The 144,179-nt window shown below is 41.0% G+C and overlaps 5 protein-coding genes, 1 long non-coding RNA gene and 1 other non-coding gene across 12 annotated transcripts; 3 read left to right on the plus strand and 4 right to left on the minus strand.

The window, feature by feature from the left end:
* Window positions 1-12,921: 12,921 nt before the first annotated feature.
* On the plus strand, window positions 12,922-27,529 carry LOC126405645 (uncharacterized). Of its 6 annotated transcripts, none has more exons than XR_007571599.1 (6): window positions 12,922-13,932; window positions 22,143-22,288; window positions 22,396-22,541; window positions 25,221-25,450; window positions 26,694-26,827; window positions 26,933-27,529. It is a non-coding gene; the product is annotated as an uncharacterized LOC126405645 (long non-coding RNA). The 6 variants fall into 6 exon arrangements; XR_007571596.1 differs by lacking the exon at window positions 25,221-25,450 and adding an exon at window positions 20,946-21,060 and having other exon boundaries at window positions 13,471-13,932; XR_007571595.1 differs by lacking the exon at window positions 25,221-25,450 and having other exon boundaries at window positions 13,470-13,932; window positions 22,396-22,686.
* cog6 (component of oligomeric golgi complex 6) lies at window positions 19,065-40,746 on the minus strand. Its single transcript, XM_050069452.1, has 19 exons — window positions 40,558-40,746; window positions 39,951-40,094; window positions 39,392-39,463; window positions 39,133-39,191; window positions 32,196-32,307; window positions 31,525-31,607; window positions 31,191-31,261; window positions 30,013-30,106; window positions 28,439-28,567; window positions 27,719-27,810; window positions 26,927-26,991; window positions 26,709-26,800; window positions 26,251-26,368; window positions 25,256-25,387; window positions 24,768-24,935; window positions 24,125-24,232; window positions 22,379-22,432; window positions 22,179-22,258; window positions 19,065-19,630 (listed from the first exon to the last, which is right to left on the minus strand). Exons 1-19 carry the CDS (start codon window positions 40,690-40,692, stop codon window positions 19,483-19,485), a joined length of 1,956 nt encoding a protein of 651 aa, XP_049925409.1. The 5' UTR covers window positions 40,693-40,746; the 3' UTR covers window positions 19,065-19,482.
* Window positions 40,747-43,361: 2,615 nt separating this feature from the next.
* Window positions 43,362-91,847, plus strand: LOC126408461 (LHFPL tetraspan subfamily member 6 protein). Its single transcript, XM_050074020.1, has 4 exons — window positions 43,362-43,677; window positions 44,622-45,139; window positions 86,397-86,495; window positions 91,043-91,847. Exons 2-4 carry the CDS (start codon window positions 44,755-44,757, stop codon window positions 91,159-91,161), a joined length of 603 nt encoding a protein of 200 aa, XP_049929977.1. The 5' UTR covers window positions 43,362-43,677; window positions 44,622-44,754; the 3' UTR covers window positions 91,162-91,847.
* Window positions 91,848-103,022: 11,175 nt separating this feature from the next.
* On the minus strand, window positions 103,023-103,095 carry trnak-uuu (transfer RNA lysine (anticodon UUU)). Its single transcript has one exon. It is a non-coding gene; the product is annotated as a tRNA-Lys (tRNA).
* A 399-nt stretch (window positions 103,096-103,494) lies between these two features.
* nek3 (NIMA related kinase 3) lies at window positions 103,495-110,352 on the plus strand. The gene is made up of 13 exons (XM_050066503.1): window positions 103,495-103,816; window positions 104,153-104,246; window positions 104,335-104,432; window positions 104,548-104,631; window positions 105,006-105,073; window positions 105,184-105,270; window positions 107,609-107,663; window positions 107,909-108,109; window positions 108,374-108,488; window positions 109,011-109,178; window positions 109,288-109,419; window positions 109,589-109,706; window positions 109,973-110,352. Exons 1-13 carry the CDS (start codon window positions 103,700-103,702, stop codon window positions 110,037-110,039), a joined length of 1,404 nt encoding a protein of 467 aa, XP_049922460.1. The 5' UTR covers window positions 103,495-103,699; the 3' UTR covers window positions 110,040-110,352.
* An 11,822-nt stretch (window positions 110,353-122,174) lies between these two features.
* Window positions 122,175-124,748, minus strand: lpar6a (lysophosphatidic acid receptor 6a). The gene has a single exon (XM_050073191.1). It carries the CDS (start codon window positions 123,891-123,893, stop codon window positions 122,790-122,792), a length of 1,104 nt encoding a protein of 367 aa, XP_049929148.1. The 5' UTR covers window positions 123,894-124,748; the 3' UTR covers window positions 122,175-122,789.
* A 7,952-nt stretch (window positions 124,749-132,700) lies between these two features.
* On the minus strand, window positions 132,701-142,969 carry rcbtb2 (regulator of chromosome condensation (RCC1) and BTB (POZ) domain containing protein 2). The gene is made up of 12 exons (XM_050071046.1): window positions 142,747-142,969; window positions 141,348-141,482; window positions 140,554-140,704; window positions 139,987-140,153; window positions 139,739-139,897; window positions 139,168-139,275; window positions 138,927-139,069; window positions 138,409-138,599; window positions 137,443-137,569; window positions 134,659-134,798; window positions 134,434-134,564; window positions 132,701-134,322 (listed from the first exon to the last, which is right to left on the minus strand). The coding sequence occupies exons 2-12, from the start codon at window positions 141,471-141,473 to the stop codon at window positions 134,182-134,184; spliced, it is 1,584 nt and encodes a 527-aa protein (XP_049927003.1). The 5' UTR covers window positions 141,474-141,482; window positions 142,747-142,969; the 3' UTR covers window positions 132,701-134,181.
* Window positions 142,970-144,179: the final 1,210 nt, after the last annotated feature.

The following is a 144,179-nucleotide window of genomic DNA, read 5'->3' on the forward strand; positions in this document are numbered from 1 at the left end:
AAAAATAAAAAATCAACCAGTGATACACCCAGTAGAGAACAAAGCAAAGGAAATAGCAAACCAAAACCGTCTCTTTTTTTTTCAAATTTATAGCATAGATTCCATTTTTTGAGCGACCAAAAGATTTTTGTTTTGTCTGAGCTTTGTTGTGGTAAACACCCTTGCAATTTATTTCAAGTTATCAATTATTTAAGCTTAAATGCTCAGTCTGAAACCTCCCCTCACTTCTTTCATCCTCAAATTTATGGCCTAAACTTTTATTTTGGAAGGTTTTATATGTATAAAGTGGCCATAAAATGTGTTTATGTTTTGTTCCAGATGTAAACACTGAAAAAAATGTTCTCAGTTTGGCCAAAAATGTTCCATTTACAACTCCAAAATATATGAATATATGAAGTTTACAGTCATTAATGGTATTTAGACCTGATCATTGGTTGGACTTCCTCATACATATCACCCTATATCTTATTATTACCCTCGTTAGAACATTACTACTAAATACTGCAAAGTGTTGACTAATACATTTTTCTTAATGCTTTATTTGCCTTTAACTGCCTTTTCTGTTATATACAAGTATTAACATGCACTCTGCACTGTTGCTATGGTAATGTCACATAGTCCTGTAATTTTAAAGTAACTCTTTTGATGTGACCAAAAATAGAATCAACCCATGGCTTTATTAAAATGGACAATTCCCATGTCTGACTGATTGAAGTCTTAAGAGGAAATAAACTAATCCATAATTTCTTATTATCTGTGAAAAAAACATACATCTTTCAGCGGCTGAGGGATAATAATACTTAATTATAGAGATTATAGCGGAGGAAAAGAAAAAAAAGAACTTCTAAATCTTGGTAAGGGCAACTCTTTGAAACCATTAAAAGCAAGCAAGACATTAAAATTGAGCTTAAAGAGCCACAGTGGAAATGGTCCTGTCTCTTTTTGTTTTCAGTCTGGACTTGGGAATGACCCAGAGACCCAAGAATCACACAGTGCAGCTCATGGGGGATTAAATGGTCCAGGATTGGATAAACTCTTCTCTGTTTAATGTATGTGTTGTGGTACCAAGTGGTGGTCTCCTTTTGATAAGGGACAAAAATCCTGCTGATACTCCCCAAGTCCCTTTACTATTGCTCCTAATAACGTTATGAAGTTAGCACTCCAAATGGCCAAATGTGTGTGTTCTGAGCTACTCAGTTATTGACTTAGAGAGTTCAGGGAGGAGCTCATGTCAATAAGCTGGCCTGCCCCATGCTGGCTGCACCATATGGAGAGGTCTGGTTGTAATTTGTGGGACAGGCCAGGGCATAGTGCCAGGGAATTAGAGAGGCGGGCGGCAGGAGACATTTTAATTTGTGCTGCCATGTGCAAAGGCATGCACCTCCAGCCTGGGTCGGTTCCTGTGATTAGGCCGGCCGGCGTATTCTTAGAAGAGGGGAGGACGGGGAAAACATAAGGAAATAAAACAAGACCCAGGAAATGCTATTGATCATCTATGTGGACAGTCCTAATATAATGATGTGACGTGAGAACCGTCCTGATTTCATCAAAACATCGGACATTTATAATCATTCATCATTTCATCTCTAACATTATACAGCGGTTAGACCCCACAATAATATATAGCTAACAGAGCAGACTCGTTCTAGCATTTCTAGCAGCAGGCAGCTGTGCTAAGCAAAAAATAATTATAAGGTTAAAACAACTGTACGCTACTTGCCCAGCACCAAATGACAAAGTATGTTATCGACTAGCTGGTGAAAAGAGGGGAACATTAGCAACTGAGGTTATTTCCTCCAGGAGTTAAGTGGAGACCAAAGCAGAGCTAAAAGACAACTCAATCCCAAAATAAATGTTGGCATGTTTCTGCAAACCATAGATACCTAACATTTGTGTGTTATTATGATGCAGACATGTTCAAACTTTTGCGTTTTATTACGTTTCGACAGTGCTGTGGTTAAGTTTAAGCACAAATATCACTTGGTTGTGGTTAGACAAAGATCATGCTTTGGCTCAAAATATCTGGTTTTTGGAACAAAATAAAAGCTGGTCATGCTGCCAGACTTGTAGAGCTTTTGTTTCTTGGTCTCAAACAGTAGTGGTCTGCAGCCCAGCGGCCATCTTACCTTGGCAGCCATCTCACTGAGGTGTCATGCCATCCATCATCCCCTTCACCTCCCAATGACATTGTCAGCTCATATACATGTAATCAGAACTACATCACTTAAAAAAGGTTGATATGACAAGTATGAAATGTACATACCACACCAGTATTTTCCTCCAGCAACCAGGCTGCTAAAAGGAAAGTGAATATTGGACTTACATTGGTCTAAATCTTATTTTGTTCCTGTTTTAATAAGTGGTTATTGTGCTGGGATTTTGCAGCTTTGCACCCCATAGTGCAGGCCCAGGTCCAATTTGTAGAGAAAAAAGATGCAAATTAATTTCATCTGCTATTTGTTGCTACTCCTGAAAACATCCTGCGGGAAAACAATTACTTAACTCTTAGAAAGGGATCCCAAAAAAAGTGTTTTGAATAGTAATTCAAATTCCTCATTATTAAATGTGAGGCTATTGATTAGCACCAGCAATTATTTTTCTTTTTCTAGAAAGCTTGCTACTGTGGTTTAATGCCAATATGCCGTTTATTTTTATAAGCCTGTTTTAATGTTTTTATTTCAGTATTTCTGTGATTTCTTGTTAAATTAGAAGCAGGCAGAATATAATTGTCATGTAACGGTGTCACATTAGGCTTCATGTCTCTGATTATCTCATCACAAAGAGTCAACCGGTGTAATTCTGAGGATGGATTTGGTCCAGTGGGATGTGCTGCTGTCTCTACCGGCTCTGGCAGTGAGGGAGCTCCTTCACATCTCCACAGCGACAGATTCCCATGAAAGGAGCAGCACACTCAACAGCCACTGAAGATGAAGGGCTTTGCTCTGAAATAAGACACTCAGGATTTTAAAGAGAATTTAAAAAAAACATTCCCTCCCAAAACCACGATCAAAAAGGAAACTGTTGTTAAAAAGTGGGCAATGTGCTTCACTTTTAAAAAGAGAAGGTCTCAAAAAAGAGAAATTATGCCTTAAAAATATCTGTTTATATAAAAGATACATTGAGTTAAGCTGTACAATGATGTTTGAAAGCCTTTACTTTGCTCTGAGCACTGATTTATGTTAAGTAATCCCGTGTGGTAACCGAGAGCTGATCAAATTCACTGGAGGCTTGTCAGGTGTAAAGATTTAAGCATTCCTCTGTTTCCTAGACAATGGGATTATGGGATGTAGACAGTGAGATATGTCCAAACCCAGGGGCAGCCTGGGTATAGGGAACAACCTTGCTCTCATTAGTGAGCCGGGGAGAGGATGGCAATTACCACTCTAAGCCCCACAGGAAGACAGCAGGGACTCTACAGGGACTTGTTAGGTGTGTGTGATACACTGTGCATAAAGGTGACACCTTTCCTTCATGTGAGAGGCTGCTGTATGGATGTAACTCTTAGCTGGTGAAGTGCATTGCTAACTATAAGATCAATTTGCCACCTTTTCAAAACTTTTTGTAACTTTTGAGTTCTTAGTTATAATTTAACAAGTCACACGGGACATGATCAAACCATGTTACCAGCGACACCTGCATGTGGCATTATTAAAAGCTTGTACAGGACTCAGCACTAGGATATGATGTCATTAATAACTTAGTTATTTTTAATTTAAAATAATGGTAGTTTGACAGTGAGTGGGTCATTCATTCACTCATTCACACACGTGGCAAGGACCTCATATGACATCATACATACATTTTAAAGAAACATTTCAAAACACACTATGTAGAGTGCACATCACTCTTTATAAACTGTTTCCACCCAAAATGCCAAGATAGTATGCATTCAGGTTGAGTCATACAGCATTTATTGCATGCTTGTTGTAAGCAATGTACAAATGGAACATTTCAAACCTTTGCTGGGAATAAGTCAGGTCAAGTCATTTTTATTTATATAACCCAATACAGCATTTTGCCTCAGGGGACTTTACAATCTGTACAGCATTCAACACCCTCTGTCCTTAGACTCCCCAAACTCTCCCCCAAAAAACCCTATAACAGAGAAAAATGGAGGAAACCTCAGGAGAAGTGACTGAGGAGGAATCCCTCTATGGACATACAGACATGCCATAGATGTCATGTGTAGAGAATAGACCAAAATAATAAAATCACATTTGGACAATCCATATGAAAAAATGATAGATAGAATGTGAGCATATATGAAAAACGTGAGGATGTCATGCAGCTTCCAGGTGTCGCCAAACAGCTAGAGCTAAAGGTATGAACACAGATTTAGTCTTTTACAATCTGTGTTTTTATTTTCATAGTCTTGATGATCATTTACATCAGTGATTGATATTATTTTATTCACTGGGGTAGTTGCTGAGATACAGGAATGTGGCAGTTTATCAATTAAATAGTTTTACAACAGAGCACAGAGGGCAACAAGACAAGCCGATTGAAACACGTCCAGAATCCAGCCGTATTAACCAAACTACTTGTTTGGAGGTAAACTTCTTTGGAAGTTACAACTGCAGTAACAGCATAGACTTTAAAGCAACTTGGACGCTAATGACACCAAGACTGTCCATTGTTAGTGATGACCTGCTGTACTCATCGTCACAGTCTGTGCATGATTTTATAATGTAATAAGAGTCAAATTTCACTTTTGGTTTTAAGTCCAAACAAATGACATAGATAACTGTTTGATTACCATGTGTGGTTGTCTGATCACTCCTGTTGCCCCATTGAACTTCGCTGTAAATCTGTATCAGCGATATCATCACATCCTCAGAAATTATCGACATTCTTTTATTGTAGTGTGTAAATTTCTAAGATTGATGACCAGATCTACAGAGCCAGGTTTGAAAAAAAAAATTTGTTTCCCTTTTTGTTTTGCTCTGTCACTAACTTGTAACACCATACAGTGAGAAGGAACAGACTCAGGAAAGCTATTATTCTATCATGCATAGTGGAGAGAGAAACCTTTTAAAACGTTGTTTAGCTTCAGCATCATTAATTAGCAGTTTCTGTTGAATTTATTCCAACATTTTTGACAAGAAGCAACAGCAACATTCATTAATTAAAGATACCTTAATGACAGTTCAACAGCTATTGATCTCAAATTCTAAAACCCATTATGTGTGCCTTGCTCAAGGGCACACAAAACTGCCTCTTTACAAAGTATACACTGTATTAGTCACTACAGTAGTGTTAGTGTTAGTCAGGATGAAAAATGTGTGCCTGTGCGTGAGAGAAAGAGAGGCTGTGCATGTGTGTGTTGGGGGAGAGCCGATTCAGTGTTGCTAATGACTGGCTTCCCATGAGCTTAATCAAAGATTTGTACATTTAATTGCTGTCAAGTCAGCGCTCACCACCTGCCACGTCTTGCCACACATGTGCTCACCCCCTCTCTGGGAGCATTTCCAGCTCCATCTATCATCCCTGGCTGAAGGCTGAGACAACACAGCCTGCTGGGCAACCTGCACTCAGCCGTCCAGCCGGGCCCGGCCAGGCCTGCACAGCATGGACCCAGAGAGCCTGCTCAGCGCTTCGGGAGGTCTGTCAGCACCTGGGCCTTACTGTGCCAAATCATTCCTCACATTATTAAAAACAGACTAGCCTAAAACTGACACCGAATAACGCCAGTGAGATGTATGTTTTTGTTTTCTTTTCTTGCAGAGGCATTCACATGACACGTAACCGGGCCGTGACATGAGATACATATCAAAGCAGAGGAGTTCTGTGAAACACCGCCAGCCGTGCGCCTCTGTAGGCCTCACCCTTACTCCCACGCTAATCGCTATCACTGTGTGTGAGAATTGGTGGTCTGCTTTGTCGCATAGCCCGGGATGGAATGTGGGCCTGATCTGTTATCAGCCTTAGCTTGTTTTCCCAGCTGATGCCCACAGGCCCGGTGTAACTCAGCCACACACTCTTGCACAAGCTGCGTAAGGGTTCATCGCTAATGCCTCTCACCTTTGGATTTGCGGGGCTACTACAGTATGCATGACAGACATTATTAGTCCCCATAGGCCCGAGGCTCCCAATGAGCCACAGTTCAACACAGTAATGCAGCATCAAGTGGATTTTTAAATAGTAGAGGGACTTCCACAGTGCACTCTGCCAGGCCGGGTCCAGTATGTAGGGGCTGTTTCGTTGACTGTTGGTTATAAATGGTGACTCCACAAGCACTTTGGATAGAGAGATACGGTCACACACATTCCTTATTTATGCACCTGTAACTCAGTTTCAGAGACCAAAATCCATTTATCAACAACTTAATAACACTTAAAAACTGCAGACTTGGCAAATTATTAAAAAGTGAGAAACTCATGACCCTTTATTAATTTATTCAGCCATCAAGTCTGCAGTTATAAATGTTAATAAGTCAGCTATCCTTTTAATCTCTTATCATAGATATGCAGCTAACCAACACCTAACCAACCTTTCACACAGGATCACATACACTGTGGTGGTGGCTCAGGTGCTACAGTTAATCCAATGTTATACTCATCCCTGAAAGTTTGCTAATTATCCCATACACAGCTCCAGGCAATACAGAAGAAAACAGGCCTGACCTGTACGGTGGGAGTCAGTTTGACTGTAAGCTGGCAAGTCTGGACAAGGTCTTGTAGCCTGGCATCTCCTGGGGCCAGAGCACGGCATGCAAGGTGTGATCCAGACCTGCTCCCATAGGTGCCTGAGCCAGGGAGCAGGTGGAAGGCTACAGCTGCCTGTTGGACTCCCTGAGCTCATCAGTGGCCCAGCCTATTCATCGTCTAGAGTAAAGTTACCCTGCCTCTATAGGCCTTCCAACAGGTTCTTATTTACTTCACATTCTTTGAAGAGATTTGATGCTGAATATGATTTATTATGTATGAGAGAAGAAAGTGAAGATGTTGAGTGGTAATGGTCACCACCCAAGGCTATCTTGTTCTTGTGGTTCCCAAATTACTGTAAAATCCACAAACAGACTAAAAATTACATGTAACTTGCTGAGCTTTAGAGGTGGACTTTGTGAGCCTTTGAAGAGAGAGCCTTGTTTCCAGTCTTTATGCTTTTCAAAGATAACAGGGAGCTGGATTCAGCCTCATATTTACCACACAGATACGACAGCGAGCTCAATATCCTCACTGAACGCTAAACCGGAAAGCGAACAAGCGTATTTCCCAAATTGGCCAGCTATTCCTTCAAGGTTGCAACATGTACTATGTACTTTTACTGTCCCGAAAAGGAATGAACAACTAATTCGTGAATCAATTAATAAAATGAGCAATTTTACTTTTAAAGAAAGTAGGCTCGATTGGATAATGTCAAAATCTTTTCTCGCATATCTAAACTAATTTCACATCTAACTAAAATGGAAGGAGTTTCTGTCTGTATGTCTGTCCTTCAGTTTTCACACTTGGCAGGTGTATTGTTGAGGACTCAAGGAAGTTGAGTGTCAATTGTGAGCTGTTGAGAACCACAGCGAATTATTATTAATATGTACACATAGTGCAATGCATTGAGAGGGGATCCCTATTAAGTGCTATTCAAGGCATGCTGGATACAGCTCGCTCTCCACCCCTCTCTATGTTACATTCAAGAACAGATAAACAAAGAGCCCAGAGATGTTACAATGTAACTCAAACATTTCAAGCATCAAAGATGTAGCTTTTGGAAGGATTGCTTTTGCTCCAGTAAAAAGCCTGGTCCCCAATAGTAAGCTGTTAGCAAATGACGTGTATACTCTAGCATTGCCAGGGGATGCAACTATGTCACAGGAGGTGTACTGCACAGGACCTAAGGAAGTGCAATGTTGTGTGTTAAGTTATTTAGATGAGTGGTACTTAAGAAAGCTGCTAGCAGCAATACCAGAGGCCAAGCAATTGGTCGGTTCTGAACAGGCATGTTTTGAATGGACACTGCATTAGACAAATGAAAAGATGAAAAGAACAGAGCAGTACAGATTCCTTTGTTCAAGACAGTTTCTTCAGCATTGTATGAAAAATAGTGTAAAAATAGTGGCTTTAATTGATGAAATCAGAAGCGTTAGCAGGGATCCACCTGCTCAGCTTCTTCCATAGAGCAGTTTAATTATTAAAGCACTGATGCAGCAAATGCAAATGCTTTTGTAGATTTGTATGGCTGCAATACATACCTATTGTTCATTGTTATTGCATAATGCAGCATATTGCTGCTCCTGACTCATTTGACATCTTATTTTTTTCTTCCTTTTTGCTGTAATCTGGGGAAAAAAACACCCGGATCAGACAACCCAGTTTGAGGTTTGCACCAGCAGAAAGGAGGCTCGACCATATGGCCGCTCCTCAGGGAATAAAAAATAGATAGAGTTCACGATCCCTCTCATATCGTGACAGCAGAAGCAATCCGAGTGGTCTGTTTCGCTGACTCACATGTTGGGCCACCCACGTATGAGAGCGCAAAGCTAAAATCACACACTGTTTCCACGACAACCATAATTTATACCTTCAAAACAACTTTTTCTTTCATCTCAGACAAAAAAATGTAATTAGAAGCTAGTTTCTGAACTCATGTCATAAATACTGCATTTTTGCAAAGTTTGAGCAAAATAAGTATAACAGCCATCATGTTCCTTTCTTGGAGAGGAATAGACTTTGCATAACAGGTGAGCTAAACTCCAGTGAAAATAAGGGTTGTGAGACAAACAAGATCTTTTTGATAATTTGGCATGTTGCCTTTACGGATGCTGAACACAGGCAAAGGCGAAAACAAATCCACATAAATCACACTGCAAGACAAGTGGAAAAGTGTTTTGTGTAAGCCTGATCCTCCATTCTTGAATTTTATCTAACTTCCTACTGTGATTTCCTATTTCAGGTCAAACACTGCTTCCTACTTCTTGATCAATCTGGAGCATTTCATCTGTCGGAGCCAAGATATCACTTAGGAGAAAGTCAAGACCTTTCGGTGTATGAATGGGAGGAAATGGTTGAAGAGTTTACCCACCATGCCAGTCATTCAATAATAACACCCCTTCTTTGCTTCTGTGCACTCAGGTTAAATACCAAAGCTTGTTTTCTCGACACGGATTTGATTTGTTTCCATGATTTGAAACTGACCGTTTCAGAAACATTATGTGGAAAGTTTTCAGATCTCTCTCTCTCTTTCTCTCTCTCTACTCACCCCCCTCCTCAGTAAAAACAGGGCCTGATCTGGCCCTGGCCCCAGCTTGTTGGGACAGCTGCTCAGATGATCTGGGCTCTCTGCAGGTTCCATGATTCATTTTCTGAGTCAACACCGCCAACTTGAGATTCAACCTCAGTGTAGTCGTGATTCTTGGGCAGATTTGTAAATTTGAATGATACTCAAATTGATGTTTAGAGATACTTAGTGTGTATCTCACATGGATGCTGCGTAAGAAAAAAGGTACTTCCAAAACAAGAATACTACACAGTTTATTATTTTCATCAATATTAATAATAATAAGTGTCTCTCTTTGTTTGTGGGTCAGGATTTGAGTTTTACAAATGATTTTAAGATTATAAGGAAGTTTCTGCAGTGTTACAGCTGACAGTCATAGATGTGAGTTCTATAAACTGATATTCTGTGAGGTCTGTATTTTTTTGTTTATTTGTTTAGTTTTCAAATCATTCCTTACATTATTAAAAACAGACTAGCCTAAAACTGACACCGAATAACGCCAGTGAGATGTATGTTTTTGTTTTCTTCTCTTGCAGAGGCATTCACATGACACATAACCGGGCCGGGACATGAGATACATATCAAAGCAGAGGAGTTCTGTGAAACACCGCCAGCCGTGCTATGGTGAACTATGGTGGCCAACGCAAACACGCAAATGTCCCTATCTAGAGCTAGTGCTTGATTCATCTGTTCTTGGCTACTGTAGAACAACATGGCAGACTCTGTGGAAGAGGACCCAGTCCATATGTAGATATAATAAGCTCATTCTAAGGTAGCGAAAACACAATAATTCTTATTTTCAGGTGATTATATACTAATGAAAACATAGTTATGAATATTATATGCCATTTATGCCAATAGAAGCCCCTAAATCCTACACACTGGACCTTTAAAATGGTTAACAACTTCCAGAATACAAATATAAATACTATGGAAAAGTTTTGGACAGAAATGTGGTACTTTGACAATGTGACTATGCCCTCCAGTGAGTCCACTGACAGAGAACTACTATTAAAGCACAAATCATACATTTTAGAGCTTTCAGCAGAGTGATGTCATGAAGTTCCTCATTTGGACCTCTTATTCCCATCATACCGCTGGACAACATGGACAGTTTATTCAGATTTCCATAAAAACAGCACTGGACTCATCGGTTATTTTATTAACAGTGATGGGCCTTAGCCAAATTGCTTAAACATAAAAAAAATACATTTTTACTGGAACTACATAATCACATATTTCTACCATGAGATAACACTTTTTTTTATTTATGACTCATTCAATACCTACAAAGAATGTGCGTAGTGATCCAGAAGAATGCACTCTGTAGTGTGAGAAAGCACACTCCTTTTTTCTCTCTGAGACAGGGCATTACCAGAAAAGCTCCCAGTCACACCCATATGATGAGGGAACGGGCAAAGGTTTCAGTGTGGCTGATCTGGATCACTCTGGTTCTGCTCCTCACCCTGGACTGAATTAGCAGCCCGTCTTTCAACCGGTACCTCCCTTACCAGTCTGGCGTGGAGAGTGTGTGGGCTGGGATGGATTAATGATGTCAGGCCAGCAGTTTTGTCACAGCCACTCCCAGTCTGCGTATAAAGCCACTAATCACTAATCTACCTTCTGCAGACTGCTCCGAGTTCATGCTAAATATTATTGTTGTGAGTTGTAGGTCTAGTGACTCATACTTTCCATTGACATCTTACTCATTCAGCCGCTACAATGGGAAGGAGTGGCTTTCTGCTGACACAGTGGTGAACACATTCCCACACACTTCTCCGTACAGCCATATTCAGCTGTGCTCCACAAAGTTCAGTTGTGCCTTACCTACCATTCTGCTCCTATGGCTATGGTGGCCTGTAAGTGGCGCAAATAATGATGTTTCAAGTTCAAAATGAAAGTTTTTAGCTAACAGAAAATCCATTCAAACATGCAGAAGAAACTCAATATAAATGCAGCCACTGGAATGATAATCCTTTTCCAGGTGAGCTCGAGGTTGCCCCTTATTTTGTCATGTTTTCACAGCCGTAATGTTTTGTGATTTTGGCTCATGGCAATCTATCAGCCAACCTGAATGAACTAGCACTTGCAAAGACCAATGGATGCACTTCCTTATACCTTCTGTTAAAAGTTGCACTTGAGTACATGGCGAGCGCTATAGACGCTATAGTCAGTTTGCTGCTGACACACACGTACGTTCTGTGCCTGCATAACTGGTGAGTAGCGTACATGGGTCTGCCAACAAACATCGCAGAGAGATACACAAAACAAACTAGTAAACCACAGAAAATCTGACATGTGCTCAGGATACTAGTTGCAAATTCATCTGATAAAAAGATTAATTTATAGTTAATAGCATTCTCAGCCCAAAATAAACATTAGAGGCGTAACAAGAAGAAACTTAATTAAATGCTAATGCCAGCTGCCTCTATGTCAATTCAAAATGCACAATCTGCCAAAAAGGTCACTGATGAGGACTGACTAAAGCCAAATGCTTTGATCAAACAGCAAACATCACACATGGCCCAACAGCACCCAGTGTTTTCGTGTGCCGGGGCTGTAAAGTGTGTGAAAGTGAGTTTTAAATCTGTGCACAGTGGCAAGTGTTGAGTCATAAGTACTGACCAACAGCCGAGTCAAATCTTAATAGACACAGTACACTCTGGTCCTTTCGTGGTGTTGGACAGTAAAAATAACACATAGTCCACCTTTCAGCTGCTGCTATTTTGCTTCTTCTGCTGTTCAAGGAAACATCTACTTAATGCTCCTGCAAGTGTGTGCTGCTGGGATTCTCTGTCACTAGCTAAGCTTTCTTGGTGTGTGTGTGTGTGTGTGTGGGTGGGTGTGTGTGTGTGTATGTGTGTGTTTGAGTGCACACTATGGGGAGTCAGCATACAGGCCCACTTCACGTGGTTCGGAAGGTGAAGGGCTATTAGGGGAAAGGTGAGTGTGGGACTGCTGCTCTGGGTTACTCAGTAACTGGGGCTCTCTCCTTCCCCTCTTAGGCCTCTGGTGCTGTTCCTGTGCAACCACCCCCACACCTCCTACCACACACACACACACACACACACACACACACACACATCGCAGCTGTACCACTGAGTTTTCTCCTCATTTCTTGCGTTCCCTGTTTGAAAGAAGAAACAGTGAAGCAATACTCTAATTCTCATATTCATTTCTGTGTCGGAAAAACCTGAAAACTTGTGCGTATTCATATCTGTCACAAACAGGAGGGAGTCCACACAAGGGATTTACTTAAAACCAACAATTTATTAAACTAAGCTTAACACAAAAGCGACAATGGAGTGGGTTGATCAGCAATCTCTGTAATGAAAGGATGTGTGTCATGTGTGCTGTGGAGGTGTCGAAGGTGCAAAACCGTCAATGATGTATGGTGGACATCAGCTGTAGGAAAGGAGAGACACATGGAATTGTTTTCATAATGCTGACTTGTCTCCTTGCTTCCTTCACCTCAAGTCTTAGCTCCTCCCAACGAGGATGTGAGAGAGAGATGAGAAATCCTTGGTTCCATAGCGTCAGTATTAAGAAACATCAGTTACTTATGACATGCTGTGCCACATGTGGGGGTGCGGAAATTATACGTCACGCCACTTTTACATAGGATACACCTGTATTTCCTCACTTCAGCCCCCTCCAGAAGCCTCCTCACTCCTCTCCTAGAGGTACATTTAAGTGACTGGAAGTTCCTCCATGATGGCGGGGGGGAGAACAATGTCCGGGTCATGGGAGGAGAGAGGATGCGAGGTTGAATAAGTTAGCATAATGAAAAACCAGGGCCCATCTGTTACAGCCTGCGGGCACAGGTGAGCATAATCAGCTGACAACCCTCACGTGTAAGCTGACTGACTACTGAAGTTGACCAGAACAGCTCCAAGACAGTAGGAGAGTCACAATATCCACAACAAAAAGTCATTCGTATCGATTTTGGAATTTGGGAAAGTCTGAAGTAAAAGGGGGAAAAACATTTTTATCGTGTTCACAAACGCAAAAACAAAATACTTTGGATGGAGGAACGATCAGAGACAAGGCCAGGGTCAGCTGTAACATCTACGTCACTACAAAAAAACAAATGGACTTATAGGAAATGTGGTGTTAACTTGTTGAATCTGATGCTAAATTTTAATTTAGCATTACCTTTATTGGTAGGATTATGGTATAGGCACTGCATGAACCAGAAACACAATATGGTTATTGTGACTACTCAGAAATGCCATTATCTGGTGTGTGGATGCTACTTGTTCAGAGGTACTCTACAAAAATGGGGTTAATTATGAGAACACTTTCAGCCAGAAACTGTGAAACTGTTTACCATAAATATACAAAAGGTAGTGCGACAGAACCAATGTAGATGTTGCCACCTTTCACTGGATCACAGCCTCCTAAAGTTGCATTACCTTCCTGGCACTCTGGCGTCAAAACACAGCAGTGTGTAATGCCGCTATACCTTTGTGCTCACAGCCATGTTTGTTTACTGTCCCTGAGCAGGGACACATGAAAGTGGGGTGACCGGGTCTATGGCCGTGACCCCGGCGACAAGAACAACCCCTGTCCCTGTAGGCACTGCCTTTCTCCCTCTCCTGCACCAAACACAGCTCGGCCCTGGTCTGTTGCCTCAGGATGGGAGTCACAGGACTGTGCTTTGAAGAAGTGCACAGCAGGGCCACATTCGGACCAACAAGAGCGGAGACAGTGTTCTGTGTGAGTAATGATTGACAGCATGTTGGATAACTCAGAGGCATTAGTCATGGCGAATTTGTTACATGTTTGTTCTCTATTCTGTTAGTGTGAATAGGTCTGTCTGTCTGTCAGGTTCCCGGGTTTTGTCGTGTGCTAGTGGCAAACCTGGTGATCTTAAAACGGTTTGGCAAAAACAAATGTTTAATAGATTAATTTGTTATTATACTTATTATCTGCAAGCAAAGTAAGTACACATTTCTGACCACCTCTTGGTTTATCATATTCAAAAAACGCTCTTTTGTGACGCATGCAACTTTGTAAGATGCCAGAGGAAAAAAAATATTTTTCATGGGGGAATAAAATCTAATAACAACACAGGACAAATCTGGCCATAAGTGAAACAATTCGGAAATCACTGAATATGGTTGTGCTCTGCCCAGGACTCCGTACAAAGTGTTCATACCAGCAAAAGCAAACATGTTTCTGCTGGGAGGAAAAGCTTACACAATGGAGTATCACAGCCACACGCAATACTGTACAAGCATTCTGGGGCACCATCGGGGGGTCCAACCTTTTCCAACAGCGTGAGGGCAAGGCAGCTCCATCATTGGCTAATCTTTGGCCGGAGAGAGCCAGTCATCTCTGCGCTCTCCTCTCATCCCACAACTAACCAAACACTGTGCTGTTAGTGTCTCTGATATGCTTTGTTTATCAGGCCACCTGGACATGCATCTGGTCAGCCAGGGAGTATGCCTGTCAATAGCAGTGCCAGATGGACGTGCATTAATAACCGTGTCTTGTGTGCCAAAATCACGAGCGGCAAATGGTGACTTTAGAGGCAGTTTTGAAGTTTCTGGAGCCTTGTGTTGTGTTGAGTGCACTGAGTGAAATGCTGATTAGGGTGATGGGAACAGCAGAGAATCAGAAAAGAAAATTAATTACTGTGCACTAGCGTTTCAGGTCAGTACTTCACAGTGTCCCCCTTCCTGTGCTAATAGACAAATTACATAATAGCCTCCAAAGAGAAAGAGCTTTGACATGAGGTAACCTTTCACAATAATAAAAGCGATGTGGAGAAATAATTAGGAGTTGTATTGATATGAGATAGGAGATATTTGAGCTTCATAATAAGATGGATGACCATGCCCCGTGCTTGAAGAAGTCGCTGCACAAAACATGGAGAGCATGTTACATAACTAATGTTCCAATGGGCTTAATAAGGTATGTTAGGAGTGAGGGGGATGGGTGACTCAATTCAAACCAAGAATTTGGCTGAGGTGATAAAATCCATAAACAAAGCATTCTCCAAGTATTGACTTAGACCACGTTACACATAATGACTGATAAATTAGACTTGCGGGATTGAACACATCTCATCTTATAAAAAGATTTTGTTCAATGTTTAACAAGGGGGCAGGGCGTGATGCAACTGTCCATAATCTGCAAGTACAGCACAGTTTGTTAAATAAAAAGTGCAATCAAAACAGATAACACATTAACGATGTACACCTTGCAGTGTTCTTGCAGCGTTCCTACGTTGTAGTGGCACAAAGTCCATTATTTCGTCATTGATTCCTTAACAACTTCCTATAGGACAGGACGTTATCTGCGTGGGAAGAGAAGGCATTTCACCTGAACTGCGGTGTCACTGCTAAGAAAAATACCAACAGTGATAAAGGTTTTTCTCTGAGCTAAGTCCAGACACACGGAGAGGTAACACTATGGATGACTTAAGTTAATAGCAGTATAGTGTATTAATTTATCAATACGTATCGATTCTGACTAATTGTAATGATTTTAATATTCATTTTCCGCAGTATTGATATACCAATACCAGCTGTGCCTTATTGTTAATGTTTACTACACTTATTCTGCTGTTCTGTGCTACTAACAGAGAAAATGAAATAATAAAAAAAATTATACCTTTAATGTCAATATTTACTCGACATTGAAAATGGTATTGAATATCATATTTTTTAAGGTACTGTATTCAAGTTACAAAGTCCAGTATTGTGACTAAACTACAGCGTTGACAGCTGACCTGTTAGGAAAACTGTATCAGCGACATGATGGCAGCATCTTATTAAGGACAAATTAGCTATAAATAACGTGTCATTGGTCTACTCAGTTAATACAGTGAAATCCATCACTCTGTCCATTAAAGATAGATACACAGTAAAATTATCAAGGGCTAAATCAAAAGGTAGCTCTTCCCACATTTGTCTTGAATTTGAACTGTATCTTAAATGCAACACATTAGAGCAGCATCACTATGCTGTGACACAAAAGCTAGGGCTGAGCGACATGGAGTAAATCAAATACAACAATATTTGTTTTAATAAATACCTAAGTATCAATATTGCAATGACATGGAGTGCTGCAGGGCTGATGTTTATTTGTAGGTTTTGTTCAACAAGATAATCTTCACAAATTAACAGCGCCTCCATGAACTTTGAAACATAAATGCAATCTGCAGAAGTGTAAAGCTAACGTTAGAATATAAACCATCTACACTACAGTCACACAACTTCAAGTCGCCACCACATTGAGGCTGAAAAGCCATACTCAGTGTGATGACAATCTGTAGTCTCATTAAGCCACTTGACAGCAACCGCCTTTTCTACGACAAGTAAAAACTTCCAAATTTACAAGTGGGGTGTTAAGCAACTACTTAATTTAATTTTACATACTTTATTAATCCCTGAGGGGAAATTCAATTTTTTCACTCTGCTGTCAATCACACACAGGTCCGAACACACACATGCACAAACAGGACCTATACATGCACTTAGTGGAGAGATGTCAGAGTGGGGCTGCCCACGACAGGCACTCCAAGCAGTTGGGGGTTCTTTATGTGGTAGAACGAAACACTAAAGTCTCTTAAGCTTGTGATAACCACAGACCTTATTTCAGGCAGCTAAACAAAAAAGTAATTAAAAAAACCCACTGACTTCGAGATGAGGGAACCAGGAGTGCTAAAATGCAAACTCATTTCCGGATTTTAGAACTTGTTCCTACTGCACTCTTTTGTAGTCTTGACTATTGGTGCTTTTACAAATATTTACACATTGATGTCATATGATTTTTGATAAATAATCATCAGTAATGGATATATAATGACGATGTGGGTAAAGGCAACAGCTAGAGCAGTCTGGTAAGTTCAGAAAATGGCATTACATCCTGTTATGCAGCCAACACTTACAATATTACAATATCCAAAATCTACTACAATATTTAGTCTCATATCATGATGTTAATATAATATGGGTGTATTGTCCAGCCCTAATAAAACCCTCATTCCTCTTGTTATACGAGTTACCAAATCCTCCTTTGGGGAGCTGATGATTCATTTCCGAGGGAGGAAGCAACTCATGACATTTCTACGCATGAATGTAGAGAAAGAGCAGCGTTAATTCAGTAAGCTGTGCATTGGTGTGAGTCATTTTACTTTCAGAGTTTCTGCTGAGGCAATAGATAAGACTCAAGTTGTTAGCTCTGGATCGACATTAATCACCAGTCACTGGAGCGAGAGGGAGGGGGGAAAAAACTCAATATTATCCTTTAACCCAGATTCCTGCTGGTCTCATGCTTCAGCAGGCAAAAGCTTGGTGACCGCTGTCATATGGAGCGGATGATGGGATGAATGTTTGCCACCCTGCTCACCACTACCTGCCTCTAAGTGGTGACTCCATCACCTCTGACATCTGCTAACTCATTAATACAGCCACCGGCAGGAAAAAGCTCTCACATGCTGATCTGTGAAGGCCCACATGTATTCACACACAACTGATGTGAAGCTGAGTAAGTGAGGGCGTGCACTGGACATTATGCTGTTATTCAATAATCCTGCTTCTCAAACATCATCCGACTTTCTGCCAGAGTGCTGAGTAAAACCACTCAATGATCCAACTTGTATCCAAGCGGAGCCAAGCAGAACTGGAAGAGAGAACCAGTCTATTTAAAGGACTCAAGAGCGCCTGTCCAGATGCTGAACTTTGTGGTATTCCATTTATTCCCAGTACTCAATGTCCTGGCCAATGATATCTGAGTAACATCCGGTGAGCTGGGGAAATCCTGGGCCTCAGAGCTGGCAGTGCTGCCAAGATCAGGCCTGCTGCCATGAACCTTGATGTCAGATAGCAGAAATGAAATGCTGCCTCTCAGGCCAGATACCATAACAACAGACCAGATCAATATTCACTTATCTTTACTGTTTCAGTTCTGCTTTATTGGGGATTACGTGGGCTGGGTGGTGTCAGATTTTCACTGATTTGACATTTATAGGCCATCATGTCACAACAATCCAATGCTGTGGAGTTTTACTTTTGAAAGAGATGAAAAATACCTCACTATTGGGATCAACTGTACTGCATGTGCTTAATCTGTGGCTACTTCAACGACAATATTATATGATCTTTTAAGTAGCCACAGTTTAATGATGAAGAGGGCCAATTCAGGATTGGTATCCTCTCTCCATCTGTTCTATGAGCGGTCAAGGTTGACTTGTGTTTTTGCCTGTGTTCCCTGACTGCTCCTTTTAGTTTGTTCTTCTGTCAATTCTTTTCTTTTCTCTTTAATGATCTCAGCCGCAGACAGGCATAAAGAATAACTACAGTATATAGAAACAGCCAATCTTCTTGCTGATCATCATGTTTGCTTACATAGGTCATATGAAGGCATCTTCATTAAATTCAAACTGTTTCATAACCACTTAAAAACTCCTTGTGACTGCTTTAAATATAAAAAAAAATATTAAGTGTATTGAGTCCAAAAGATAGAACATTGTAAGAAAGTAAGTACTGATGTCCACAAATCCAAAAATCACTGTCGAGCTTAATGCTCTGCTAATGTTGAATTCAACATTTTTACTCCATCTGACACACCATAATGTGTTTTAAATGGTCAAAGAAATGTAGAAGTAAGGGTAAATGACTGATTCCAGCGTCATTATAGTCTTGTTTATAAATCTTAGTCAGCATTGTAGACATTTTCTGAAAAGCCAAAGGAGAGGGTAAGACACATTTTCCATTTTATCTCTACAACTCAAAACAGTTGAGATTAAAATAAACACAACTTCTGAGGTTCCTCTTAACATAGTGGCTAAAATTTACTGCCTACTCTTAAGTGTGGAAAAATAAGACAAGCCTCTTAAATGAAGTGTATTCTTTTTCTTTTTATGTAATGCTCAGTTTTTCAATAAAAATACATTGTTTTGTACACTTATAGAGCATAATTAAATAAACAGAGTACATGGCGTGAAAACAGACAGAAAGGAGGAGGCATATGTGGTTCACAGAGAGAAAAATAATAAGCTGACTGCCTACTGCAGTGAAAGTAAATGGATCATACACATATAATGTTCTTTCCTCCTGGCACACAGGAGTGTCTGTCTCTGAGGTCAGCACACAGCCCACATTTCCCGCAAAGAACCCCACCTTAACAACTACGTTTATATACATTTGTGTTATTATGCTGTACAAATTACACAGCTCTTTAAATAACCTGCTGGCGGTCCTTCGATGGGGCTCACCTCGTGTTTTTGTGATCAAACAGGTGGGACATAAGTGTCTCTCAGGACAGCAAGGTCTGAACCTGCTGAGGTGATCTGGGTAGCAGGCTCTCTCGGTCTTTGTAGCTGTTAGCTGGGCTGGTCAGCGCTGTGTAAACCTCTCCATACGCTCTGCACACCAGCTCTGTGGACTGACGAAAAATCTGCTCCCTGCACAAACAGATAAAACTTTTAGAATCACAAAACAAAGTGGCAGCAGTGAGTGGGCCTTTAAATTACAACATTTCTAGTCTAAATCAGACGAGCAGAGCTGTGCTGTGATTAGTCACTGATCAACAGCTGAATAAGTTAGCCATGAGTAAGAATTTGTCCTAATTACTTTTTTTTGTTCAGTGACCATTGTGTGCCCCTGCTGTGTCAAAACAATGAGCAGCAGTATGTGGTGCATACTGCCATCTACGGTTACAAATCACAGCATAAATGTACAAGTGTGTCAGCCACAGCAACATGTGCTGCTGGAGCAACAAAAAGAGTCCCTCTAATCAGATTTGCAGCCATCTTTCAACCTAAAATTGTTTTCAATTTCATGGATTTCTAGATCAATCTCTGCCGTTTCAAATCAAATTCAGTTCATATCATACGGATTTTTATTTATCTTTAGTGCAGCAACAATTAGTCAACTAAAAGAAAATTATTTGTCAACTGTTCTGGTAAGCAATTACCTGTTTTAGTCAAACAAAAATGCAAAACATTTGATTTTTCCAAGCTCTCAACTAATCCTACATATTAATACATTTTATATTTTTGAGCTGTCATCAACACGGCAGTCACAGCTTGATTTTCTTTGTCATTTACTTTAAGGCCACACTGATTTATGAGTCACTTGTAGTATTTTTTATAGAAATCTAATTAGAAACAACATATTCTGTTCAGCATTGTCGCCTCACAGCAAGAGGGTTGGGGGGATTTGCATCCTTTCTGTGCGGAGTTTGCATGTTCTCCCCATGTCAGCGTGGGTTTTACCCAGGTACATTGGCTTCCTCCACAGTTCAAAGACATGCAGGCTAGATTAATTGGTGACCCTGAATTGACAGTAGGTGTGAATGTGAGTGTGAATGGTTGTCTGTCTCTATGTGTCAGCCCTGTGATAGTCTGGCAACCTGTCCAGGGTGTACCCTGCCTCTCACCCAATGTCAGCTGGGATAGGCTCCAGACCCGCAACAGGATAAGCGGTCACAGAAAATGAATGAATATCTTGTTCTGCTTCTTTAGTTTTTCATCATTTTAGTTTTTTTTATTTGCCATTAAAACCATGTACCATTAAGTAATGAAGATAATACAATCTCTATAAACAGTTATTTGCATATGTATGTAGACTCTATAGGACAAGATCAAAAGCATTCAGGTGACCGTTTTTAGTCTGACTAGTACTGAACAATCACATCTGACCGTCAGGTAAATAGTTTGTGTGTGAATGCAACCTTGGAACCCATTAGCTATCATCTCTATCTATCTATCCATCCAGCCATCCATCCATCCATTTTCAACCACTTTTCCGAGGCCACGTCGCGGGGGCAGCAGGCTGAGCAAAGTACTCCAGACGCCCCTCTCCCCAGCAATTCAGCCCAATAGCATTCTAGGTATTGTCTGACAATCTGATGTTTTTCAAATTTATCTGCATTAATTTGCCGATTTCAGTTTATGGCGATTAGCTGAAATGGCCGGAACACAGAAGAGCAAGTCTTGGTCCAGCTCTCCGCAGGCTACACCTGAATGGCCCAAAATACTGACAGTGGACCCCAGGGGCTTATTGTCGTCAAACTGATTATCAGTGGGTTCTGAGATTGGACATAATGTGACTATTTCTTGCAGTGGAGTACAAATGGAGGATGCAACAGTGTGACTGAAGAGCCCAGTGAGAGGGCTCAAGGACACAGTGGGAGAGCCTCAGTTGTATCCAACTCAGGCTCTTGAGATCCATATTTTTAATTGGCCCACAGAGAACAGAACCATAGTGCTGTGTACAACACCTTACTCTGCAGCAAGTGCACTAATGCGAAATGTGAAACAACGGGAGACTAAAAGTACATTCCCATTATTTGTGCACTCCAGGAGTGTTTTCAGAGTGCTGGAGGGTGTTTTTGTGTATTTAGGTGAGCAGAGAAGCAGACTTGAGAGACAGTGGGAAAGAGAGAGAGGGAGAAAGACAAAGAGGAGGAATGATTTCAGGGAACGAGTGTGAGTGAGAAATGGACCAGAAGCTAATTAATGGCGTCCTGCCCATCAGTCCTCCCATGTCCATTAATAGAGAACATTAACCTGAGGTACAGAGTGCTCCTCAAGCCTGCTGCACTTCCCAGTAAACGTGACTCATAGAAAGAGCCCTCCAATGTAGCAGCTGGATTGAGCTAAAAGCATTCGCATTTTCTGATCAGTAAGACAAATACAGGCAGTCCTGCTGACCACTCTCTCAATGTGTTGGTGGCTTTAGCAATTTAACATCCAAACTCCCCATGCATTTAGTCGAGTGTTTTGTTTGGAATGCAGTAATGATCGTATTACATCTCGGAAACTAATGAATGTTGAACATGATTAGGCCAATGCTCCTGTTCTATTTTTATCACTCTGAATATGCTCTTTACCCTTTCGAAACACCATGTGATGTTGTAAACATTTACCACAAAGCCTGAATATTGCATGTTTGCTATTCTTTCCTAAACAGGGAGACCTACTGTCAACACTAGGGACAGGAACTCACTTGATGGCTGCGCTGAGCAGGAAGTTGAGCTGTGGCATCACAAGCGTGTCAGGCGACGACAAGTACCGATCAAACTGGACCTGTTGTTCGTGCAAGAGGGTTAAGAGCAGGTGATGAGTCAAAGAATCAAAATCATTAGGTGGGAATTTATTGAGTCCTGCAGGAAAAATCACCTCATTATTAAACACAGTTGAACTCACCATCGCTGCTTTCACAGAAGAGCTGTCCATGCTGGGAAGGAGGGACAAAGGGCCCTGAGACAGAAGAGGAAACATCATCTTAGAATTCCACTCAAGGTCACAGTGTTGGATCTCAGAACCAAACAAAAGTCAAGTGGCTGAGGTCCGTCATTCATTTATTCAGGTTTGCAAAAAAACATGAATGACCCTATCTGGAGCCAGTGTTTGGTTTGTCCATTCTGGGCTATTGTAGAAACATCGCGGTGAAACATGGCGACTCTGTAGATGAGGACCTGCTTCCTATTTAGATATAAACGCCTCATTCTAAGGTAATCAAAACACAACAATTATTTTTTTTAGGCGATTGTACACTACAGAAAACATATTTTGTTTCTGCAAACGTATCTTTCTAAATCCTAAACAATGAAACTATAAGAGAATTTCATAAAAAAAACATTTAATTAAAAAAACAACACATCATTTGTCTTACACCTTCATACTCTTGATGAGACAAACTACCAAACAAAAAACCAAAACAAAAAAAACAATAGGGCTGAACAATAATGACCTGTATAATAATAATATAATGCCACTTTATCTCCATAAATATAAATAATGTCTCTTTTATCATGCTTGCTTACTGTTTATGGCTGACTGGTTGGTTAAACATCAGTTTGATGTCATGGGTTGTGGTAGCACGTCATAGGTTCATAATGTTGGTGATTTAATAATAAAATAAACAAGAGAAATTCCCACCCTTAATCTTGATAGGTAAAGATATGACTGACTTTGTGAACACACCAGTGGGTACCTTTAAAGCAATTAGCTCACACTGATTATCCAGAATGGCAACATTAAGTCGAGCTTAAATGCCTAAATTGCCAACATTAAAAGCAGCAAATAGAAGGCAGTGCAAGGGTCAAAGCTTCAGTGCAGTACCTTGGGAGATTTTATGGGGAAATGGGCACATTAACAAACATGCTATGAGCCTGCAGACTCATCTGCTTGCTACAAGCCAGTGTTGTTTTAATCACTGTTTTCTTGTGTTTGACTTGTTCATCTGATGAATCACAGAAAATTACAGGGAGAAAACATTAAGCCGATAGTGAAAGTAAACCTGAAAAGTCTAAAATAAACCTGGGGATTCTGTTCAGTCGTTCACATCTGGTATGCTGTCGAGTGTGGACAGCTAGACTTAATCTTTTCAAACAGAAGACTATTTAAAGAAAACCCAAGACAGGCCACCCGAGGAGAGAGGTAGTCTGCAGAAGAATGACAGTTCTTGATTGAGCTTTGCGTTGAGCTGCAGCAGCAGGGTGTGGTGTGTCCTGACATGACCCAGGGTTTCAAGACTCGCATGCTAAACCACAACTATGGGTCTCAGTCAGTCCACTGGCAAAGTGTGTTACATAAAGCGAGGAAGGCTCCGGGGCATCAGCTCTCTCATCTGCACAGGACAATTTGGAAGAAGCTATAATATTTGTAATAGAACATAATGTGATCTGCTTCCCTCTGTCCCTTTCTCATCTGAACATGTGACTGAAATAGTATTATGCCCTAATAAAGACATTGGTCATGTGGGAAGCACAGCAATAGCTGGTGTAGAGCCAAAAAGGTAGAGTAAGCTGTAATGTTAGGGCCTGTGCAATACAAAAAAGAGGAGGAACATTAGGTAGTCGAACAGGAGAAATGTGGAAAAAAATCCACAGTTCTATAACATCATGAGTGAGTGCATGTGTATGTGTAGTTAAGTGTTCCATCAGAGACCTGCTCAGCATCATGCTGCTGGACACAGCTGTAGATGTAACTCAGTCCAGCTCTGGTCAACACGTAGGATGCCTGCTCGTTGATCAGAGTGTCAAGGTGAGCCTCGATCTAGAAAATGTGGGAGAGAGTGGCTTAAAATCCAGTCCAAGCCTGCATTGTGAGCCAGTGGTACTTGTGGTTAATAGAGAACCGCTGTGCTATTGATAATGAAACTTCCACAGGAGCTCTTGTGGTGCTCAATTACAAAAGACACGCTAAAAATAGAGGATAGATGGCGTATTTGAGCATGAACAACAATACATGACGCACACCCTTCTGTGAGACAGCAAATGAAATCCTTTTAATAAAAGATTTGGGCTCTATGGGCTTTAATGAAAGGAACGAGAATAATTAGCTATTTTCAATGAACAATACTCTTTCAGCACAGACAATGACCATAAGCTGAGTTATAATGTTAGATAACATTAGTGTTTCATGACTCAGTTTGTAGTGGCCAACTAAGGTGTGGTCTCTCATTATTATTTTCATGCTCTTGAGTAATTGTAATGAAATGTAAATAAATACTTAAAACATGGGAAAATTATTATTTTAATTGTCTGATTCACTATTAATTTTTTGATAACTGCTTGCAGTTAGGACAGACCTGGAACTCGAGCATCTCAAGCCTCTTGTCAGTGAACTCAAAGAGAGCAAGGGTTGTCTTCATGACATACAGTGAGTTGACCATGTAGGTAGCCATGTCAGCAGTGCCGAGGTTACTGGCTGACACAGTGCATAACTGCAGCAGGGGATCCAAGATGCAAGAGAGGACCTGGTAAAGGCAAAATAAGACAGAGCCAGATGTGTGAAATATCACTGACTTTGATTAACGGGTGACTAAAACAAATATTATCACATTTATATTCCATTAATTTAAGAGAAACAGCAATTGGTTACAATATGACAACAAGGGAAGACAAATTTTACTTTTTATAACTTTTTTTTTCAATGTTCACCTGCTTACAAGATTTTATTGCAAACAAATAAATAAATTTAAAACCAGAAACAGAAAAATGTTGCAACATGTGTCACTTTTCTTTTTTTTTTTTTTTTAAAGCTGCCGTGAATTCAGGCATTTAGGCCAGAGTTTACCTGTGCAAAGTCAGCCTGGCGGGCATCCAGAGGAACTACTGATGAGTCGTGGGAGGCCAGCACCTCCCTGAGGAGGGACAGGGTCTGAGTGAGGGAGGCTGTAGGTCCCAGGTCTGCAGGAGGCAGCTCCACCTGCCAAGGCAGACAGGATGAAAAGAAGAGACAGAGCAAAAGAGCAAAGTTATTCTTGAAGAGGTTAGTTGCGTGTGGGCTGTAGCTTTCACTGAGACAAGCAGCCCTCACAACATTATCAAAGCATTAAACATCCCTAATGAGCAGCATGATAGACTGAATATACAACTGCTTCCTGCTGCTAGTCTGAGCCGCAGCTTGTTCAGAGTCTGTCGAGCTTTTTTTTTAATGAAGAGGGTTTTGATTTCATTGGCTTCTGGATACACAACACAGAACTGAGCCCAGCCACCGTTGTCCACCTAATAGAGCAAATTATGAGAAGGCTGTGTTCCTGGCATTAGCTCGAATTGACACCAAAACCCTGAGGGCCTCAAATTTGATTAACACCAAGCTACAGGGATAATTCTTGTAACTGCTATTGATCTGGACACAGCCAGCGTGTTATGTGGAAGAGCTCCTGCTCGTGCTGAGGTATATTTGGATGGCAATTTGACTTAACGGTAACAAGTTTGGTGTTTTTTGGCAGCTAGCACCATTTCGATGCTGTGGCGAGCAGGCTGAAACTGTTTACAAGCATAAGTGCTTCAGAAATAGCCTTGTTGTCTTTGAGGGTTTAGACGCAGAGCTGAAATACACAATGTGTGTCCGCAGGGTGCAATACTGAACTTCTGCACTGTCATTTAAGCGATTTTATGAAAGAACATTGCGAACCGTCCCTACTTTAAAAACAAAGCTGCGTCTTCCTCTGCTTCTGTCTCTTCCTCAGGTTGACAGCATTGTTTTCCTAAATGTCACTTTCCTTACAACTGTATGAGAGAGAACAAGATCGTGGATTATTCAAATAGACATCATCCTACTTCTACCTTGTCCATGAGCCTGCTTGCATGAAGGCTCAGGCTGTTGAAGAACATCTTTTTGCTGAGAATGTGCATTTCTTCAATAGTGATGAGCAAGGAGGCCACACTGGTCCCAATGATAGAGCTGGACAAAGATAAAAAATGTGGACAGGTCAGTTAGGACTGCATTATTAATCATGTTATTTTCCTGATTCAACCAAAAAAAGAGAAAGTTTAATCTAAAAACATCAAAATACAGCAGAAAATGCTTGTCACAAGCTCTAAAAGCCCAAAGTGACATTTTCAAATTGCTTGTTCAGTCCAGCTGACAGTGCAAAACAAAAATGTTTTCATTTTACAAAGGTACAAAACAAAACAAAATTTCCAAACTAGGAAAAAAATACAAAAGATTCTTTGCTCAACAAACAATAAATTATTGATTAATTATCAAAACTTTTCTTCTGTTGCAGAGTGACTTCAAATACCTGATGGTGTGGTGGTAGAACTTGAGCAGGTTGGACAGCTTATAAAGCAGCACAGCACCTGGTTCAGCCACGATGACCTGCTCTATCCGAACCTGAGGGACAGATCAACAATACACCGAGTGAGTGCATAAACTGAACATGACAGAATATGGTGTGCACCCAACAGAGCTGGTCAGTTTTTTTCTTAAATAGCATCTTAAACGTATTTGTTTATTCACCTTCAGTGGCCTGCAGACTCCCTCGGTGATGTGTCCGACCACCTCCTGCATGTTCTCCTCCACATCTATTGTAAGAAGACACACACAAATATAGTCAGGGCTATTTGGGATTAAATACATCAACTGTTTTGAGGGTACTGTAGATGTAAGCATATTATTAATGAATACAATATTGGAGAAAATGTCCTGTTTTCACTGTCAAATTCTGTATTTTTTGAGCCCTGCCTACAGAGCTCAAACTTTTTACAAGTCAGCTCCTACATGATTTGTTGGGATTGAGATGATTAACAAAATTAATTTCAGAAAACGACCTCAAAATTATGTAAGGAGATAAATGCTGATACTCGATAGAAGTAACTGGTGTAATAGCTCAGCATAACAAACTGGACAAAAGGCCAGCCCAGGTCTTGACTGATCTGTGTTTATTCTTTACAGCTATGTGAACCAAAGAAGGTAAATTAGGGAAACAAGCACAGGATTAGTCTATCAGGCTGAACTAAATGTGCTGGAATTTGATTTGTTCACACTCTTTAACCTAAATCTCTAAACTCATTGTATGACTGTGGTTACCCAAACTCTGTCCAATAAACAAGCTACTCGTGAGTCTGTGCGACATTTGTTTACAGGCCCTGGTTCACTTGTACAGTACACCAAAATAAGAGATGCAACAAAGCAAGTGTTTCCAACAAGGGTAAGATTAAAACAAGGGAGGAATACAGCTATAGGTGTGGCATGAACCAGAGTTGATGGAGAACTGCAGAATGTGTTATAAGCACGCAGGAAGCATCATACCTTGCAGAGTGACTTGTTTCAGCAGAGCTTCTAGGTGCTCTTTCTCTGAGGCAGTGGCTTGGTGCAGCCAGGCCAGCATGTCCCCAACATACCTGAAAGAGCGACAAAACAGCCTGTATTTAACAGTAGGTCGCTGAGGGGCCAGCCCGAGGGCTAATCTCACCACACCAAGACCACTGCTACATCGAGGCATGGGTCATCGTGTTTCACACACAAACACATGCATAGCTCTTGACGTTACATAACGGTGGAAAACAGCAAGGTTAAACTTGAATTATTGTGTGTACGCCTGTGTGTGTGTTTGTGAGCGTGTGAGGACATAGGGAGGAGAGAAAGAACTTGATGTTCTCAGAACTGCTGATGCCTCCTATAAAGTGGAGGTGATTTTGTGTTCCACACATGGCTAGTATTCTGAGAAATTCTCCCATTTGGCTCCTGGGCACGGGAGGAAGAGGGAAGAGGACGTGGTACAACAGGAAACACAGGCACACTCAGACACTGAAGAATTGACACTTTAACATCCTCTTGAATTGGAACTAAATCTAATAGATTAATGACAAAGGAATCATGACATTTACAACCATGCATTATACAGTCGTATATAGTTATAGTATATAGTACAGGATACTTTATCTTAAATATTTATTACAGGGATAGTTGTGTTTCAGAGGACTTGTACTTTATTTCCTGAAATATCTTTAGTCAAAATTGGAGGTGTACCTCATAGGGTCATGTGAATGCATCTCTATGGGGCGGGGAGTTCCTCCTGGCCCGCCGCGGGTGAGGGCATCGATGAATCCTCGTACCACTGCACACCTGCGAGCCGTTCCAAACTCATCCAGAGTGTATCTGGACAAACAGATGAGGAAAAAAAGCAACATTCAACACTCACGCCTCATGTGAACAGACGATGGGCGCAGTGTTTTCGTGCAGACTGTAAATCGGAGGTCAGCCGCTGACATACATCAACAATGCAGGCAGCTTTTCCAAAAGGAAAGACTTTGAGGTTGTTTTGATTATTTGGCGGTGGCAGGCTCTGTGACAGACTAAACACTAGATAGTGCTGAACTGAGATTCCGGGAATGCTGGTCTCCACTCTGTCAGCCTCAACATCCCCGCCAGTGCGTGACCTTGAGCGCTTTCTGGACTCTGACACAGGTGCATTTCAGAGAATGCAGACACAGAGCAAGGATTTGCCCTGACAACAGGGTTTGGGGTAACGTGTGAAACTTTCCTTTGTGATGTTTTGCTCTAGGGACAGAGTTAAACTTACAGTAAGCTTTGGGAAACGTGTGAGTCCAGTGCAATTCTTTGTTCTTGCATAGATTTTGACATTCAATGCTTTTAAAACATTTTTCATTTTCATTATGTATTTGTGCTTGCCCTGAAATAACTCTAAGTAATGGGCATTGGGCATTTCTTACTCATACACTCATACTTCAATGTACTTCAGCCATTTCAAAGCACTTAAAGATTTTCAAACAAATAAAAATAATGGTATATAGTAGGTGATGATTCTCAGAGTGACTAAACCCTTTGTTTACATATTTCTGCAGACTCCAGGGGGCAATGTATGTCAACATGCATTAACAAAAGAGCAGAAGAGGAAGACTGTGCAGGTTTTCAAGCACTATTACATACATGTATATATATATATATATATATATATATATATATATATATATATATATATATATATGTGTGTATCTATGTATCTATGTAGGTAGGTAGGTATGTAGAACACTTTAACAGTATTAGTAAGAAATGTGCAGATGCAGTTTTGGCCCTGTCTTCTCCTGCTGGCTGGATGGTGGCAACGATTTTTTTTTGTTGCTTCAGGCTGTTTGCTCTGTTGTTTTCTAATCAAGATTCTCTTTGTTTCTCTCACATGGAACACAGTAACAAGAATCTCCTTGGCAATACGTTCTCAGAATTCACCTGCAAGTGCCCATAGACGACATTGGCAGAGTGAAATACAAATCCTTATAAGAAGTTGGGAAACTGCTGCTTAATTTTCAGTTTAACAAGCATGTATTTCCGCTCGTATGATGAATGTCAGGGAAGTGTAGTGCCTGTGAACAGAAGCACTGTCTACAGTTACCATTGATTTGAATAAATGAATGAATAAATTAATATCTATCCCTTGATTTTGTACATTTCTAAACATTCCCCATTAAACAGGTCTAAATCTAATGGCTGTGAATTCTCGAAGGAGACATGGTAACACTGACTGGCGTGGAGTAGAAGATAAATGAAGGAACAGACCATACAACATATTATGTGTGACATATTACTTGTAAAGGACAGGTCGGTCTTGTAAGGCTTCCATTGCTTGAGTCAACACTGGGCAGATATCACAGGTCTCTTGGGTCAGTCCTCTGCATTCATCTTTGTAGAAAGAAGGAAAACAGGACAGGAAAATGTATCGATTGGAGTAAGACACTATCACCCGACTAACTCAATAGCTGCAGTCTTTCTGGTAACTATGATTATGTTATGCTCCATTCCTTGTTGCTAAATGTTTTGGACCATAGTAACCCTGTTGGCAAGACACAAATCAAAGCACTAAAACATTTTTCAATCATATTTTCCCATGAGTGTGCACCAGTTTACTTCTGCTTCAGACAATACAAACAATGAACAGGCAGTGACCAATCTTCCAGACTGTGGAGAAAATGGGTGAACACACTCCACTCTTATTGGACATTACCTAATGCTGGAAAGACGAGTAAATGCCCTCTTCCAACAATGTGCAGTAATGTTCTAGCAATAAATATAGTGCAGACGCATATAAAAAACAGACACCCTTCACAAAATATACTAGCTTATAAAACATGTAGAGAAATACAAGAGAAAAAATGTAATAACTGACCGCACTGTCATTTGACCACTATCAAACTTACAGTTGTCAAATTTCTGGATTTTGATCTTTAAGCAAATCCAAAGCACACCATAATAAGTGTCTGTAGCGCAACTCATAATTTAGTAAATGCTCTATATTTTTTGTGAACGTGTAATTACAAAAATGAAGTTTGTGTGATCTCAATGGTTTATTTCCTTTTTAATGTCTGTGACAAAACACACAAGGCTAAGCTGAGGAAAATTTGGGTTTCTGGCATTCTTTTGGCAAAACCTCAGACAGAGGTTATGAGTCACATGTGTCCTCAAATGTGTCCTATACACGCCAATGCTCTCACTTGAAAGAGCATGATTTTGTATTTCACTCCATCCAGTTACAAAAGCAAAAAGACAAACAAAGCATCAAACAATCGAAACTTTTTGTGAACAAAAAAAAAACAAAAAAAACCTCAGATCACTGATTATGGTGGTACACTTTTCATAATTTTTCACAACATGCCTGTTTGATTGTCAAGTCCGAGATCAGCATGGAGGCCTTGTACAAAGAGGGTCATGATGAGTCAGTTTTATCTAACCGTGTGCTTGTGGTATTAACTCTGTGTACTGTACTCACTCTGAGCCCAGCGGTAGAGCTGCTCATATGAAGTCTCCTGTAACACGGCCATCTGCTCCATGATCTCTAGCCTGGAATAAGCACACAAACCAAGACCACATATTACATACCCATAACCTGCATCATAGTGTCAGATCCCTGAGGGTGACATAAATACCACACCTGGATGTTTTTTTTTTCTTTCCACTCGTCTGTTTCACCATTCAGGTTCAAAATAAATTGCATGGATTTAACAACACGAATATAGTCACTGTAAAAGACCCTGTCATTTCATTCTGTCAGAGGAAGTGGAACACAGAGTAACACCATGTATGGACTAGGATGTGCACCTTACCCCGCGGTTTGCTGGTTGGTTCGCAGGAGGATTTTCACATCCTCATGGATATGCTTCACTCGGCTGAGAGCTTTGAAGAAATCCTGGGAAATTGAACAACACGTGAATATATTAGGAGTGACTTGGTTTGCATATTTGCCGAAGACAATCAACATTCTTTGGCAAAACACAAAAAAAATACAGATTTGATTAAAAAAAAATCTGCTGTTTAAGGACAGCAGTTGTAACTAATCATGCAAAATTGATGGATATAACCTAGATCTGAAGCTGACAAATGTGTGGTTTTATTTCACATGCTACATTATTTATGGATCTGATTTTTGTATATTAAAGTGGGAGGTATACAGTATAAAGTGTTGGGAAGGATGGTAGGAAAAGGCAAAAATCTCATAAAAAAACAAAACAAAAAACAAACAAAAACCTCATATAACAAAATTGTAGTTAATGGGCAATATCTTTAACACATCTTAAAACTTATTAAATATTGTGTGAAGATGACTGAGAAGACAGTTTGAAGATACAGATAATGAAGCAAAAAAACTGAAGGGAAAAGACACAGATCAGCAAGACAGTAATCTGTACCTGATCTTGCATCCTCCCATCTTGTGGGTGCACATGGGAGGATTCTTTACATAATTGAATTAATTAGTATACATTATAATGGAGATTACCTCAGTAATGGGCGCATCCCGAGCCCCTCGCAGCTTGGCCATCTCTTCATTGGTTAGTTGGAACTTGGCGAGGAATGCCTGAGCAACCTGAGCCCTCACCTCTAGGCGGTGACTGAGAGGAAAAGAGATAAATGTTTTAATTTCCTTCACTTCCCACTGTTGCACTTTAATATCTTTATGAAGAATCTTCTCATAATGTTTGGTCATTTTTTTCTGTGCAGTTCCATTGGGCCTTTGCTTGTCACCAGGATTTGTTCTGTGTTGTCGTAAAGGCCTTGTCGATTTTTAATCACAATAGCATTCAGATTATTTCTTGTCTTCCATCACTGAGGTTTATCACTGCATTTTCTCATTATTCGTGTGTTTTCGCTTACTGTGTACACTGTCAGTGTAGGAAACTTGTGTAAAGTTGTATGCTTTAACATAAATGGTGAATGTTGTCAACAAGCTGTAATGTTTGAAATCAAACAGAAGATGGCAGTCATACTCCTCACACACACATACACCTTCACTCACAGTGGACTCAGAGTGAGAGAACAGGGTGGGACACAGAGTAAAGATATCATGTGCAGCAGAGAGAAAATAAATAACAGAGGAAGACAAGAGAGACAGGAGACACAAAAAGAATTCAGAGCCTGATACTGGCCAGGGTTTGTCACTATCAATAACAGCAGGGCGATAACTATCAGTGTCACTGTAAGTGTCTTAACACAATAGTGACCATGGCAACCTCTCCAGTCAAACAGGGAACTCTGTCACGGGATAGTGGAACAACAGCGAGTACTCCCTCAGTCCCCATCTTTTCATCCAAACCACCTCCTCTATATTCTCTCCCCCGTCTGTCTGCAAAAACAAGGCCAGATCAGTAAATCACCAGGTTGTTTTGGTGGAGGAGAAAAACCCAACATTATCTGACCATTGTTTCTCACACGGCTATTCCCAGTGCTCAGCCAGCTGAAAGTAAGGGGCTGTAAATCTGTTACAGGATTTTATGATTTAGTATTTCTCTGTACAGCTCCTGGAGCCTCACACGCAGGACCTCGAGGCGTTTTTCCCGTATACGTGTTTCGTGTGTTGAGAGTTTGACGCATGACACAAAGACGACAGCCTGAGTGCACCACCTTTTATTCCATGTACACATAGACTTGGGTACTTTAAACATGTACTTCATTACATTCAACCTGGCTCATCATGAAAATTGTGAGTAGTGACAACAGTAATGATAACGCTTCATTTTATAGAAAGACAGCAGCCCTGCCTCTACTTGAAATGGCCTTTTAAGGTTCATGCCTTCACTGTGAGATAATCGAGTCTTTTAGTCTATATTGTAGTATCATAGTGTATCGTGAACAGAAGACATTTTGTATTAAAAGGTATCCGTCAGTGCCCAGCCCTGCACATGTGAGTGCAAAAACAGACTGAACTTCTAAACAGATAGGAGAAAACTGAAAGAGAATTGAATGAATGAAAACACCCCATGCTACTGAGAGATAACACAAAAAAACACACCAAGACACCTCAGCAACCTGATATTACACCACCATTACAGTGATATATAAAAAAAACAACAAGCTATGCTAATGAGGCCATTAATTAAACTGAGTGATGCATAAATTAGAGAAACTATTTCCATGTGAACATGCTTGTCTTCACAAAACTCATGAGCAATATTAATATGAAATCTGTACAGCCTCATACAGCGAGAGGCCACAGTTGTCTCAAGAAAAGAGATTTTATCACTAATATGCAAATTTATGCAGCAAGCGTTTACAAAAATCTAACTGGATCATCTGTTCTATAGTGAGAAACTGTTGTGCAAACAAGGGATTTCTATCATTAAAGGTTGTTGAGTTATTATCTTCGCAAGAGGGAGGAAAAAAACCCCAGAAATACACACGTACAACACTGAACGTATCCCATACCAGTTTTTTGGCACATGAAACTGATTGGCCATTTGATCCTAATAGTCATAAGGGCTTAAGCCATAAGCCTTATCTCACATTTAACATGCCATAGCTTGGAATTTCCTTCATGAAGCATTTAAGAGACGGACTACATTTCTACCAACTGTTGGTGCCTTTATTTAAGGTGTGTTCACTGTGTTTAACAGAGGAGTTTACTTAAAAGACCCACTGATGTATTCATGAATGTGTCAAATAAAGCTAAGTCCAAAAGATCACTTTTGAAATCTTTTATCAACTTCTTGACACCGAAAAGCCGAAAACAACATCAAAGCAATCAGTAGTTTTATAAGAAGGACCATGGCAACATCAGTATTAAATGTCAGTCACCTTGCGATGGCGTTCTGACCAGCAATTACATAATTCACTCAACTCCCCATGTAAAAATGTGACCTCATGCGTTTCATTTCAAGGCAGCAAATGTTCCCAATCCTTTATTTATCAAGGTTCCTGTCTATGGACGTGTTGAACATCGTAGACATGGGAACACCAGCAGAGAAACTCTCACCTCAAACAACTCAACAGATTCACCTCCAGGAGATTAGAAATGCCGCCAGTTTCTCATGTTCATGCCAGGAGTGACAGACCTGTTCCTCCAGGATGTAAATCACAACAAAGGCATGGGCTGCACACGCCTATACAAGGTAAGGAGAGGTGGTGGTTGCTGGAGCTGCAGCAGAGCAAAGAATGGCAAAGGAGAGCAAGGGAACGGTGGAGCGGCAGGATTGTTTTCTGCAGCGCTGTCAGGACATGACACATTCTTCTCTAGACTGCAATTACCGAATACCAGAGAGAGGAAACATACTTGAGGGAATCAGCAACACTAAACTGACAAGTATGTGGAGACTCTGGACTCGTGGTTCAAAGGATGAACTCAATTAAACCGAGTATGTAAGGTTATCTTGAAGAACAAGTGCAGAGTGAAATTCAGGTTACATAATGTTACATGATGGAGTGAAGTTAAAGCATTTGTAATGGTTGGTCTTTTTTTTGTCCATTTCTGTGTGTGTGTGTGTGTGTGTGTGTGTGTGTGTGTGTGTGTTCTGATTTCTCAACTAGGCCAATTGATTGTGTGTGTTCAAGCACAGAAATCGTTTAAGCAATACAACACAGCACAATCTCATAAACAGCTTTGTCAAACTGAAACACTGAAATTACCGATGCCTTTTTAATAACCTTACAGAGCTGAGCTGATGGTGCCGCAACAAGTTCATAAAAACTGAGAGCATGATCGGTGAATAACATTTACCATGCTCCCTAGTTATTACACAGCACAGAGTGTAAATGGCAAACTTCATCAACTAACTTATATAAAGACATTAACAAGACATTTTACATTTCTACCTGATAATCCTACAGAATGAATGATAAGGAGATCAACTGCTACAAGCTAAATTTACAACCCTCTCAGAATGCGGGTCGATTAACCATTAAAATCCATTAGAGGCTATTTCAAAAGCTTGCTTGAAAATTTGGCATTCGCAAAGCTGTTAGTTAGCCACACGCCAATGATCACAGTCACATCAGACAACACAAAGGCATACTCACAGCCATACCCTCATTAACAGCCAGCTGAGCCTTAATAAGGCTCAAGTGTCATTTTACACAGGTTGTCATTTATACTTTGATGTCCCTGATCGTTCTCTCGGGGGTTTCAGAGAGCTCTTGATTCATTAATGACCTACACAGAAGTCATACTGAGAACATTTGCTTTATTTTCAGGAAAAATTGTCTCACTGAAACACTCCATCTCTAATAATTCATCATAAGCCGTAGGAATTACTGTGGGAAATGAGCGGCTGTCGCGAGTCAAATGCATGTAAATCGTAGCTGTAGTTACTAAATGTATCTACATTGCTCTTTGGCATGCAGCCAAGTAGGTCTACTGTAGCTGCCTGAGTGGTCCAGTAATAGCTTGAGAACTAAGCCATGAGACCAGGCCCTTCAGCTCTGGCTGCTCGTGAGGTCACACAGTCCACAGAAACAACCGTCTGCGAGACGTCTCAACTTGTTCAGCAGATAACATGTCACGCTAATACAAAGATCACACAGTGCAGGACAGGTGGGTAGCATTACGTTTCATTATGGAACAACACACAACACCTATTGAGTGCTCTTGCTGACAGCGCCTTTGAACAGGACCAGCCCAAAACAAAAGAGCAACACGTCTGAAAGCTGGCAGACAAACACCGGTCGTCTACTCTCGTCGGCACGCCTCTTCCACCTTTGCTTCTGCACACTGTAAGCAATGCGCTGTTCCTTTCCGTTTCATTAGAGCTGACAAATGACACAGTGCCACTGGCAGATAAGATAGCAAACAGTTCAGGGCAGGCCTGCTCTGCCGGGTAAATACACATCAGGAGCATCTGCAGAGCTTTGAAAATGACTGTGCTCTCTCAGCAGAGCTGCCCTACAAGCACAAACTGTGAGATTATGCTGGTAATGTAGCACTGCTATAATAAGTGTCAACAGGAGAAACATAAAAAAGACAGTGGCTCGGGACGGCAGAGGATTGTGCGACCTGAAATAGATCTGACCGAGAAAACTGGAGTGGTGTGGTGCAGTGGGCTGACTGGTGGGTGGCTGAAGGAGGACAGCTTGACTGCACACTTCCCCTGGCAGCTCTTCAGAGACAAAATTGCTAAAGACAAGGTCAAAGCCCAGCGTGCAGACATTATCCCATCTGGCTGTGGGGTCATTGTGGCTGCGCGAATGGAAATGTCACGCAGACGGACGGCAGGTCCCAATGGGACCACTATGCAAAGAAAAAGACAAGGCAGGAGGGCACGCAGAAGGACATTCATGTAAAACCTCTGACCACCTACCTTCCATTCATTGCCTGCACGTATTCACTGGTGGCTTTATCCCAACTGGTGTCTGTCACTGCTGTCAGATTCATAGCCCTCCCCTCCTATGTCACCTTTCCGTCAAGAAGGTCCTGAGGCTGTGCCAGCAGTACATCACAGCTGTACTTCTGTCTTTTGCCAAGAATCTACATTATCTTTGCCCGTATTCCTGTCTCTATGACGACTCACAAGGTCACTGAGCACAAAGGTCACAGCCACCAGAAAATGCTAATGAACCCCACCCCAACCCCCAGTGATCAGCCGACAGGAGCGGGTGCTTTATTTTAACAACCCTGTCAACACTCTGCCCTGCCAAATTCATAGATTAATGATACCTAGATTAATTTTATTGGCAGGCTTTCAACCAAAAAAAATCCATCAGTATTCCAAGAGTTGCAGCTGGGTGAATATCCAAGATACACTGTCTGACTCCACTCATGACTCCATGTCATGGTGAGCTGTATATATTGGATCTGCATATCTGATGGCTCTTAATATGTGTTGTAAGCAAATCTCAATGCACACGCTCAAATCCAGGACGGGACTGACGGGCTGCTCTTCAGTTGTAACAGTCTGGCTTCAGTAAGATAAGGCAGTAATGCAACATAAACAAGTACTACTTTGATGTGTATCTCAAGGCCAAACATCACAGGACATGACGAGTAAAACAAATAAAGCACAATTAATGATGATTGCTGCCCTCCTTATGCAAATAGACAACTGCAGGAAAAATATTCATCAACCTCATGAATCATTCATCCCCGCTCATCAAAAATAAAGAAGTGCTTGCCAGCTCCTCCTGCCCTGCACCAAATCTTTCAAACTTCTGACACTGAAGAGAAGCTCACTCTTCAACGTCTTAGTGTTTTAACTGGGCAGGTCATAGCTTTGTCTGTGCACGTATTTCAAATGATCAGTATATGATTTTTATGGTTTGAAAAATCCCCTTCGGTTGACAACTGTCAGAGACAACTCCTGTAAAACAAGAAAGTGCTAGCACACTAAGGAAGGTCTCACTTTCCAAACAACATGTGTGCAATAAAAGCTTATCACTTGCAAAGTGGACCTTGTTGTTCCTGCGGTGCGCTTTGATTGAAGTGCTTTTTGTCTGGAAACTTGCCCGAATAGAAAAAGAGGTAATTTCTCTGCAAGGGAAATGAGACTACAGAGAGAGTGAACTGATGGTGTCTAGCTTTGGACTGATGAAGATGGCTATCAGTGACGCATGTGATAGGTTTCCTAAATGACTTGTAGCCTCAGAACAGATAAGGAGAGAAATAGTGGGTATGGGATTTCTTTGAAATTTCTGCAGATATTTTAGGGATGAAGTTGCCATCTTATCTCTTCCATCTCTCACTGACATTCTGAAAACGCTAGTTTAAATGTTCAAGGCAGCAGCCCTGACATATGGTCTCGTTTTACATTTTGGTGATGTGGTTACAATCAGATTGAGAAACACTGTGTGCTTGTTACGATGGAACAAGGTTGAGTCTCTCAAATAATTCCAATATCAGCACTTGCATGAGAGCAAACAATGCTGACTACAAAACATATTTAATGTAATCCATTACAACAGCAACAACAATAAAGAGCATCTTACATAAAAAGGTTCAGTTTTTGTTGAGACTACTGCTGAAGTTTCTTGAGTGCTCACTAAATTCTACAGAGCAACTTGAAATACAAAAAGACGATGTAAGTTAATGCAATACATAAATATAAAACTACTGCCCATAAAATTACAGAAGAGCTGAATTAACTTTCTGACACACTGTGTACCAGAGTCAAACAATTAAAATAGGAAGTTCCTCAAAGGTAGCAGTGATCTCTGGTCACTCTGTGTATCTGACTTATATAGCAACAAGAGGAACAAGTAAATATAAAAGCCACTAACTGTAAGATATATCTTTTAAAGATTCTCTGTCAGCCAGTAGGTAGGATTTCTGGACAAACAAAGAAAAGGCAACTGGATTTGCTGTTTTCTCCACTGATTTCTTATGTCTGTCTAGGCTTAAGTACACATGTACATGTCAAGTTACAAGGTGAACTCTGGGCAATAACACATGCAAACATACATTCACACACACATCCAAACACGCACTCAAAATGTTTACCCCTTTAGAGTCAACTCACTTCTCTCCCTGCAGCTTGTTGGTTTTTACTATGAGGTCTTGAGTTTGCTCCTTGGCAGCCTGTTGAAGAAAAGTTGCTGTATTTTCAAAAAAAGTCTTGCAAACATTATGCTCTCAAAAGAAATCTCATGAGTCCACCATGTGAAGTGATAAACATCATACATTTGATCTACACTGTCCTCCATTGTTATTTTTAGCTTTAGCAATCATAACATGTAAAGGAGAATTTTCAAATGTCATATGGAGATGATACACCGTACCTTTAATCTATTTGTCATTTCTTCACAACACGTACTCATGGCCTGGACGTCCTCATGAACACTTTCAAGCTCCTATGGAGAACATGAAGTCACAGTTATAACAGTACTGAGGCAGATGCAAACCATTCACACATGTCAAAGTCAAATGGGCTGCACTACTGTTCAAATAAATACCGAGAAGTAGTCTGCTTAGTTTTTCACATTCTTCAATAGTCTTTGGTCATATGATTGTTGCTGCTAATAAATTCTCCAGTATACACCTTTAAGCTTAAAACTCCATGTAACTCCCTGAACTTAAAAATGCACTCACTAAAATGGATCTGCTGTTCTACATCACTATCATAGTCTACAGGAACTAAAACATTTCTATTAATTTAGCACCAGGGGCAATCTTTGTTGTTTTGTAATATATAGTTAACAATTTAGAGGTGAACCTACTCAACAGCCTCTCCATGTGACTATTTCCCAATCCACCTAAGAATCCCGGCACAGATGCTTTGGCTGGTTAAATGGTGTTAGAGGGTTATAAACTGGATTTTCTTGCAAAGCTCTACGTTACCTCTTTTACATCTTTAAATATTCGTGCAAACTCCTCGTTGATCGACAGGCTTCGTCTCTCTATGTCACCGCGAAGATTTCTCCTGGTGCGCAAACTATTCTCGGTGAAGAACACAGAGAGAGCCTTCAGGGCCTCCAGCATCTCCTGAAAGCAAAGCAGGACATTGAAATGTCAGTCAATCCGGATGCTAGAACAAATATATCACTGAGAATCTGGTCCTCTTGCACACAGACCATTGTTGCAAAAACTAAGGGGAATAAGCTGCATTTTCTCCTTTCGTTAACTTAGGATAAACCTCTGGTATCTTGATAAGGGAAGCTGTTTGCGATGTAAATACACACTAGGACCTGACACTCAAGTTTTTACAGTTCACAGTGAATGACTGCAGCCACACGCTAACATTAACTGTTAAATGAGTAAACATTTTCGCGTTGTTACAGTGCTTAACCACAACCTGGAAGGTGCAATATCGTTTCCTTGAAACAATTATTCCTGGTGGGTCGACAATATCATCTATGAGCTGTATTCTGTCCAGTTATGACGCGGCTATCTTGCAGATTTAGCTAATGTTAGCTGGCTAGCATGAAGCTAAACTCTTCCGTCGTACCTTGTCATTGTCAAGCCTCGTCTCCAGTATTTTGTTAAGCTTCCTTGACAAAGGATTATTGGGTTGAGAGGTCGCATTTGGGTTCTGTATTGCAGTGGAGCTGTCAGTTGTCATTTCTACTTTAGTACCAGCCATTGTACACAAACACCTCCACGTCAACTTTCCGAAAGATGTTTTGGTCCGTCTGAAATCAACGTCCGGTCGGCGCGTAGAGGAGAAGCGTACAAGGTTCCGCCCTGCAACGATACAAGGTTCCGGGGTAAACGGGACGCTTTTTATTGAAATATGTTGTTGTTTGTAAGGGAAAGATGCCACCAAGGATTGATGATTGCAATATTGGTAATGACATCAGACAGATATGATATTTCCTCATCTTCACTGTGAGCTTTCTCACTTCTTGGGGAAAGTGTGTCATTGAGCTATGATGTGTATTCCAAGTACAAAATAACACATGCCATATAAAAAGATAATGAGTTTTCAAGGCATATGCTTACAAGGTAGAGCGATGGTGCTCATAAGAGCCTCGTTTAGTCAGTTTATTATCTGAGACAGAGACGGCAACATTTAAAAGATCTCCTGATGAAAGCAAATCCCTACTTCTGTCTTCACACACACACACACACACACACACACACACACACACACACACACACACACACACATTAACATTTATATTGAGAGGAAGAGAGCAGAGAACAATGTGGCGTTCAAGTGCTGTTGGAAATATTCCAATCATTTCAGCAATGAAGTTGGTCTGACCATATCTTGGAATATCTATAATTAGGCTATGCCACTAATGAAATGTGTCATTTTTTTCATCAGAATTGTGAATAGTTAAATTACCTGTATCTGCACATTCATTGGAATAACCAAACTTCTATACATTTCTACAGAATTAAGATAGTGGAATTACTGATAGGATGACCTTGTAGTTAGTGAGGTGATTTCCCAGCTGTACAGGTCAGGCCTTAATAACATGTTAAGTGCATGACAATCAGCCACTTGGCTTATTGGACACCTCAAAAAATCCACCTAAACTTCCTCAGATAGACAGATCTTTCTGCCACGACTAATAAACCACAGATACACATGTTACAGGCCAAATGTTTTTGGGATGATTTATCATCAGTTTAAAAAAGGGCTAAAGGATACTTACATCAGTTACACTGTAACACACTGATAATAAACAGATGGGAGAAAAAAAATCAAGTTACCTGTTACAACCCTGGTGTAAAGTACATAACACTTAAATTTACTTAAGCATTGACTAGTTGTGGGTTTCAACTAGTCAGTAATATTTCTGAGTACTTTTCATATTGTGAAATATTTACTTAGCCTTTATTGTGTCTGCAGCTATTAGAGCCCTTTCAAGACAACATCGCTGAAGTAAATTAATCTCCAGAGACACTAATTGTGGGTCTAAGTTATAGGTGGTGTAATGGTGTAATGAAACACTTTTTTTTTTTTTGGACAGGGCTTGGCCGGCACAGTGATGTAGTGGTTAGCACTGTCGCTTCACAGCAAGTGGGTTCCTGGTTCAATACCAGAAGGAAGTCCTTCTGTGAGTTTGCATGTTCTCCCCATATCAGCGTGGGCTTCCTCCCACAGTCAAAAGGCGGGCAGGTTGGGGATAGGTTAATTGGTGACTCTAAATTGTCCATAGGTGTGAATGTGAGTCTGAATGGTTGTCTGTCTCTAGGTCTCTATGCGACCCTCAAGAGGATAAGCAGTTTCGAAAATGGATGGATGGACAGGGCTTCACACAGTTCTCTTTAAATGTTAATATGTCCTTTTCTAGACCATTGAATTATCTGATTATGCTGCTTAAATATAAACTACTTTTACCAAACATATTCTTTCAGTATTATTTTTTGATCAAGCAAGCACATTCTCAAAATTCTCCAAATGATAACACTTAGTTGCAACTGTCTTAAGATGTTAAATAGCTACAAAGGCAGACTAAACATTAGGGCTGCAACGATTAATCGATGACTAATCGACTATTAAAATAATCAGTGCCTATTTTAGTGGTCGACTAAACGGTTTGAGTCATTTTTAATAGAAAAGTACTGTAAAAGTACCCCAAAATACTCTTATTGCAGCTTCTTACTTTCAAATATTGGTAGCTTTACACACTCTCCCATGATGGTGAACTAAAGCCCTTTGGCATGAGTACGAAAAAAGACATTAGATGACATAATTTTGGGGTTTGGGAGAGATAGACCGCCATTTTTCAACATTTAACACATTTTTCGATAAAATGATTAGTCGACTAATCAAAGAAATAATCAACAGATTAGTCGACAATGAAATGACAATGAATTCAGCATGCAACCAATAAGTAGATAGATAAATAAATAAATGAAGAATAAAAAAAATAAAAACGTAATAATCACTTTAGAATGATGATATACAATATATGTGCTCTGATAGGATCTGTAAAAGCACCTGCTGCGGTTCACTATGAAATTAAGATGTCACCAATTTGAATTTGAGTAACTCAATAACTTGTGAAATCAATGGTTTATTAAAACTAGTATTTATTACCATGTACCAATAGTATACCACACTAGTATTTTCCCTCGGTGACACAGTAACTCAATTGCGGTTCACTAAACATAAGGATTCAGTATGCTATTTCCAAGTCTAGCGGTTTACGAGGCGTCCTTGAATGCAACGAAAGCATGTAGGGAATGATAGTAGCGGTGAGTCCAGCCCCTGGGTGGGGATTTGTGTGATTGATGGTCACCTCCCGAGAGTGTTTCATGGACTCGCCCCCTCCCCTCCCCGCCTCCTTCTCTCTCTGGCTCCCTCTCTCTGAGCAGGAATGTGGAAACCGGAGTCCCACAGTCAGTCAGCGCCGCCTGCACGTTTCTGCACCGAACCGGAGTGAATAACTGATCTTTGCCTCGGATAAATACATTGATGAGAAGGAAGTGATTTGTGAACGGATTCTGCGGACACTTTGTGGATTTACACTGTCAGCTCGAACGCATTTCTTTTCTCTTTTGCTCGACCTAAGAAAAGTTTGCTTTGAGCCCCAACACAGCTGGAGTCAGCAGATGGAAATAACCTCTCAGTGTTCACCGAGCGCACCTTATTCCGGAGCTCTCCCAACATGTAAGCTTTCCCCTCTTTCCTTTTCTTTGCCGTGTTTCCATGATTCACATTCCGACTGGGTGAGCACTGCGATAGCGTGTGCCGTGAGGTCACCCCTAACGAAAATCACTATATGCTCCTGTAGTGGCTGCTCCTGTGGGCACTTCTAGTGGGTGTCCTCAACTACATGTCCAGTTTCCATTGAGTTTGTGGCACTTAATGTATATTTCATGTGTCATTATAGTCCCGTGATGTGCTCCAGACTGCATTGTTTGTAGTTTGCTGTGATGTGTGTGATATATCATAAAGTTTATTTGAGGAATGCTGATGCTGTTATGTATAATGGTCGACATTTTTTTCAAAATAAAGGAGAATTCACAGTAGCCACACTTAATAATACCAGTTACTCCAATAACAGCCTTCCCTTTGGGGTAAACTAGTTGATAATATGCATATTCACTGCTGCCTTAGAGGTGCTGTGAACTAACAGCTAGGATTATTCATCCATCAGATAAATAGGGAGCTGTTCCATGTGAGATAATAAAGTAAAACTCTTTAAAGATGTGGAAAATAACCATTGCCCCCAGCTTATCAAATTTGAGTTGATTATTTATTGGCCTGAGTTTAATCATTGGTGCATTGTGTTTGCTATTATGTATGAATCAAATCCTAATTGGATTGAATATATTAAATTACTTTGCCAATTATTAAACTGTGTCCAGTTTTGTGTCGTCTACTTGTCTGTTTACTTCATAGTTAAGGAAAAGGTCTAACAAACTAATGAGCAATAATGTTCTCTACTTGGTTTCTTTCATATCTGTGTTTATATCTGCACTTATAATGACTGTGGAGAAGGTTTCTGATTTTCAGCTCATTAAGCTGTGACTTTTCATGTTATTCCAAAAGCCAAACACTTGCTCCCTCAGATGACTCAACTGTCTTTTCTGTTTCTCTTCCCCTGACAGGGACCCGGAGTCACTGAGAAGGTGAAGGCTGCTAGTGTTAAATGCTCACTGCAAGGCTTCCCACAAAACAGCGACCGCTCATATAACTGCTGTTAGTTCAGTGACAGTGTGAACCATTTGCAGACTGTTTACCATGGCGTCTAGTCTGACATGTACGGGTGTTATCTGGGCCCTGCTGTCCCTGCTGTGTGCTGCTGCCTCCTGCGTTGGCTTCTTCATGCCCTACTGGCTGCTGGGGACACAGATGGACAAGCCAGTGTCCTTTGGTACGTTCCGGCGCTGCTCCTACCCGGTGAGGGACGAGGAGAAGCAGGCCACGGTGATGCTGGAGCAGTGCGGGCGCTACGCCTCCTTCCACGGCATACCAAGTCTGGAGTGGAGGATCTGCACAGTGGTGACGGGCGTGGGGTGCGGCCTTCTCCTGCTCGTGGCCCTCACAGCTCTCATGGGCTGCTGCATCTCTGACCTCATCTCTCGTACAATTGGCCGTGTGGCTGGTGGCATCCAGTTTGTTGGAGGTGAGTTTTCATTTCTGTGATGTTTGTGTTTGCACCTGCAGTGGGTAGTACGGGTGGTGTGCAGAGCAGGGGCTTTGGTTATGAAGAGATCTGGGGCAATCAAGTTTCGAGCTGTCAGATCACATACTTTTTGATGGTTTACTTTGCATAGGAGGACTACAGATTCTCTATGGCTATGTTCAGACTGCGGGCAACAGTAGCCCAAATTGGATTTTCTCTGCTCATATGGGACTCAGATCTGTTTTTTTTTATTTCATAGCAGTGTGAACAGCACAATGACAGCACAATAATCCTTTTAATTCTGATGTGGGCCACTTTCATATGTGGTCCTGAATCAGATGCAGGTCTGATTTTTATGCAGGGTGACCTTAGTCTGAGCAGTTATTCATTCTACTTTAGATCTACATTCTTGCAGCAGGAGTGTCTCCGCAGAGAGGCCCTGACAGATGTAGTTGAAAGTAGTCCTTGACATCCTGAAATTTTGGATGAAATCTGAAGCTATTCATGTCACAATCCCACCTCTGCTGGCTCCGACTCTGAATCCACATACACCTACGTACAGGAGAAGCAGCCATTGCTCCACAAAAAAGCCATAATTAAATATCTGGCTCTGTTTCTCCTCATCCTTGTGTATCATCTGCTCACAAATTTGCTGGCTTCCACTGCACATCCGCTCACTTGGAAATGAAACCGTAAACATTGACTTCATTGGCCTGCACGTTTAGTGCCATGTGACAGCATGCTGCATGTGACGTCTTTGTCAGTTCAGTCTGGAATCCAATATTGGCAACATTATAAAAATAATGTAAACAACTTAACAAAAAAAAATTGGATCAGAGCAATGAATCCAAATTGGGCACTAAGGTTGGCATTGTGGACGTAGCTTAAGATCTAGACGTTTATGGAGAACTGGGAGGTTTTAATGGTTGTAATTAACATCTCATAAAATCTTGTTTGAGCTCTCAGACAGAAGTGTTGTTCATGAAGAAAGATCCCATTGGGTAGGGAACAAGGAGGAATAGAAATCTTGATAACCATGAAAATTTCACCTCTGGCCAACTTTTCTCTGCCAGAAAAGCTGTTGTTTCCTCAGATACTCAGCTCCACGGAAATGAAAAAGTGTCCCAGTGGGATGTTGATCACGTTACCCAGTTAATGACGTTGGGTCAGTTTACATCTCTTAACTCATGACTGCAGTGACTGGACATTGCTGTATTGGATTGAGTGAATATTTGGATGAATGTTAAAATACTACATTCACAAACTGAATTGTTTGATTGAATTGTCGGTGCCAAAGGTGGGGCATTGGTACTATTTAAGAAAGCTTGGAATGGGCTCACATATAATTTGATGAAGGAAAAAAAACTTTTCATTTTCATAACACCTTCCTGTAATTTACTCTTTCTCTCATGTGCGGCAGATTTTGGCATCAATTTCTATCTTTTGTTTTTAGTTTGACTCATTAAAGATAGGAAATTGAGCTTCATTTGGGCTACCAGTATGCCCAAAATATGTCAGTGTGATTTTCTGCTCCAGTTTTGATTCTGAATGCAACTCTTCAAGTTAAAAAGAAACCCACGCCCTCTCTCTTTGCAAAAATAGAGTCCTTTCCACGCTGCAGCTCTGGCCATGGACATGTCTTTTTGTTTGTTTGTTTGATTACAGTAAGTGGACACGGCTCCGCACGGCACCAGCTTTGTTTACGTGCGCTGTTGGTTTTTGCACGTGTCCTCTCGGGACGTGAGGTCTGAGGGAAGGCTTCCACTGAAGCTGCAAGTTTCTCTGCCCCAGTTTAAGAAGCTGCGGCGCTCCAGCCCTCTCATTAACTCCAAAACGTTTGCGCGCATACTGTGGCTCACCACTCTGCTATTTACAATCCCCATCACTTCAGTTTGGCTTCAAAAAGTGATGTGACAGAAAAGCAGGTTGCAGGCAGATTTGACAGAGCTGCCAGGTCTTTTAGAAGGATAAATCTACTGAGGACCACCACAACGTGCCATGTCCTAGTTCTTAGCTACTTAGGAACATCAGTATTAATGATGTATAATATGGAGGATGATTAAGGTGAAGGCTGGCTGGCTTATTCAGAAATGTGCACTTTTATGTAAGGAGAGCTCCTTTTAAGCTCACAGCAGCCCCATACATACAGTATTACAGCAAGCTGCTATTTTTGGTGATAGGATTAAAAAATCCCTGTCTGTCTTTCTTGCGATTCCTCTCTTTCGTGGACTCACAAATCCAGACACGCATGAATTTCGATGGAGGGAGAGCGAAGGAAGGCGGGGTACAATACAAGGGGCACCGCTCACTTCTTTTTAACTTGAACGCTAGTGAGCCAAAGGGCATATGTCTCAGAGGGGCTAATTGGAAGTGACACAATTGGGAAGCTCAGTGGGCTGCTTCATGTATTGTCTTCAGTCACTTACAAAGAGTGTAGAAAAGTCAAGGCTTGCAGGGTAAATTGGGAGAGAGAAGAAAAAAATACCTGATGATTGAAACATTCTACATTCACTTCTTATTAACCAAGAACCTCGCTGAGAAATAAAAGACCCACAGGGGGAATACCGAAATGTGTGCTGAGAGATATGATCAAATCTCAGCGATTAGCGGGAACGGGGAGAGGGAGTAAATGAGGCGATCAGTTGGTGAGGCAACACATTTGAATTCACCAGATGCAAAGGACCCTCATGGTTCACTGTCTGATGCCGATGCCTTCCTCCTTTTGTGTTTCCTCTGCTCCTGTTGTAGGCCACTAATGAAGAGTGTCTTACCAGAGAGGCCAGGGCCTCCTGGCTGCCACAAGTAAAACATCCACTTTATATCTCCCTGTAATTTATCTCAATCCCATGAAATAGATTAGAGCTGAAAGGATTTATCAGTGCTTTATCTCATTAGCTGCAGCTCAGACTGAAGGAAAACCTTTCAACAATAACAATTATTGTTACTAGTGTTGTTGTTTGCCTCTTGTAATGCTGTTTTCTCACAGCTGACTATGGGCAAGTTGTTCCAGAGCTGGTTAATTGCTAATGGCAAAGGCCCAGATTTCCTCTACAGGCCAGAGAGTTGGAGTCTTAGTATGAGACTATGAGACTGCTCTGGCTCATAAATCAAAGGCCCGTGCGCGCTGTGCTGCTTACATTAAACAACTGCCTTTGCCTTACTTTCTTGTCTTAGTTATGCAGCGGTGCGGACTCCAAACGAGTGTGACACAGACGGGCGGTTCAGACATTAAAAGATTCTTGACTTGGATTTGGTTGTTAGGGATTTTGATCCTCCCCCCACCCACCCTCCTGCAGAGCCCTTCCTCGTCTTTTGGGTGCTTCAAGCAGAGCTGTGCGCAGCAGGAAAGCTATTTAACGTTTGTTTTCCACAAGCATAATATGATACCTTTATGTACCTTTTTACGAACTCTTTCCCCTTGGCACGATGCTTTTAACTTGTGCTTTGGTGTCTTCGCTTATTTCATCTCTTTCCTCACAGCACCTGACAGGTAGTTTTGTTTTGACATTTTGCTATTTGATTGCCTCATGATGACTGACACTTTGACAGGCCCCGCGATTGGATGACGTGTCTGCTCCATCACAATTAAATATTAGGGATAGCAATGGGAGCGTGGGGCCTCACCAAGTCCATTTCTAATGGGCTTTTTATAGTTCTGAAAGACTACTCTCACTTTATAATATTTCTCATATAAAAGTGAGATGCCTGATCTGCTTATGGGACGGTTTGGGAATGTTTTGATATCACACTGCAACAAAACATGAACTGTGACTTTCTCAAATGGCTGTGGTGCAGTCTGAGTTTGAGAAAGAATACCAGCACGCAGCAGTCAGAGTTTGTGTGAACTGTGCTGAAACAGAGACAATAAGGGCTGTGTGCCAAATTTGGAAAACAGAGTGGATAGGAAGAGCAGGTTGGAATGGTTGTCTGTACTAGAGCCAGAGGTAAATTATAAAGGCAAGTCAAAATAGCTATACTTAGATTTTGCACTCTTTGATGTTGTTTCTATATATTATTGTGGAGGTGAAAGTATGTAATTTTTCCTTAGCGATAACCATTCAGTGACAAGAATTTCAAGTGTAGACCCAGTTTGTGTCAGTGACAACTACACCCTGTTGCCCTTTCAAGACAATCAATCAGATAAAACTGCTGTGATCCAAAAAACAAATGAGTCAAAGGTTTATTTGCAGCATTTGAAGCCCAAATAACATCACAAGTGACATTAGGAGAGGCAGTGATAAAGCTTTGTTCCACAACATGTCTGAAATCTCCAAAAAACAATATTGCCTTGACCCGCAAGAATGTCAGCTCGATTGAGATCACTTTAACTCTTGATAAAAATGTCAGGACATATAGCAGCTCAAGGCTAGAGGATAAAGGCCATATTTTATTGAGAAGGTGTTGAACTGCTGCATCCTTGAAACTGAAGGCAACATAACAAGACAAACAATATGATGCATGACAGGCTGTACTTGGCCTTTTTCGGGGGGGTTTGTTGCGGCAGTGAGTATAGGGTGCAAGCAGAGGACTTCATATGAGCTGCTGCTGTTTCAGGGAAGGTGCGGACCTATGAGGTGTAGTGTCCCTTAGGGATTAAAAAAAAAAAGAGAGAGAGAGAGAAAAGTTTGAAACAGCTCAACGCAGCATATTTCACTGCCACAAGGGAAGGTTGAATCCATATAGTCTAATTTTGTCTGTCATTGTTGGGAGAAGTACCAAGAACTCTTTACAGTTTTAGGAGGGAATGTTCAATGCCACTGCTGCTGGATGGGCTAAAAGCATTTATTATTGATTAGAGACATTTAATGTCTATTACATTAAATATTACCCCTGGGTTCTGACAGTCTTTTGATGAAATGAAATGAGAAAAATGTGGGTTTTCACATGCATTTGTGCCTTCTGATGCTCCCATGTGAGCTCTTTCAGAGTGAGATGACAAACTTGTCATTTATTCGTCATACATTTATGTTTTTACCAGTTGCAAAACTTGTGGAATGGATTTTTTTATTCCTTCAAAGCAGAAGTTGCTGAAACTTCAAGGAGAGTTAAAGGAGAAATGGAATTTAATACAAGTAGAAACTGTATTAGGCTGGTTGGTCTGAACAAAAGGACATGTTTGTGGGGGGAAACAATGCGATGCACTGGGCCTAGCCTCCATATTGTGCACAGACTTGTTGGCCGCGCTGGTTGAATACTTCCCACACCAGCCTCGGATGAAGCTGCAGTTGATCTGGACTATCAAATAATTGGCTGTGTTGCCTTTTGGGAAAGCTTCTCCATTTCGTTTTCTGGTTGATTGGCTCTGTTTACACCTCTGTGCCAGCATCTCGTTTACCCACACTTGTGTGGAATGTCAGTAAACGAACAATATGAAGCCACAGAGAGGACACACTTTGCCTCTGTTTTTAAGTGTATGATTCTCCCCTAAGAGTTGGCCTGTAACGCCACATGTAATAAAGTATCCTGGTCATGCGTTGTTCAAGTTAAATTTATCACATCTGCACCACCTCTGTGGCTCAAAGTGTATGTCAAGGGCATGAGCACAAGCGATAAATTTAAAGACGTGTAAATAAATTACAGATGGGCTGCCATTTTGGCTTCCGTAATGTTGCCAAGGGCTATTTGGCACACGAGTGTGTTGTCCTGTTTGAGAGCCATACCAACACAGCCAGGAGCTTTGTCCTTGTGTCGGCTCTGTGAGTTCTTGCCAGCTGGATCCCGCCCAGTCCCAGAATGTGTGCTTCCACTCCCCTCTCACCACGAGCACTCATTTTCAAGAGGTACAACAAAATGAAATCGCATCCACATGAGGAAGGCTTTGGGATGAAGAGCTCATGTTTCCGGGGGAATATTCTGTCTGGATCAGTGTCTCTTGACAGTCATTGTTTAATGGTGTCGGATCACGAGACATTTCCGGGGCGATGGGTAAATACTCCCTGACGCGCTGTGTTATCCTTTTACTTCCAAAAACCTATCTGTATTCCTTCCTCCTCATAGGCCTGCTAGTCTGATGTGATGATGATGGACTACACTGTCTCATCTGCCATGTAGGCATTGCATAAAACTAATGAGATAGCACCAGCCCATATGTTTGAGAGGGGAAAGCCAGGCCTTTTCACTACGGACAAGAGCCTTGTGTAATGGTTTTTAAAACGCTTTCTTGCTCTTCATTGCTTACGTTTCCGGCCACTGATGGTTATAAAGTGGACGTCTCTTCCTCTGAGTTGATTGATCACCTAAAGTGCAGACCACTCTTTGCAACACTGTAATGTGCTTCATTGAGCCTGGCAGCTATTTTTGCTCAAAATACAGTTCCCTAAACCCCCACCAACATTGCCACGAGGGTGTTTGGAGTCGGAGCAGTGAAACGTAGCCTTTGCACCATAGGCAGTCTATTCTCTCAAACGCTCTGGTCTATCTTTCTCCTTCACCCTTCACTCTGTCTCAGGATGAACTCACACCTCGTGTTCTGCCCCCCCTTTTCTAACCTTTCGGGTTATGGTATTATTTCCAGTGATCTCAGTCTTTAACTCTCTATTTCAGGCTTGTTTCACCTTTCCCCTAATTCTGCTTTCTGTCCACCCCTCTGTGTCTTTCCTCTCTCCTTCTCCATCTCCTTCCCTCACTCTCCTCCTCCTCCTTGCAGCGACTGTGCACATTACTGTCTGCTGCAAGCGGGGGGAAAAAAAATAGATTGGGCCAGTACTCAGTGACCCAAAGAGTGGACCTGGGCTCAGCCAGAAAGACAGAAAGCGAGAACGGTTGAAAAAAAAGAGTGAGACAGAAACAGAGAGAAACAGGGCGGAAAGCCCGGCATCAACAGGGATTTAGTTTTGTCAAACAGGAAGTCTGGGGAACCAAAGGACAGACAGAAGGGTTATTTCAGTCTGTTCCCCTGTTAAGTCATTGTTTTCTCTGCCATGGTAGCAGGCGTGCTGCATATCGGGTTGTTTTTGTCACTCGGAACAGAACTGTTCCAGAAAACGTGTCTGGTGTGTCTGCATGCGTGTCTGGCATTAATGCGACCATAAAAACAGAGAGCAGGGGAGCCTGACAGTTGTGGCGGATAAATGAATTCAGTATATAAATTTAGTAGTGCTACTCGTTAATTTGTGAGTAATTTATCAAGCAAAGATATCAAACATTTTCAGCTTCCAGCTACTGAAATGTGAGGATTCTCTTTTATATCATTACAAATAAAAGATCTTTTGTTTTTGGGATGTTAGTTAGACAAAACAAGCACTTTGACTGTGGCCTCTGGGAAATCAGGATTAGCTTTTTTTATTTTTTTTCCAAATGACCCATCAACAAGACTAAGGCTGTGACTGAAATCATTCACTCACTCAATACTCCCTCCGCACTATATAGTAGACTATATACTGAGTAGTGAGTGATTTTGGACACAGCCTAAGAGTCTACAATGCTAGGGACTACATACTAACATTAGCATGCTAACAGGAGCGCCATGACAATAGTAGGAAGCTGATGTTTAGCAGGTATAATGCTTACCATGTTCACCATATTAGTCTAGTTTAGCATGTTAGCATGTTAACGTTTAATGGACATATTAGTTGATGATGAAAAAGTTTCTGTTTTGCTTTGAGCACTCCACATTTTGGCTTTTTTCTGGTCACCTAGAGTTGAAACATGTTCGACTTTGGGTAAAATATCATGGCTGCTCTTCAATGTCATTTTTGACCCAGCCGTCCAGTCACAGTGGAGGAGGGGCGGGACGTATCACAAAGACCAACTGTCACATCTTACATCTTACAGAGTGCTGAACAACAACAACAATGGAGGAGAAATGATTACAGATACACATACAAGCTTCAGTCTTCCTTTCATCCAGATTTAAGGCCTGAGCAAGTACGCTACCTTGTGCCGACATTTTTAGTTTAGCGGATACACCGTATCATAGCAACCAGACACAACCAAAGCTTCTCAGCTAAAAAAACCCCACTGCATCTCCAAAGCGCTCTTATTCTTTTAGCTGGGCATTTTCAGAAGAGCACCTGGCATTAACAGCTGGGAAAAAAATGCTTTGGTGGCCACATGGCCTCATGAAAGTAACACCAGCTATTTTTTTGCCGATGAGAAATTGGTTGGAAAAGAACATATCGACCAACCAAGGACCAACCAACCAGAAAGTGTCAGCCTTACAGGAACCTAATTTATTTCCTCTGTGAAGAGTTTGTTTCCTGAGATGATTACCAAGGATGTTGTTCTCTGCTTTAACAGAAAGGGTGAAGCAGACAGAAAAGTAATTGTTAACACATATCACGTCTTTGCCGCTGACACCTAAAACAGCGAATATGTGTGAATAGATGAATCACCGAGCAGACAGATGCTAAACAGATGGTGGAGGCTCTGCTTCTCTGTATCACTGGTGACACACATTGTGGAGGGCATGTTTGATGTCAGTGCCCTAGCCTGTACTTACAGTGAGCAATACTTTAGTCACAGGTAGGGACACAAGATTAAACCCCTCTCATGCGGTCTAAGCTGTCTTAGTCCTTGTTTCTGTGGCAGATAAAACCCATTGTGTGACTAGAAAACACAAAGAGAGAACAAGGGAAAAAAAAGTGTTTTCCTGAATTTCACCACATGTTATGTCTAATTAGGGATGAAGAAGATGGAAAGCCCACATTTGACCTGTTAGACATCTCTGAGGGAGTCAGGGGCCATGATTCTGCTGAATAAATGAATAAGTATGGATCGGATGGATTGGGTCTGAGCCCTTTGGGATAAAGTAGTTTGCTCAGTATTCATACCCTGTTTTACAGTCTCAGAGGCACCATGCCTTTAACACTACAGTTAATTATACCCTGTTCTTCCTAGTGAGGGGGAATGTGGGGTCAATACTCCTTTTGTGCTGCCTACTCATAGGTCAAATAGCAGGCCAGCAAGGAAATAGAATATGGGCTGAATGTATGGAGACAGATCTGTGAATAAAATGGCAGCGTAGAATAGCCGGGAGAGGAGTCTATTTTTGGTAAAAGAATCCACAGTAATTGCCTGTCTTTAGTTTCTTTACCCTCAAACCATAGATACATTATATTGTAAACTCCCATGTCCCAAAGAGGCAATACCCACTTAAGAATGAGCAATTTTTCTCGTTTTTGCCACTTTGACTCGTGGATGTCTCATTTAATTTAACTCAGTGTGTCAGAGTATCTCCTGCATCTTATCCCTGAAAGGCCAGGAATAGCATTAAGAGCTGCACGAAGAGCCAGAGCTCTCATGGTTGGTAATGTGTGGAAAAGAGTCGCCTCTGTCTTGGGAAGAATTAGATCAGGGTCAGTGTGTAGCTCTGGGAGAGAGGCTTTGCCCCGTCAGTGGGTCACTCAAACCGGGCTGCTAGACAGCGAGGACAGGTGAAGGTGGTGTAAAAAGGCAGCTGAAGATCAGATCAGAGGAGGACAGGGGTCGCCTGTGCACATGCAGTTATCTGTCACGAGTGACCTGCAGTCTGTTAATGACTTGATGAGGGCAGTTGCTTGTGTGAAAGGGAAATGTGCTCTGTAAAGTGTGAATTTCTTGCTTCTTGTGTCTCATTGTGTTAGTTTGAGAGTGCTTGTAGATAAGGCTTCATCCACACTTTCTCATTCACAATGCATAACTATTAATATGTCAATGCCTCAGGTCCACCCTACTCCTGCATTTTGGAACCCTTAAAACAGACCCTTTAAAACACTGCTGACTTTTGAAAACGACAATGCAGACACCCAAGTTTGCCAAGGTCTTGTCATTTTATCTCGGTACACATACTTTTTCTGATTTTTATCCTTATTGTGTGGGTACTCCTTTGTCATTGCCTTGACCTCCTCCAGCGATGGATAATGCTTCCATCACTGCTCTAATATGTTGCCATATTTGCTTTGCAATGACTCCCAATCTGTTCTCTGCCGTCTTGGTCGCCTTATTCTTAAGTGTTAGTTTCAGTAACAGTTCCACCTTGTTGTCAGTCCAAGCAAAGAAATCTCTGGTCTTACTTTTTCCATCTTTATAGTATTTTCTGTAACTAAGCAACCAACCGCAGAGGATCTGCTTACTGTTTATACTGGTGCTATGTATACGTGAAAGGTCATGTGATATATATTTTCAGGCATGTTATTATGGACCGAGATAAGTTTTAAAACCATGCTAAAACAGATAGGCTACCTTTTTTTTTATTTTTTATTTTTTTTTTAAAAACGCTGTTTTTTAAATGAAAATGTATTAGTGAGGATGTGGCCTTAACCTGAATGTGGCTGAGTTTATTAATGTCCTGTGTGCTGAGGCCAGGGCCTGCCTTTGCTGTCTGCCTTAAGTAATGCTGGGAATTTAGGGTAAATATATTCTGTTGCCCCCCTACCCCCCTCTTACCTCCCCATCGTCAGTACCACAACCAGTTTAATTTGAGAGGCTATTAATGAGTGCGCTTGCATGCATTGCACAAAAGAGTGTGTTAGAATTGAATATATTTCACAGCTCTCCTTTTGTTGTCTTTATAAGGGTGGACTGAAATCTATATGATTGTGATTGTGAATGCTAACAGAGTTAGGGATTTTTCCATTATAAATTCAGCTTATATAAATTAGAGGCGGCAAGACCCTTGGGAGAATGAGTGTTAGTGTGTTAAGTGATCAATACAAATAAGTCTCCATTTGAAGCAATGGAATGTGCATTATGCGCTTTTTTGATGCCCCACAGAAACACACCATCAAAGTCACCTTGGCGTAGTAATAGGCAAAATGTCACTCCCGTCATTATCATAAAATGACAACCCTGTAATTGTGCCCCATAAAATTATGTCTCAGGGAAAAAAAAGTGTGCATGCCTCAGTTTTTATAAGGCTGACACAAGCTGAACAATAATCTCCATTTTGCGGCCCATGGCTGTGCTTGTGGAGACTGGGGAGGGTTTAGTGTTTGGGTGGAAGGCGACGCAGTGTGACTCCAGTTTTGCTTTGCTTCCCAGACTCTCATTCCAGCTGGTCAGCAGCAGTTGGGTGGGCTCTCCCCTTATAGGATCTGGTTTCCACAGCAGCAGGGGGTGTAAACCCAAAGCAGAGAGAGAGGGGAGGGAGAGGGAGGGTCAACATTTGGAGAAATCCCCTGAGTCTTCCAGTGGTCAGTGTTCTGTTTCTTAACATAAATAAGTCGAGCTACAAGTTGCCTTTAGATTCGAGAAACAGCACACAATCATTCCGCTGATAGTACAAATGTCTTTTTTTACCCTCCACGAGCAGATTGTAGTCAAGCCTCGACAGTTAACAGCACCTTTTTGACTGGCCTTCATATGAACCCAAACGAGAGAAAATTTCAGTAACAACAGCAAGTCATAAACAAACCCTGGCAAGAAAGAGCTTGAAGTCAGGCATTTACCCTATCTAGCCAGCAGACAAAGGTTTTGAAAGCGCTCTGCAATAAGAGGCCCTGTGATGGGATGCCCGTAAGACAGAGTGTCTGGATGTATTTTGAGGCACTCTGTCCAAAATGCAGCCCTTTGAAAGCATAACACAAGGTCTCTGGAATGCTCAAAGAGAGCTTCATCTCAGAGAGAGCTACAGGAAGCTATAAACAGGACAGAAGACTCAGTGCTCTACCCATATTTGTATGTGTTTATGAAGATCAGCAAGAGCTGATGGCCATATATAGGATTGTTGTGAAGAACAGCTTTGAGCTGTACAGAGCTGTCTAAGGTTTGGAAGCTATTATTAATCTCTATGCAGAAACAATTGTTATGATAAATAAATTGGAAATAAAATAGTGTAGGAGTCCAAATCTGAGGAATATTCTTTGACAAGTTGTGTCAGATGCAGTTTACAAATGGCTGTATGATAGGTGGGGATAATGCTATCAGCGGTGATACCTTATCTCTTTCCTCACGTAAAAAGCAGAGAACATTAGCAAGACAATCTGCCCTCCATGCCCGCTCCGCCTCTTTCGCTGCCGCTTTAATGCACTTTAGTCACATATTCTCTTTTCTGTTTTCTCTTATTTCTTGCTAGACTCGTGTGTATGTTCTCTTTGCTTGAACAGAAACAAAAGTGTCTCTGAAAACTGAAATGAAAAGCTGAGAGTTCTGCCGCTTTCCAAAAGGGAGCACAGGAACAAAGGTACTCTTTGATCCAACAGAGTGACTTTGCTCTCTGCACTAATTCTGGGTCTGGACCAGGCTGAGCCCCCTGGTGTTGTTCTTCCAGGCCTGACAAGCCAACTACACCCAGTTCCTGGCCCATGGGCTCGCTGGGGGTCCCCATGGCAACAGCAACCTGGCTCTAACTAGTTACACCAGAATATTATAGGAAGTTTTCCTGGGAGTGATTTAGAGTCATACTGTGACCGAACCCAGGGCTTTTTAATCACATATTCCAGCTATTGCTTGAGCTGGTTCACGAGTTGAAGTCTCTAGCGGGAGATGGTGTGGATGAATCGAAATAATTAAATATGACTTATTCTCTGGCTTTATAGACTCACCAACATAATGAAAACACCAATCTTCAGTGTATAGCTCCAAGATAATACCAACTCCGTATGCTATAATTTGTATGCTTTGTGTCGTGGCGTTCATTTTAAATAAATCGTCGCAAGACAAAGTAATCTAAATCCATTCAAAAGTGAAAATGGGATCAAATTAATGTTTTTTTTCTGGCAGTGTCTGAGCTGTTCTAGTATCCAACATCTGAAAAAACTATTGATTTTTGTTATGAAACACATGAACCTCATTACAGTCCCCACACCCAAGTGTCATAGCATGTAAGCATCATTACACGGGAAAATTGGAAGGAAACCAGAAGGCTTTTATCAGACACAACTAAAGACAAGTGTGTCACCTGTTAAGGTGAAGCCGAATGGAGGCTTTGTAATTACAGAGTGATTATATGTGGAGCCAAGCCCTTGGGAGGTGAAGCGTACTGCTCTGCTGCCAGTGATATCACTCACATCTACTTATCTCCTGCACCGCCAGCTAAGACTTGATCATTAGTGAATGTGTCGCTATCATGACCGTCCTGATAGTGCTACTCTACTGCTGGTCCTTTGTTGGCATTCCCCTCAGGGCAACTCCCTTTCCCTGCCCTCTCCTGCCGCCTGTGTCTCTGCTAGAGCACGTAGATGCAGGAAAACTGAAGATGTGACTATTAGAAAATTGTTAGGGTGGCTTTTCGAATTGAATTTGGCTCTTTCACAAGGCACACACTTCATGTGATTATTTCAGGGCGAAATTACACCAATAAAAGGAGATTCAGCTGATTGCTTGTCATAACAACCTAGTTTCAGTGGCTGGCTGAACTCTTCTGACAAAGTGATGGCAGGCTACAAGTCGGTGTTATTTTCCCTAACATCACTGAATCTCTGTGAGAGCTGCTGGATCAGGAAGTGAAGTCCTTCAAAGCTGTTCTGCTCAACATGTTTCAGCCTGACCGTGATGTGCTTCACCATCTGACATTTGAAGATAACCACAGAGTAAGTGGCTGGCCGGAGTGTGCTTTTTTTTTTTTCCTTTTTCCCAAACAGAGAGCACTCAGCCTCACTCATGATGGATGCCGAATGGCTCGTCATGTGCAAAGAAGGAGATAATAGAAGCTGAGAAGTCAGGCACTCAGGCCTGCTGATAACATGGTGCAGACTGTCAGTCACACAGCACAGTGGACAAAGCGTAGGTTGTACCATTTTGATTGCCTGCTTGATATCTGATTTTTGATTTGGTGTTCTACCGACATCTTTCTCTCACAGTTGACTGGCCAAGAAATGGAATGTTACCCAGTATTGTTTTTTCCGCCTCTGTAATTGCATCAGCTCTCTGGTGTGAGGTGGCTATTACAGTGGCAGGCGAGTTTGATGTCTGTCATTCAGTAGTCACACTGCACATCACCCATGAACAGAAGTGACATCAAGGTTAGTTTGTAAGCCATCCGGTAAACTGACCCGGGCTACACGCACAAAAATGTCAATAAAAGCAGAGACAGCTGTGCAGTGTTCAGAGACCCTGCAATACCCTGCTGGGTTTTGGTCACTAAATGTCCATTATTATCTCAGCATCTTCCCTTCCAGCCTCCACCGTGTCTGAAGCTCTGAGATCATTTTGCTTCCTCTTCCTCAGGCAATGCAGTTGAAGATGAGTTATCCATTATTTTGCCTGTCAAAAACGACGGGAAACAGCTGAAAAGCATGTGGACTCATTGGCTGTTTATCTTTGCTGGAAATGTCCTGTAGGATTTGAGCAGGATTTTATTATGTATCTTGGCGGATGCTACCCCGTATGATCAACTTTTGGATCAGACAGCAAAGCAAGAGCTGCACCTCTTAATGAAAATCAAGTGGCTGCTCTGCAGTCTGCTCTGCTGGGGAAACTGGTATATGTGTCTATTCTACATTGTTAAATGTTGGACAAAATGTCCAGAAAGGAGCTCTTCATCCTAAATGTTTTTGCCTGGAACCAAAACCTGATGTTTACTGTGAATCTTTCAGGCCGTTCTCATGCGCTGTCTGTACATACACCTATGAAAAGTAAAGCACCACAATTCATATAACCAACATAATCATGAGGCAGTAACTAGTGTATAACCCATATAATTGGGATGGCTGTGATCACATGACCGATACTATGACAGGAGTAAGAAGGAAGTAGTAGTAGAGACCAAAAGTCTGTGTAAGAAGGGAAGTCAGGTAGTGGATGGGTTAAACAACACAAGACTTTCCTCCAGGAGACCAACTTAGAGTTATTTTAAGGTACGTTGTTACCATGTTTCTTTTCCTAAACCTGACCTACGTAACTTAACGTTCAAATTTGTAATGTCATTTGTGGGACGCTAATTCATTAGATATCATATGAACAGTTGTATTAGGATATGTTGAAAGTTTACATGACTAAAGACTGTTCTCCTATTAGCATAACTGTACTGAATATACCTTGACGTGTTGCTAAGCAGTTATCTGCTGGAATTAAAAAATGACACCACCTAAGCTGAACTGAAAACAGCCCTTATTTTTGAGACAGCATACAGTTTTTCTGGGTGGAGTTTTCCTCTGAAGCAGCCAGCAGTCATATGACTGTGAAGTACCAATGTGACTGTATTCACAGCCCATTTAGGATTGAAAATATGTGGTTTAACGAGACAGAAAAAACAGTGGAGACAAACGGTCCGAAATAAAGTGTCAAAGGTTTCAAAGGAAATCTGACAGCTTATATTTTTCAAAGGACTGCACTCCCAGCGGTTTGGAGCTTTTATGTGCTGGATCTCACACTCTCTGTCTCTTCTTCAGGTTCCCAACCCAAAGTAAAGCGCATACTGAAGCAAAATGGCAAATATATGGTTGCTGGTCAATCCACAGCTTTGTTCTCTATCCTCCAGAGACACTTACAGTGAAAGACTTGAGAGGAGCTGAGCACTTTTTCTTGAGCAGTTGTCGGCTGGCTACTGGCAACTGGCGCGTGGAGATTTCCCCGGCGACACATATTCAGTTTGAAAGGACGCGTTTATACCACACATACGCCACTCCAAACTTCAAACAAGAAAAGGCAGTGGTGTTTTACAATTACTTTCAGCGTATTCACTATGAAATTATTTTCACTGCTGAAATGTGTGATAGAGGGATAGCTGCCCAAAGTAAAAGCCTGCATAGTTTGATAAGAAAACCAGATACATAAGAATGAATTTACTGGGTGGTGCTTATACTTCTTTGGGCAAGAGTTTCTGATTTCCTTTATAGAAAAAAAAAAAGAGTTTCCCTTCTGAAATCTTGTCAGATGCTCCCTTGGGTTTTCACAAGCATCCTCTTACTTGGAAGACAACTGAACAAAACAAAATTTCAAAGCAGACAGCTTGTAGAGTGGTATCATAGGGATTTAGAGGTGTGTTGTCGTCGAGCCAAAGTATTCAAACAGCCATCCTTCCCGCTGCTTATTGATGGGCTCTCACCAGGGTGTCGCTGAGTCAGGAAGACACCTGCCCTCAGCCACGGCAATCTGTAATCATGATCAAAGCTCAGATCTGTCAGCTGGGAGCCTGGTAGTGTCCTTGCTGCTGTTTTGAGCGTGCTCTTCTACCCTTGGCAAGCCCTGCAGGCAGTTGCACAGGAGGTTAGTGGTAGACGTGCGGACAGTACAGGGTGGAGACGTGTGTAGGCACCAGGCCCAGGCTTGTGACTGGGGCGTCCGCAGGACTTATTGATTTGTGAAAAAGATATACGTTCTCTCCTGAGCTACCGACAGACAACTATTTGGCACCTAATACTGAGCAACTCTCTGCTGCCTGGCTGTTTACTCTGGATGTGTTTCTCCTTACACTTTTTTTGTAGAAATTTTGACATTCTTCACATACAGCACTTAATATGCAGGCTGACATGCAGCCATTGACCTTCTGAGCTTATCTTCTGTCTTAAAGGTATACTACGCAGGAAGTGTCAGTTATTGTTCATGAACACATCATTCGGACTTGGCCCCTCCTCCCTACACTGCTTGTTTGTATGGTGCATTCTATTTAAACTGGGAAGTCGGATTTTCGAGTCCCCATTCGAACTCAGAAAATCAGGAGAACTTCACCAAGCCCGCCCTCAGAATCCAAGATGGCTGCTCTGAGCATCAGCAGCAGTGAAAGCTGTAGTGATAGTAAAAGTAAAAGCCAACCCCAGACTCAGTCTCATTTTGGAATGAGCTTTGTCTTCTTGGTCTGTGCATTTTGCCTTACTATATTTACATTGTTTGAGCAGTGCTACCTTGATTTTTGTAGCTTCCTCTTGGATACATGCTGCTTACAGTCTGGCACCTGGTTACTACCTTTTTAAATAGCTCTGGCCTCACTAATGTGCCAATTTGGGGGGGGGGGGCTTGGGGCTACATGCCCAGAAATGTTCCAAACATAGCAAAATAAGAGGAAAATAAGAAAATACAGGCAGGGGGCAGAGTGTCTGTAGATAAATGCGAAGCCACACACTTCTAACAGGCCGTAAGTGATGATTGATTACTATTGTATGGGTCTATAGTATACATTGGGTTTTTTTGTTTGTTTGTTTTTTTAGGCAAAAGTGTACCTTTTAAAAACCCACCAAATGATTGATCCTACACTGTGCATTGAGCAATTAAGGAACCCCACCTAGCATTCTGGTTAAACATTTCATCCTCAAATATCCTCCTCTATCTCACTGCTTTGTGGTAATTACCCTGTGTTAGACCTTGAGCTTGCAAAGTAACACCTAACCAAGGGCAACGTGTCGCGTGCAGAGCAGGACTGTGATTCATTGGCATGTACGCTATATGGCCGGCTATATATCTTCAAGAAACATTAATAGGTGGGGGTGGTGAGGTGAATATGGGGGAAATGGGTTGCTGTCGCTTGAGTGGCTGCTAATGCGGTCTCCCAGTGATAACACAAAACAATTGGAAGGACGATCTGTTATTATTATGTTCTAATGGCCTGAACAATACTAATGAAAGGCTGTACATAGGTTCTCCATGATCAATATTAATATGTGTAGGGGTGCAACTCATTTCCTTGAGCCCAAGGTTAAGCCCTCAAACTGTTTCTTTTGACTAACCAGCAGTTCACTACCAGTAGATATTCAATTCACTATGAAAAAAGTGGCAAATCCTCTCATCTACATCAACAGCTGGAACTGTAAATATATAGGCTATTTTTGCTTAATAAATGACTTAAATAGTTATATTTTCATTTTATGTGGATTGAATAATTGATTATTTGACCAATTTTTCAGTAACGGATATGGTTATCATTTACAATATTTTATAAAAAGCTTATAAACATCTCAAACACTGTTCATGTGTTTGCTGCTCCACTTTTGAAGTAAAGTAAAGAGAAACACTCTACCCTCTCTCTCCACCATCCCATTGCTTTCTGCTGTGGCATGTCAACTGTGATCCAGACCTAATCTACCAGCCCAATAGTGAGGTCCCTGCAGGGAGCCCGGGGGCCCCAGGCCCAGCACCATTGCCTCATCTGTCTTCAAGACAGGCTACAGGCCGGGGCAAACCTAGTGCCTGTCCTGTCGTGCTTGCATATGCAGAGCTAGGATAGGATGCTGAACCCTGAAGGCTTCATCTGGTCACCAGGTGGGCACGGGAGCAGTGGCCTGTCTCTTCCCCCACGCTCTGTCTATGAGCGTGGAAATGAAAATCATTGAAGACGGCCCTTTTTTCCCCGCAGGGTGCCTCCAGCGTCCTCAGAGGCAACGAGCAGCCGTGACCATGCTCCCACTCAGAGGTGACGGTGAGCAAATAGCCTGGGAAGTTAGTATCACTAGCTGTGCTGTTTGTGCAATTTCCTGTTTTCACTTTGAGTTCCATTTTGTTTTGGAAGCTGCTCACATATCACGCATAAATGTTTGCTGAAACAACATTTCATATTTTTGTTTTCTTCCTGTTGTAAATTTCAGTCGTAGCTATGTCACGTAGCCAGATTAGAGCAAACAATCAGACTCGCAGTTATGCAAACACATCCACATGGTGCAGAGGCAGCCAAAGACACCCCCATCAGTGTGTTTGTTCTCAATTACGCTAAGATTTTAGGAAGACAAAGAGCTGTTTGCAAGTCATTTGTGTGCCTTTTCTGCTTGTTTTGTCACACAGTGCATCCATCTGACTTTAGTTGAAGGCTTCACAGTCTGTTATAGCAGCATTGTGTGAATCTTTAGAAGTCATCATTTGCTTGGAGTTTACCCACATTCAAATCAAACAGTTCATTTTTAATTTGAAACTGGATTTTTGTTGTTTTATTATCAACTAGAAACCAAACTTCAAGCATCAGTTGATACAGAAAATGAAATGAAAACAGCTGAATACAATCTTGGTGATGTTTTGCACACACTGTCTATAGTTCAACATTCGACATTTAAGCTTGGTCAGACAGACGGCCGGCCCTATGGTGAGTTATTTACTCTGGCAAGTACACTCAGAAAGTCTTGCAATTGTGGCAATGTGAATGACATGTTGCCCCTGACAGAGCTGCTGGAGGCCGAGCTCCTTGTTTGTTCCTTTCTAGAGGAAGTCAAATACAGCTTCAACAAACTTTAACTTAAAACTGTGGAGAATGAGACAAACGACCTGATTGAGTTGGTGCCAGATGCTGATTAATCATCAGATCAGAAATTGCCCAATTTTTAAAGTTTTTTTTTTTCAGCAGAAAAATAACCCATGAAATGAGGCATTTGAGATAGCAGCTCATCTTTAACCGTCCCTTCCCTCATTTCACCCACTTCTCTCTGCACCAGCACACTGGGTAAAGAATACATTAGAGGGTAATGAAATAAGGGCATTTAAAGAAAGATCTGAATTGAGTGTCAGTCATGGGTAGACGATCACATTACCAGTTGTCCGTTGCAATGACTTTCCTTCCCATTAAGAGGTATTATGATCTCCTCTAAAATGTAATTATAGAAGCAATGGGCTCATGTCTGTGCTGCTGAAATGTTCAGGAATATACTGAGATTTTTATTTTGCCATTCTTCCTCTTCTTGTTGGTGCCTGCATTTCAGTATTTGGAGGCTTCATTAGATCGAAAAATCGTCTTTTGGCAGCTTGGCTATCCTGCCCTACATTTCCTGCTGACTGCATTAACATGAAATAAAAGAAATTGCCACCTACACTTGCTCCATTTGTAGGTACAAATCCTTGGAAGCCCTGCTCATCTTTATATTGAGGTAAAGAGGACATGGAAGTCAGAGGGTAAAGATGGTTTTTAATCAGCATCTTCCTCCTTTGCGTCCCAAACCCCAGCTCTGTTACCTCCACTCTTTCCCCCTCCCTTTCAGGGGCTGCTGAAGGTTGATGGGAGCTGAGGCAGGGGGAGGGTTGAGGAAGGAAAGGGGCTCTGGAGGCCGACCGTGGAATCTTTGCATACCACCAGAGAAAGTGGGAGGGATTTTTACACCTCCACAGGCTCCAGACCCCCCCCCCCTCCCAATGCCTCCCAGCCAGCATCATAAACTGTGTAGCAGCAGCTGGTGTCAGAAAAAAAAGATGGAAAGGCGAGCGACACCCTGCTATCTCACTTACCATCTTCTTTAAATAAAGGCTAGTAAGCAGAGTGGGGAGAGATTACACAGAAGAGCAGAAGATGTGGCACCCATCCCTACAACGAATCACCAGATGGAGCAGATCTAAATCAAGTTCCCCCTGCTATAAATACAATGGAAAACAGGCAGACACAGGGAATAATAAGCGGCAGCATATGCCGTGGTCAACCTCTGTGGGTAGAAAGAAGTGCTATTCCTCCGTGCTTCGCATTTCTCCTCTGAATTCATCCATGAAGGCGCTCAGTTTAGCACGCACCACAGCAGAGGAAGCCCTGGCAACAGGACATGCCACTCAGACTAGTGGCCCTATTTTCATGTTTTCTCAGCTGAAGAAAAAACAAGTTGCATCCAATGAAAATTAAATTATGTGATAAAACGCTGCATTCACCTTTATGGTCCGGAGACTGCTCGATATTACAAGAGACTGTAGTTCTGTAATTGAATGTTGAACAAGGGGCCAGTTGGGTTAAAAGCTGCTGTGGTCGTTTTTTTTCCCCCTTCTATCGGGTATCATAATCTCTGGATGGGTGGACGAGGGTTTACTTTGTTGGCCCACAAGGATCAATTAAGCCATCAGGAGGGAGACACAGTAATAAGACATGTAATGGAAGGCCCCAGTTCCTTGGGGAGCAGTGTTAAATTCATCACCGCCTCGTGTTCACACATTTATCACTGGCACATTACAACTTGTAATCATTCACAGATGTCAGGGGTGGTGCTGACTCTCTGTCACTCCTCATGTGATGACACTGGTATCAGTTGCATCAGTAGGTAATTGATTAGAATGGTTTAACATAAAATGTTATCTTTGGTTCATAGGTAGAAAGGTTTTCATCAGAAAATGGGTCACCATTCAGTTTTCTTACATGATGCCTGTGCGGAGGAAAGATATAGTGGTAACACCCTCCCACTCAACACATGAAGTGTGATTCTGGGGTACCAATGCTTTATCCTAACCTGATAACACATCATCCATGTGTCTGTCTGCCACCACAGTTTGGGTAAATCGATTCACAGCTTTCTCTCCAGTTTCAGTTTCACACTTCCTCCTGCTACAGGTTGGTTTCATTCTAACACCTCTGCTGCCAAAATGGGGGAAAAAAGCTATTTTTCCAAATAAACCAAAGGGCAAAAACATTAACTAAGGTGCTTGATACTTGTTTTCCTCCCAACCAATCGCAATGCAGCCCAGCTCCCAAGCTGAGGAGCTGATGGGAGCGTACATGGTGTATTGCCAAGGTGAAGTGCAACAACAGTTTCAGTGCAGCATGTACTGACCAAAATACTACTGCACTGCACCTTGTAATTTCTGCGTTTTGGAATAAAATGGTTCGCTAACACAGCCAACCCACAAATTTCACTCATTTTGGTCTGGCAAGAATTTCAACCACACTACACAGCAGTTGACTGACAGTGCTCTCCGTCACTCATGCATTATTATGAACCCGTCCTGCACCTGACTGCATGAACACACCTGTTACCTGGCTGTCAGTAACTTTCCATCTGATTTCTAAATTAACTTCAAATTAACAGCTATTGTCAGCACTGTCAACATCCTCATAAATTATCCAGCAAAACCAGTCAGAAATGAGCCGTGCAGTTACAGAATCACACTTGATTTTACATCCACAACACCAAGTGGAAGTAGTTATTCACTAGGTTTTTGGAGTGTCGAGAGTTTTGACTCATGTCATCATTTAAACTGCTCCCCACAGTTCAGTGATTGGTTTGCCAGCTGTCAGGCTCAGTCCATTCTCTGTGGATGTTTTCTGAGTTTACAAGCTGGATGGTGGAGCAAGGACGAGGATTTTGGGGGCTATTAGCCTTCCAGACAAACTCCCTCCTCTACTCAACTACCTCCTGACAAACCAACTATTTTTAATGATGACCTCATGATGCATAAAGCAGTGTAAGCAAGAACTTTTGTTTCTCCTTTCTCTGCCCATGTTTCGGTAATAAAAAAGCAGATATAATGAAAATTAGAGTACAGTTTCATGAGACCTTCAATTTTATGCAGTGAGTTTGCACATTTTCTACAGCTTACTTGTATCATTTGAGAAGAGTGAGGAGTCTGAATTGCCTGGCTTATCTCATATAAGATGCACTGATTTTCAAAGAGGCTCTTACCTGAAAACTTTCCTGAGGCAGCAGACGTGTGCACCACCTGTTATCCAGGGAGCCTATATACATTGCGGTCTGTTCTACTAATTGCTCTGCTGTCTTGCTGTGCTCCAATTGTATATGAGTTGGTTTGTATGAGTATTTTCTATATACACTAATGACCCTCTGTAAGTGGTGTATCGGAACCCTCAAAGAAAACACAGATAACGGAGACGCTGTGAGAGTCCTACAGAGCACTGCCTGCCTAGTTGGCCTTGCCATATGGTGTTGGTGAAGGAGCCAGCGCCTGGGGAGAATGCAGCCGTATGGTGGCAGGAAATACACAGACGCAGCAGTATGGCAAAACAAGACAGAAGAGGGATGCAAGTCTCCTTGCTGCAGTGCAAAAACAACAGAACGTACAGTACATGTGGTGTGGTAAAAACAAATGAATGAGAGGAGAAGAATGGAAAGGGTCAAAAATGACCTTCAGACTAAATTACAAGGTGCACAGGGATTCATTTGTTCTCTGCATGGCCATAAAGACTAATGTCTTTTAATACATCACTCTGCATCTCGTCTCTCTCTTGCTTCCTATCCCATTAAACATGGTAACAAAAGGGCTGCGATAAAATCTGTTTTCCTCTAAAGCGCCACAAGCTTCTTGTTGAATTCAGCCATTGCCACAATCTCGTCAATGACAGCGCGAGTCGGACCTGCTGCCTTTTGACATTTTAAAGGTGTTTCTGTTCTGCTCTCTGTTACACACTTGAAAAGAATGATAGTGGGGCATTCAGAGGATTGATGAGGGACTAAAAGCCAGAGCAGAATCCAGCCCGAGGAATCTGTTAGCAGCACTGAATGGGTGGGTGAGTAGGTGGCTCTCCTGTATTTTGTGTGACCTTTTCAGAACGACTCTGAGGATTTCGGTGCCATCTGTGCCCTCCGGGTACCACTAATCCCATTGCTGCTACACTCAGCAGTAATGGGTACCTTAAACCTTTGCAACATGCCCCTGATCACAGTCACACATACACAAGAACACACTCCTTTCTTTGTTGCTGTTTCCACTGGAATACATCTCATATATCTCCCTTTGCATTTTTTACTTCTTCTTGCATTAGTGTCATTGTGTTCTATTGTGATTTATAGTTAGTGCTTAGCCTCTGCTTTTCTGTGGACATTTTGTCAAAACAAAACAGTTTTTATGAGGGGATTTGCAGGAAATAATATATTGCATATTACTTTGCTATTCTGTAATGTTTACTCTTCAAATACCTGAACTCAAACACACATATATGGACACATAGTGGCGTGATTTAGACTTTTTAAAAAACATCAAATAGTTATTTTCTTTCTTTTGACTTCAGCTTGAATTGACTACGGATGTATTTATTGTTGCTGCTGTATCAGTGTCTGTCCATCTCAAAATGCATTTTTCAGCCAGCGCAGATTCCTCTTTATTCCTTTGTATTCTCTCTTAACCCCGGCGGCTGAACTTTGAAGTACTCCCTCCTTCCTAAATGAATGTGCGCTGCCTGGGTGTGTTTATCGACTCACGCTGTCACGTTCATGCTTTTGCGCTTGCCATGCCTGGGTTCCACAAGAAAATCTTTTGAGACGGAATACTTTGGTCCCTGCTGAGAGGAAGCCCATTTTAGCTTTGGCTCCATGACAAAAACTGAACATGGTGCAAAAGCATTCCAATCCAACGTTGGATGAAGGGACCACAAATAACCGAAGATTTATGAATTAATTCTCAGATGCGGACCGATATCTCGTTCGCGCGCTTGTACTCACACCTCGCCACGACCACCAAAGTCAGCATTATTCTTGATGTTGGTGATCTATCCTTGGCAGTCTGTGTCTCTGGCAACTTAATTTCCACTCTTGTCGTGACAATCCAGAGACCGCGCTGAGTGTCAGAAAAGGTTTAGCAATTTGTTTTGTTTGACACTTGCTTCAGCGGGCTTGGTTTGCTGTCAAGTGTGTTGCAGCTGCTGGAGCTTTTCTGCTTTTCTTTTCATGACAGTTCACCTCATTTTCCTCTGCTCTGCATTCCCCTGTGTGGAAACCCAACTCTTATGCCCTGACTCTGTTTTCCTCTTCTTCTGGTGAGTGAGATACAGTATAGTAGATGATCAAAGTCTTTCCCCCTCATTGTGGTGGAGGAAAACAGAAAGAAGCTTCAGGATATGGCACAGATTTCTCTCTGGGATATACGCTGTGGACTGCCAGAGCTGCTCTCCCTATTATTCTCCTTTGTTTTGTTTTTTTAATGGTAATTAGTTTTATTGCAAACACCTTAAAACTGGTGCGGGCAAAAGATCTTTGCTCAGCCATCAAGAGACCACTTGAAGCGAAACCGAGAATTGCAATATTAAACCCCAGGGCAATGTTTTTGCCTCTGTTTGATAATTTTCTCATAATTTGAAATCATTTCCAGGCATAGGAAGTGATGACGAAAAGATTTGGATTTGGAGCTGCGAGTCAAATTGATAACAGCAGGGTGACGGAAATACACAAGATTGACAGTCCAGCAGTGAGAGCAGAGTTAAGCCAAACTCTATTGGATTTGTGCACCGTGGCCGTATGCAATATTTTCTCCTCGCCTGTGATTTATTATTGTGAAGCTCTCATGCAGGACAGGTTTTTTGGTGTTTTTCATTAAACTGGCTGAAGTGTGTAAGTGCTTCCCTGAGGAATGATTCATCACCGGTTTGCCGGGACGCAACCAAAGCTTGCCTCCCTAACGTATGAACCATTGGAGCAGCCGGAAGAGTTTTCTACCTGGTGTCCCCCTTGGTCCTTGCTGTTCATTCATCTCAACATTGATTTTAATAGTTGGGGAAGCAGAGGTGGGGTAGGGATGGGGGTGGGGGTGTGGGGTACAACGTTTGAGGGATGGATGGTCTGCGGGCTACAAAGTCTGATCTCATTTATATTTTTTTTATAGCTTACAAGGAGAAACACTATATTATAACACAGCACAACAACACTCCCTCCTGGGTGATGAATTGTGGCTGATTGCCTTTGGGGACAAATCAAGCCAAAAGTCAGACTCACATTTACCTTTTTTCTCGGGCACAGCGCAGATCTTTGCACGCTGGCAACAACACAGCATGTGCAAATAAAGATCTTAACACTGAGCCCCACAACCGCTGTTTGCCTGTGATCATCAGATCAGTAGCTGAGTAAGGACATGGTGACCTTCAGGTTTGGGGGATGGGGCTGGGTTTTTTTCTGTAGGGACTTACCCAGTGGGCTGAACTCAACCTCTCCTCCATCAAGAGTTCCCATGTTCCCAGACACCAGCGATTGTGTCTTAATGAATTCAGTGAATACTAATCAGGCAGCCTAAGTCCAGGGGGTGGGGCAGGGTTTAACACAGACAAGGTCCTGTATAAATATGCAGAGGAATCTTTTCCCCCCACCGTCATCACATTCCTTCTGATTTGGAAAAACAGCAAAAATGAAATTGGGTTTGTTGCCTTTGAGATATCTCTTTTAGTCTGTTTTGTCGCCTGTGTTGCTGTCCTGCTTCATCTGTTGGTTAATATGCGTGTTTGCCTCATTATGGAGTTGTGACAATTCTGTTTTGATTCAGCTTGTGTCCTGGGGATACCCTGTGATTGTTCTGTCCTCGCTGACTTCAAATCGCTCCAATTCAGTGCGCGTATATTTTGCCGCTGAGACCCCGATCATATAAATCTTTCAGCACCACTGGCCAGAGGTTATATCCTCTAACATTAATCAAGACTCAACAGACTCCTAATCTTTTATCCGAGTCCTGTTAGCCCTACGGACAAACTCTTTATGGCTCAATCAATCAGACTGACTAGCTCTGAAATGTCCAGTGGTACATTCTCAGTGGCCCTTGTCAGGCTATTCAGTCACTGTGAGGCTACAGTAACAGTGCTACAGTAATCAACATTCAGGGAAAGAAAAAAAAAAGATTCATCCCTGGAAAAAGGAGTTTGCACATGCAGTGACCTATGATCTTGGACCATTCAGGCGTAATTTGTGAGCAGGAACAAGTCCCTCTCAGAGCCACATGCACTCAAACTGATTCAATCAGGGGGGCGTATTGTGAACGAGCCCTTTTGACAGTGAAAGGGAGCCTTTGTGGGCACATGACATTACAGAGGCAAACTTTCTCTGCCTCATCACTGAGAGCTCTATAATGACACAAAGTTAATTTCGCTGTGAAGTTTTACAGTTTCATCCCACAAAGTTGATCTCTGATTCATCGTCAGTGCGGCAGACCCAAGTTTTATCTCTCATTTTTAAGCTTCTGAAGATAGTCGTTCATGTTCATGAATACTGATGGAACCTTATAAAGCTCTATTTGCACGGAACTAATATAACCTAAGGTTGGGAAGTGATTTGTATAATTGAGGGAGATCGTTGACGATTTTAATCCCAATGCAAGTCTGCCATGGTTGTAATTTAAGCAAAATTCCAGCGTGAATTACCTGCCACATCTTGAGTCAAAGTTCCCTGGATAATACTTACTAATCCCATGCAAATTGAATTTGTTTTTGGCTTTCGATTATGTCTTTTTCTTTTAGATGCAAAATTTTGCTCTTATAAAACTAGAGGCAGTAGTGGAAACTGTAGAAGGTGCTTGCAAATGCTTTTGGGGGTCAATTTAGAGCTTAGCTTTACAGAGTGACAAACTATAAAATGTTTCATTTAACAGACTTGTGTCCAACATACCGAATTTCATTTTCTAGTCCCAACGCTTTGAGGTAAGGAGCCAATTGATGAATTACATGAGGTCTGAGCATACTGTGCTATTAGTCCCACGTGCAATGAGCAGAAGCCAATAAGAGTAAAAGTGCACTCGAACCACTCTGACTGCAGAATGAAACCTCTGGTGCTTAAATAGCATTGTTCCTTTCTTCTGAGATATTTTTCCTCTTTGAAACATCTCAGTGAGAGCCAGTTTTGCAAGGACTCCGGGAACTATTGATTTTCATTCGTCCTTGCTCCCATGCTATAATCTGTGGATTCATGCCATCCACTGACTCTTATGACATGAATGCCTGCAGCTCGATTGAAGCCATGTGTTTGTAGGAGGCGGTAGTGTAATAGAGGTGTTAAGTCTGCATTGTCTGAAGCATAGTAATAAGAAACCAGGGCACCATCCTGTTTTAAAAGTTCTCCTTTTATTAGAAACACATCATGCTGGATAACTGCTCCATTGTTCATTCTGCATTACATCATGTTTTTTTCCATAATTTCCTAAGTGGACACAGGAGTAAACAAAGGAAAGCCATGGATTTATTTCAAATAATCATGGATGTTTTTTGTATTCTCTGTAATTACCCATATAAAGTGCCTCATTTTCAGCCCACCTGCTAGTGCTCAACCCTTTGGGTTTACGTTTTGTCTGGGATCGTACTGATCCAGCTGGTTTTATTTATTTTATTTTAATACGTTAAATGTTTTTTTTAGTTTGCCTCAGGGCCTAACTGACAAAAATACAAACTGTTAATCAAGATGAAGATTTAATGAACGTGCTTGTCAAAACAAGAACCAAGTCATCACATTTAGCCAGTGCTCTGACCAAGAAGCAAAAATAATCATCAGTTTGGGAAAACCCCTCAGGCGTTCACATATTTCATCATGTTTTACCACACCAGACATTTTTAACACCTAGGTGAAATAAATAAATGTTTCTGTCATGTATCTTTTACACGCAGTCATCATTAAGGAACTGCAGATTATTCTAGATGTTATTTTATTACCCGTGGGTTTAAAGGACTCCCTAACAGCATTGTTAAGAAGACAAGGCTTCACCAGGAGGCTGCAGTTTCATCACTAACATTTATCTCAACATAATAGCATCCGCTTCAATTTACCTCAGTACTTTTTACTACCCTGTCAGAGATGGCATGGCATCATAAAAAAAAGGCAAGATAGTGGTAAATCTTCATATGAAATGGAATTGGTTGCCTTTTCTTGACATCTGTTTAGATTCAATCTGTCGAATCATCGGGGCAGAAATAGCTTTTCATCCTTGAGCGGACAGGATAAACCAGATATTATATGATTATGTAGGATCACAATACCAATTCAATATCACACAAAATGTCAAGTCCCGCACAACCTGATCTCTGCCTCTCCATTGTATTGCCCTATTATATTGCTCACAGATTACTTCACATGTTACATAATGTGTTCCCATTTCGACTGTTCTCCTCTTCCTCAAGGGCTCTCAAATATCATTATTACATGTCATGTGTTGCATGGGATGAAAGAGAAGACACTTGAGTGTCATCATGTAACTAAAAATATATCTGTCAATACAGAAGTAACCAAAAAAAGTTTTTTTTTCATGCGCTTCGACACTTTAAGAAACAGCAGCAAATGTCACAGTTAATGAACTCACAAGTGTCAGAAAATGTATGTGTTAATTAGGTGTAGGAGCCAGGCCAGCTGTGTCTCCCTGTATCAAGTCTTTGTGCTAAGCTAAGGTAAGCTAAGCAGCTGCTGACAGTAGCTTCATATTTACCATAAAGACCTGAGACTAGAATTGATTTTTTTCAGCAAGAAAAAGCAAAAAAGCACATTTCCCAAAGTGTTACACTATTCTTTTAGAATAATCATAAATGCCAAATGGTTCAGGTTTGGGCGAACTCTTCTAAAGCCCATCTCCCACTGGACAAAAAATCCACCAACACCTGCTAACATCTGGCTTTTTATTGAATAGGAAAAGTAACAATTGGCAAGTACTCCCTGTTAAAAAGGACTCTGCAGTAGCTGAGGGTATTTATCAGCTCCAGCTCCAATTGGCTCCGGTCAGCAGTGATGGAACTATGACTCCAGGTAGAGGCACTAATTTTCACCCCTTTGAAGCATGATGCAGTGACAGTCTGCTGCAAAATACTGTCCGTCTCCATCTGAGCAGCGCTCCAACATAGTTCAAAATGTAGTCGGCACCAAGTTTGAGAGAGAGACTGGGTAAGAGATATCCAAAAGAAGTAACCACTGTAACATTTTCACTGGCCTCCATGCTGCTATCTACTGTTTACTTACCTGTTTTCGGGCCTGTCTGTGATGTTGAATGTGACACACCTTAAAAAAGAGAGACAGACATACTCATCTGCTCAACTGGCAAAGAAAAGCAGTCTTATGACCTATTTTTAACAAGTTTACCTGCACTAACAAACCTGCATACATGCACTAATTTTGGTGGAATAAGGGTCATAAAGTGTTTTATCCAAGTTCAACCATGAAACAGTATTTTCTCAATATATTTAAAAATGCATTGACTTCTAATGTTGGTAAAATACTGCTTCGGCTTTATGCTTTGTTTTTCATATATATGTTATAATGGATCACATTATATTCTGGCATTATGGCTTTAGAATGAGCCTCTTGGCCTACTGATGTTTCCTCTCCCACTGAATGGTTTTCACATTACACCCACACAATAAAATGACCTGTTGTGTTTAGGGAATGTTTGATTTCTGGGAGTTTGGCTAGGCTGCTTGAACTCAATCCCCAGGGGTAATAAGCTAGCCTGGTATGTGTCCCAGAAGACAGCGTGAATGCAGTGGGCCAGCACTTTAAACACATGCTATGGAGTACTTTGTACACTTGGCAGTGGGAGTCAGTTTTTCCTCGATCCCTGAAGCGTTGCATTGTCTTTTGAAAGGAGGCTCTTTGTATTTGCAGTGTGGAGCTGCTCACATGATGAGCCCCAGTACTGTCAGAGAGGCATTTTGATGTCTGCCACTGTCTGTGTGGAAGATACTAAAACATTCATTGCATATTTGGATGCTATTAACATGAATATTAAGGTGTAGACTGTGGTGCCTTTGATTCAGCCCTCCCCAGAAGGCCTTGCGTTAGCATGTTTACTGCTCATTGTAAAGGGTAATTAAGGCAGGAGCGCATCGCTGTAGGTATATGCTGACTTTTGAACACGTGGCCTGCCGTCATGCTTTTCTGTCAGTGGGAGGAGGCTGCTGCTCAACACATCAGACATGACCCAGTTAGAAGAGCTACACTTGTAGGACCCTATAAAGTGGATCCTTCCCTGAGGAGGATTTCCATACCCTTTGGCTTTGTTGTTCTCCTCACACATTTTCTTCTTCACTCGACTCACCTCTCTGATGGATGGAACAGCCATCACTTTTTAAATTGAAATTCCAGACTAGCATGCTGATTTTTATTACAAGTTATAGAGGGTCCTCATATTTCGTTTTTTAGCAGGGGGTTTTCACCTACTTTGATTTTTTCAATTTCAGAAATTACAGGAAAGTGAGGCTTTAAATCTGTTGTTGGCAATCTACTGTAAGTTGGCCTGGACTCATTTTTTGTCATGTGCAAGTAAAGTAGCTTATTGTCACCACCCTGCCACCAAGCCTCACAATGATAATAAGTCATTAAAATATTGCACGATATTGCAAAAGCTAATCTTCCCTTTGACTTTGGGGAAAAAAAACAAGGCAGCATATTAACACCAGTGCAGCATGGCAGCAGTCAGGTGATCTTAAGGTTTTCACAAATACTAAGATACATGAAGTCATTGTTTCTACTGTCTTCATGCTTTAGATTCCAGTAGTTCAACACAAAAAGGTAAAATTGCGCAACACTTTGGGAAAGCTAGAGGGGGACTTTCTCTCGGATGCAGCTGAATTCTTTCCCTTGTTTTTTTTTTGCCTGCCTCTTATTTGACTTCCTCTCTTAACTGAGACGAGAGGGAAGAATGTCCAATTTGCAATATGAGATCAGAGGAGACATGGTTGAGGTCGCAGGGAGGCGTGGGTTCGTAGCTGGAAAGAGTGAGATGCACAGAAAATATCTGCGCCCTCGTGTGAAAAGCTCATTCTCCCCACGCATTCGTAAGACGTTGTCTTTTGAAAGTTATTTGCTACGTACTTAGAACTCTCCAGTTTTATCTCCATGCACTGTGTTGTGCTCCTGAGCTGTAGACCTAGCGTTTTTTTTCACTGCTTAACACATGCCCACTGCTTAATGAACCAGAAGTTCATTCTGCTCTTGTAATTGGTGTGTTTATTAATTACCGGTTGTAGCCGGAAACTGTGTGACAAATGAATAGTGTGATTAGATAAGACCAGCTCCTGACAGAATGCCTGTAGCAAAAGCACTGAAACAGATCAATATAACACAACCTGCTCTTTCCGCCCAGGGCCAGTGATGGTGACTGATGGGCGGACATGGAAAGAAATGAGACTGTGTTACAGGACATTGGCACAAGCAAACAAACCAGCACATACTGTACATCACTTTGGGCTTATTTTTGGCCTGTTTGTTAGGAAAATGTCATCAAAACTGACAACATCACATTTAAAGCAGTCTCACTTTTGACTGTTTTCCATTACCATAACCTTTAAACAACCTCAACTTTTAAGTACTTTTTAGGCTTGGACATTTGGTTCTTTTTTGCATTTCCATTGTGTTTTACAAACTGGGCCGGTAGCCAGCACATTGCATCATGTCATGTTTTTCAGTTTGCGCTGCTGCATGCTTAACTTTTCCCCAGTTCTGTTTTGCAGTTTTATACACCCAAAGCCTTACGTACATCTTTTTGCATTCACATTTGCTTGACCAGTAACATTCAGTACTGCTAGCACTGCCTGAACACCCCTGGCTTTAGCATCTTCTCCCCAGCTAGTTAGTTCTGTGAAGCTCTCCCCAAAGTGTGCACGGAACAATTCCAATCAAAGCAGAATGGGTGACTGACAATAGCTACAATACTTTTCATTTTGTTAAGTTTCTGTAGTGAAAAAAAGGCAATTACCAGATCTATAGAGAGGTGCTTTGCAGAACCAATTTACATTCTAAAAGAGGTGAAAATGAACTGGGGTTGTTTGAAATTCTTAAATTAAATGTGGCACAGAAAAAACTTTAAGACCTTAGTAAGATTACACCTGAAATCAAGACATGACTGAGACCACGGCACTACTCCCAGGTGTGCTACTATCTGTTTAAAACACTATAGTTAATGTTCAGTTTATTATTAATTAGTCCCAGAGGGGGAGTGATATACAGCAGCTAAAACCAGACGAGCACAGAAGCAGTAAACAGCAAGTGAAAGACGCAGGAAAACAACTGTGTGTTCGCAGGATGACACGAAAATATAACCATGCAGGCCTCACATGAACACAACCTCACAATGAGTCTTATTAAGTCCTTTGGTGGCTGCTGGGATAACGGACTTTTTGTGACTGTTTGACCTTTTCATGGGCCGGCGGTGGCAGATACCAGAGGGAGAAGAGGGAGAAATTTGTCATGAAGAGAATGGTCACACTTAGAATGAATAGTCAGAGCCCAGTGTAAAGCTTGTTTGCCACAGAGCTCTGTTCTTACTGGCCTGGTCAGTAATACAGTTTCCTGTGTTTGATATTCAAGTTGTAAAGCCCCCCAAAAACACTGAGAAACATAAAACAGACTCAACATAGGTTCATAGACTGGAAGATCGTTTGTGTAGTCACCTGTCACAGTGGGAAATAGAATATTACAGTTAGGAGGCAACATTGTTCAACTAGACAAACATCTTCCCATGAACACACCTCTTGTCCAACTGGATGTTTCAGGTATAATCTATGGGAAGTGCAGTTTAGCAAAGTCAATATTAATAAAAACTACTATTGGCTAAATAACGCTTGAATGCCAGCCCCTGGCAGCAGCAAGTATTTATATGCATCACTTTGCACATCACATATCACATGTACTTCACATACTCTCTTTAAATCCCTCCTTTCTCTGCATCCCCCCTCATTCCCCATCTCACAGCTCCAGCATGTTTCAACTGAATCTCCAGATCCCCGCCTCGCTTACATAAAAACACCAGCTTCGCCGGCAAAAATGCTCACATAGGAGCAAGCCCTTCTGAAAACGGCTGTGTTGATCCAACTTGAATGACAGAGAGAATCAAAACATAGTAGGAAAAGCAAGAATGCAAGCTGTACATGCTGATGTGTGCCTTGCGTTTCAAGTGACGGAAGAAACATGTCTCAACATGCAGGGATGGTGCTGTTGACAGATCAGTCACATGGGCGTGTTAGACTGAAGTGACACTGTGGGACTCAGAGCCTTTCACTTTCTCTGATTAAAGCTCAGACCAGCTCCTTAAGCATCTTTACAATATCACAACAATTACACTAAGGAATCAATTTATCGATTAATTACATGCAAAGAACCACACAACGTGAGGCAATTGTGGATACATTTCACCAGTTATCTTGTGGGTACAGGCAAGATTGCACATAGTGGGTCCTTCTGAATTATCTATAGTGCATAGTCTACAGTGCATGGCGCAAGTGCATTTAGGGCATGTACAACTCCACTTTTGCATGTTAAATGGTGCATTATCTGAGCACAAAGTAAGGTGCAAAGGGCAAAGGGGTTGTATTTAGTCTCTTGATTAATCATAGGTATGTTTTGGGCATAGAGTGTCTCCTCCTATTCCCAATACTATTTACATAGGGGATTTGGCAAATTGGAGAAGCAAGTGGTTTTCTGCTGAGAGTCATGCAGTAAGAACAGTAAAACTAAAGGTAGCAACAAGTTATTAAGCTTCTGAAATAATCAATGAAGTTATGCTGTTTCCTGTGCGTGCATGTGCACAGCTTCTCTCTTAATGGGGAGTTGGACAGCACCTCTGCAGCTCTGCTCTGCTCTCTGCTATGTTCACAGAGAATGCAGGTAATATTTCATCATTAATGATGTCTTATTTCACCCAACTGCAACCCATCCAATCCCTGTGTGTGTAACAAGGAGAGTGTATGCACGTTATAAACCCACCTATGTGTGTACATCTTACTATCTGAATAATGTGGCCCTTAAATAGCAGGAAAATACTCTATGATTGACTTTGGATTAGGTTTTTGTCGGTCAATAGTGCAGTGGCTTTCTGCTGCCTCAAAATAGTAATACCCCAACAATGTGCCTGACCACACCTCATTTTAAGACATACAAGCCCATGTGCACACAGATGGGTGCAAGTACATTTGCTACTGATACAACATAGGGCCTGGCCTTGGAAATCAGTCTGACACTAGCAATGACAGCTGCACTGTGCTGTGCGCAGCTTTGTGTCAGGTATAAGTCAGGGCCCAAAATCTTTATTTTGAATTTGTAAGCCTTAAGATTTAGTCCTGGTTGATTTGGTGACACCCATGGTAGCCATGGTATCAGAAATCAGAATCAGAATGAGGTTTATTGCCATGTAGGGAAGGAATTTCCCTTGAAAAAGAAAGTATAGTCTAATAGTACAACAGACAGTGCTTGAGCAGCTACTTTGTCTGTAATACAACAACAACTGGTATATTTGTTTACAGGTTAATAGAAGTCAGTGTAAAATAATAGCAACTGAACAATTACAGTAGTGCACAGTACAGTTCGTTACCTTGCTGATGAGTTGGAGGTGTGCAGCCCACTGCTCACTGTTTGTGCTCCTTCTTGTTCCATTACTCCCCTGCAATAATTTCAACTGATTGTCGGCTGAAAATGACTTGTTTTGTAAAAGTCAATCTTATGACTGATCTCTGTCAGCACAAATGCCAGTGATAAAAATCATTCTGTTTCACCATCTGAAGGACTTTAATGTGAAGCAGCAGCAGTAGGAAATGTTGCATTGGCAGTAACTTAATACAGCTCTGATCTGGATGTAGGAGAGTGAGCAGTAAGCAATGATGCTGATATCAGTGAGACAGAATTGAAAACAGTAACGCCAGATTACATGCTGCATTGCTGAATCCCTCATACATAGGCAATTTGTATCCAGCGTGCATGGCAAACTCCACCACTAACAATGAAAATTACTTTATAGAGAGACAATTACAGAATGTAAATTTGTTGAACAGTTACTGCTGAAAAATGCATTTGATTCCATGAAAATCTTAAGGATTATAATTTTAACTACCCGTTTAGTGTTGAACCTTTTCCTCGTGCTGTTGTCGTGAGATAGCTGCCCCTTTTTGCAACCGGTGAGGCATTTCATTATCCTTTTCCATTTCATTAATCCTACCAGCCTGGCCTATTCTGTCTTTTTCTCATGTTATTGACACATTTCTGAAAAACTGCCCAAATACATGAACTGAATTAGAAATGAGTGGAATTATTATTTTTCAACAGAAAAAGACCAGAGGACATGTAAAGGTTGATATTATTTTGGCACTGCACAGGCCTGCCCTCCCAGGTATAGTTGCTCTTACATTTTACTCTCTCTTTTGGACGATCCACCAAGCCCAAAAGGGAATGTCTTACATTAAGCTGGCCCATTCAGGCACGTCCCCACTCCAATTCCCTGGCCACCAAAATTCTCTCCAGCTTAGTGGCAGCCTTTTCTCCCTGTCCTCTTTGGCCTTTTGAACGATAACCTTGAATGGTATTGTCTCGGGGCATGAAGGAGAGTAAAGAAATTCCTTGCTTCTTGACAGAGAGCAGGAAAGCTTGACAAAAGGCATCAGCACTCCCTAAATCAGAGAATGTGGGGGGATATGAAAAGGGGGCAGTTTTTCATTCAGGTAAAAAGCAGTGACAGAAAATGGGTGGGGAACAATAGAGCAGCTCCGATGGAACAAAGCACTTCTATGTGTGCTTTTTAAAGCAAATTCAAAAGAGAGCTCAACTACGATGATGAAATCTGAGGCAACGATGTGCGGAAGAAAGTTCACTGTATTAGAGCAGATTTTATGGATTGAACACTGATATGTTGGACTGATTGTATTTGGTGAAGTCCATTTATCTGAACTATTTCCCAGTTCATAGAATAGCCTTTCAGAGGAGCCATTAGGCCTGAGATAGTCACTGTGATAACAACCTCGTGGAGATCAATTGAAACTCAATCTGTGAATAAGTTGTCTGGCCTCTTAGATTCTGCTCTCTCTCTCTTTCTGACCCTTTCCTCTTCACCTCCTCTGCCAGAGGAGACTATCAGCATCAGCTGGCTGCCATAGCAACTGAAATAAGACTCCAAAAGGTTTTACAAACAGTGGTTGTTGGCAAAAAGCAGCAAAGTAAACAAACAAACCTCCCAGGCCTGTGTTGATAGAGCGGCACTTGAACCTCTTCCAATCTCCCAGAAAGCTCAGGGCATCTTTAAGTTTGACCTGAGGGCACAGTTGGTGCTGCTAAAGGGAAACTAGTTGTTTTGATTCTTAATAACATCTGTGGAGGGTGCACAGAATGTCTGTAGATGCAGGTGATGGCGGGTTTCTCACATTTATGATGTATTTTTTTCTGTCCGTCTGTTCTACAGTGTCATGTAGTCGCTTTGTAACTGCAGTATCAGCCTTGTGGTGACTTCCATCGCAATCCTCATGGCAGCTTAGTGCAGTTCTGCAATGATTTCATCATGAGACGGCCATCTGCTCACAGAAAAATGAGCTGCTTGTTGAAGTCGATCATGTTGCCTCTAAGAGAACAGAACCTTTCTGTGGTTTGGGGAAATTCACAAAAGACATTTGTTTGAGCCAATATGGGTCTTTTGAATTTGGGTATTTAGTAGTTATTTAGGCATTTACCACAGTTCGATATCTGAGCTGCTAAACTTTTGGACTGTTGTCACCAATTCGGCACTGCAGCAGTATCAGTTTGAATTAAAGTGACTCCATTTCATTGTCAGTTTCTTTATTTTGTGGCACAGTGAACATGAACATTTCAAAATGCATACCTGTGTTTGCATGTAGTGGAATGTCATTATTATTTTATTTATTTATTTATTCATTTTTTGTGCCATCATTGACTGCTGATTCCTCACTCCTTTTACCCAGTCAGTATGGGCTGCAAGAGATCAACAAAATCACATTGCACAAGGCATTTCCAGCCATCGGCTAAGCTAAAAACAAGCCTTACTGGGTTTGTTGCAAGCCACATTTTGGCATTTGCTGTGGCTCAAAAACTGACATTCATTAAAAAAAAAGTTTGGTCTAAGTTTGAACCAGAGCATCTGCAGATTAACCCCATACCCAATATGTTTTGACCTATTAAAGTTGGCACGATACAAGATAAATCCCTTGTTATCTTCACCACCATCTTGACTGTAAGGGAGCTGGGAGGGACAATTGAGTGAGTTTCCTCTTTGTTCGAGAGGAAATAGGATGGTAGGGAGGGGTTTTATTGGACATTGTTTCTGTGGTTTGTCTTCATATAACCCTCTCTACTCGGGTTACATCTTGATAATGTGACCTGCATATTGTCTTTCCTTCATTCCTCCATAGTCATGCATACATGCTGGACACACAGCCTGAACTGCACTCCTTATTCCCCACCCATATGCCCCCAGACACATCAAGCAGAGATCTGTTCCCCTTCTGAATGCAATTTTCTAGTTTGCTTGTCTTTTTATACAAGAGTTGACTTTGACAATTTTCTTTTGCAGTGTTCTTATTTGACTTTCTGCTACAGCAAACCAATTTTTTCCAGGGAGATCATTAAGTTTTATCTTATCTTAGGAAGTCTAGGATGTGGTTTAGTGCTTGTGATTGCAGCGTGTCCGTAAGCTCAGTGGTTCTCCAGCCGCTGGCCAGGACATTAGATTTAGGTCAAGAAAAATGTTGTGGTGGGGAGGAAGGGGGAATTACATGATACAGTGTCCTCATATGCAGTCTGTGACGGGAGGTCAGGAGAAGCCATTGCCTCAGTTTAAGAGGTCACAAGCCAAAAAAGGTTGAAAAGCAGTGCTATAGCTGACAGCCCCATGCTAAATGACACAAATCCTCAACTGTCTGTTTGTGCAGATCGGGGTGCATCTGTGTCAGCTTAGGAAGTAAGAAAGACAGGAAGTATCAGTCTCCAACAGCACGCATGGAGAATCAGAGCCTGAGGTAGCTGCCTCTCACAAGTCCACACTTCTCTGTAGCAGCTTGCTTCATAAACATCATGTGAAAGAACATTTTCCATTCTTGGTAATCTGTCTCCCACATCCCAGTCACCAGCCTCCCTACCTCTGCTTCTCAATAACCCACATAGTGAGTGTGGAGGATGGGATTTGATGGAATTAACTATAGTGGGAAAAAAATAAATTAATCAAATAAATAAAAGCCGAAAAAGAAATGTAGGACCCCATATGATACGGAATTGAATTACACCTTGGCGATGTGTTTGTATTTATTATTTTTATCTGCTCCCACAGTGATTTATGTTTTGCAGTTTCTGTCTCTATAGTGTCATGGTAACATGTGAGTGCTCACATTGATTTCACCCACTGCAGTGTTGCAGGCTCAGTGAGTTTATCCTCAAAAACAACAGCAAACACTGGCGGTTCACCCAGAAACCTTTGATTTTTTTGTGGTTACAAATGGAGCTGATACTTCCTCTTTGTTGTGTCAGTATTTTCCCTCCTGTCTGTAGTCTTTTAGGTTTTCAGCGCCCCATGTCATCATCATCTGACCTGATGTGGAAACTATGCACTGAAGACTTTCTCTCCCCTTTCCTCTCTCTGAGGTGCTCGCGACAGAGCAGCAGTTCTTTATGGTTTTGATAATTTTAACAAATGTGTTAATCAAAGAATGACTGAGAATCCCCATACATCTTTATTTTTCAAATGGAAATATTATAGTTTGTGGGGTAGAATAACAATATCTTTGGGAAACAAAGCAACATTCTGCTGTGCGTTTTTTTCCCCTCCCTTGCGCTGCAAGGAAATTCAATTTGATTATGCTGCTGTATCTCTCTGCATTACCCAACACTTGAAAGAGAATTTTTGATTTTGTTAAATATTAATGATGAATACATTATCATGCTTGCATGCTTTATAGTCTTTACTGTTACAAATTTGAATCAAAACATATTCGATAACATTATATAACTGAGAATATTTTAATGACTGTGTGTATGCTCGCTTGCCTCTAAATGCATTTTTGTACCTTGTAGAATAGTGGGTCTTTATATTCATCAGGGGTCCACAGTGGTTGCTTGTACAGGGATTTACATCAAATGCTCATGTGTTACTCTTGCTGTTACCGCTCAGCTAAAGGTAGTCATTTTGGGTCTGAAGCAAACTCGTCTGAAGTTTTCTTAAGGGGCTGAAGAAGAAACGGCTGAGTTGTTACGTATGACAATCCCTGGATCCCCTCTGATCCTGAGCTGTAATGACACAGACTTGGTCAGAGCCTTTTTATATCCCTTCGTTCTCATCAACATGCCGGAGTTTCACTGAATTGATTTTCTACCACAGGTGCCATAATCAGCCAGTCTATTTTCTCACACAAGCAGGCCGATGACATTCGCCGTCCTCTTGGCTGCAGCTGGGGAAAACACAGATGTCTTTTTCACTTTTCCTGCTCCACCTCTGATGTTAGCCGGTTTGTCTAGCCCATCTGCATTAGCATGTGGATTAATTCCTGCTTGTTATCTGGGCCTAGATGTAATAAGGCAGTCCTGGATGGCAGGGGTAATGAGGTTGGAAGGCAGAGCTTTCTTGCCTTCTTTTCCTCTGCTGCCATCCTCACATCCCAAAACTGATAGCAGGGTAGACACATCGGAGGGGATTAAGCTAATGTGATGGCAGAGCCACCTACAGGGTAATTTCAAGAGACAGGCCTTGGCACCCAGGGAATAACTTGTCAAGACCTGGCTGTAGGCTAATATTGAGGATATTAATCCTTAATGTAAATGGCCTTGACTAGATTTTACTCTTGTCTCTGTGTGCAGCTTTAAGCGCAGTCATAAGTCTCTTTAATCACTGACATAAAGCAGTCCCTCAAGGGTCTTCCAGAGTTTTACAGTAATTATTGCGTACCGAAAAATGCCTTGTTTTTTCGCTGTTGCCTCTGTGAGAAATTGCCAAGCTATTTGCATACGTTCGTTGTTCATTTGCAGCCGTTTTATGAGCTGCTGGCAGAGGGGTGCTTTGTTTTGTTGCTGTAAAAACGTGATGAAGTGTTAAAATCACAATCCGTGTCATTTTACAAAAGGATTTGAGGCTTGTTGGGTAAAACTGTTGGAACAGGTCAGAGCTGAAGCCCCATCAGTATCTGCTGGAAATGGTTGATAAGGTGAAAAAAAACAACATAGAGGTGAGGTCACACACGTATCACTCTGTTGGGGAGCAGCACCTCATGGACTGTTTACATGCACAAAATATTCTGTTTTTTGCCTTTATTATGAGAACATATTCCCTCTAGGCTGTTACACGGCTCATGGAAATAATTATTCCACTAATATTCCAGTTTACATGCAGTCGTGCATACTTAAATTAATGCGTCTTAACAGGTTTTTTTATCATGTCAAATATGGAAAAGTGAAACAGCTGGAGCTGCTTGTGCCATTTTGCTTATTTGCATCATGATAGCATTTTTTCAAAGTTTTCCCACCGGTGATGGACTTGTATGGTTGTAGGAACACAACCTCCCTCTTTCATTCCTTTAACCACCTTCTAGAAAAGATCAGCGTTGCGATATTTTTGCATATCCAAAAAGCGGTTGATATACAAGTCTTTCATAATGTTTAAAAGAAGGCGTGTTTCTCCCTCTGACCAGAAATGTTGGCTTTTCTTTTGGGCATGCATCTCTACCTCTCTTGGTTTGTGTACAACGCACAGAGTTGACCGTAAATGAGCAAGAGTCCGTGTGTCACAAACTGCGGACACATATTTCAAATGCGCTGTATATGTCCAAAGAATGCTCCTGAAACCCAAATAATGCTGGCATATCCCATATGCCTAATTCAGAAAATCCAAATGGCATATGCTGTTTTCAAGAGCTACACTAAATTCAGAATACTGTCATATTTGGAATAATAATAATATGTGCATGTAAACGTAATCATTGTATTTCGGATCACTCAACATAAACCAAAGAATGAGAGAGAACCCACACAAAACCCGAGTTTTAATTCACTTCACCCTGCTGGATATTTGGATGCAGCAAAGGGAAAAATACAACACACTGCTTTGCATTTTCTTCCTCATTGATGAAAAGATTCTTAAATTATGAAAACCTACAGAGGCAAGGTCTCACAAATACAACACAGGCCTTCCTTAAGGAGCTGAGTGAACACCTTGATGGTGAGAGTTTGTCCTTGCTACAGCTTTTTTCACCTCACAAACGTCGTCTTGTCAGCCTCCAGTCATGTTTTGTGATGTTTTTTGAACCCCCAGTGATCAGTCAAGCTCCTGTGATTCCTTCATCACTGACAGCCTCTCTTTACCTTGTTCTCAGGTCTGCTCATAGGATCTGGCTGTGCACTCTATCCATTGGGATGGGACAGCGAGGAAGTACAACAGACCTGCAACAACAGCTCAGACCAGTTTCAACTAGGTGAGATGTCTACCAGGCAGATCGGACATGCGCACGCATCAACAGCCATACACACAGCGCCTAAATTACACACTGGTGCTTCAACCATGACTGTGTAAATTTGTCTTGTATTTGCTGAATGTTCTGGTCCCAGAACAGATAAATCTATGAAAAAGTTTGAAGCAGAGAGCAGACTTTTATATCTGGCCGTTGACATTCTGCCTTTTTTAGAAACCAAGCAGACACAGCTCTCTGGTCTCTGTCATATACTGAATAGACACGATCCCTTGGTATTTAAAATGTATGATAAAAAGTAAACACTACCTCCAGCTGCTGTCGATTTCTGGAGTGTTTTATAGCTATAAATATGTGCTCAGAATAAGCAGGGGCCCCGATTTGTGCTCTGTATTCAGCTGGCATTCACAGGACTATCTCATAGACAATAATATGCTTCTGTATCAGAGACTAGGCAGGTGGAGGGGCTATTCATACTGCAGCTGCGCTTTTATTTGATGCTAATCAAATAGCGTTTGATCTTCTACTTAATGTACATGGAGAAATTCATTTGGTGTAATTGTAAAATTTTAATTAAATGTCAAAGGTACATTTTTGATAAAGCTGTTGAGCCCATACCTTATGTAATCAGGTACATTTAGATTTGCTCTCTCTTTCAATTTACATCAATGTCCACCATGCTAGAGTTTCTGCCACTTTTTTGAAAAGAAGTTATTTTTTTCTGCCTTCTCCTTAAACATTAAGATAGGCAGAGCTTGGATGTGTTCATTGAATCAGATTAGTATAATGTCTATTGACTGCTGAGCAAAAAGGCAAGGCAAAACAAAAAGTACAAAACAGTCATTAAAAGGAATACCTCACCTCCCAAATGACCACTTGTTTTTCAGTTCCTCACTTCGTGTTACATTGAATTGATGAAGAAAACTGTTTTTCTCGCATGCCTCTACAATTTAATGAATTGAAGTCATAGGTGACTGCATTTTACATCGGCAAAACTATATCAAAACATCCGTTAACAAACTTTCACACAACTCATGCAGTACAATCCAAGTCTTGTTTATCCAGTGGTATGCTCAGTACAGACAGCCTTTTCTGACAGGAAACTGAACTGAAAGTGAAACTTATCGATGCTCTCTTCAAAGCCAGACTCCACTGAAAAAAAACAGTAATTTTACCGTGCTGTATACAGGAGCTGCTGGCCCACCTCTACTTCGATCAGAGAGTATGGTTGTGTTATTGTGTGACTTTGGTGAATCTGAACTAACTCTTTAAAACACTAAAGTCACACAATAACAATAACTAACTAACAAAACGGGGCAGTGGTAGACCAGCAGCTCACGTGTTCAGAGAGTAAAAATGACTGTTTCTGTCAATGGAGTCTGGCTCTGAAGAGAGCAAGTTTCACTTTCGGTTCACAGTTCCCCATCCCAAAGGGTTGAGCATACGAGTGGATAAATGAGATTTGGAGTATACGGCATGAGTAATGTAAGAGTTTGCAAACAAATGTTTTTTGTATTGTTTTGCTGTTGTTGTACGCGGCCCCCAGTGACTTCAATTCATCATGAATTTTCTCTGTTTTTCTGATTCTTCGTTCACTGTGGGGGCATGCAAGAAAAATAAAGTTTTCCTCACAAATTCAACACAACACAGGGTGAGTAATTGATATGTAAATGGTCATTTAGGGGGTAGGGTATTCCTTTAAATCCCACAAGAGTCCCTTGTAGGGTCTGAAATCCAATCCACCAATCAATGATACTCAAGGGCAGGTTTTGACCTGATCGTGTCACGAATAACAGAATTACATTGCATGACAATCTGGTCAGTAGTTGTTGAGATATGTCTCCGGACAGATGGAAGAGTAAGAAAAACCAGTTAATTAATGTTTATAAGCCATCTGTGGTAAGAACTTTGGAAATCTATCAGCATTAAAGGACAAAAAGCCCAAAACTATCAAAATCCAGCCAACACTGTGTTTTAGTGCATTTTCAGTCGTGTGAATTGTGGATTCATACAGATCACAGCTGCCGCTATGTCAGCAGATAGATGTGACTATTCTATAAGCATTTAATTGTGAACCGGATCCATATAATTTAGAAAGATATAATTCTGGCTGATCTAAATTCCTAAACACATCATCTTAATTACTGTCATTTCAGACCAAGTCATCAGAAGTAAAATATCAAGTTTTAATGTTGTGTTTTCTTCTTTGAAAGAACAGATTCTTAGTACATATAAATTATTGTTAACAAGTGTGTTTGCCTCAGTGTGCCATTCAGTTGAAGACGACTGCACCATAGTTATTTCAGTTTCACCTCATTCTTGTTAGAGTCAGACAAGACTGTGATGTTCTCCCATGAGTACAGTGGGTGTCACACAAGTGATGTCACAATGAGGACTGTGAATCTCAGCTTCGCACACTCATTCATTAGTCTCAAAGAGAGCAGTCAGGACTTAAGTATTTCAAATATAACTACGAAAGTTGCTGCAGGACACATTAATAGCACGTATGTTCAATATGAAAAATTAAAATACTCATACTTATGTCCGCAGAATGAATATATGAAAAATCACTGCTTTGAGCTGACATCTTTTTTCAAATGGAATTTTCCCACATCATGTTAATAGATAAAGTACAGCTACATTTGAAAAGAGGGGAAGCTAATTTTCATTTAGTGTGACGGAGAGAAATATGCATCATAAAATGAGACTGGAAGAAATAAGTATTTTCAGTGTTAGCTGTTGAATGAGGTTGCCACAGTGAGAAGACGGCTGGTATGATTTGTTAATGAGACGCCTCCTCCGCCTCCCACCCGGCTGGTAATTAGATAACTAGATTAAATCAGACATTCTCCCAAAATTTGATGTTTATAATGAGGAGTCTTGATGGTCATCACAACATTTTCCAAATTTAGAATCAGATTTAGGTCATACCCGTGTTTAATAATGCACATAATTTCCTTTGAGGATTATAGAAGATGCATCTTAAGGAGGCCCTTTATGTTTTAATTTGTGCTTGCTTTTGGCTTTTGGCTCGGTTTCAGCATTTCTTGCCACTGGTGTGCTTCTCCAAAAGTCTGTGTTGTGAGAGTGCATTTGGCACATACCACACTGTCTGTTTGCAAATGAAGTTAAACTATGTTCGGTGCATCTGTTTCAACAATGCTAACTCTTTTTCACAAGAGGAAGGGAAATGTTGTGGCTTCAACAAAAATGTTAAGCAGTTCACAGCACTTTCTGCTCCTAACATTAACACGTCAATGTCGGATCTAAGGCAAGAATAGGGGTATTGTGTAGTATTCTTTGGGTACAACATACAGAAAATACATTAGATATTCTAAATTTCTGCCACTGACAAAAAAGGTGTGTTAGCAGTAGGCTGTGGCCTTCATAATCCTGACTCCATTCTTGTTCATTTTACGCAGCACACATACAATAAGAAGATACAAACCTTGATGAAAACTAAATAGTTAACATACTGTTACAGCTAGCACTCAAGTTTCCAAATTAAATGTATTCTTTAATACTGCAATGTACAGCTAAAATCTTGGAATCAACTAAGAACTTTCTTACGGCGACTGCTCATTATCCAATAAGAGTTGTTCAGTCTTTCTGATGGGCTCTATGGGTACATAGGACAATAAAGGTAGAGATATAGAAATGACAAGCAATAAAACATAGTTATTATAACATAATATATAATCTGTATTGTAGGGCTGCTTACTTATGGCATAAATCGGAATTGTTATAACTGTGGTCAGTAATGAGATCACGATTATTTAACGCAATTACTCATTGACTTTGAAAACATCATGCATTTACTGTACTTAAAGAAAGTTGTCTTTTTAATAGTGGATTTTCGTTACTAAGAGGGTTTGTAAAGTCACTAAATCTAGCGAGAGAATCACCAAGTTGGCAACACTGAGTGCACCACTGTACAGGAAAGGCGTGTGCTGCATTTATAACAAAATGAGAGCATTACAAAAGAGAGCTTCATTGCTAAACAGAATGCGGCACAATAATCGTATCTCCATTATAATGTGTTCATTATCATTGGAAGCCAAAATCATAATTCAAAATAAAATTTGATTAATTGCCCAGACCCACTATATCAGAAACCGCAAGAAGAATGTCGAGTAAAAGCTCTGTTAAAACTAAAATGTCTCTAATCCCTTAATTATTAACGTTGCAGTGCATGACTAGAATAGAGACAGTTTTTAATCCTCCTGCAGTTTATTTATCTTTATGCAGTAAACAAACTTGAGCTCTTGTACAGAAGTTTCCTTCCTTTATTTTAGAAGTAATGTGACATTAATGAGCAGCATTCCTTAAAGGCTCTGTAAATGCAGAGTAAACAGAGTGCAGGTCTTTTCTAACGCTCATACATTCTGGTTAAACCAATATCGAATCACTTGTTCCCTGGCCAAAGGCTTATCTCTCCAAATTTGACTGAAATCCGTTCATGGGTTTTTGGAGATATCCTGCCAACTGACAAACAGACAGATAAAATAAAGGGTGAAAAGATACCATCCTGAATCCTCTGTTCTCCTTTGCAGGTTCTTGCCAGATCGGCTGGGCGTATTACTGCACAGGGGCAGGGGCAGCTGCCGCCATGCTGCTGTGCACCTGGCTGTCTTGTTTTGCGGGGAAGAAGCAGAAGCAGTACCCGTACTGAAGGGAGCATCAGAGAGACGGGGGACAGGCAGAGACCTCAGGCGGTACGACGATAAGGAAGAGGACTCTGACTCTGTGGACTCACGCCGGTACAGCACATCAGGCACCAAAGACAACAAGTCGTTGTGGTGCTCTGGAAATCATGGGACACAACTCATCTGACAACTGCAGGGACCGTTTCATAATGCAACACACACATACATGGCTTTGAAAACTGGTTCTTCTCTTACAAGCTGTTCTTAAATGAAAAATGTACGGACCAATCCTGTTTGTAAAATTGTTACATTTCTTTAATGAAAAGAGTATTCTCTGTTTTTTTGTCTTCCTCCTCTTCAGTCATTGATGTTTATGTGATAGTGTGCCCTGTGATGAAGAGAAAAGTAATATTGCTTCATTGTTACGTGAAGTGTTTCTGTCTCCTCTTCATGCCTCATCCTTGCCTTAAACACAAACTGAAATGCAATAATCCCTATAAAGCAATCCAACACTGGCTGCCTGCTTCCTCAACTCAGCCTTTTCAGATCCCCCCCCAAAAAATGTAAGCATAGTTTATTTAACACATTCATAAAATATACGTTGTGTATGATAATGTATTTTATCATATTAGCACATGTTTTGTATTCACTCTTCAAAGTATTCTTTGTCATTATTTTCTTTTTGTAAATAAATGTTTATTGAAATTCTGGATTTAAAGTGTTATTTCAGTCGAAGAATATGCCCGAGGTAACCTGAACAGGCTTCCTTTCACATTCCTAAAAAGCTTTTCCCATGACCTCTTAATCTTGGTAGTGTTCACTACATGTGGGAGTCCTTTCCCCCTACAATCGATAAAAAGGATAAGGATGAGCAGTGCTGTGAATGTAACTTTTCCCTATTATTGATGAGGTAAATCCCATGACCTCTAGTTAAGTCAGATTATTTGCCTCTTGATCAGGTTACTCAACTTCAAAGTGTCCAAGTCTTCCAGACAAAGCCTGAGATGCAATCATACCCTGAGACGCAAAGTAGCCGTGCATTCATCAGCTTAATGTCAAGGGGTGTCTCATAGTTCCTCAACCTGCCTTCACAGTGTGAATAACAACAATGGTAACCTTTTCCCAGCAATTACCACAGCTGTATGTGTGCCATCGGAGGCGTGAGCTGCACCCAGCTTTTCAGCTACTATTTTTAGTCATTTGTTCCTCTCCGTTTTTACTCCTTTGATTAACAAACAACACTTCAGGGATTCAACCAAGCTCAAGTGTACAAAGTCAGCTCATTTACAATGCAGCTGTTCTCCAAGTATTTGGCCCTCATTAGCATGCCCATTTTCTCACAATGCTCGGCATCCCCCAGATGATTGCAACACCCCCACCCTCCACCCGCCACCCCACCCTGACGCCCACCCGCTCCTCTCCATCCTCACTTGAGAAATCTCACTCTCAGTACTTGCTCTGTTTAATATGTTAGCATGGCTCCTCTGCATTCTGCTCTCTCTCTGATCTGCCGTGCTGACTGATATCACCAACGATTGTTACAGAGTGTCAACCAGATGCCTCATCAGCAGAGGCTGACACATTGGGGTCAAGTTAGAGCGTTCCCTCCTTTATATCAGTACCCGTACCTCAGACTGACAGGGTGTACGATGCAATCTCAGGGCTTGTTACTCGTAGGCGGCCAATTGTCTTAAAACATGCAAAATGTGTGGTAAGCGGGGAAGTACAGCTGCTCTCATCAGCTGCCGAGTAAAAGGGAGGATATTACAACTACTGTAACTGATGTGAATTTAAGATGACCAAAAGTGCTGTTCGCTGTAAGCACATTTTAATACTTTGAGGACCACACACTGATTTATACTTCCCACTACTGTATAGGGGTAAAAGCAGAAATCTCTGACCAATATGTCAAACACATTACAAATAAAACCAAAGCTATCTGCCTGTTCATTTGGGAGAACTGGCCCTTTAAGAGCATCTTTTTGACCTTGTTTATACATGTGTCTTGGGTGATCCAATCACAAGTGGACAGAGCTAAATTCAAGTGTAAACAATCACTAAGATTGATGCGATCGCTTTAACCACTGGCCAAGGTGGTCTGTGATGCATTTGACCATACATCATTTGTAGTGTAAAAGCTAATGTTTCCTGATGGGTCCCCGACAAGGACTATGGGTGCGTTCTGAGACACATACTTTTTCTTTTTACCTTTAGTAGGCACTGCAGCTGCCCTTAAAAATACGTACTGTAGCATGCAGTATGCACACAGTCGCGACACACTACTTTCTCTGACCTTTGACCCTCTCACTTATATATCCACCTTGGACCTTGGAGATAAAACAAACACAACTAACTGAGTTCACCAGAGACGGAAATCAACCCGGAGAGCTCTGCTGTTACTCTGGAGAGCTCTGCTGAGCTCTGCAAAGCTCTACTTTGTAATGTATGTATATTAACTTTAAAGTTATAACTGCATGGATTGTAGATTCTAACATATTATATCTGCAACAGTGAAATTACATCTGCAGTTCTCTGTCGTTGTTTTAATAGTTATTTCCTATTGTTGATTGTGATATTTATGATTATTTTGTTCACTTAAACAATCGATAATACTATTATTACTATTCGACTGGTCATCACTTACTTGAATGAGCTGTCAACCGTCTTTGCGATTTCTGACAGCTGTCAATGAGCTGTCAATGACCTGTCAAGCTGTCATCTGTTTGCGGCTCAGTCAATGTGACATATTGTCGACTGTGCAGAGGATTATGGGTCAGAATAGCCAGAAGGGCATGCTGGCTTGCATACTGCAAAATCAGAGCTGATGTAGAAGAACATCCAGATATTTTTGGCGTACTGCATTTAACATTCTATGTATTGGGACATACTAAATCTTTTCTGGTATACTATATAGTATAGTAGTATCCGTATTGGATCACACAGATTGTCATCAACACAGGACTTGGTGGCACTTTTTGGTGACAGAGCACTAATGCTCTATAAGTTGACCATTTTATGATGAAGTGGGCGAAGTGTTAACCCTGCAATATATTGTACTTGGAATCGGGAAAAACGACCTCAGACACTTAAAAGTGCAATGCAATGGTCATTCAAGTTAGAATTTAGAGTCGGAAACTGCACGATCCACCAAGCCCAGACAAACCTTTCACAGCAACATGTCTGAACACACAGTGAACTGAGCAGAATGACTTTTTCTTCAATTTTTACTTTGTGTAGTGTTTTATGTAGTGTTTATGTAGTGAAACGTGCTGTAGCAGCAAAAAACAATGCAAATATGTTCTACATCTTCAAGCTATTGGCTGTTATTCAGATTATTTTGTTCAGCACCCATTTATACAATTTTGAGCTGTTGTACGTAATGAGCAAAGATGAGCAAGACGGTTTATCTTTTTTTTTTTGTCATTTCTCTTGGCTAATGACACTTTGGTAATTGATGTAAGTCCTCTGAACATGCCTCTGAAGCTCAGAGAACTGACATACAAACATAAGTTTGTGGAGGGTGTCCATGGTTTCCTAAGCAGAAGCTGGGACGCACACAGATTGGATGTCGCAAATACCCACTCTGACTTATCAACTTCCAACTTGCAATGGATTGCAGGGTTAATACTAGGTATAAACAGGCTCTTCAAAGCCAAAGGCTTTGAGCATTTGACACAAAAATGATACATCTTGGTTGAGAAACAAATGCAAATTGGGCAAAACTTGAACTCCATAGTCAAAAACACAAAATAGGCTTCTCAAAATTACCTTTTTTTGATTCATGGCCATAAAATGTATGATTTTGATAGACCAGTAGGATCAGCTACAATCAGGCTATGTCACACAGGTTAGCAAATTAGAAGCTGGATCCAAAAAGTACCCAACATAAAAATCATCTTTTTTTTTTTTTTACTTCCTAATTAATTTTCTTTAACCTTGAAAGAAAAAGCCACAAGAGGAAGAAAACTTAAGGAGAAATCAGCAAAGACAATCATACCACTAAGTGAATGCCGCTGAAGTTACAGGCAACACCGTCGTATGGCGTCAGCTGATAACACCTAAATTGTGCAGCGTCTTTTTAAATATAGTTGGAGCAGGAATTATTTAAGCCAGAACGCACTGAATCACCTTTAGAGAGTTCAACCTTGGCAGCCAGTTAGATACTTTCACATCAATTAATTCTTTCTAATTAATTTCTTTCCCCCACAGTACCCCAGCGAGATAATTACTGCCCTTAAGAGCAACTCTGCTTAAAAAAGGTTTTGTGCTACTATAACACCAATCTCCATAAAGATATTGCATAATTGATAGTGCTGCAGGATAGCAAGATAGTGAGATGTGACTGCAATCACATACCAAAAATGTAGTCTGTCACCCTCGTCACCCCTCAGCAGCAGTTATGTTGTTATGTAAAGTGAATTTACCCTCAGTGGAGTAAATACCTATAAAGAACTATGTGTACTAAAGTATCTGCAGCACAAAGACAGTTACACAGGTGTTTCACATTAACTAGAATGCAAACAATCATGTGTCCAGACAGTGGGGTGGTTTAGGCCAAAATCTTTGAAGTCACTCAATCGTATTGATTTAAAATAAAACTCCACCCACACATTCTGTTCTTTGTTTCCTACTGAGCTCTACAAGTCCCCACTGTACTTAAAGGAACTGCCAATTAGCGGTATATGTCAATTATCATGTTTATATGGTCAGGGAAATAAAGGGAATTCATGATAACATAAACCAGACAAACTGCATCAGCACAGAGGATCAGAGGCTGTTACTCAGAGCTCACAGAGAGGGATATACGGATTACAGCTCAGGGTTCACTGGTTCACCTATAGGGATACAGAGCGGCTGCAGTTAGCAGGGTTTCTAAATTAGCAGTTTGTTTGAACTCAGGAAAGGTAATCCCCATACTGGGAGGGTGTATTTTAATAAGACAAAATGTCAGTCTCCTCAATATTAATAGTGCCACTGTTTACCTTTTAAAGGCCATGCACACAGGTGTTTTCAATTCTGGGTGACTGCACCCCTGTTTAGATTCAGAGAAGGTGGAGCTCTGCTTGAAATGACATGAGGACACTGGGCTCCAGAACTGGCTAATGGCAGTCATTTTGATTTGTCAAAGCAGGAAAAGCATAGGTGATGAATCAATTTTGTTTAATTGTCCCAGTAAGGGCCCTGAGACACTAAGGTGACAATCAGATGTCAGTCAATGTTGGGCCATCGGTCAGCGTCTCCCGCCCTAGTTCTTACGGTGTGTCTCACATCATTGGCACTAGTCGGCCCTGGTGGCCCTTGTGGGCTTTTTTGGCTGATTCAGCTTGTGTATCAACATTGGAGACTGCTGAGCCCATCAGTCAGTGCACAAGAAGAGACACAGAAGTAAGGAAAGCAAAACAACAACTAAAGTCAGGAGGGTGTGAGATCAAAACAAACTTATTATACGAGGTAAGATAGTTTTTATAGCCATTGAGCTCTTTGGGAGAAACGGTTCGTAACTGTTTGTATTCTTCTTTGGTAGCTCACGGTAAATATCCTTTCAACATCAGGTTGTGTTGTTAATGTGCTAACTGGCTAACTGCTGTCTTGATTCCATCCTGTTGGTCTTTTGTTTTCCTTTTTGAATGTCAAATACAGACCACTGCTGCCTGCTGGTACAGAGAGTTACTTCCTCTCACATAGGCACAGAACATACCTGCTAGTAGGATGTGGGCTGTAGTCTTTGCTGTTCAAGTGCAACTGGCACAGGTACTGTTACGCCTTTCTGTATGTAGGCTACAATCACGGAATGGGGGGAAAAAGTGGTCTCGCCTTTTATCTGCCACGGGAGATAGTAACGGCACTGAAACAGTGTCTATATAGACAGGATATGGGACAGGATCATGGGCAGCATGGGTGTTGTGTTTTGACAATGTGCTGTGCATGCGACCCACCATGGAAGATTTAAATAATAGCTGTTAGCAATTAGCGGCTAACTCAAAGAAGCATAAATGTCTGCAAAATGTGAAAACAATGAAGTCCAGGAGCACCGTCCTCTCCAAGCAGAGGATGAGATCAGCTGCCATATAATAGGGATGGTAAATGATTGTTACTGATTGCTGTTGTTTAGAAAGCGCTGCTAACATGTATGTTATACCACATGAGAGGCTGACGCTGATGTGTCACATGTCACGCCCGTCACGTCTCTTTTGATTCCACAAAGCTGCGATGGAGTGTATAATCACACACTGGAGCAGAGTCATGCCGTTGTTGTTTGGCTCTGTGCAAAAATGCAAAGGAGGCTTAAAGAAGGGACTTTTTATTAGCTCCATAGCAAGATTTCTGTGTAGAAAGGGCTATTGTGACAGGTAGTCAGCATGCACAGTACCAGGACCCTGAAACCAAATGGAATGCAGCCGTTGTTCATTTTTCATTATTTGCACCTGTGCTTTTCATAGTGCAAAATGTCAAAATATCTTCTGTAGAAAACAGACAGGTTTGTTCCACTCAAGCATGCACAATAAAGCTTACAAAAGAGTCTGAGAGATGTCAGTCATGCTCATGCAGATCTGTGATCTGTGTAGGTTTAACATGGGTGTGCAGAGCCTTAAAAGTAAAATGTCATATTCAAAGATCGGAAAAATTAGCAGACATTTGAGGATGTAGCACACAGTTATGAGTCATCTGCATGCAGTAATATATCTCCTCACTGATATCTATTCTATTATTGTTTATCTATTAATTCAAAATGGAGGCAAAAGCACACAGGACAGAAGATTACTTCTGTGTTCCCCTCCAGTTTTGTGACTCGTGTTGCACACAATTAAATGTCTGGGTAGCTGTTTTCTAATGACTAAAAAAGAAAAGCAAACCTGATCTACCCTCTCATACACCAGTAATAAAAGAAGCCTATGGGCTATATGTCTGGACCACTTCATCAATAAAAGATGTCAATTTTTCATGATAGAGAAGCAGTAAATATCCAAATCCCAAATGCCCTCCACCCTCCTCCTTATTTCCTAGTAAGAGTGGCACTGAGGGATGGGAGGAAAGAAGCGGGGGTGAAAAAGCTTTGGTATCCTCCCACAGATGTCTTCCCTGTGTGCAGCTCGCATCAATGAAAACCTGTAGGATGCAGGTTGGCATCGCCTTTCAAGCTACTTCAGTTGAAGTTCAAGCTCAGGCAGCAGCATTATTTCCAAGCCTGGGTGAGACCTGGCTACAACAACATTATACTTCCTAAAGACCAAAAGTAATGCTCCAGAAATTTTCAGAGAACTGAAATCATACCTCTGGGCACAGTCTCAAAAAGAAAAAAACACTGTGAGCTCATCAAAGCTTGAAGCGATGGCACAGTTTCCATTCAGTGCCGAATGGAGTCCCTGAATGAAGTTCTGTTGCACCATTTAAAGTTAAAGAAAATCCAGCTTCACAGCCTCTTCTTTACTCAGGATACACAAACCCCTATAGAGACTGAACATAGCAGACAACAGAGTGCAAATATTTCTGGACCCTATGGAAGACCTACTGTAGTGTGAGATATATGCAGAGAAGATGCAAGAGCAGCATTCTCTGTGCCCCTATCTAATAATTGTCAAAACACTGAGGTACTGTTCAGCGTAATCAACTCTGCTATCAGCCCTCTGTCGTACAGAATCCTCCCAGGAGAAACATGCTGATTCTTTTATCCTTCACCAAAGGCTTGTGAGCAATGGATTCCAAATCTGCTGCTGTTTTAATGCCGTTTTAAACTTATTTCCCTGTCATGTTTTTAGAGAGGTGTTATCATATGAAGAACATCACCTGTCCCCAAAAAGTTGTCCCACCTGAGCTCTTCCAGGAGGTCTTTGATAAAGTTAATCCCAGCATTTTATCAGTCATAAACAGCTCTACGGCCACTAGTGTTTATCTAAGCAAACAGTAGTTCAGCTCCTATTAAAGAATTAGGCCTTGAACCTTTAATTCTCAGTAACTATAGACCTAACTTTAAACTGCTGTTATTGTCAAGTTACTTGGAGCCGACTGATATTGAAATTAAGAAATTCTATCTACTTATTTAAGTAAGACAGCCCATCACAGAGTAAGTTAGCCTTTGTTGCACTGCAGATGATGATCACTCCGCAACATAATTTGTATTTGTAATTGAAGAGTTTAAAGCCACAATGTGTTCCAGAATAACAATGAATCAAATGTGCAATGGTGGAAAGATTGCTCATAATGAGAAACTCACAGAGAATTATCTACTAACTCTGCAAACAAGCTCTGATACACCCACTGCACGCTACCTGATCAACACTAAATAACAAAGTTAACAAGCTGGTGAAAGGAGTTCAAGCATTTAAAGAAATAGATTTTCTTTTTACTCCAGAACAAGTGGAGACCAACACAATGTGTCAAAAATTTCCAGTGGTAAAATACCATTTGGTACCCCAGGTTTTTGAGGCAACTTTCTGGTACATTTTGTGACATTTTGCTTTGGTGTTTCTGCACTTTGTGTATTTTGAGACATCTGCCACAGGAATGTAGCACAGGTTCTGCGGTAATTTGGCACATGTTCTGCACGTGGTACAGTCCTGTGGTAAATGTATCAAAATACCTCAGACTCCTCTGAGTACTGGAATAGTATGCCTGACGAAAACATCACATAAACACAGAAAATACTTTAGGTATTGTGGTACATACCAGCATATAATTTTTTATCACAGCGAACGTTGTAACTCTTGTACACATTGTCAGAAATGATCCTGTCTTTACTTAGGATTTGTTCACCTTATACTTATTCTTACATTCTTATGTCTAAACTTTTAGAGAGGCAGTACATATTACATTTCACCTCGTCATCCCTCAAATAATCAGAGGCTTTCCTTCTTGAAGAGTAGTCTAATATCCAACCACACACACGTCCAGACTTTGATGCATTGCAGGAGGGATTAAAGCTGTTTAACTAGAACATTATTAGAAAACTGATAACCATATTGTTAGCACTTTTCCTACTTCCTGTCTGTGCTTTTAAACACCCACTAACATCTAGCATCGCGATGTCATTACATTTGTGAGCACAAAATTTGTATTAATAAACTGTAATCGTTGTCTCTAAAAAAAAAAAAAAAAAAAAGGGGAGAAAGGGCAGCCTGATGCAGCCCCACAGTCTGTGAAGGATAAACCGATAAACAGCACTGAAGACAGTGATCTGAAAAAGAGGGACAAGGTGACAGTATCCATGATAATTATCTGGGGATCAACATATGCTCTCAGGTTAAGGATGGTGATAAACACTCTAATATGTGATGCTCAAATGGACCTTAAAGTTTAGATAAACATTGGATGGTCCCACAAAGTGATCTTCACCATCCACAAAGCAGCTTCACTGACACGGCACAACAGATTATAGTTTTGTTTCTGTGATGTCCATCTGTAATAGCCTGATAATCAAACTGAAGTGCCATTTAGTTTCAGTTCATTCAATGGTTCTATTTGACTCGCTGAACAATTTAAAGATCCAGTGGTTTGGAACCAGGCTACATCTTTAATGTTTCCTCTATGAGCTGATTTAATATTTCAACTCTGAACATAAATTCTTACTCTTTTTAATTTCCTGTTTTCATTATCTAATTTCTCACAGGGCATACATTTGAACATTTAACACTGCCGTCTTAATTTGCCTTATACACTATAATGTGTCAGCTGGGCAACGAGACATTGTAACAGTATACTGGAACAGTATCCTACATATTTCTTTTTAAATGTTTAACCACTAAATATTATGACGTTCTCTGGTTTTTAATGGGCCTCTGATGGACTTAAGTATGCACCTTTTCATGCAGAGGATATCCAACCATCCCCATGAAGGACCATTTGATGGCTTTCAATATAATTTAAGCTTCTCTTAAAAATTAGATTGGCAAGACATCAAGACTTTTTTTTATGCTAGAAGAGGTGTATTTCACAGATAACCTCAAACATAAAAATGAAACTGAAACTTGAAATGACAGATTTTATGCCATCTTTCTCTGAAAACATTTTTACATGACAGAAAGTCATTCCTGCAGGGTTTATCTGCCCTTTTTGGCCCCTGACTAATTTTTCCGGTCCCAAACTTGCCATGGCTGCAGGAGTTTGAGTGTTATCAAGCTGCCCTGTGAATAATGCATACTATTATATTCTCTTTCAAGAATATTAATGAACTGCTGAATGTATTATATACAAGTGATAATATCTAAATGGCTTAAATCAAACAAATATCAATAAGTCTGCATGTAAGGAGGCTCACATGGGGGCCTCAACCCCAGGATTGAGAAACCTTTACACTAGAGGTTCTTAATGTCATTCAGTTTTAATTTTTATCGCCCCACAGCTGCTTCATGTCAGTCATCTGTCAGCACAAACTAGAAGAGACGTGTCACGGCGTCTGACAAACACCATATGTTATGATTTTGCATTTTAATGCTCTCTCAGCACCACAAACAGCCACAGAGATAATGCCTGTTACTGGAGAAACACAATCTTAATCTCACAGGTATCACCTCACAAATTAAATATTTTTCAAATTTGTGGTAAAAGCGCTCTCTCTCTTTCTCTCTCTCTCTCTCACACACACACACACACACACACACACACACACACACACACACACACACACACACACACACTTGCACAGTTTGGTACTTTGGTTTCCATCTTTAATAAGCAGTAATGAATCATTAGAGGGTTGGCCATGTGAAAGGTCCTCACTTATGATCTGAGCAGAGCAGAAATAAACAGCCAGACAGTATTGTTCTCTAGCCAGGTATACAAACAGTGTCTTATTGCATTTCACAGAAGATTATTGGTTATTTAAAAAGTGGTGTTATAGTTTAGATACAATGGGTGTGAGACACAGAACATGCCTTTACTTTCTGGGTGGAGTTTGCATGCTCTCCTCATCTCAGCGTTGGTTTTTACCAGGTCCTTCGGCTTTCTTTTACAATCCAGTGATATGCAGGGTAGGTTAACTGGCAGCTCTAAATTGCCATGAATAGTTGTCTGTCTCTCTCTATGTATCAACCCTGAGATTGACTGGCGAGCTGCCTGACTCTCGCCCAATGTCAGCTGGGATCGGCTGCAACCCCTCGCGACCCTTTAGCAGTTATAGATAATGGATGGATCTTTTTCAGCTCCAAGAAAAGCAAAAAAAGTCCATCACATTTCCCCAAACAGCTTGTGCAGCATAATCCTGGAGCTGTAGACAAACTGTTGCACCATGCCCAATATTTACCTCATTATTGCCGTTATTTTCCTCCTGTGCAAGATTATTGGCTGATGGGACCAGAGCACTGCCAGAGAGCAAAACACAGGAGGTAATGAGGCAAACATTACACATTTGGAGCCGCTATGCAATCATTTGGCCATAAAGCACTTAGTTTATGCTGCACAAGATGTTAGGGGAATTCTGCTGAATATTAAAGGGCCATACCAGTGTGTTTCCGAGTTTCAGCTCTTTACTACAAACACTTAGACTTTACATTTTTGCTGACCGTTTACTATGCATTGCGTGTGTTTTGGTGGTCTCCACTCATTGCTGTGTGATATAGAAATCTATTAGCAGATTCTTGAAAGTTGCTTAAACTGTGAAATTTGTCAAAGTGAATGTCGAGTCGGCATTTTTATTTATTTATTTATTTATTTATGTTGCCAGTTTTACATTATGGCAGCACTGTGATACAGTGAGTACAGCATTTTCTCACAATGCTACTTTTCACATTCTATGGATATGAACGGACTTGTGTCGGATAGGCTTTCTACCCACTTGATTGCTCCCTGTTACTCGATCAGCTTTGCCTATGTGTGTGTGCTAAGATGTTCCAGCTACGAGCTATACCAAGTCACATTACACCCGCATCGCCCTCAATTGTTTCAAAAGTTCGTCCGCCCGAACAGGGACTTGAACCCTGGACCCTCAGATTAAAAGTCTGATGCTCTACCGACTGAGCTATCCGGGCTCTGTCGAAAGTGTGACGTAACATCTTTAAGAATTTCCTTCCGTGTGTTTCGTACCACAGTCATACTTTAGTTTTTTGAATCCTTTAGTCGACGAAGAACAGCAAACATCGTAGAAAAAAGCAGGAACACCATGAACAGAGCCAACAATACAGACAATACCATTACGCAACTGACCGAAAACACGTTAGTAATAAAAGCGTGAACATTAAAATGCATTATGTAAGCATTTGAAAAACAGTTTACCCTAATTTAAAACCAGCAGACTACTCGGATAAATTATTACAACATTATAACGGCCGTCACGGAACCTTCTACGAGGCTCAATCTGATTTAGAGATTATAATCTACCGCTATCTAGCGGCCACGCCGCGTAGTACAAGTGACTCTCGCGCTACGTCATACAATAATAAGGAAGTAGCGGGCAAACAAACAGCACGAGCCCGGGTAGTGTTTGTGCATTAGTCTTTTATTACATGTTGTAAATGTATTAATGTGAGCACTGACGACCAGAACAAGGAAGTCTTCTCGCCTCCACAGGCTCACACTGTTATAGGGAGATTAGTTGTTTTTATCCTTTCTCTTTGTTGTTTGTGTAGGGTCTCCATGGAGAGATACTCACTCCAGAAAGTCATCGGGGAAGGGTCTTTCGGTCGAGCTTTGTTAGTCCAGTGTAAAAGCAGTCAAGAGGAGTATGTGGTCAAAGAAATCCAGCTGCCAAAGGTATGTGCAAACAAAGATGGTGTTGCTCTGTGCATACTGTTGCTTCCCCCTCACCTGTGTGGTGGAACAGGTAACAGGGCTGTGTAACTGGATCCCTCATATTAGTAATAAGGTATGAATTAAAGATGAATAGATGTTGGATTTGCACCACCCTCTAAACTACGCAGCTGCAGAATATTTGTATTCAGACTGTAACGTTATTGCCTGGGGTCGGATATGGTAATGTTATTTGCTCTGTGCTGATAACCTACCGGATTGTTGCCTACACGGAGGCGTGGAGCCTGTTTGTTTTGCATAATGGAGAATGCATCTATGCTTGTGTTTGCACTTTTATAGAATCAGTCCAAATTGGAGAGTTGTAGGAGAGAAGCCATCCTGCTGTCCAGAATGAAACATCCTAACATTGTGGCCTTCAGGGAGGCATTTGAAGGTATCCACAATCCTAACTCTCTTATTACAAGACATATAGTTATTGTTGTTTGGACTGTGGAATATGCAGTGTGATTGTGTTTGCTCAGCTGATGACCTCCTGTGTATTGTGATGGAGTACTGCAGTGGAGGAGACCTGCTCCAGAAGATCCGGCTACAGAAAACTACGCAGTTCTCTGTTGATGATGTAGGCCTCCACTTCTAAAAACTGTTCTACTGATTTTATGTAACAATTTGTTTTATTTTTATTTTTTAATGCTTTGCTTTTTGAATGTTGTTTCATTGAAATATTATATTTCCAGATCTTGAGGTGGTTTGCCCAAATGTGTGCTGCCACACACCATATCCATGATAAACGGGTTTTGCACAGAGATCTGAAGTCCAAGGTGAAGTAATCTCTGGACATTATAGTTTATACTCACTATGCATCTTAACAGATTTTATTTTATGTAAATGCACATAGATACATAGACCAGACATTATGAACTCATGAAGAATGTTTTTCACAACATGTTCTGTGTGTTTGTTCTCTGAAGCAGAACTAGAAGTCGATAATTTAGTTTATTGGTTGGGCGCATGTTGATAAAATCTCATCATTGTGAGCGCTGTGGAGTGAAATGAACAATGATGAAATTGCTGATCGAGATAAGATCACAACATTATCTCCCACTTCTGCATAATATCATCATTTTGCCATGGCTGGCTGCTCTTATTTTCGCTTCATGTTAAGTCATCACTTCCCTTTCATTTCCTTACCCAGAACATTTTCCTGACAGATAATGGGACAATCAAGCTTGGAGACTTTGGCTCGGCGTGTATTCTGAACAGGTACAGGAAAGAGGCAGGCGGCACTTTATAGTTTGCCTTTTTCAAAATCAATTCTCAGTGCTTGATTTGCTGCTGTTACATTTGAACCTTTTTTTGTTATTGTGTTGCAGCTCAAAGGCGTACGCTCAAACATATGTCGGGACGCCATATTATGTGGCTCCAGAAATCTGGGACAACAAGCCATACAACAATAAAAGGTATGCTGCTGTGATTGTTTGGCTGGTCCCTACAATTTATATGGCACAGGTTAAAATGAAAATAAAATGAAAGCTTAATGACTCTAGATCAGTGGTGTAGTGGGAGCACTACTAGGTAGATGGGCAGGTTACCCAGGAGAGTAAGCAGCTACACGCTCCTATACATTCCAATGACTTTTTGCATGATAGGTGAGTATACATTAAGCATAAATCTGGTAAGGCAAAGAATGTATACCCAATTAATATAGAAGAACAACACCAGAGAACCTGAAAATAACTGATATATGTATACATACAATTTGTAAAATGTGCTAGAGGCCAACGTACGTTCACAGAGAGTGTGGGCTTATAATGGTCTTTTGAGGAAGTCTATACACATCAATATTGTTACTATGCTCATTTCTATAAGATATACAGAATGTGCATGTAATGTTATTTACATAAACCCTTGGTTGGACTGATTATATATTCAGAAAAAACAAGAAACCAGAAATAAGGTACACAGGATACAATTAATTGGAAAAAAATCAATACAAATGACATGAATCAAAGTAAGGCGTCTGTATACAGTATGTTACCCTGTGTAATGTTTGTACAAAATCACCACTGCCCTTTTATATTTCAGTGTTTGTCGTATATCTACTCTGAATTTTACTCTGGAGGCAGAGCACATGCACACTATGTACCACATTATTCAAATACATAGAACATATAGAAACAATGTATGTGCTTTGTCTTCTTTACAATATTTGGTAACATTTTACTTGAAGGTATCTACATAATAGTGACATGACACTGTCATTACTATGACATGACACGGTCATGAACCTGTCATGATCATTATGTACATGTCATAAACGTTTATAACTGCTGTCATTAAGTGTCATTCGGTTTATGTAATGACAAGTTGACATTGTTTGGGTTGTCTTGATTATGACAACATTACATTAATCGAAGTGACATTACCAGAAGTTGTCTTTGTCATGACATATTGACATTAAATTTGTTTGGGATGTCCTTATAATGACAACTTGACATTAACCAGGATGACATTACCAGAAGATGTCTTTGTCATGACATATTGACATTAAATTTGTTTGGGATGTCCTTATAATGACAACTTGACATTAACCAGGATGACATTACCAGAAGATGTCTTTTGTCATAACAATAATACTCATTATGTCAACTTGTCATAAACACAAAAAGAGGTGCATTTCTTGTTAATGTCAACGTGTCATGACAAAGACAACTTCTGGTAATGTCACTTTGATTAATGTCAACTTGTCAAAATCAAGACAACCCAAACAATGTCAACTTGTCATTACAAAAACCGAATGACACTTAATGACAGCAGTCATAAACATTTATGACATGTACATAATGTTCATGACAAGTTCATGACAGTGTCATGTCATAGTTATGACAGTGTCATGTCACCCTTATGTAGATACCTTCAAGTAAAGTGTTATCCAATATTTTTGTATATTTATGAGCACAAACCGTTCTCATAACTCTTGTCATTGGTACTTTAAAGGGACTCTAATGCAGGGGTGTCAAACATACAGCCCAGAACCGGCCCACCAAAATGTCCAATCCGGCCCACTAGATGACTAGACTAAGAGGTGCCAGGTTCCAGGAGCAAGTTTCCACCCTGACCAGAATAGAGTCCCCTGTTATGACAATAAATACTTCTAAAAAGACACTGAACATTGTGCAAAATACTGTCAATCAGCAGCTTCAGTTCAAAAGAATCTGTATCAGTAAATGTCTGGATAAATGCACATGTAATGACAGCGAGAAGCAGACTGACTGAATGTGGAAAAACTGAGACATACTGTTGAAATTGCACTTGTTTTTCTTAAGACTTCTCAGGCTGATTATCTGTTTTGTAAAAGGATGAACATCTACAGAATGTACTTGTAATTCTTAACACAAAAAGATTAAAAATATATATATGTATGTGGCTCATGAACTAAAATGAGTATGACACCCCTGCTCTAATATCTGACACTTTATAGACTATTGGCCAAACAAACATCAGACAGACGTTTTAACTAAAAATCCCACAATCTTTCCTCAGTTCCCATGTTTACTTAGAGTTTCCCATTAACATAGCTTGTGATTACAATACTTTCCATTATCCAGTCTTGGATGTCGGAGTGTCAATAAATACACCAACAATGAGGAGTTTTCAAAACAGTCTGTGTTCTCAGCTCAGCAGTGATTATGTAACTCATGCGTGGGTTAACCAGTCTTGTATCTTTCTGACTGTGCCAGTACGTGATGAATGTCTGGTGTAAATGAATAACCATCTCTGTGTTTATGTGTTCTGCAGTGATGTGTGGTCTCTGGGCTGCGTTCTGTACGAGCTCTGCACCCTGCGACACCCGGTACTTCCCTTCCCTCCTCTGCATGTTTTTCGGGTTTGACTGTGGGCCCTCTCTCCAACTACTGTCAGTGAATCATTGTATAAAGTACTTACTGCACAGTGAGATGCTACAAAGCATTGTTATGGAATGATAGAGGCCTACTATGTTCAGCTGAGACAGATTATGTGTTATGTATTTTTCATGGCTCAGATTTTGTGGCGTGGTTTGTTGTTCTGGAGATTCTCACACCTCATTCTTTTGTCCAGTTCCAGGCATCCAGCTGGAAGAGCCTGATTCTTAAGGTGTGTCGGGGTGTGTATTCTGCCCTTCCTAATCACCTGCCCTACGAGCTGCAGTATCTGGTCAAGCAGATGTTTAAGACAAACCCAAAAGACAGGCCGTCCCTGCACAGCATCCTGACCTCTCATCGGGTTTCCAGGCTCCTGCGTAGACATCTACCCTCCCAGGTACAGACGCAGTCACTACCTGTGCTGATAAAAGTGCCATTCACTGCAGCTGAACTTCCTGCATGTTGACATCTCACTGCTCATCCATCACTACGACATATTGTCACAACATGTGTCAACGTGAGAATTTAAACTCTCACACAATTTCCCCAGCTGTGTTGACCCTATGTGGAATCTGACCTTTGACAAGCTGCTGTTAGTTCAGATGGCCACTGAGCTCATGTTATGTGTTTGATTTACTGCAGTGTTTTGAATCCTTTACAGGCGCTGGAGACGCAGGAACAGGGGAGGCGCAAGGGTCGATGGAATAGAGAAGAGGGAGAGAAGGTGGCTCATCTTCTGGGAGAGAAGAGTTTAATGAAATCATCAACAATTGAAGGTAGAGTCCAAGTCAAAGTTAACAATGTCATCATGAAAAAAGAACATCCTGAAGACTGATATGAGCATACATGGGGTTGTCACTTAGAAATAGCACTATCATATTTTTGTGTTTCATGATTTTATCCTATTCCTATACTACCTCAACACAGCCCTACCCAAAACACAGGGACCTTAGTCTTTCTGTAATGCTTTCTGGGAAAGGTTAAGGAAGCAGGAATTAGCACTAAAAGCAAACTTTAAAGTGATGACAGGTGCCTCCTCATTGCTTTCTGCCGAGGAAACTATAAAAGTTTTTTATAATATCCTTACTTTCTGCTAGAACATCGCTTGAAGCAAGAGAGGTTCCTGACTCTTTTACATGTTCCTCTGTTTTTGATTATATTGTGTGCTTATTATTCTCTCCTTGCTCTTTGTGATTTTGTGCATGCACTGTCAGCACAATAGAAATGCCCTTTCTTATTAGGATCCTCTTGAGTACAACAACAACAACAAAACAATTCTAAGTTAACCTTCATCTCAGGCATGGAGTTACCTGAAGTTCACTGTGAGAGCAGAGAGCCGGTCCCTCGAAAGCAGTGGACTGCTGAGCCATCAGACACTGTACTGCAGGTGCTGGCCAATGCCAGCCTCATCTCATCGAACAGCATGGCATCAACCAACCAGACCCTCATCGGATCTACGCATGGAAGTATGACAGCATAAGCAGTGTTTTCTCTTCCTTATTTTTAAAAAAAATTCAAGTTTGGAGGATGAAGTACAGTATCAGGGTGTAAAAGCTGGGTCCCTGGTTTTTCCAGGTGTGTCAGAGGAGCCAGAGGACAGCAGGCCGAGGAGACGATGGGACAGGGATCCTCCTGAGAGGCTTCTGAGTCTGTTGGAGAAGGCCCGGCTGAACAGAGCCTTCAGCACCTTTATAATACACACAGGAGGTCTGTTGAAATCTGAATACGATATTTTGAGTGACTTTGCTGTCGCACACAATTAACCCTAATGTGAATGTTATGATTACATTTCAGAATCATTCCACTTCTGATAGGTGTATGTCATATGTCAGTGTAGTAGGCGATATAAACAGTCTCCTGTTGTTTCTATTTTCAGGCGAGGACCCTCTGGTGGGACCCCTCTCCCAGCCGCAGGGTGATGACACTGACGGCCCTGAGCCTGAAGTGACCGTAGATGAGGAGCGTATGCAGCCTCGCTCTGATGATGAGGACACGTAAGTTATCATGATTTATAGTGTTAACAAGGAGGACTCACTTTTTTGAACTTCCAAAGCAGAGAGTATATGTAAAGTAAATTATAAAAAAAATCAAAGCACTTGGAAAAATAAACATAATCACGTCAAAATTCACATCAAATATTAATGTATAAAGACAGGGTTGAATGAATCCCTGTTGAATGCATGGAATGTACTGTTTTTGTATGACATCTAATATGAAAACAAAGGTTAAGTGTCTTGTACTGTTTGTCCTCTCTTCACAGAGACTTTGAGGAAGAATCTCCATGTGACTGGATGGATGAAGTTGAGAAAATGTTATGGGACCACTAAAACCTCATTTCCTCTGAGCCTTAATCACAAGGCTGTTGCTGATGTTTACATTTACTAAAGACAATAATTGTTTGCCAAAATGTTTTCACTTTATGTGAAGACAACCAGGTCTTGATCTTATAAATGTATACAAATTTTTGTAGCAGGTTATATTCAAGTTTACAGAACACAGATAAGCTCAGACAGTAACAGTGAGACAGTAAGTTTTTTGTATTGTATTTTTGTGACTTTGATCATATAACTTCAACAAAACACTAACATCTGAATTAAATGTTGTTCAACTTGTTGCCATAAAAGCTTTTTTACACAAGGATGTTTGAGATGTGTGTGTGTGTGTGTTCTGTCTCTCATTTGATTTGAACATCTGCTGTGTACTGTTCACGTTACCACTGATAACATTCCCAGTAGTCTGAGGCCGTCTGGAAGCTTCTGTTTGGCTTGTCGGGAAAGCAGGAAATATTAGACTCAGAGCAGCTGGGTCTCCATGGGGTCACACCGTTTTGAGCCCGCCCGCACCTTTTGATGTCAGTTTCCTCTGCAATATCAAAAGTAGACTAAACATATTCAGTCATCGGTGTTCTTTGTCTTTTATTCTCACAGCAAGGCCCATACATCTGGATCCTTGAGCTGTCGTGTTATTTTTAATTTGCTGCGACCACAATGGTGTAGACACAGGGAGATGACTACTGGTGCTTTTCAACAGTAAGTGTTAATCATGGACCACTAGGTGGAGTTAAAATCACTGATGTGAACCCTCTGTGGTGGGAAAGAGTGAGAGAAGTCACTGGCTTAGATATAATTACACCTTTGTTTAAATCCTTTTGGTATAAAGAATCAGATGTTTTTAATGGACTACGTCTTAACTATTAGCACCCTGAAGAGCATAAATATATTTAATATAAGGGAACAAGTAAAGCCTGTTACTCTTTTTGTTTTGCCAAATTACAAGCTCTGCAACATGGAGTAAAAGCAGACAACAGCTTAACCACATGCTTGGCGGCAGTCAAACAGAAACCAAGCCTCGCCCATGACAGTTTGGGCTCAACAGGATATAGATACTACAGACCATTGAGTCAACAAAACCATAATGGTGCTGATTCACCAACAGTCACACCAGGGATGGCTTATCTTGCTGCCAAAGTTACTCCAGTGGCTGGAGCCTCCCATTGGCTGACAGGAGCTATATGAGAGCCTTTTTTCCAGATATCTACCCACGATGTGTTTCACTGAGGAAGCCCGGGGCTGCAGCTCGCCCCTTATCTTGAAGTCACACTGAATCCCCCTCCAGGGCTCATACTCCAGCCCCCCTGCTTTTTTGTCCTATATACTGTATTTCCCCTCTGTACCTCCAAAGATGTCCATGTGTAGCAAGGATACAGATAAAGTGCTGGAGCATAGCTGAGCTACAACACCACCATGCTGTGTGTCCTGCAGATAGGAGGGTCTCCCATCCGTGTCCACGATGAGCTAGGAAGCATGTACACAGCTCAAAGTGAGGAGTCTGGGATGCTTAAATGGTACAATGATACAAGGAGGACTGTGTTATTTACTGAACCTCAGTACTTTTTGTTTTAACTAAAATCTGGATATAACTTTGAGTATAAAAGGTACGCATTTGCATTCGCTTCCCCTAAAGAGGGACTCAATGTTGTTTCTTAAACTGGAAAAAAAAATCACATTTGCCCTTTGCAGATCAGCCCAGAAATTTTACTGAACCTTGCAACCTCTCTTATCCATGCCCAAGTGGGCACAGGCCCATGGGGCCCAAAAGTTTCAGGGGCCCATCTGGCCTTCACCTGCAAAATGTTGCTCTAATTAACACATATTGACCCCAAAGAGACACAAAAACACCACAAAGAGATGTAAAGGAACAGCAGAGAAACAACTTAACTACAGCGAGACAAAGCAACCAAAAGAGACACAAAATTACCTCAAAAATGGCAACAAAAAGATGCAAAACAGCAACAACAAAAGTGGTTGGGCCTTTTGCCTATTTGTGCCCAGGGGCCCATTGTCTCATGATCCACCCATGCTCTTATTTTATTTGGCCTGACGAACAGTACTTTGCCTATGATTAAGACCACTTGTATTTTTGTGTATTAAGGTGCTTTGTATTGGATGTCCCTGAGCTTGGTGCTGACTAAATGCATCTTTTTTGGAGCACTGAATATTTGATGTTATGTTCTCTAAGCATTTTTGGGGGGTATTTTGTATTTATCTTGTGTTTTATCTTTTGCACCATCAGTGGGTAACGGTTAGGTGGGAGGTGACTGAAGGGGAAAAAAACAAAATATGGATGGCCAGTCATTTCCCTTAGCATTGTATCTGTATGTTTTTGTACACCTAATGTTCTTCCAATAAAATATTACTGAAAGTGTTAGCTGACATATGTGTTTTCTGATCTTTAGACTATATTTTACTTATGTAAATGTCTTTATTTGATACTGATGCTGGCTTTTTTTCAATTCCAGGTGTGGGTGGCAGGTTTTCTGTTGCATTAAAATTGATTGGGCCACCTTGAGCCCTGAGTCATAGGTTCTCTGTGGACCTAAATTCCTTTTTTTTTCTTTTTTGGACACCACTTAAATGGGCAGAGTTTTTCACAATAGCACATATTAAAAAAACAGCATCTCGGGGCGTCGGTGGCTTAGTGGTAGAGCAGGCGCCCCATGTACAAGGCTGTTGCCGCAGCTGCCCGGGTTTGACTCCAGCCTGTGGCCCTTTGCTCCATGTCACTCCCTTTCTCTCTCCCCCCTTCACGCTTGTCTGTCCTATAAATTAAAGGCTAAAAAGCCCCAAAAAATATCTTTAAAAAGAAAACAAAACAGCATCTCACACTATGTTGCAGAACACCATAGAGTCTAAGAAATGAGCCACTCTAATATAGTCTCAACCAAAAACAAACAACTAAACATTATAGTGGATTATTGGTTTGCATGCAATTGTGCAGGCGTTCTTGTTATTTAACACCTTTAACTGTGGTGTCAAGGGTGCCAAAAAAAAAAATCCTGACTGAACATTTTTATGAAGTTGTACTTCAGAGAATATAGAGCAAAACAAGCAGATGAACAGGAGCTTCCTCTTGCAGGAAGGATGTGAAGTCGTGGCTGTTGTATCTCAATGGCTATAATTGGGTCAAAAAAGACATTTCTGTTGGAATGAATTGCTCATCTGTGCAGCACTGCTGCAATGAGTGTTAAGAGTGGGGGTGAATGTTGAATAATAATGTTCCTCTATGAAGTCACTGCAGTGTTTTTGTTGACAAGTACTAAGCAAAACCAGAATGCCCTGCTTTTAAGCCACACGTGGAAGTTGAGCAGTTCGCATGTGACAAATCAGTGGAATGAAGGGCATGCGTGGTGACAGCATTTCCTCTCCCTCTTTCGCTGTTCAATTTACTTCGAAGTCTGACTCATTTCAAACATTCTGCCTCCTGTATTTCAGCATCTACTCCGAGTCACACAGTGAGGTTGTATCTCTGGCTACTGGTCTGACATCTAATCTGAAGTGCTTCATTGATTTTTTTTTTTTTTTCCCCTGCTCATCCTGCTGACCTGATAACATACAATCGAGTAGCTTCCCCTCTTATCAAATGATGCCGAAAGACCTTTCATTTCGTCTTTCTGGGATATTGTCTGCACAACTTCGACCTGCAGCTTCTGTCATCACCCTTGATGAGATATTGACACTTGTAATCAAACGACAATCTCTGTTCTCCTTTTGTCTGCCGGTCAGAGAACCTGTTTTCGTGGCCTGCTTTGAGCACCATCAGCTTCACACAGGAAGAGCGCTGCAGATGCATGATGACCCAGTGATCTCTGTCTGGCTACCAATGCTTAGAAAGGCATTTTCTACCAAAGTCCTCTTTCATTTTTCTTATTCAGAGCAAACTGATGGACTCTTAGTGTTCACATCTTTTACTGCGTTAGTTTCTGTACTGTATCTGAGTTTTTAGAAGACATTTATAGGCTCAGTGGTATCAATCACACAGTGAAGGAAACAATGAAACCTGCTACCATGACTCACCCAGTAAAGAGAAGTGCTGTTTATTCTTCATGGGGAGCGGCGCTTCCTGTTAATAACAAAGCACTTAGGCGCTGCAGTTGGAAGTCTCTTTGCAGCTTTAAATATGGGAGCTGTCATTGTTGTGATTATTTCAAGCCCTCTGCAGTGACCCTCCATTGTCCCCAGCCAGTGTTTTGTTGTCCCGTTTCAGACAATAGACAAGCAAGGTCTGCCGTGGAGCTCCACAGTTCATCAGCCGCTCAGAGTAAAAAGGTCAGGAACAGTTAAATTTGGATCCAATGTTATGTGAAGTGGGACAGTGCCAGCTCTGTGGAGATTATCGGAGGCCATTTGCAGTTTTAAATGCTGCTATTGTTTGTAGCTCATATGCCTGTTGACTCCTGATGGGCTGGTCCACTTTTAGGCAAGGTCACAGGCTCTGCTGGCCTGTCCCATTGCCATCCTTCCTCTGAGCCAGTAATAGATCGATAACAGACCTTTGACAGAATCTTTAGAAACTATCCTCTTGTAGCTTGCATGTAGTGTACTGAAATCAGCTGCTTTATAATGTTTTGAATTAAGTAAGAAGTACATTGTTTCATTAAAGGAGCAGTGTGTGGGATTTAGTGGCATCTAGTGGTGAGGATTGCAGATTGCAACCAGCTGAAACTTTTTCCATGTGCCAAGCATTGCACGTTTTCTCTGATGCTGTTCAGCTCATCACATAACAGACACTAACCCAGCACTTGCTAATGAATGTTCACCTTCTTTCTCTGTTAATTTACTATCCAGATGTTCAGGAGGTTTTTACCTGGAGCTGAATTCTCCTCAGAGGGCTCTTCCTCTTCAAAACAAACCGGTAACAACACTGAATAAAGCAGTTTCATGTTGCAAATCAGCGCTTTTGTGACGTTGTTGGGCTCATCACGGAGGGGCTGCTAAATACAGTGGGCAACACAAAGATTTGAATGAGCCAGTGTTTGGTTTGTCCACCCTGGGCTACTGTAGAAACATGGTGCAATGTGGGGGACTCTGTGGAAGAGGACCCACTCCCTCTGCAGATATAAATGGCTTGTTCTAAGGTAGTAAAACACAGCAATTCTTATTTTCAGGTGAATACAATAAAGAAAACATAGTTATTAAGTTATATTCCATTTCTGACAATAAACCCCCCTAAATCCTACACACTGAATCTTTTAAGCGTATTTAAAATGTGATATGTGGCTGTATATTTTTGTTTTAATCTCATTTCGGTAGCACTAATCTAAGAAAGGCTGTAAAAACCTGATATTTTTGCTTAGTAGCTTCCACAAATTGTGTTACATTAGTGGCAGTAACTGTTCAGATATCACTTGACAAACTGTAAGCATCTCACGGCTACAAATTTTAGCCTGGGTGTGTATTCCAGCTTGAGCTCTTCGATTCAGTGACAGAATAAACTCTGAATTTGAGCTGTTGCTTCCTTATCACTTCACTGATCTACACACTGGTCTAAACATGAATGTTATTTCACACACGGGCATTCCCCCCTTCAACCGCTTCTCGACTTCACTATTAGTGATGCATCTCACCCCCTCCATTTTATCTCTGTTTACATCCCATGAAAAAGCAACAATTTGCATCAGGGTTGTGAAATGAGTGTAATTTGTCGGACTGACTGCACAAATTTGATGCAGAGAAAGGTGTGAACACGTCCACAGTGAAGAGGTCTACAGTGTAGCTTTGCTGTTCAGTTAAAAAAGAATATCTGATGTTTTTTTTTATACCTAGCCCGCTATGTTATGTTTGTTTATCGATGAAGCACAGCAAGTTTAACACACATTCATTCAAAGTGCTGCATATGCAACACATGAAAAAGGGAACAGCAGCGGCCCAGCACCCCACTTGAATCAAATCTTTCAGGCTTGTAATTCCAATTGTGTAGAGGCACAGTTTGCTTTTATCTCATTGATCTAAAACAGCATATCCGCACTGCACAGGTTCAAACAGGAAAGAATGACAAGATAATGGTTAATGTCTTTATCAGTTTTGTCACATGGACTTTCCAAACTCAACAGTTTGCATCACTGGAAATTTTTCACACAGTGATGATCAGAGAGTATACTGTTTTGTGTTGGTGGGTGCTGATAACATCGGGTGTTTGAGATCAAAAATGTCCCAATAAAATTTTTTCCTTCCCATTACTGATTCCGATTCTTGACATTGGGTATCTGCTCATACCAGTATATGTGCTGTATCATACTAATGATGTTTCACATTTTAGCCCATTTACTTAATCACATATACTGTACTTTATATTATTATTGTCAACAATTTTGCAAACAATGCTCAAGTGTTTCAGATCTTCGAATGAATTTGGTCAGGGCAGCCATCAGCTATCATTCATTTCCATGTGGCATGATGGCATCATTTTATAGAGTCTTTACACGTAAAAAGTTCTGTAATCCATCACAGTGAGCATCACGCCTGCAGTGCTTTTGATATTACATCATCATTGTGAGGTAACTATAAATGACCTAAAGAAAAAAAACACAGTGCAGTCTAAATGTTCACTGTGATGGATCAAGAGGCAGATTTTTATAACATACAGAAATGAAAAGAAACGGATGAAAGGTCATGGTGATAATTTTTTTTTTTTTTTTGTAAAAGAATAAAAACTTACCCCATAACCTTTAATGTGGTATTAATGGAAAACAAGTGAAACAGTACAATCAGTATATGATGATAAAGAGATCACTTGCCTCTCATTGTTGATGCTACCATTGGAATTATCTTGGTCTTATCTGTCCGTTACATGGGACTAATTGTGTGTTTCTTTGGAGTGATTGAGATAACCTCAGGGGTATCACTGAGCCACGTCCTTCCCACCCTAAGGCCACCGTGTCCATAAATTAGGTGTCTCTGCAGGAGCCTGGTTCAAAAGGATGTAAAGGTCATATTTTAAGCATGCAGTTTTTAAGTTTGTCTCGTAACTTTCTTCCTCTTTTGGGGAATTGTTATTTAAAAGCAGGAACTTGTAGCATTAACAGTAAACATGACTGAAATTTCATAAGCGCTGTGGCTTTCAGACAAACAATGGGGTGAGCAGATGAGGACATCACCTCATCAGTGATTTTCTGTGACTAAAGGAGACAGAATTCTGCTGAGGAAGAGAGGAGAAGTATTGTGTGGTCTGAGAGGCTCTGTGGAAATTCCTCATGGGGAACATGCTGACCTCAAGGATGACCTGTAAGCGTTAGCTTTTATGTGTGGCTGTGACGTGGAGTGTGCTATGGGCATTTGTTTATGAGTCTGTGCTGCAGTGTTAGCGGAGCCCGGGCATTGCTAATCCTGCCGTGTGCTTAGTGGAGTTTCAGTACAAGTTTTGCTGATCAGCTGTTTAGCTACATTCTGGTTCAGTTTAAATTTGAAATAGTTCTTTTACACCTATCCACAGCTGTACAGTGAACACACAGATAAGGATCCAGCATTGCTCAAGAGCTGCAGTTATGTAACAATCAGCAGGTGATAAAAAGGTAGTAACTTTTTAAAATGTGACAATGTGCCCTCTAAATTAAATAAGCCTGTTACACAAAATCAAATTATTGTATTGCTTTGTTAATTTCCTCTTCAAAAAAGGTTTATTTGCTAATTTATTTTAATAAAATATTCACTAACAAAGCACAGCTCAGCTTATTAGAATCAGTTTCAGGTTTCTAGATAATATCATTTTACATTTTTAACACACAATACAGATTTCTTTATAATGAAACTACAAACACTTGAAATTATCATTGTGATGGTCTCTAAAAGTACATTTTCATCAGTATTTATATTATCATTTGCTACAAGGGTGCTTTGACAGGACATACAGGACATATGGCTGCTGTGGGGTTTGACCCAGTGACCTTTCCTTTCTCTCATGTCACACCAGTGGGCTGTCCTCTCTGCTTTGACGCTGCTGCTACTGGGAAAGGATTAACATGTCTTCATTGGCTAGTCGGACATTGTTTAAATCCCCAGGAGTTTCCGGAGAAAGAACTTCCAGCTAAAGGAGTCCCATCTTGTCCCATCGAGTAAAACATACCTAATGACAGGTTTTGTTTTCCTCTAACACACTGTTATACCATATTCCCTCAGACTGAAACTGAAACAAAGGCAGAATATTGGATGTGCTGCTGTATCTGTATGTATCTGGGACAGACACAACCTGCAGTGTACAGCGCTGTGATAGATAGGGGTGTTTCCAGGAAATGTGGAATGAGTGCCACGGCATTTATACTAAGTGTGAGCAAGAGTGTTTATGGATATCCCCAACTGGATTCCCAGAATGGATTGAGTAAAAACTGTTAGAAGTCCCATTTCATTCATTCATTCATTCATTCATTCATTCATTCATTCACACCTTTATTTAAACGTCTAGTGTGTAGGATTTAGTGAAATCTAAAGGTGAGGTTGTGGAACGGAAAATTCTTTCTTATGCCAAGTATATAGGAGAACTATGGTGGCTGACTTGAAAATATGAATGGCCCTGTCTTGAGCCAGTGTTTGATTTGTCCATTCTAGACTACTGTAGAACAACATGGCAAACAAAAAGGGGAATAGAAACAGCTCATTCTAAGGTAAAGATAATACAGTGATTCTTATTTTCAGGTGATTTTAAACTAATGAAAAGTATATTCCATTTGTGCCGATAGACATCCCTAAATCCTACACACTGGACCTTTAACATTTGGGGAGTCAACTAAGGGAGACCCTCATTTTCAATGATGCAGAACACAAACAAAGACTCAAGTTCATGTTGGGGCTTGAGGCTTCTTGGCTTTCTTCGTAAAAGGTAGTAGGTACAGTTCAGAGGAATTTCAACATTTGTAATGACGTCCACATGCCCACACACACACACACACACACACACACACGCATGCCACACACACACCACAGACACACACAAGGTTATTACCAAATCTCACCTTTATTTGTCACTGATTAAAATCAAAATTCTCCAGGCATGACTTTTCTCATTTTGAGCCACCGAGCCGTCATTTTCCATGAATCACCTCCTGTCAGATCTTCGCAATTTCACATGAAGTTCTTGGCCCCTATGATATCGTCGCACACGCTCCACCATTTTCAGGCACAAACAGGCTCTGGATTCTTGCCTCAAGGTAAAGACTCATCCGGTCCATGAAAAGAAGAACAATGATGGGCATTGTACACACACTCTGTCATATGTAGTTGAAATGTCCCAATGTCATTTCCTGTCTGCATTGTTGAAACATATATGTAAGACCAGCATGATCTGTACTGTTTTTAACAGGCCTGGCACTTGCCTGCTGCATACATGTTTTCTGTAAACACCCCGGTGCCCCGATGAAGGGAGTGTTTTATCAACATTCTGCTTATGCTTTCTGTTTCATTCCTAAGATGTTATGCAACAAAGAGCTGAGCTGGTCAAATAACTCCCCCAGGCATTGATAAGGCCTGTTTATGGTCCAAGGCGACAGGGAGTTAAGGAGGATTACATGTGATTGGTTGGTGCACTTATTTAGCCTACCTCCCTCCTTGCAGACACTGAACCCATTCCACCGCTGGTTATTGGTTCAGTGCTGCCTCTGATTTTAGAATAAGTGAGGATGTTGTGCTAGCACAAGCACAACAATCTGCTTTTTTTGTCAAACCACATCCTGACTAATGGTTACTTAATGCAATGTTCTGTCTCCCGCATTGTGTGTTTTATTGGCCTCTCCTTCCCAGTCTGCAAAGTTGTCTTGCAAGCAAGTAATCTGTCCCCCTAGAGGATGACAAACTTTTTATAGAACAATAATAACACCTGTTTACCCCCAAAACCAGTGTGGGACGGTAAATACCAGAGATGTGGAATGTGATTCTAGTGTAACTGTGGGAAAATGTTGCAGATATCTAAATGGGCACTGGCCATTTAGATACCACGGTAATAACAGCCATTTCCTTGCAAATTTATCCTGTGCAGCATACAGGGAAAATGGTTCATTATCTTTTGCAGAGACCCCCTTCTCCCCAAATCCATTTAGTGTGACAAGCTCTTCCCTTGTCATGTGATCCAGAGCTGTGGAGTGAATCTGAGGACGAAGACCTCACCCCGATCTCACCCCCTGCCCAGCCCAACCTCGTTTTCCCCGAAAGCACACACATACTGTGGTCCCCTTAATGCCTCAGCAGAAATTACTCCTGACACGAGTTCTCAACACACCAGAGGATCTTCAGCCAGTTAGGACTGACAGAACTTCAAAGCAGCCATTAAGGGGTTCATTGGAGGAAACATGCTGGATTCACCACAGGGGAATAGGATCCTAAAGCTATAAGTTAAAGGCTGGATCCAGACTTGTTTTTGTTCCCACTTAGACCTGGAAAACTGTGATGAATAAAGCTACTCAGCCAACATCGTTTTTGTTTTGTGACTTTGGAGGATTCCAGCCATTACTTACTTATTTCTATATTGTTTCCCTAAAGGCTAATCTGTACGGAAATTTTATTAAGTGCATAAAACTATTGGATTGCAACCTTTCTTTGAATGTCATAATCTTAGAGGTATAGATGTTTACTGATGTGTTTTTATACACATATTTTCTTTGCATCACTCATGCAATATTTCACGTCCTCGACCATCTTGCACTGTACAAGAGCACTTTGATGCATGCTCCCATCTGAAATTACCAGAGCAACGCAGAACAGAGTGTATGTGATGACAAGCAGCGTGGCGTCTGTGTTTTCTCATCCCGCAGCCTGCTGGGAAGAAGAGGTCAGGCTGATTAGATAACTGGTGTGTATGCAGAGGAGCCTGCTGGGCTCACGTGAGGGGGTCCGATCCCTGATACAGAGAGCTTATACAACCATAAGACTTTAGAGAATGCACAATGTCATGTTCTCGACGTTAAGCAACAAGATTTTTTTGTGAAATGGGAACCATTATGAAACTCTTCGAAGTTACATCAGTGATTGTTAAAGAGGAAAAGTGCTTCATTTTCTAATGTGATGTAATAATATTCACTAAGAGCTATATTTACTTCCTTTATTTAATGTAGATAATCACTGTATTTACATATCTTAACTGCATTTGATCTGTGATTTCCTTTGACTCTCTCTGTCCCTGCCGTGACCTTTGACCCAGATCAGCCATGAACACCTGGTGGCCAGATAAGAGCTGTATGTGCTGAATACGCATTGGCTGACTCACTAATGCAGTTAAACATAGAGATTAAACAATGATGTCTTATTAAAATGAGTCATCAAGATGTTCTAGGGGCACTGAACAACTTCTTGTTTGTTGCGTGCTGATGCTCAGTGAGCAAGTGGCCACGTTGCAGCTACTCACATGAGGATGCCGCTTTAAGATGTCGTGACCTGCCTCAGAGTCAAATTGTACTTGTTTGTTTTCATAGCAGCCCAGGTCTTTAACCCCGTCCGTGACTTACTCACATGGCTTCAGTGCCAGAGTTATAGGTGGGGCATGTATAAAGTGCCGCTGACTGACCTTCAAGCTATGTCAATAAAGTTAGAGTGCCATGTGCTTTCTGTTATTCACTCTCGTGCTGCGTTGACTCCTCACTGATGCCATATCACTTGTAAATTTGTTCACAGCAGGAGAAATATTTGATACATCTGTTTTTCTATCCCACTGCACTTACCTTTTTTAGTTAAATGTGACTTTGATGTGTTTTTATACACATAAGGTTGTGAGCAATTATGTTTTAATTATACCATATGACTGAATTGGAATTATCTGTTGAACTGACTGTTCCGACGCGGAGGACCAGCCTCATCAGTGGAGATACTAAAAACACCATGTCCTTGTGGAGGAAGAAAACAAAATGTTACAGGATGATAAAATGGAATTCCTATCTAGGTTAAGTTAAACATGAGAGACACTGCACTGCTTTCACTCATTTTTAGTACCAACTGATCCGCTTACTATGTTTAAGCAGACATCACTGTGGCAAATCAGGCAAATTATTCTTATTTATTCTTATAAATTTAAGGTTTCCCGGAAAATGTAAATAGTTAGCTGCCATTAATAAAGACTTCCTCTTCTTTACCACTGGTTGCCACACAGGAAGCTGACACCCCCCAGTGAGAATCAGACATCTTTCAGACTTTCGACTTCCACTTCTTATTACAGTACATGACTTTTATTCATCACTGTGGCATGAGTGCAGTATGTGAAATTCTTTGTCAGTGCATTTAATGGTCAATAAAAACATAACATCTACAATGAAATGGTGCCAGAACAAAAAAGGCACCTCTATGACCGATTTGCAATTCACAATTTCAAAAAGCCTATGTACAGTACAATCTGGAGCTTGATATATCTTTATGTTAATTTAATAGATACTATTCTAAAGTTAGCACCACACTTTACAACGGAAATGTACAAATATACAGGCACATATAGCAATCAATATCACAACTGTCTGACTATTGAGTAAGTCTTCCACGTCACTTGCAGAGAAATTCTGCTTGACACGATTACAAAATATTCCACTGGAAATGGGGAATTAGTAAGTAGTAATAAGAAATCTGCAGTTGTGAACAAAAGGTCACACAGCAGTAATACTGCAGAGCAGAGTCTGTCAATGACAAGTCCAAACATTTGCCCTGAGATTAAGATATAATACCTCTTTGGCAGGTGTCATGAAGCACTCCAAAAAATCCATTGCCATAGTCTCAAGGAGGTTTGTTTTTTGATGGAATGATGTAATACCTTTCATGTTGAGTGTAGCGACCTCACTATCACACTGAAGACTCATTGTGGAAGACTTTAGCTTTGATGTTTCTCAGACTGCACTGCAAGTTCGAGCTGCTTTCTGACTGCAGGGCCTCGGAGAACTTGGCGTCATATGAACGGTTGGTCTGAGACTTCCTTTTGATGGAGTTCTGGATGGTCTCTGATGTGAAATAGTAAACAATGGGATCAAAGCAGCAGTTGGACACAGCAATGCAAAGGGCTATTGGGTAGATCGTTCGAACCACCGACTCCACAAAGCAGCCTTTTAATGTCTTGGTGCGGACCAGAGAATAGAAAACCAAGTTTACATTGTAGGGGATGAAGCAAAAACAAAAAATAAAGAGGTGCACAATTATCATACGCAGGATCTTTTTTTTGTTCAGCTTCGCCCCACCACGACTGATAGTTTGGGGGCGACGCAGGGTCTGCAGCACCATGATAGAGCAAAACACGTTGAGTAGAAGCGGGATAAGGAAGCCCACTGTCCCTATGAAGATCACCACCTTAGACAGGTGAGCTTTCCACTGTTTGGAGGAGAAGTTCTCAAAGCAGAAAATTGCATTGTTCTTGTTTTTGTCAGGTGAGGTGGTCTCCAACATGAACCCTGTGGGGAGACTACCTGACAGCACAAGCACCCATACAGCAATGCACACTATCTTAGCATTGCGCTTGGTCCTGAGCGTCCTTGAGCGAAATGGGTGCACAATGGCTAGGAAGCGATCCACGCTAATGCAGGTGAGAAAGAATATGCTGCCGTACATGTTGGTGTAGAACAGCGAGACGGAGACCTTGCAGAGCATGCCTCCAAAAGGCCAGTTCTGGTTGATGAAGTAGAAGACCCTCAGAGGAAGCGTGAAGACAAACAGCAGGTCAGAGACGACCAAGTTCATCATGTAGGTCGTGGTCTCGTTCCTCAGCTTCAGAGAGCAGGTGAATATGTACATCGCCACAACATTGGTGATCAGTCCCACCACAAACACAATGCTGAAGACAGTGCTGTACAGTGGGTATTTGAAACCATCATTCTTGTCGCAGGTAGAGTTGTTAGTTGAATTATTTTCAGTCCATCCCTGGGTGAAATTGTCAGTCGGGCTGGTATTGTTGTACATTCTGAGAGACAAAGAGTGGAGGGATGAGGGGTGTCTGTTATGTAATAGCTATATAATGAAAGGGCTGCCCTGCACAATGGATCCACATGAATGGAGAGTAAAGCACAGAACAGTTCAAAACCAGGATACACTGAAAGACACTCTGTCATTTGATAATTCAGGCCACTGGTACAAAGGTTTCTTTCCAACACAGCTGTCCATGTTTGAGAAGACTGCTGCACATGGTCAACATGGTTCCCTTCCCCGTCTTGATGTAGTTATCTTGGGGCATCAGACTGGAGCGTCCTCCCCTCCCCCTGCCCTGTCTCTCCACCACGCTGCCCCCCCACAAGTTGCAGGCTGAGCTTTACTTACTCAGATGAATCAGTCACAAAATGTGTCCCCCTTTCAAGTAAGTCCTCAAGCATCACAAGCTGCTGAGTCCACAAAAGGAACAATGGCATATCCACATTCAGGTCCATTTGAGAGATGTCCTCATGACAGAAATCCTTTCTGTCTGTCAAAACTCAATCCTGTGTGTTTGTCCTTTCTCAGTTCTGAAGCAGCAAAGTTGTCACTCGCTTTCCACCTCTCACAAGGTCCTCACCACAAACCAGATTCCCAGGAGCACTGAAGCTTGAGCTGAGCTCCCGATCTCTGTCTGTGTGTCACAATGTGAGTGCTTCAGTGTTTGTCCTCAGGGCAAACTGTTTCCTGTCCCCCCTCCTCTGTCTTTCTCTTTCTCTTACTAACTGACTGAATCACTGTGTCTACTTCTCTCTTTTTCCTCAGTTAGTCTCCCTCTCTGTCAGCCTCACAGGCTTTTGCTCCGCACGCACCACACTCAGACAGCGCTCTACTTCTCCTTTGTGCCGGTTTCACAGGCAGTTTTTGTACTTTCAAGGGAGAGCAGCTGTGGTAACTCCTCCCAATGCCCCCCATCTAACTCCTCCTACTCCTTTGTCTGCTCTACAGTTTAAGTGGGGATCAACCAAAACAACTCTGTATTGTGACGGAATTCTTCTGTAGTTTACAATACATAATTGGCTGGAATACTGCCACTATTTTATAAACATATATTGGTGCATGGATTGGATACATATTTAAAATGAATGTTTTGAGCTATTTTCACTTAAACAGTGAGAGAGCAAAGGTTACAAATGCAACATTAAGTGTAATACCATTAATCTTGAGCTTATTGTGAAGCAATTTTCTGTAAAATGTGCATAATAAGTGCTTTAAGGTTCAGTATGAGTTGAAACATCACTTTATGATAATTAGAAAAAGCCAGCCTATTCAGGGATTTTTTTGGCGTAACTGTAAAGAGGAGAGAAGGTCAAAGGCCTCTAAATGCTTTTCTGTTTTTTGTGATTTCTTAAAAGTCCAGTGTGTAGGATTTAGGGGGATTTATTGGCAGAAACTGAATATAATATTCATATCTATGTTTTCATTATTGTATAAACACCTGGCTCCAAGATTGTTGTGTTTTCTTTACCTTAAATTCAGCCGTTTATAACTACAAATGAAGCGGTTCCTCTTTTACGGAGTCCGCCATATTGTTTCTACAGTGGCCCAGAAGGGACAAACCAAACACTGGCTTTATATAGGGCCATTCGCGTTTTCGCATTTTTGTGTCAGCCAATATCATTCTCCTTCGCACTTGGGCACAATGAAAAACTTTTATTTCAACAGGTGGCGACCTCCGGGGCTGAAAAATGAAGCCAGCACAGACGTGTCAAAAACTGTAATTCTTTGAATGGCCACTTGAGGCTGGCTCCAAAAGCGAGTCAATCCCCATAAACCCCCATTTTAAATTGCCCAACTTTACAGCAGAAAGAAACATGTTTACAGTCTGGAACAAATAAACCCCCTCAAATAAACCCTTCATGGAGGGTGATTTTTTTTTTATAATGCTTACATTTTATTAAGGTTTAAAGTTACGCATAATTAAAGGCGGCGGCTTTGAATGACAGGCTGTCTGTTCATAGTGTCCTTGGCTCCTCAATCAGATCCACCCCTCATTCCTCGCAGCGCCAGCTTCTTGTAAAAATATGGTCACATCTGGCACCAAAAAACCAAGATGGCGATGGCTGAAGTGCCGAACTCGAAAGCTTCAAAACAGGAATCCACAAACCAATGGGTGACTTCACGGTAGCGACGTCCATTATTTTATTTAGTCTACAATCGCAACCTCACCACTCGATGCCACTAAATCCTACACACTTGACTTTGAAACACTGTACAACCTTTTACAGCATCAGTGGTGGAATGTAACAAAGTACATTTACACAGATACTGTACCTATGCTATTTTATATTTCTACTCATGTGGGAAATATTGTACTTTTAAAAAATACATTTCATCTATTTAGCAGCTCTAGTTATTAGTTAGTTTACCAATTAAGTTTTTATATACAAAACCTATGATGAGTTTATACTGTGTAATATATAGCTATAGGCTAATTTGCCCAACATGGTATACATTAACATTTTAACCATCTCATCATAAAATACTGCTTACATATTTATGCACGAGTAATAATAGTCCACTAATACGGTACTTAGTAATAATATTAGACTGACAGTAGCCAGTCCTCTGCATAATAAGTACTTTTATGTCGACACTTTAAAGGAGCAGTGTGTAAGATTTAAGGGGAATAAGTGGCATCTAGTGGTAAGGTCTGTAGATTGCAACCAACTGAAATGTCTCCTTTTTAGGATTCCTTCATCGTCCATTGTTCAGGAAATTTTTACCATGGCGGCATTATCCACAGAGGTCTCTTCCTCTCTGAAACATACAGACCGGGTGATTTTAACCAGTAAAAACACTGCATAAAGCAGTTTCACATTTAAAGATTTGTGTTTTTCTGTCACTGCTCGTTGGGGAGAAGCTGCTAACTACAGTGGCCAACGCAAAAACATGATAACACAAAATGGCTTTACTAGAGCCAGTGTTTGGTTTGTCCATTCTGGGCAACTGTAGGAACATGGCGGTGTGACATGGTGGACTCTGTGGACTGGGACCTGCTCTATATGTAGATATAAATGGCTCATTCTAAGGTAATGAATGATGATTCTTATTATTGGGTGATTATACACTAAAGAAACATACTTTTATACTGGAGTGAATTGTGATATTGCTACATCAGTAAAGACTCTTCCACCACTGATTGAGATACAAAAATAGATAATATAGTTCTATGAATAGATTACAGTTTGCTTTGTTTTTTCTTTGTCAGTCAAGCTGGTAATAAAGACAGGAGGTCAAAAGTTCCTGAGAAATTCACTCAAACCCTGCAAGAGCCTGAGGTGACTGCCTCCACAGGTCTGACCGGAGGTAAACGAATATTAAACTGTTGTGTTTGACAGCTTGTGTGGGCGGCAGCTCTGCTAAAGAAGAACTGTTTTATTCTGTAAGGGACATTGGGAATGAGACAGAACAGAAAGCTCTCTCTATTCAGTGTTTTTTCAGTTGCCCATGTCAGTCCATGCCCACAACTTTCTCTTCTTTGTGAAATAGCATTCAAGTCCTTCTGTAGTAGAAACTCCCCACTTGGCAGTCAGTAAAAACATCAAGGCCTTTGTTGTGAGTGAAGTAGCTTAGCAGGGAGGAATGTGAAATTTATAAATAATTAGTCTCACACAACTTGAAAGTGCTCTCAGCTTCTTGATCAGCAGTGTGGTTAGGGAACACTATAAATTGTTTGAGTGTATTTGTGTTGCGTGACTGTAACTGTGTCAATAGGAAGTAAACTACCTGCTTGGGTTTACCCATCGATAAACTAGTGCAGATGTAGGTCTGCCGCATCCACGCCTTGTCGTTCACATCTGAGTAAAACATGCAAAGATAAGAAGACCGTTCAGCTGTGTTTCTATTGGTTACAATAATATTTTCCCATTTGGAACTGACTTCAGTGATACAAACACATGTGTGCTAGTTTAGTTACATGACTAATCCAACGATGGGTTATTCTGACTTCACAGAGTTACCAACAATAGCCAAACAAATGAAGGAAAAATCTTGCAAAAAATCAAAGAGACAGTGGGTGTTTTACGGCCACTGTGCCTCTCTTTGTCAGTCCACCACAAAATAAACACCATCAAGGCGAGAGTGAAGTGTTCAAGAAAGCAGAAAAACCTGTACTATTGTCTTTGACTAGCAAAATAGTTCCATCCAGCACATAAAAACAAGCTCTTCACATGCAAGTATGTGGTCGCTAAACAAAAACATGTGCCTGAAATCCCTGGACTGTTAAATTTCTCACAATGCCAGGAAACTGTCTGGTACCCCCAAGGCCAAGACTGAAGGCTTTCAAATAGAAAAGAAAAATGCATGAGAAAGACAGCAGGTGACATAATACTGTTGTGTAACGATCATCAGTGGCAGTCAGGAGCATAGTCAGACACAGGTCAGAAATTGAATGATTATTTCAACCATAACATATATTTTTAACTTTACACTTCTGGGTCTCAACATAGATTTAAAGTAATAATCTTGAAGATGTTCAATTAAATATATGTCTATTAAGCCACTACCTATCACTAAATGAGGTAAGACAATGGTGCATGAGCCTATGGCCCTCTGATGAAAGCCCTTGCATTTGCAGTATTACCACCTGGGTGTTTTTGGCACAACATTCCCAGGAAAAATCACAAGCACACGCAGCCATTAATAATCTGCTCTCATGCACACTGACACATACATACATGCACACAGACACACAAATCTGGCCCATAAATTGAATATCACTGGTCTATGCTGTGGTAACCCTTACATCCTGCCAGCTGTAGGGCTCATATAATGAGCTGATATAAATAAACTCACTACAGTCTATGGTTTTTGCTGACAAACATACTGTAGTTACTGCATATCGCCATAGGTGCCGCTAGAGAGCACGAAACGGAGAACTTTGGGATTGTAACTTTAAACTTACTTATTTTTATTTTTGATACACACTTTAAAGTGTTCGAGACACACCAGGCAAACTACACTTCGCGAATTGGTTACACTGAACACATTGAGTGACACATCCATCCAGCTGGGAGCACAGTTTAGTCATGAAACCAATACAGCTGGAAAACCTGCCGTAGACCAGAAATCAACTCCAGAGTTTTGCTCTTTCTGGGTTTGACATTAACCACTTAAATATTACACAGTCATTTGATGTTGTTTTGCTGGTGGGTGGATTTTGTTATTTTGCACAGAGCCAGGCTAACAGTTTCCCCCTGTTTCTAGTCACTGTGCTAAGCTAACTGAGCGTGAGTGATAGCATCATATTTAGACCACTGCACAGACATGACAGTGGTGTCTATTATGTCGCCTAACTCTCAGCAAGAAAGGGATAATGTTTCCCAAAATGTTTAACTGTTAAATTAAACAGAAAGCAAGTAGTTACCTTACTTACTCTTTAATGGTCACACAACAGCAGCATAACGTATTGGCACACATATGACATATAAAACAGTAAATAATCATAATATTCCTGTTACCTAAGTAATGCGAGTATCACATTTTAAAGTGTCATTAAATTTGATGAAGCATAATGACTTGTTTATGACCTGACAAAGCTTAGACTTGGGACATGACTTTGGACTTGAGGGTCAAGACCTGGGACTCCCATGTGACTTTCAAAGCAATGACTTCACCCCTTCTTTTGAAGAAATATCTACAACAACACAGTAAAACTCATTGTGTTTGATCTCTGCCACATGAAAAATGAGCAGCTCAAATGAAAAGTGCTGAACAAATGTCTAACTTGGCAAAAAAAAAAGACATTCTGGACCACAGACAGCTTCACTGCAACTCAAAGGGCTTTCGGCTCATTCACTCATGTTCACCTTGGAAACAGAGACTGCACAAATGTTGTGCTGGCGTCCACAAATAAACAAATGACAAGGGAGAGCGGGACAAACCAACAGAACTGCAGTCCATACACAAACCACTGAGGCCAAAGAAGTTCCAGCACTGCCACAGCAACACGTCTCAGTGTAGACCAGAGCCCTGGCAAATATCTCATACTTCTTTTTGTAAGAATAAAAAATGAAAATATATGTTTCACCAAAGAGACTAAAAACTTTAAGGCAAAAAAATGTCCAGAGAAGGCACAAAATGGAAGAGACTGTTCAGTCAGTGAGGCTGTATTATCCTCCTTCAGATTTTCTTTATCTTCATCTTGTCTCAGAAAAAGTGGTTAGCAGCACCTTCTATTCAATGCATTACAAAAGAAAAACTAAATTTAGAAACGTGACATTTGAGAAAACACAAGAAAGGAGTCTGCTGCTGCTGGTCGTTGCAGGGCTGTGCTCCCCCCACACCGCCTTATCAACTTCAAACTCTTGACTGCTTTGTATAAAATACTCCCCACCCACAAATATTTCGCCCTCCCCCAGTGCAACCACTATCTGCATGTACAGTGGTATAAAAAGCTCTTTTACGGCATGTCTTACTGACTTAGTATCAACTTAACTTTTTTTTTTCTTGACAAGTCTCTCAAGTGTGTTTCGGCAACTCAGCACAAGAAACACATCATACAAAACAAATGAATGACGGGTGAACAAATGTGAACAATTCTGAGAACACTTGAGACCAGTTTGTTTATGAACCAGAAACTAAAGATATTAGATCCACTGTAGCTTATTGTAAGGTATTATCTACAGACTTTGTGTCATGTGTTGCATGTAAGTAAAGGTATGAGCCTTAAACCCACAGTCTTAAGTTAAGCTCTGCTTCACTGAAAACCAACATGATGTCCGAAAACATCATGTATGGAATCTGAAGATCTTGGTTGTTGTTTTCATTTTTGCTGACCAGAAATAGCTGTGAAGATGGTTTCATTTTCCCGCTTCACCAGTCCTTCACACATTGTCATTCTAAGTGAGCTGACTGATTTTAAGTTTGGCTCGAGGGTAAAACAAGCTACACTACGTGCTTGAAAAGTCACGCATGTGTGGTGTTGAAGTCATTATATGAGGGAAAGAAAAGCCAGCTGATGTTTGTTTACAGGTTTCATGCTCAGATACTGGAGCATGAAAGTCAAAAAAGGGCGACTAAAAATTTTGGATGTGGTTTTAGCGCTCTGCACTGATGTAAGAGCAGTGAGTAGGGGAGCCAACAACACGTGAGACACAAGTTGATGTTAAGAAAAGCCAAAGCAGCAACAGCAAGACTGTGAAGCTGATGAGGTGCAGCTCTTCCTGTCAACACAGAGACTGGTGCTTCATGTTCTTTTAACAGAAACACTGTGGGTGATTCTTTGTCTTGAATCACAGATAAGTTGATAGGGAGCATACAAAGCACTTACTCATCATGGCTATGCTTAAGTACAATTTTACAGTACTTGTACGAGCATCTCAATTTTATGTTACTCTATACTTTTACTTCTCTTGCTCTGAATACTTCTTAACTTTTACATAAGTTAAAATTTGAATTATATTTAATTGTCATACTGCTGTTTTAATTAATTAACGAGATCAGCTGGGATCAAATTAATTCATAATGCTTTTGTCACAGTGTAGGGGGGTTGTTTGTGGCAGATTGCCAGTTACCGTTGGCAGCTGTGGTCACTTCCTCATTTTCCATGTTAAAACTGTTTAACTTGTGTGTCAGCTATGTTGAGTAATGTTGTGTGACAATGTACATATGTTTAGTCTGAGGCTTTATCACTAACATACATATAATAACATATTAACTTGACTGACTGCCTGACTCTGCATACTTTACTACTACAAGGTCCCTTGTTTAAAAGAGACGTGAGAAAACAAAGTGAAATCTATGTGTTTTCTGGCAACTGTAATGTAAAATGAAAGGGTTTAAAAAGCCAAAATCACCAGAGAACCTTACACAATAGTCTTCTGTGCTCTGTTACAGAGTGGGAGTTACCCTCGAAGCCATATGCACATAAATTTAACATCATTTGTTTGAGGAGTAGCCATTAGCTGGAACCACGTAACTGAATTATTGTCTGTAAGCTGCTGATCTGGCTTTCATCACCATGTGGCCAAACTGTCTGTTACGGCTCAGCATTCTACAAAGCTTATAATGTCTTAGCTGAGACTGTATGAAAGTAGAGTCTCAAAAAACAGTTTTAAATATCACTACAGACCAATTATATTGGATTGCCTTATATTGAGAGGTGTTCGTTATTCTGACCACATCATTGATCTTCCTGGTAGGTATCTAAATTCTGGAAGAAGCCTGACTGTTTGACATGACACTGTAAAGTTGCACATCATGAAATAAATGGGCATATGTGAAGTATGACAGGAGTTTCCTTTCGCAGGAAGGCTTTGCAAATGTGTGTTACATCTCAGTGTGCAAACATGAGTCAGATTGTATTACATCCTACACGTTGAAATCATTGCCTCCACTTCCTGTATTGATTCCATAACACTAGTAAAAAGTAAAAGTTGTGTATCAAGCATGTTTTTTTAACAAGTAATGCAGCAAGTTTCATTTGTGTGCACCACACAGGGATGCACTTTACCCCAAAGTTTAAAGTTAGAGCAACTACAGAGGTAAATGAAAGGTCAGTAAATATGTTTGGTTAAAGCACGTGATTGCAGGTTGAGGCAGGTGTTAAAACCTCAACATGCACTATGGGTACTCAGCAGGCTGTGAGCATAGAAATGCCTGCAAGATATTCAAGTGCAATACGCTGCCCCCCCAAAGGCTTAGAGCTGCTACTGGTAAAACAGAGATATCACAGTTAATGTCTGTAGCATTTGCTTGAATATTTACTTCAGCGTTTTACATTGTGTATGCATGTGCATCAAGGCTGTAAATAATTTTACGACAGCCTGCCAGTCATAGCAACAACATGTTCATGAAATTACGTAGTTACTCATTTTAATACATTTTAGATTATCAAATGTTACCATAAGAGCTGCTGTCAGCAGCTTACAGCATTTTCCATACAAAATGAGAACACACAGGCATTTTTAGTGATTATCAAAATGTTTAAAAAAAAAATGTCAACAATTGGCTTGTTAAAGTAAAAGCATTGTGTTCGATTCTATTCAGATGGATCTAGAGATTTAATGTGGAATTATCTGGTAACTACATTTAAAGACCTTGTGGTCCTATATAAGACTATAAGGGGCTATATTTAACAGTCAGTTGGCAATTACACAAAGCCAGCACTATTTCGTTGCCACAAGGTGCTACCACAGGAGAGATATAAAGAAAGACTTGTAAAAAGATCCAGATGTTTGCTGCCAACTTACAAACAATTAAAAAAAACAGAACAATAAACAACCCAACTTTTGTAAACATACCAAATTGCAATGAAACACAACTGTAACATCAGCTGCGCCTACAGTGTAACATCACCGACAGGCTACACAGGAATCAATATGCTTGTGTAAGTCAGACACTGTTGCCAGCTGCACAGAAAGCGTTAATCTGAGGACAAGTAAACATGCAATAGGATGTCCTTATCTCTCATAACCGTCTGCACCTTTTTATATCAGCCTGCTGACGGTGGCCAAAGTAACTGTCTACGACAAAACAGTGCAAATGAGTGTCAACACAAACATCAATCAGTAACCATAAGTTTGGATGGCAAAGATGAATAGCTACAGTATAAAATAAAGTGGCAAAATTTAACATTGACTTATGCAAGAGAACAGACATCAACATTAATCAGACACAAACTATAGTTGTACAGAAAAAAGGTGACAAACAGAAGAACTAAGAACATTTTGCCGCATTAAATACTACTTCTCATTCCAGAAAGTTTGAGAATCAAGGCTTCAATGAAAAGCAGCACAACGTGAAGGGTCAATTCCTCGCTACAGTGCGATATAAGCACTGATAATTTATTTTACTAACTGATAAAGAGCAGTGTGATAAAAAAAAAAGACTAACACCTCAGCGCCTTATATTGCAATGAATTATGTTTAGCATACAGCATTCCCAGGTATCCTGTCTGAGCTGCTTGTCACTGTGAGGTTCCCCACTGAATTAGCCAAGCTTATTGTCACTAACACAGAGATGACAGAAAGACGACCACTGTGGCACATCTTTCTATTCAGCCCCTACACTGTCTGCTCGTGGCTGACCCGTGTAGTGTAACCCAATATTTACGCCCCAAGCAACTACTGTGTTTGGGCTTGGTTTAGAGCGGTAACACAGAGGCATCAGTTAGAGGGTGAAACCTTAAACCATTCACCTCTCCAGTGTTAACATCCCCACCAACAAAGCTTTGAAGTGCTGCTCAGCCGTTTGTTTACTTTGGTGTCGGGTCGACATTCAGGACCTCAGCGAAGAGAGACCTCATCCTGTTGGATCCATCACTACAGGGGCGCTCTAGTCAGTTTTTGAAGGCCCCGTAGCGGCTGGCTTTACTAATGAAGTTCTTGAGCAGGTCGTGGTCCATGTCTGCAAAGGCCTGGGTCTGCGTGACAGCTGTTAGGTGGTTGACACAAAACTTGAAGCAGAACTCCTCCAGGTCCTAAAAATGAAGAGGGCTGTCTGGTCAGTGCTGAGGAGTATAACTGACTAGCTACTGAGAAGGCCCCCGCCACCATGGTGCTTGACTGTGTATCAGGGGCTATAAGCTTACCCGCGCCTCATACTTGACAGCAGCAGAGAGTAGAGTGATGGCGTTCTCCTCAGAAATGCCTCTCTTGATTGTTTCCTGGCACAATCTCTTCAGCCTCGTCTCCCGGTAGAATGTGGCCAAGTCTAGCAGCCCTGCACACACAAGAGCAACACACAGATGAGCGTGTTTACGGCTTCTATGCTGACTTTCAGTGTGCAAGGGACTCTGGTCGACGTCTGGGCTTACCAATAGCGTCCTCTGGTGGCAGGTTAATAGTATCTGTATAGAGGTATTCCAGAAAGGCTCGATACACCAGGTATGAGAACTGGTGGATTTCTATGGCATCCTCATCTGTTTCATTAAGCAGTGCACGAAAATGCTCACATCTGGAGAGGGAAGAAAAGGAGCAGACTACATGAGTGACACAGTAAAAGACAACACACCAGAGATTTAGCATGTGTCAGCCTATTTATCACAAATGTATACTAATGCTTCTGCTATTTTGCAAAATCATGCTGTAGTGATTCAAAAACAATACAAGCACTCAAACTTGGGGTGTCACGACGTACCGGTGTTGACGATAACCATGATATTTAAAAAAGTAAGCTGAAATCATGCAAATAATACACATATGATTGTGTAAATAATCATGATCCTCCTAAATCATTTGTTTGTTTCTTTCTGTTCTCATATTGTCTTCCTCTCCATCACCCTACACTTGCATTTTGAGTGTAATTCATTTACCAGAAAGACACAAAACACACTATAAACAAAGTTAAAGATGAATTCGACTGGAAGCATTTTTTTCAAACTCTCTATAGATATGGCAACAATAACATTACTGTGATTTTTTTTTTGGCCACAATAATCATGTAGTGAAAATCTGATATCATGCCAGCTCTAACTCAAGCCAAGGTTTGCATTCATGTGTTGTCAGACTTATACAATCATTGTGAAGTAACGCAGTGCATTCTGCAAATGCATTATAAAATTACATTATCGCCCAGTGAAAATGAAATTTGCAGAAATAAAATGGGTTCACTGTGATTGATTAAGCAACTCAAGCAGTGCAATGCTAATTAATTATCATACTGTATGGAAGTCAATGGAAACGGCGGCTGCTTACATGGAAGGAAAAATATCTGAAGCACCGCAGCATCATTTAGAAAACATTAAGCAGTAACATTAAGTGCACATAATGAAGGATGTGGAATTTGCTTAATCACTGCTATGCTCTTATAAAATGCAAACAGGTGCACTTAGAAACATTTCTTCATTTGTATTCATGTTTGTAATCATTGTGTTTAATATTTGACTGACCTGGATGTAAATCATGCTTCCTCTCCAGTACAGTTTTATCTGAATCCTACCGCTATGTAATTTTCCCAAATAGTTTATAATTCTAACCTAGTATATAGAACAGTGATAGGGCCTTTTAAATATACTGCAATCCAAGGGTGCAGGGTTTGTCTCAACATTGAAAGGGATAAATATGAAACGTAGGGTTTGGGAGTCCTTTTTTTGCGTGTGTGTGTGTGTGTGTGTGTGTGTGTGTGTGCGTGCACACATGTTCTATATACTGAGGGGGATGTGTCCTCTGCATCCTCCCTGAAATCTACACTTATGCTGCAATTGTTCCTGCATCAAAGTAAAAAAGGGGAAATATTCATACACTGTTATCTGTTATCTATCTTCTTTGTGCCTCGTGGCGCGTAAGGCCTGATATGTTCTTTTGATCTCACTTTAAATTCACTCTTAACGCCACAATACACTTCCCGAGGCAAAGCAAAGGCACATTGCCAACAACTATAGCCCTCAGTATTTTTCCTTATTTGTTCCTTCTGGTCCTCTCCATTATAAATACTGATTACCGTTTTCCCTCACTGTTTATCTCTACTGGCTCAAAACACTGCCTCCTTATCATTTCTTCTCAGGACACGGTTGAACAAACAACTGAGTCTTCATTCTCGGGGTGCATCTCAAACGTGTCATTTGCTTGTGATCTTGCCAAAGCACGCGTTTTGCTCTAGTGCATAGTCGTGTGAGCGTGTGCACTAAGGTTGACGTCGCAGACAGTCTGGCTCCTTCCTACTGACAGTGCAAAAGAGCAAGGGACTGGAATGCAGATACTTTGTGTCCAAGTGTGGTTATAAAAAGAAAAGCAGGAAACAAAAGGTCTGTCTTTGCTTCCCCGTGACATTAACAGGAAAGACGAGGAAATGCTGTCTAGCAGATGGAGTTTAAATATAGGCGACAAAGCACTCAGCAGGTATATGTTGAATTCACGGTCATAGAAACATCAGTGTGTTTGCCATCATGATGGCTGCACAATTAGCTACATCATTTTAAGTTTCTATAATTAACAATTCTGCAAAATCAAAGTGTGTTTCTGTTCCCCCTGAAAACCTCACTGTGGTACTCCAGGCGCCTTCATTACTCATGACCAAGCATTACTTCTGAATGTGAAAAATAGACTCGTGACCAAATGAAAGTCAGGATGGAGAAGCAGGCTGCTCTGGTGAGGAAGAAAAGAAAAGAATCTCTTGAAAAAGGAGTCAGGCAAAGAAGACAAGAGTGCAACAGCCAGACATCCGAGAGGAAAACCTGGAGACGATGTTTCAGTTCCTATATAAAAGGTTAATTGCACGTGGGATTGGGTCAAGAGGAATCACAATAAGAAGAGATTGTAAACAAAATTAAATACTGTGTGTGAGAAATACAGCACAAAATGTTTGCACACATCGTACACCTCGCCAGTCACACACCTGCTACTCAAAATGTCATGTGATTGGATGGAAAATGTATTGTTTTGATTCACTTTTCAAGACTTCCATTGAATTTTCAAGGAATCTATATTGCACTGAATTTTTTTTTTTTTTTATCAAAAAGCAAAAAGTAAATCTTAAGCTGTAAAAACTAAAATGTGTGAGGATAATCATCGAATACACAAATTCACAAAATAATCGCAATAACCAAGTAACACTAGTTCACATTTTCACTTTGGATTGTGAGCGTCCTTGTTCTGGGCACCTGATTTTCAGCAGAGCTTTGTGAACATGGATACACTTCCCATCAACCAAGAACTTCAGATCGGAAATCTCTGGACTGTCGAATTCCTTCTTCAGAGACTGAGCAACAGTCAGGTAGTCATCGCCATCTGACAAAAAAAGGAGAAAAAAAGGACAAGATAGTTTTTTTTTAAAAAAGAAGGAATAAATACTAAAATGTTTTATGCTGAATGAGGCCTGCCTTTTAAACAACAGCTAAATTATGTGTTATATCTATTTTACATTCCTGAAGCAACTGCCATATTTCACTGTAAAGATAGAGCACATCTGTGTACTGTACAAAGAATGCAAATACATTATTGATTAAATCCCATAAATTACAATTTAAAACTATGCCTATTTGATGTGTTTCTTTTGCACTTAGTGAGTAATGCACTTTGAATCACCTGACGATAAAATGTGCTTTATAAATTAACTTGCTTTGTCTTCAGACGCTATAGATATGACTCTCTCTGGTGCATTTTGTAAGAAGGAAATTCTAGAGAATCACACATTTAATTGGAGTCACTATTAGTTCCTCAAGCGTTACAGTTGAAAAAGTAACAACAGACATAAATTTGGCTTGTTAGTGAAACAGATTTTCAGAGGGACGTCATTAACTTTACAAAATGGAGTGTGAACAAAAAAATAACAGTCTCAAAGTAACATGTTAATGCTCCTCAGTTTGAATTCAAACAAGATCAATCAGTGTACATATGATTGCCTGATGTGGAACAGGAAACAAAGACTTTCCTGTTTATTTCTCAGTCCACTTCCAGGAATTTGTACCATGACACATGTGTGTCCACCTACCTCTGACCAGTCATGGGGTACATGGGACAATGTCAAATGGTTAACAAAAAATTCCTTTATTATTGAGGTTGTTATTGGAAGATAAATATTTTTTTTAAACTGAAGAAGAGCCGAAGAATTTCTACCATACCCTTACCTACTGACAGGAGGTGCCACGTGACTGCTGGCGTAGCGAAGCAGGCAAACACATCGTCTGTGCTGCTGAAATGAGTGAGGTGAGGGCTGGCAACAGCCTGACCTCGACACTGACCCCACATCAGAACCTGCCCGCTCTGGGTCTTGGCAGCTGATGTGTGGCTGGTGTGACACGCTGCCACCTCCACCATCCTAGTGACACAAACAGAATGCAGACCTTAAAGTCAAATACATAGCCTTCTTATACAGACTAAGATATATGCCTAATATGGCTAATTAAGAGGCAAAGATGACATTCTATCACAAATAAATAGAAGCAGATTTCCACAGTGAGCACTACTTCTCTAATAAAAACAAAAAACAATCTATTATTACTTTATGATGTTAAACTATTTGTGCCTTTGAGGCATTTAGCGACTAAATTTCTCAGCTTCTTGTGACTTGTGATCTTAGTGACCTGTTGTGGTGGCAGAGAGGTGTCGCTGCTAAATGAGGCTACGGTAAAAACAAAGTACTGACCTCTCCTTGTCTATGTTTATTAGGGTGGGGACAGCTTGGTTGCTCTTATTGCCTGTTCCCAACTGCCCATATGAGTTGGCTCCCCAGGCGTAAACCATTCCTTCATCTGTAAGTGCCAATGTGTGTGCATATCCACAGGCAACCTGTATATGGAAGGAAGAGTGTTAATTAAGCTGCATGTTAATTAAGTAAATTATTAAAATCAGAGCTTTGTGAGATTCATCTCTCTCTGGGCACTTACCTGGACTATGTTGACACCTTGGAGAGCAGCTATTCTGCATGGGGTCTGCTGATTTCCATTGTTGCCCAAACCTAGCTGTCCATTGCAATTGTAGCCCCAACCATAGATCTACACACAGGGGACAAATTCAGAACATGCACACACTATATGAAGGCATTGGTTGGCTAACCTTAGCTTTAGCTTTTACCTGCATGCATTTTAAATATGGTAAAAAAAAACCCTGACATATCAGCAGTTTATTTGCATGTTCTCTCAATTTCTTCTTCGCATTCTTTTGGTGCAAATATGTATATTCTGCGACATCCAAATTTTAAGAGACACATTTACTATAAACTGTGATAAACAAAGTCTTCTTGGAGAAAACAGCAACTTTTAGATGCATGCATATTTCTAAAATATCTGCAAGAACACAAAATAATAAGCCATGCAATCTTATGTTTGTATATTTGCATGAGCCAACCCCCTTCAAAAGAAAAAATTACGGACCGCCAACTGCCAAAAAGTTGACCTACTGAGAGCACTACATCACTTGTTTAATGCTTAACATCTGCAGATTGGTGTAACCCATTACCTCTCCATTGTCCAGCACAGCCATAGAGCAGAGCTGACCACAGGCTATGTTTACCACAACTTTGTTCTGCAGGCAGCTGCTAACCCGGCGTGGCGTCGGCTGGTTGGCAGTAGACCCTGAGCCTACTTGGCCGGAATTGTTGTAACCCCAGGCGTACACCTAAGCACAGAGATAAAAGTTCACTGTCCAAAGAAACACAGAATAGGCAGAAAGAAACTCACAGAGGGGCACAACTGACCACAGGTTACCTCTCCATCAGTTGTGAGGGCGATCGTGTGGTGGGAGCCACAGGCCACCTCCGTCACTCTCTTGCTAAGGAGGTTGGTGGACACCAGGGCGGGGGTCAGTCCGTGGTTGGTGGTCCCATTGCCCAGCTGGCTGTAGCCATTGTGGCCCCAAGCAAAGACCTCTCCATCTACATAACATCAGGTAAACTTTCATTATTGTTGTTTCAGTGGTTAATATTTTATTAATAGATAAGAAGCAGTCAAGTTTGCATGATATAAAGCAGAGCAAAGACTTCTGGATAAAGGGCAAAAACCTGCTCACTCTGAAATCAACTAAAGGGTCTTTTAATAAAAGAACTGGCACTTGACAACGAGCAAATCATTGATTATAATGTTTCACTTTTGTACCAAGACACGACAGACAATTAGGTGATATTTTCTAGTGTGTGAGCAGCAATGACACAGCATCATCATGAAACCTGACCCTAGACATTTGCATGCATCATCTTGTTGTTTGTGGTGTCATTCCTATGCATCCTGAGGATGTGTCCCCTCAGGGACAAATAAAAGCTTTCTGGACCGGATTACCTGCAGTAGCGATAACCACATGCGGCCCTGTTCCATAGCTTAGGGACACAATCTTCTTTCCACACAAGACATCAATCCGGCGCGGCTCAATAGTGCTTTGAAGGTCTCCGAGCCCTAAACAGCCGCTGCAGTTGGTGCCTAGAGCAAAGACCTGCAGAGAGACCAAACATCACTGCTAAAATGGCACTGATATTCATAAAAGATGCATAAATGGTACACCCTGTTGTTTACTGATAAATATGGACACTCCAGTAAACACAAAATATTTGGTGAGATGACATATAAAACTATAAAAACTGTTTTCAGAGATACTTCTTCATCTGATTTCCAAAAATGTTTGTGAGCTATATGAAATTACGTCAACTTCAGTGTGAACACAGGTTAGTCATACTGTAATGCAGCCCACCATTTTAGGTGGAATCCACCAAAGAATAGATATTTTTTACTCCACAACTGACTGCTCTGAAACACAAACTGTTTGGGCCACAGGGACAAACAAACCAGCGAGGGTGGCAAGATGAGGCATGCCCTACACCTTTCCACAGGATAAAAATGGAGCTTGCTTGGGTATTAGGCCTGTGTGGCTAAAGATAGCCTCACTCTATCTGCTTATCCCTCTGCCTGGAACTGCACCCCGAATCAACCACAGAGTGAGAAGCCTGCAGCCTTTTTCTATTCTCTTCAAAATAGACAATAATCAAACAAATATTTTGAAAGAAGATTAAGTCTATCAAGTCTCGCAACACATCTCCATGTCAACAGGAGGATTAAAGCACCCGTGCTCAAAGTGTTACCTCGTCATTAACTGTGACATAGAGGGCTTCATTTGCAGCGCTGCCAAAGACACAAGCCTGCCGAATAAGCCGCAGTTCCTCAGGTGGAAGGAGCGCAAAGACTGGCCACTTCCCCACGTCCAGCATACTTCTCAGCTGTTAAAAGAGGAGAAAACACCATTATACAGATATGAATATGAGTCCCCTGGAGACTGGTTTTAAAAAAGTGCATACAAAAAATAAAAATGTGGGGAAAAGGCCTGAATGGAATGATAGGAATCAAAAATAGCTCATTAACATGTACATGTTTCTTTACCTCTTTAAAACCATTCCTGCTCTGGTTAATAAATTCATGTTTTTCATAGCACAGTTATCAAAAAATGTCAACGGCAAAAATCAGACAAAAGAAAGCAAAACTAGACTGTTATAATATGCCAAAAGGAAACTACATTAAACTGAAAATCAAATATTCTCCGGTCTGTAACAACAAACACTTAAAGTAAAAACTGAGAGGATAAATTATCTACAAGGTTTTCTGTGCTTCAAAAGTACCCGGCACTGAGCCCAGGTTTGTAGACATGCACAGTATGTGTGCTGCCTGAGGTAAAACCCATTTACGTGTACTGACAGAATGAGTGAAGTCCAGGTTATGTCCAGGTTATGTCACCTCAACATTTGTCTTTGCTCTTTCATATCTAAAGCCTAGTACAGTATTTCTTGTATGCACTCTTCTGTTTTAGCTACATCATGGTGGCAAAACCAGCCCACACAAATCTGAAATGGGATGCTCAGGCCTCTGTAGTTAATGGATCATATTAATCATCTTGACTCTGTTTTTTTCTAGATCAATACATGCTCCTTGTGTAAATGTGCCTTCCTCCAAACTCACATTAGACTAGGTGAAAGAAATAGAAAGGGAGTGACGTGTTGAATATGACTGACATTACGTAGCAACTCTCGGCTGAATTGTAAACACCAGGCGTGTAAACATTTGACTCTATAACGTAATTAACAAACTTCAAAATGTCAAAACGCACTTATAATGATAACTGCCATATCTTACAAAACCACAGTTGTCTCACGGTGACCAATAACATAAAGTTGCGTTTAGCCTGAACCCAAACCTCTTGAACATCACCCCTCCTCTACCTCTTTACTGAGATGTCCAACACATCAACCCAACCTATGAAGAGGAACCACATAAACAACTCAAAACAAACACGGCATGTTGCGTTGCTAAGACTTGCAGCCTGGGTTTACAAGCTAGCAACATAAAAGTTGCTAATGTACCGGTAGTTACATACATTGCCGGTAGTCTGACTATCAAACGAAACTGTCCAACACAAAACTATTAAGCTAATTATCATAAGGCGTGTTGCTGCCGCTGAGAGCCGCTGACGGTTCAAACTGTTGACGTTACCTTGCTGTTGTTCTAGCTAGTGTTTCGTCCTCGGTGTCGTTTTCTAATCACTGAACACTGAAACATTGAAAAGTTTTCTGCCAACATATTGGCGAATCAAGCTGCTGATGGGGTCATCTCTGGAGTCTGGTTTGGAGCTAGCTTCCTATCAGTTGCTGTGGTTGCACCTTGTAATAGTTAGCTTTGGTCGCTACACCGCCGACTGAGAAGAAGAAACACAGCACCAGTGTACTTCCTGTACTCCCGTGGTGCGTTTACTGACAGTCGGAGGTGGGAGCTTCTGATGTCTGTGATGGGCAAAAATAATCATTACTACTAGGTAATTATTAGTACTTTTTAACATTTTAATCGTGTTTTTGTAAGGCAGCTATCTGCATAACAATGCGGAGCAATTTGTTAACATTAAATCTCCAAAAATGTATCAGATTATCTTGAATATTAATATGGGTGTAAGTCATAAAACAAAAATCAGCACTTACAAATAAATGAGGTTAATGTATTTTCATCTGTAAAGTCACATTATTGATTGATTGTATTGTAAAAAAAAAAAAAAAAAAGAAAAAAAAAGAAAGTAACCATTCTTGATTAAATATAAATTTGAAACCTTTAGGGTGACAGTAGATTGGACACATTTTGTGCAGCGTTTATAAGTTGTATATTGTCCCACTTACATTGATTTAAACAGCATAATGTTTAAAACCTGAGACTAAACTACACTATTTATTTGGGGAAATTGATATCATGTAAAAATTAACAATATTTACAGTGGGTCCTGTTTACATGTCCTCAGATGCATCTGATGCAGGTGGCTGCATCTTCCCCCATGTCAGTCCTCTTCAACCTCCAGTTGGTACTCTTCTCACCTTGGTTGCATTATCTAAAGCAGACAAAGTCCAGCCCAAAGGGATTTTTCAAGAAGCAGGTCTTCTGTGATTCATTTTTTCAGTATCTCTCCTTTTCACACCATAGAGTTTTTGAAAGTTTTCTGTTGAAATGATTTTTGGGGATCGTCATTTGAAAATATTGCTTTTAATTCATATGTAAATATACATTTTGTAAAAGTCGTTATGCTGTCTTTTTTCTGTTCTACTGGTGTGTTTGAGATGTAATAGATCGGTCATGTTTCACTTACCACTCTGGTTTCATTTCTTACAGAGTAGGCGTGGAGAAAGGTTTTTGTTCTTATCTCAACCTTCATGTGGTCATAATGTCTGATTAGGTGAATGCAGAAAACGCCCAAATGACTAAGAGTCTCATTAATCAGGGAAAAAAAAGTATTTAAAACAAACAAACAGGACCAGAAGTGACACAGCTTATGCAGCTCTAATGGTGGGTGATGCCAGAGAAAAGGTCATGCTGTAAATCAAAGTGTTTATTATCTCTGGCCTTTTTTGGAACATCAGTTTCAGCTTTTTCCTCAGGTTTGGCTCGAC

Source organism: Epinephelus moara, chromosome 2 (assembly GCF_006386435.1).
Source record: "Epinephelus moara isolate mb chromosome 2, YSFRI_EMoa_1.0, whole genome shotgun sequence".
Classification (NCBI taxonomy): Eukaryota; Metazoa; Chordata; class Actinopteri; order Perciformes; family Serranidae; genus Epinephelus; species Epinephelus moara.

Bases quoted from the DNA above. Each gene is read 5' to 3' on its own strand.
- cog6 (XM_050069452.1), bottom strand. From the start codon at position 40,692: ATGGCTGGTACTAAAGTAGAAATGACAACTGACAGCTCCACTGCAATA. The intron at 32,308-39,132 runs GTGAGTTGACTC...TTTTCCTCTCAG, and splicing joins AACAAGCTGCAGGGAGAGAA to TCACCGCCTAGAGGTGAGGG. The intron at 25,388-26,250 runs GTAGAAGTAGGA...CTGCCTTGGCAG, and splicing joins CAAGCAGGCTCATGGACAAG to GTGGAGCTGCCTCCTGCAGA.
- LOC126408461 (XM_050074020.1), top strand. From the start codon at position 44,755: ATGGCGTCTAGTCTGACATGTACGGGTGTTATCTGGGCCCTGCTGTCC. The intron at 45,140-86,396 runs GTGAGTTTTCAT...CCTTGTTCTCAG, and splicing joins TGGCATCCAGTTTGTTGGAG to GTCTGCTCATAGGATCTGGC. The intron at 86,496-91,042 runs GTGAGATGTCTA...TCTCCTTTGCAG, and splicing joins CTCAGACCAGTTTCAACTAG to GTTCTTGCCAGATCGGCTGG.
- nek3 (XM_050066503.1), top strand. From the start codon at position 103,700: ATGGAGAGATACTCACTCCAGAAAGTCATCGGGGAAGGGTCTTTCGGT. The intron at 104,632-105,005 runs GTGAAGTAATCT...TTCCTTACCCAG, and splicing joins ACAGAGATCTGAAGTCCAAG to AACATTTTCCTGACAGATAA. The intron at 105,074-105,183 runs GTACAGGAAAGA...ATTGTGTTGCAG, and splicing joins TCGGCGTGTATTCTGAACAG to CTCAAAGGCGTACGCTCAAA.
- lpar6a (XM_050073191.1), bottom strand. From the start codon at position 123,893: ATGTACAACAATACCAGCCCGACTGACAATTTCACCCAGGGATGGACT.
- rcbtb2 (XM_050071046.1), bottom strand. From the start codon at position 141,473: ATGCTGGACGTGGGGAAGTGGCCAGTCTTTGCGCTCCTTCCACCTGAG. The intron at 140,705-141,347 runs GTAACACTTTGA...GTCTCTCTGCAG, and splicing joins ATGTCACAGTTAATGACGAG to GTCTTTGCTCTAGGCACCAA. The intron at 138,600-138,926 runs GTCAGTACTTTG...TTGTGTCACTAG, and splicing joins ATAAACATAGACAAGGAGAG to GATGGTGGAGGTGGCAGCGT.